At 42.1% G+C, this 144,179-nt stretch overlaps 2 protein-coding genes across 2 annotated transcripts; one reads left to right on the top strand and one right to left on the bottom strand.

The window, feature by feature from the left end:
• The first annotated feature begins 24,530 nt into the window (after positions 1-24,530).
• On the top strand, positions 24,531-56,537 carry CCDC68 (coiled-coil domain containing 68). Its single transcript, XM_032213016.1, has 10 exons — positions 24,531-24,650; positions 26,650-26,736; positions 31,289-31,426; positions 37,736-37,861; positions 41,945-42,073; positions 46,497-46,579; positions 48,515-48,620; positions 51,148-51,231; positions 52,595-52,671; positions 56,489-56,537. The coding sequence occupies exons 1-10, from the start codon at positions 24,531-24,533 to the stop codon at positions 56,535-56,537; spliced, it is 999 nt and encodes a 332-aa protein (XP_032068907.1).
• Positions 56,538-63,857: 7,320 nt separating this feature from the next.
• RAB27B (RAB27B, member RAS oncogene family) lies at positions 63,858-107,102 on the bottom strand. The gene is made up of 6 exons (XM_032212677.1): positions 106,923-107,102; positions 74,034-74,205; positions 68,038-68,123; positions 66,766-66,869; positions 65,309-65,429; positions 63,858-64,880 (listed from the first exon to the last, which is right to left on the bottom strand). Exons 2-6 carry the CDS (start codon positions 74,184-74,186, stop codon positions 64,691-64,693), a joined length of 654 nt encoding a protein of 217 aa, XP_032068568.1. The 5' UTR covers positions 74,187-74,205; positions 106,923-107,102; the 3' UTR covers positions 63,858-64,690.
• Between the last annotated feature and the right edge of the window lie 37,077 nt (positions 107,103-144,179).

The raw sequence follows: 144,179 nt of genomic DNA on the forward strand, positions 1-144,179 counted from the left end.
GGGGAGGCTGGATTCACTTAATGACTACATGATTCACTTAACAACTGCAGTGTTTCTCTTAATATCCATGGCAAAACACGGGTAAAATCGGATGCCACTCTCTAACAACTGTCTTGCTTAGCAACATAAGTTCAAGTCCCAATTACAGGTGGTCCTCAACTTACAACCATTCATTTAGTGACAGTTTGAAATTACAATGGCACATAAGCAATCATCGGAACATTCCCGTGGTCATGTGATTGAAAAGTCCTACGCTCGGCAATTGACTCATATTTATGATGGTTGCGGTGTCCTGGGGTCATGTGATCACCTTTTGTGACCTTCTGACACGCAAAATCAACGGGGAAGCCAGATTCACTTAACAACGATGACAAAAAAGATTGTAAATAGGGCAAACTCATTTAACAACTGCTTTGCTTAGAAAAAAAGGTTGGTCTCAACCATGGTCATAAGTCAAAGACTGCCTTTATGGTTGCAAGTTGAGAACTACCTCTTTGCGTTTTCTGGGAATTAAGATGAGCTTTTGCACATATACATTTATTCTTGGAACAAAATTGTCAGGAAGTGGATTGCAAGGTCTCCTTTATTCAGCCTGCAACTTTCCAGACTTATATACTGTATACACCAGTGGCAATAGACTTTGAAACCCTGCCCTGCCTTTCCTGTATTGACAAATCAAACAAGTAGATTTAAATCTGATTTTACTTCCCAAGACCCATAAGGAGTGGCCAAACAGAAATTACTTTTAAAGGGCATTGATTTTTCCTCCTTTTTTATGAAGTTGCATGAGTCAATTATCTGTCAATTATTTGCAGTGTTAGAATCTAAGCTCTTTATGCTTAAAATAAAGAGTTTTTTTAGAACAGGGCTCTTCAACCTTGGCCTTGTAGACTAAGCTGGCTGAGCAATTCTGGGAGTTGAAATTCACAAGTCTTAAAGGGGGCTAGGTTGGAGACAGAGGTTGTATTCAGCCAGTCCGGACTGGTTCAGTCGCATCGGTAGTGGCAACCTCTATGCCATCCTATTTAGCCATGTTTTTGTGCGTGGGCGCAAGCCGTGTGCCTGAGCAAAGCGCATGTGTGGAAGGAGTGCATGCTCACAAAGTGAGCATGTGCGCACGGGGGAAACCGGTGATAAACCTCTGTGAAACCCACCTCTGTTTGAAGATTCCTATTTTAGAACATAGCATAACAGTTTGTTCTGATTAGTGCCTGGAAGCAACATTCCACAAACTTATTAAGTACGGTTTTCAACCAAGGTATTTACATCGTTTATTTAAAGTTTTTTTTTTTTTTAAAAAAAGATATAACAAGTATGAAAACACCTAGTAAGTATACTTGGAAATGGAATGGATGGTGAATATGACAGCTGCTGAACCAATCAGTTGCTTTATTTTTGGACATAATTGCATGCCCAAATTCCATTGGTTGGAAGGCTTCAGGATAACCGCCCGGCTAGTGAAACTATTAGTAGCAATGGTAGAAATCCTGCTCCTCCGGTAGCTGCTATTACTCAAAGCAATCTAATGATTACTGACAATTCTTAGATGGTTCAGATACAGGATACTTCCCATATAGAAGCTTGCCTTTTGCAAAGTAATAATTTTAGTACCTTCGTATTATGCCTGTTTATAGCGCTGCCCATTTCACACACACGACACTAGGCAGCACACACACTTAAAGACAACACAACAGTTTTAGATAAAAAACTAAAATGAAAACCATTAAAAACACCAATTAAAACTTAAATTGCAGGAGTGCAATTTGTTTTTACTAGTTTTCACTGTGCTGTAGTTTCAGTTTCCTTCAATTAAGTCATGTCATCTATCACAACTCTGGAAGTGTGCCTTCTCTGTTGTGGCACCTGTCCTGTGAAATGTGGATTATTCACAAAACCTGGGCTGGTCCCATTCTGAAAACTTTAAAATTTGACTCTTCTCTAAAGCTTGAACGAGGCTGGTTGGAGTCCTTGGTTGGTTACAGGATATTTGTTTTTAATCGGATTTACCATCTTGGTTTATTTGCTGCTTTATATTTATGCTGTGAAAATAAGTGGATTGAACTCAACATGAATAAATAACAAGGTGTTGCATTTTTATTTAGAAAGACAAGTGGAATAAAGTGACTTTTGTGCTGTTGTTTCCCTTCTGAGAACATCCTTTTGACTTTATCTGCATCTGCCTGAGAAGGGCAGTGTAGCTACTTCTCAGGAAAAATCAATAAGCAAACTTAGGTTGTTCCTTGACTTATGACCTGTCACTTAGTGAGTGTTTGAAGTTATGACAGACTGGCCCGGGGAATATTTATGAACTGGTTTCAAAGTTCTGATGGCTGCTGCCTGGTCATGTGATTACATTTTGGACACTTGGCAGCTGACCAACATTTATAGCTATTTGCAGCAACCCACAGTCTCATAGTTATGTTTGATTACTTTTTCTCAGGAATCAGCATTTGCTTCTGATTTTTGGCAAAATTGGCTCATAGTGAAGAATCGGTTTGCTTAATGACCACCGCAAAAAAAGGTTGTAAAAAGAGGTGGATCAGGTGGGTGATCCACTTTACAAACTCATGATTTATGATCATGTCATAAGTTGTTATGTCCATTACAGTCATGAGCCAAAGATCTCCTGTCGTTCTTTCTTCTCTTCCGTCCCTTCCATCCCTGGAAATCTGAGCAATGCTGAAAAGGAAGAGCTGGGTTCTGCCCCTCGCGTGTGTGTGTGTGTGTGTGTGTGTGTGTGTGTGTTTGTGTGTTAGAGTTACTAATGTGCATTTCATACTTTTGAGACTAATACATATACCTACAATAGTAAAGTTTAATACAGGGAGGAAGGGAGGGAAGGAGGGAGGAAAGGAAGGACGGACAATGCAGGGGAGGAAGGGAAGGAGAGAGTGGGAGGGGGAGGAAGGGGATGGTGGGGAGGGGGGAGGGAGAGGGAGAGGGGGAGGGGAGAGGGCGAGGGAGGGAGGGAGGGAGAGAGGGAGAGAGGGAGAGAGGGAGAGAGAGAGAGAGAGAGAGAGAGAGAACGAGAACTGTAGTATAACATCCTATTGAAGTCCAAGCCACTCACATTTTGAGCTAGAATACCCAACCCTGGTGGCTCCGTGTCCAAGATGCTAAACTTGTCAATCAGAAAGGTCGGGAGTTTGGTGGTTCAATCCCTAGCACCACATAGCATAGTGAGCTCCCGTTACTTGTCCCAGCTTCTGCCAATCTAGCAGTTCGAAAGCATGTAAAATGCAAGTAGAAAAATAGGAACCACCTTTGGTGGGAAGGTAACAGGGTTCTGTGCTCCTTCGGTGTTTAGTCATGCTGGTCACATGACCACGGTTTTGAAACAGAGATGAGCATCGCCCCCTAGAGCCAGGAACGACTAGCACATATGTGCAAGGGGAATCTTTACCTTTACCCTGCAAAGCCAAGCCATGTGGTGAGTTCATGGCCCAGCTGCAAGGGTTTCACAATTTGTTCCACCCCACTAAGATGGAGCTGGGTATATTATGGGACACTTTTCATTCTGCCTTTAGCATACCGTGTTAATCCAACCGATGGATCAATGGATGATATGGATGGAATTAAGAAAACTGACTTAATTCAGTACCAAGGGACACACTTACAAGACCTCTCAATAACCCTAACCTGCTGAATTGACAGGTAAAATAAAGGGAGGGAGGAAGCGGGCCACGATGTTTCTTTTATAAGTTCACGTCGGGCCGCTCTCTCAACCCCAGTTCTAGAGTTCGAATCACCGAACACGCGTGTCTCTTTTGCACGTGTGAAAACGCTCGGCCAATTATCCCAGCTCAGCGGTCCAAGAAGCCTCCCGCCGCGGCGGAGGGCGAGGAAAGAAGTCCCGCCGAGGGCTCGAGGGCGGGCGCTGGGGAGGGAGGAGCCGCCCAGGTCCGAAGTGAATGGAAAGATCCGGCAGGAGCTCCGCGGCCGGGAGAAGAAGTTGGAGAAGGAACTCCCGAGGTCGCGGGGAGTCCCGTCGGCAAATACACCGCCCAGGTAGGAGCCAAGAGCGGCTAATCCTGCCAGGCCGAGCTCGGGTAGGGGTTGAAAGCCGGTGGGTCGTGTCCGCGTCTTCCCCGCTTTTGCAAGGCGGCGTCTCCCGGCTTGGTCTCTAGCTAGGGATGGTGCGTTTCCCTGCGGGTTGCTTTCCATCCCGACGCGTTTTTCTTCCTCCTCTCCAGGCACAACAACCCGGTAAGGTAGGCTTAGGCGGAGAGAGAAGGCGAAAGCTTTCGGGGCTGAATGGGAATGGGGGAGAAAACTCCCCGATCAAAGTCCAGCAGCCGAAACTCGTCTCCTTGCGGGGATTCGCCGGGAAACGCGGCGCGCGGTTCCTAGTTGTGGGAACGGAGGCGAGAAGCCAGTTTGGGAGTCAATGGGGGGGGGGGAGAGAATGGGGCGGTTAGGTGGGAGGGCATCATCGCTATGGGTCTCTTTTGAGGAAGGGAAAACCTTCTCAATTGCTCAAGTGCTCTGCTTGTTTCAATAGTCTGCAATGGTCCTTATGTGAATCAAACAACATAGTCCATACCAAAAAAAGCAGCTCTGGGCCCGTCAGAAAATTGGAGTGGAAAATATTTGAGCCCAACACTCAAAGGAGAGGAAAGCCCATCCCAATGACAATGGGCACAGATCACTCAGGAAAACCCGAGAAAAAGAGAATAGAATCAAGAAATTGAAATGCTGAGGAAGCATAATTATTTGCAGGTTATGGTCAAAAGAAGGTGTTGGTGACAGTATGGCTGAAGCTGTGCCCATTTTCTAGCTGTATCACAAATCTCACTTCTTCTCTAATTGTTGTTAAAACAGGGCTAGTCACAGCCGTTTCTTTATCTTCCGAAAAATAATTTCCTTTTACTTATTTATATAAAAGGCAAAAGAAACGTCTAGTTTGTTTCCTTAGCTTTCTGATTCCTGAATTCCTTGAAATTGATTCTTTAAAAATTTCATAAGAAAATTATTATAAAAAAATCATATAGCGATTATACTGTAGGTGCGTGTATGCATATATGTATGTATACACACACACGAACATACGCACATATGTGTGTGTGTTTACTTAGCTTTCTGATTCCTGAAGTCCTTGAAATGATTTTTTAAAATTTCATAAGAAAATTATTATTAAAAAATAGCGATTATACTGTATATGTGTGTGTGTATCTTCAGAGAGATAATAAAGGGTTTAGACATACACACACACACTATGATCCTTATACAATTTTTATAATTTTATAATTTTCCTCTAAAATGAAAGGGAAAGTGCCAGGAAGGCAGTTAAAATTTCTAGGAAAAATGTATTTTTCTTCCTGGGTTTCATCTGGAAAGAAAGATATTCAGGGAGCTCCATGACAGCTATAGACTGACTTGTGGGTGTGTGAACGTGTATTTATTTATTTATGGGTGTTAAGATTTCCTGCTTTCTTCGCAACTGTGAAAGAGTCGTTCCCCCCCCCCCCCCCCCGTCTGCTGTGTTCCAGCAAGTCCTTTTGACATCACCCTCTAGCCCAGGGGTCACCAACTTTTCGGACCTCAGGGACCACTAAATTCATAATTTTAAATCCCGTGGACCGCTAATATGAATTAAGGATGGGATGGGGTCCTTCGGGCACTTAACTTGGCAGCTTGTTAGGGGAGAGAGAAGCCCCTGGGATCAACCCTAGGTTTGCTCTCCAATGCAGCTAGGAATCTCAAATACGCCCAAGAATGAATGTTTGTCTTGTAGCCAACCTGGCTGCTAGATTGCCCCCCTGCAAATTCTGTCTTAATAGCAATAGCAATAGCAGTAGACTTATATACCGCTTCATAGGGCTTTCAGCCCTCTCTAAGCGGTTTACAGAGAGTCAGCATATTGCCCCCAACAATCCGGGTCCTCATTTTACCCACCTCGGAAGGATGGAAGGCTGAGTCAACCCTGAGCCAGTGAGATTTGAACCGCTGAACTGCTGATCTAGCAGTAGCCTGCAGTGCTGCATTTAACCACTGCGCCACCTCGGCTCTTAAGGAGCCTGGCTGAAGTTTCGCGCACTGCTCCCTGAAGCGCCTGGACTCCCAACGAGGGAAGGGCAGTCAAGCTAAGTGCCTGAAGGACCCCATCCCATCAGCAAGCGGGAGTAATTGCCTTGGCGGACCGTATCCAGCCCAGGGGCCGTAGTTTGAGGATCCCTGATTTAGTGTAATATAAAAAATGGAAAAATGCAAAGATTTTTCTGCAGACTACCAAAATTTTCTCGCAGGCAATCAGTTGGTGACTGCTGCTCTAACCTACAGCTCTGAAATTTACTGGTGGTCTCCTATCCAAGAGCTGACTAAGTTTGCCCTGCCCAATTTTCAAATCTAGACTATTTTTTCATTCAGAAACATATGATAGAGAAAAGGGTGGCTTAGGGCCTCTCTCAGTTTTGTAGGACGAAGGCAAAGGCAAACCTCTGCCAAAATCATGCCAAGAAAACTTCAGGGTCTTGAAAATTTGTATTTGTATTTATTAGTGGGTCAAACATGTACATGTATATTTATATAAACATAGACATGAATGAAAGAAATAGATACAAATAAATGGGGAAGTAGGACAGGGACGGTAGGCACGCTGGTGCGCTTATGCACGGGCCTCTTAGGAATGGGTTGAGGTCCACCATGGTAGGCGGTGTAAGGTTGAAACTGTGAGGGTTAGAGGATATAACAATGGAGTCAGGTAGAGCATTCCAGGCGTCGACCACTCTGTTGCTGAAGTCGTATTTTCTGCAATCGAGTTTGGAGCGGTTTACTTTGAGCTTGTATCGATTGTTTGCTCGGCTATTATTGAGGTCGAAGCTGAAGAAGTTGTTGACAGGTAGGACGTTGTAGCAGATGATTTTGTGTGCTGTGCTTAGTTCATACCACAGATGGCGCAGTTCCAGATTGACCAAACCCAAAATTTCAAGCCTGGTGGCATAAGGTGGCGCAGTGGTTAAATGCAGCACTGCAGGCTACTGCTAGATCAGCAGTTCAGCGGTTCAAATCTCACTGGCTCAGGGTTGACTCAGCCTTCCATCCTTCCGAGGTGGGTAAAATGAGGACCCAGATTGTTGGGGGCAATATGCTGACTCTCTGTAAACCGCTTAGAGAGGCCTGAAAGGCCTATGAAGCGGTATATAAGTCTACTGCTATTGCTATTGCTATTGTGAGTAGAGGAGTAGTGGACTCTTCTCCTAAAATAGCTCTGGACCTACTCACTCATATTAATGTCTGATATACAGTGTGGATTCCAGGCAGACGAGCTGTATTCGAGAATTGGTCTGGCAAAGGTTTTGTAGATGGCCAGAGGTCAGTGCTGAAAGGCACAAGCACTCTTTGTGCTGGTACAGGGAGTCCTCAATTTACGCCCACAATTGAGCCCAAAATTGATGCTGCTAAGTGAGAAATTTATGAAGTGAGTTTCACCCTATTTTACAACTTTTCTTGCCACGGTTGTTAAGGGAATCACTGCAGATGTTAAATTAGTAACACGGTTGTTAAGTGAATCTGGCTTCCCTATTGACCTTGCTTCTTAAAAAGGTGATCGCATGGCCCCAGGACACTGCGACCGTCATAAATGTGAGACAGTTGTCTAGCATCCAAATGTAAATCATGTGACCATGGGGATGCTGCAATGGTCGTAAGGGTGAAAAAATGGTCATGACTCACTTTTTTTTCCCAGTGCTGTTGTAACTTTGAACGGTCACTAAGCAAATTGTTGTACATTGAGGACTACCTGTATACTTGTCAGCTAAGCCCCAATTTTTGGTGCTATAACCATATTTGTTATAGGTTTTGAAAGCCCTGTGTATGGAGGACCATAGAGTTCCCCAGTTGTTTCCATTGGTGCCTCTCTTTCCCAGTGTCTTAAATGCATAGATTGGTGATCTCCAAGGACAAGAGGTCCTCCATTGACAAATGTACAGGTAGCCTTCGTCTTATAACTATTTGTTTAATGATCAAAGTTAAAGCGGCACTGAAAAAAATGACTTACGACCATTTTTCACACTGACGGCCGTTGTAGCATCCTTATAGTCATGTAATCAAAATTTGGCAATTAGCTCCTATTTATAATGGTTGCAGTGTCCCGGGGTCACGTAATCACCTTTTGTGACCTTCTAACTAACAAAATTAATAGGGAAGCCGGATTCACTTAACAACTGTGGCAAGAAAGGTTGTAAACTGTGGGTGGGGTACGGAACTCACTTAACAACTGTCTTGCTTAGCAATGGGGATTTTGGGCTCCATTGTGGTTGTAAGTCGGTGAATACCTGTAATTGAGCCCACAATTTCAGTCATAAGTTGTGACAGTAGTTAAATGGTGTCCCCACATGGTTGTGCCTGATTTTATACTTTTTTTTTTGTATTGGGTAAGTCAACACGGCAGTCTTTAAGTAAAATATGGGGCATTTTTTTGCCTGAAACTTCATTGTCACATGACCATGGGAACTGCAAATAGCAGTGAATGAAAAGGTTCCTTGCACCAAAACTTGGGTCATTTGATGGGGGAGGCAGCTGTCAGATCGTCAAATCCAGTTGTAAATTGAGGATCACCTATACCTTCCCTTCCACCTCTGGTGGGATAATAGAATAGAATAGAATAGAAATATAGGATAGAATAGGATAGAGATATAAGATAGGATAGGATAGGATAGAGATATAGGATAGAATAGAATAGAGAGATAGGATAGGATAGGATAGCATAGGATAGAATAGAATAGAATAGAATTCTTTATAGGCCAAGTGTGATTGAACAACAAGGAATTCGTCTTTGGTGGATATGATCTCAGTGTACATAATGAATAATAATGAATAAAATACATTAATCAAGAACAAAAAGATAGAACACATAGTGATAGTCAAGGTTACTAATACGCTATCAAATCGTACTAGGAAACAAATAAAGACAATATAAATTGAATTATACAAGCAAAATAGTTATAGTCATAAGTGGGAAGAGACAGATACTAGGAAAGAAGAGAAGAATAATAGTAATACATTCTTGGTAAATTAAAGAACAACATGGCTAGCAGGATGCACTGGTAGCTTCTATTTATGGGGGAATGGAACTGCCCAGGATCTAACCAAATTATAACTCTTTGAGAAACAAAGGTTCCATTGCTAAGATTTTGTATATGTCATAGTAAAGCTATCAGGAATGGACCATCTCAGTTCCTGGACACACTTGCGATTTTGGGAATGAGTTTGAACTGTCCCAAAGGACCTGTGGGGAAGTAAATCTCTGTTTTCATCCTGGGGTCACCCATCCTCTTATACTGCAGTCCTGTAACCTCAATAACTTGGTTACCAGACCCACTGAACACTTTGTGAATGATTTCATAAAATGTAGATGATCCTAACAGCTGATCTTGGATGAGGTAGACTTTGGCTAAGTCACGAAAGACAGTCTCTTAATTTTCCTATCCTAAAAGCTGGGATTTTACAACTTGGTGCCCTCCAGGTGCACTGAGACTGAAACTCCAAATTTCCAGGATTGGGCCAAGCCTATTTTAACTTCTGGAAGGTGTTCTCTAAACAGATCTGAAGAACACAAAGGCCAAGAAAGACTAAGTTAGATGATTATTTTAGGACTAAGGGAACACAGCCTTCGCTCACGATAATTTCCTAAACGGTGTTAATTATTGCATATAAACTCCCTCAAGCACTTTCGAGGTAGGACTAAATAAATGTATTTTTTTAACGTCGTGAAATTGCCTCCCAAGACTGAAACTTCCTGGAGATTAACCTGGACTCAGATTTAATCCAAATACAGTAATATGACTTGATAATTGTTTTTTCAAAGAACAATGCTATATTCAGAAATCTACAAGCCCCTAAACATCTCCAGTTGTACTAAAAGCGTAGTGCCATACCTAGGTTCAGTCTCCTGCCATCCTGCCTCAGCAATTTGTCACCATCTTGATACCAATCTATATTTTTCATCCACACTGCAGAAAGGAATGCTAACCCGATCTTCCTTTTTGTGGTATGGAAACAGAATGCGGTGTAGTTTTTCCATCTGGTAACTTCTATGAAGCTTCAATCCTGCTTTTCAAATGGAGCCTATTACTCTCTTATCTATGCTGCTCAAACAAAGTGCTTCATTCCCCATATTGCTAGATAGCAGGTCCTTCAAAGGAACAATACAAACCCACCCAAAAAAACCCCAACTGGATGGCATTCTGCCAGCATTTGGCTTCCCCGAGGCGCTACATTAAATATATATCTGGATTCTGAGAACCTCTCCCTGGGACCAAAGTCCGCTGCCTACTACTAGCAGGGCAAGAAGAATGTAGTTCCTGAGATTTCCTTTTAACTAGTTCAATATAGGTTTTATGATACACCTGTAGTTCTTTTCCTGCTTTACCTCCTAGATCAGGGCTGTTAAATGTGATTTCATTGAGGGCCACATCAGGGTTATGTTTGACCTCGGGGTGTGTGTGTGTGACAAGGGTGGGCATGGCCAGCTTCACGTGACTCGTGTCGGGGGTGCCTGTGGTGGCCCAAGCACTCTGCCAGTGACCTCTTTCAGCGAAAATGGAGCTCGGGAGGGCCGTTTCTAGCAGAAACGCCACAGCCCGATCCTTCGCTGTTTCCAGGTTGACCCTGTGGGCCAGACCTAAGCCCCCTGTGGGTCGGAACTGGCCCACAGGCCTTGAGTTTGACACCCCTGTCCCAGATGCTGCTTAGATGTAGATTGAATTCTCACAAAATGTTCACAAGGTGCCTTCATTCTAGCTGCATGCTTTCCTTTGATCTGATTTAACACCTTTTCTTTAGCTTGTGTAACTTCTCCTGAAATTTCTTGTGTTGGAGGAATTAGCGTGTGGCAATAATACCGTGCTTCTTTTTTTAAAAAAAATTCTCACATTTCCTGTTTTTAAAAATTATGAAGGACCTCAAAGGAGCTTTGCATGGTTTACATTGATCAAGATTTATCACACGAAAAATGAAAAGTGACACATTTCTACACTAGTTTTTGAATTACGGTATATAAAAATAATAATACTAATCCCATTCAATATTAACATAAATATTTTTTTCATGAAAAACTCTATAGTTTTTAACAAGCAAGAAAATAATGAGAAGAGTGGCATTGCTTTAATTGTTTTTGCAAATACCTTCAATATTTTGCAGGGCCATGAGAAGGATTTGAATGACTCCCCAGGAGTCCTCAGACAATAGTTTTAAGAAAAATTCTTCTAAAAATAAATGTGTGGATGCAAAGAATCAAAACATCGGGGATCTCTTCAAAAGGGGGATAGATTCAGGGATTGGCTGCTGGGGGTTCGCAGAGGTTTGGGAGAACCTCTAGCTAAGATTCTGTGCACTTCGGACAGGGGTGGGTTTCAGGCAGTTCGCGGCGGTCCCCGCGAACCGGTTGGTCAGCGAACCCGGAAGTAAGTAACTTCCGGGAACGCCAAAGGATCCACCCGCCCGCCCGCGTTTCTTACCCGGTTTTGACGAGTTCTGCGCTTCCACAACATGCGCAGAACGCATACAGCGCCTGCGCGATCCTCCAGGAGCAGCTGGAGCATCGCACAGGCGCTAGTACACATGCATGCACTGCGCGCATGCACGAGGATGCCGCCGGCCCTGTTCCAACCGAACCGGTTGGAACGGGGCGAGAAACCCACCCCTGACTTCAGAGAATCTCCAAATCCCACTCCTGGCTAGCTTCACCCACTCCATCCCTCCCAGGAGTCCTCATGTGGCCCGTTTTGGATGCAGGTAAGTTCAGGGCACGCCCAGAGGCTCAGGGAGGGTGAAAAATGGACCTACTGGAAGTTCAGGAATTCGGGCCTGTTTCCAGCCTGCAGAGGGCTTCTGGAGCCTGGGGAGGCCATTTTCACTCTCCTGGAAGCTCAAGCAAAGCCTCCAGAGCCCGGGGAGGGAAAATCCCACCCTCCTCTGTGGTCCCGGAGGCCGACTAGGCCATGCCCACCATGCCCACACCCACCCAGCAACCAGGCAGAGAATCCCTTGCTAAAATTTTTGAAGCCCACCCCTGGATAGATTTCAATTATCCTCTTTGAATTATTTACCTCTCTCCTCGTTCTTTCAATCTGAAGATTTAAAGAATTAAGGTTGCGCAAATCCTTCAAAGGAGAGGCCTTCAAACACAGAGGGGCGTGTGTGAAGCACCTCTTTTTGAATCCTTTTAAGAAGGCGAATCTTTTTCAAGTTTTGTAGAGCTGCTTTGAAAGCTTTTCTTGGTGTCGTTTTTTTGCAAGTGCCGCTCATATTTCATTCTTTTGAAATAGTTGCGGACATTGTATGATGGTTATCCAGGGTTTGAGTTTGTTGCACAAATGGGACTCACAACAAGCCGTTGCACTGTGTCCAGGTGGTTTACAATAACGTAAAAATGCAACGTAGACTATGTTTGACATGAAAATATCAAAACAGGCACTCCTTGACGTACGACCAGAATTGAGCCCAAAATTGACCATTGCAAATCAAGACAGTTGTTTAGTGAGTTTTGCCCCATTTTACAACCTTTCTTGCCACAATTGTTAACTTAGTAATGCAGTTGTTAAGAATGTGGCTTCCCCGTCGACTTTGTTTGTCAGATGGTCACAAAGTCATCCCAATACCCTGAGACATGGCGACTGTCATAAATATGAGCCAATTTCCAAGTGACCAAATTTCCAAGCCGGTCACCATGTGGCCGTGACCGATTTTATTATCTTTCTTTGCAGCGGATGTTAAGTAAATGTCGCAGTTGTTAAGCCAATGTTGGAGACATTAAGGGAATGCATCAGTTGTTAAACAAACTTTTGTATCCAATGGCTGTCTGTTGTTGGGTGTCTTTTGGTCACATGACAGTGGAACACTGGAAATAGCTATAAAATTGGGCTGGTTGCTAAACACTCAAAATGCAATCATGTGATGGGGAGAGGGAGCAAACGCAGTCAGAACTTTGAAACAGGATGATAAATGTCTGTAGAGATTCTCAGTCACCTAGGTCGCCGTTGTCTGAAAGATGCTTTTTCAAGAGGCAACTGGACTTTTTTTTTCTTTGAAGATGTTTCGCTTCTCATCCCAGCAGCTTCTTCTGCTTTGACTGGATGGTGGGGAATGGAAGGATTTATACTCCTTGCAGACAGCTGGTCATTTGCATTCTTTTAGACCCGAGGTGTCAAACGGAAGGCCCGAGACCCGGATCCGGCCCATGGGGTGCTTAGATCTGGCCCGCGGGGCCGCTCTGGAAATAGTAAATGACTGGCCCATGGTGCCTTTGCCAGTGAAAACAGAGTTTGAGAAGGCCAAATCTCTGTTTTCACTGGCAGAGGGTTACAAGAGACCATCACAGCCAAAAATGGAGCTCTGGAGCCCGTTTTGACTGGCAGAGGGTTGCAGGAGACCATCGCAGTCGAAAATGGAGCTCGGGAACCTGTTTTCACTAGCAGAGTACTCGGGCCTTCACAGGCGCCCTTGACACACGGGATGTCGAGCTGGCCATGCCCATCCTGGCCATGCCCACCCCCCTCGAGGTCAAACACAACTCTGACGCGGCCCTCAATGAAATCGAGTTTGACACCGTTTTAAAGAATGGCTGAGGCCACTTGGAGGTTTGTCTGCGTCCTCAGGATCACCTGAGCAGTGCAAATGGTTGTGGAGCCTTTGTGGAACTGCTGAAAGAACCGTGTTGTGGAGCTGTGTTTTCTGCAGGATGTTTTCTGTCCTGTGTCCCTCCACAGGCGCAGGCTGTTGAGGATGAGTCTGTTATCTGCATCTCAAACTGAAGTGAAAATGGTTCCTTTAGTCTGCAATTTATATTCTGGAAATCCGTCCATACTCCCACACCATTCAAAGGGTGTTCATCCCAAAATGCATAGCTAAATGTCTACAGAGATTCTCAGTCATCCAGGTCATGGTGGTCCCGGAAATGCTTTTTTTCAAGAGGCAACTGGACTTTCTGGGGTGTTTTTTTTTTGAAGATGTTTCACCTCTCATCCAAGAAGTTTCTTCAGCTCTGACTGGAGGGTAGGGAATGGAAGAGCTGAAGAAGTTTCTTAAATGAATAGCGAAACGTCTTCAAAGAAAAAAAATCAACAAAGTCCAGTTACCTCTTGAAAAAGCACCTTTGAGACAACAGGATCATAAATAGTTGTGGGAGGTCTGTTTTAACTGAGAGTCTGGCTGGAAGTCAAGGACTTACTGTAATTAAAACCCAACAGTTAAACTTACTTTATCCTTAAACTATGGCTAGGATTATTCCAGGATGCTAAGGCCTACTCATAATCTTCAGGATATGAGCGACGCATAAACAGCTGGAATATAGGGCTGTCCACAAGGCGTGGCAAGAAAAGCCCAGGTGGGAGAGGGCCCACAAGGGTGCTATTTATGTGCATTTTTAAGAAGGGTGGTGCTTTGATGGCACCGTCGCAGCTGCCACCTTGATGTTTTTAACTACACACTGCGGGCATCTTCTGGGTGAGGCTAAGCCAGCTGTCACAGGGTAAATGTCGGTAAACGTGTAAAAGACAGGCTGAATTCAGCCCTTAATAGCCTCTTGTAAAAGATGACACACACAGCTACTAAAAGGCTTAATGGCATAGCTGCACAAGCCGAATTGGCATATCCACCTCTGCTGAGAAGGATGCAAAAGCCTCAAGTGGAGCAGAAAAATATGAGAATTGTTTTTAAGACTAAACAACAGGTAACTGGCAGCACCAACTCTATATTTTCTGCAATCCTGTTTTCCTTTGTAAACCTGAGCTCAGGAGTAGAGCCATTTTGGTTTAGTGGTTAAGGCACCAGGTTAGAAGGCAGGAGTCATGAGTTCAAGTGTCGTTTTAGCCATGAAAGGCAACTGGGTATCTTTGGGCCAGTCTCTTTCTCTTTCTCTTTCTCTTTCTCTTTCTCTTTCTCTCTCTCTCTCTCTCTCTCTCTCTCTCCCTCTCTCCCTCTCTCCCTCCCTCCCTCCCTCCCTCCCTCCCTCTCTCTCTCTCTCTCTCTCACACACACACACACACACACATGCACCCACACACACTCCTTCACACATGCACCCGAATACACTCCTTATCTCTCTCTCTCTCTCTCTCTCTCTCTCTCTCTCTCTCTCTCACACACACACACACACACACACACACACACACACACACACACAACCCACCTCACCTCACCTCACAGGGTTATTGTGGAGAAAATCGAAGGAGGAAGACATTCTGGATATCTGAGCTGTCTTGAACTATTTATCAAACTAATATATACAAATGTAGATAAATAATTTAGGAAAAGCATTCTGTTTGAAATAATATTAAGTTGAGCATTTGCCTCCTCTGCTGGCCCTGAGAAACTCCTGTCTCTTTTCTTATCTCTGGAGCAATTTCTCATCTTAAAATACAACCCCGTCTCAGGGGTCATTTAGATAACAGAAATCATTTCAGAGTAGTGATTTACATCATCACGAGGCTCGGGAATCCACTCCGGATAAATCACCATATCATTTTTTTTAGGGTGGGAATCTTCCTAGCTTTTCCAGGTCATGTGTGATCCAACCACACGCTGCCATTTCTGTCATCAAAGAAGATAGCAAACAGGGTCACCCTATGGCAAACCTGAGCCATTTTATAGCAGCTGCGGACTTCACAATGGCTTTAAATGTTGAAGGAGAAGAAGGTTCATGAAGAATTTGCCATCTGAGGCAGCGTCTTTTCCCCTAATAGCAGAACACGTCCTTTAATCTGGCAGCAATAATATGACATACCATATTCCAAACATGGTTTCCTTTGACATAGTTTCTTTTTTGGCAGCCTAAGGTTTCTTGAGCTACTTTATTTCAGGTAGGCTTCACCTAATAGTGTTTTGAACAGGTAACCTATTGAACAGGTAATTCCTACTGGTTCGGACCGGTTCAACTGAACTGGTAGTGGTTTGGCGGCATGGGTCGCTGGAACCGGCAGCAGCTCAGGCTTGCCACGCCCCCAAAACCGGGCGCTGCCATCTTGTTTTTTGCTTCCGCGCATGCGTAGAACAATTTTTATTGCACTGCGCATGCACAGGCAGAGCACATCAAGTGCATGCAGCATACACACAAATGAACCGGCAGTAGTGCCTGCCAGAACCCACCCCTGGCTTCTGTGAGTGTGTATTTGTGTGTGTGTGTGTGTGTGTGTGTGTGTGTGTGTGTACATATCCACAAATACACACACACATGTTACCTGTTCAAATTATATGTATAGGCTACCTGTTCAGAATACTATTTGGTGAAAAATACCTATAGTAATGTAGCTCAAGAATTATTAGGATGCCAATAGAAACTATGTCAAAGGAAAATGTTTGTTTCATTCAGGGGTGGAGTGGATATTTGCTAACTCTTGACAATATGCCTGATAATATAATGCCAGCAGACCTGTATAATGACCCAGTTTTGTTGGAGATAATGTAATTTTATTTTAGTCTTGCCACTGACTGCAGGCAGTCCTCAACTTACGACCACAATTGACCCCAGAATTTCTGTTGCTAAACAGGACAGTTGTTTAATGAATTTTGCCCATTTCACAACCTTTCTTGCCATAGCTGGTAAGCCAGGGCTGTCAAACTCGCAGACTGGGGGCCAGATGTGTCACACGCTGGCCATTCCCATGCAGTTTAGCGAAAGGGGGGGGGAAGTCACAGCACATCACATGACACCACCATGACAATGCAAATTTGACACCCATACGGTAAGCCAATCACTGCAGTGGTTATGTTAGTAACACGGTTGTTAAGTGAAACTGGCTTCCCTATTGACTTTGCTTGTCAGGTGGTCGCAAAACGTGACCCTGGGACACTGCAAAGATACACGCCAGGTGTCAAGCGCCTGAATTTTGATCATGTGACCGTGGGGATGCTGCAATGGTCGTGAATGTGGAAAAATGATCATAAATCACTTTTTTCAGTGCTGTTGTGACTTCAAATGGTCACTAAATGAATGGCTGTAAGTTGAGGACTACCTGTATTGGCTTCTCAGTCTTTTAGATAAAGATCACATGGCCCACAGAAGTGAAATGGTAAATGTGGTTGTAGTTGTACTTGTAGGCTTTCCTTGCCTGTTCTACCTCCCCGGGGGAGAGCCTTCTCTGTTGCAGCTCCAGCCCGCTGGAGACCCCATGGAGATCCGGACCCTTACTACCCTCCCGGCCTTCCGCAAAGCCGTTAAGTCCTGGCTGCTCCAGCAGGCCGGGGGGCTCTCGAAATATCTAGCCCCTCGGAAATTGTGACTGTTGTATATTTTAATATGTTGTTTGTGTATTATCCCCCCTCCCTTGTTTTATTGTAAGCCGCCCGGAGTCCTTCGGGAGTGGGTGGCATACAAATCAATAAAACTATAAACTATAAACTATAAACTACCTCCTCTGTCCATTACTTCAGGAGCCCCACAGATGGCCATCCGTAGTTTAAATTCCTCCATTTGGGAAAACCCACCACTTCCTAACACAGACCTTTCCATTATCGTAGACATATTCTTCCTGGTGTCCAGTTGACTTCTACTTCAATTTAATTAGAACCCATGGCTCCTCTCCTCCCCTATCCTGTCCCCTTCCCTCCTTCCCTCTCCCCTCTCCACTCCCCTCCTCTCTTCCCTCTCCTCCTCTCCTCTGCTCTCCCTTCTCCTCTCCATTCTTCCCCCTCTCCTCTCTCCTCTCCGCCTCCCCTCCTGTCCTCTCCTCACTTCTCCCCTTCCTTCCCCTTTCCTCTCCCCCTTCTCCTCTCTCCCCTCCTCTCTCCGCTTTCTCCTCCCTTCTCATCTCACCTCCTCTTTCCCCTTTCCTCTTTCCTCCTCCCTCTCCCATCCCCTCTCCTCTCTCCCCTCTCCTCTCTCTTCTCCCCTCCTCTCTCCTCTCCTCCTCCCCTCCTGTCCTCTCCTCACTTCTCCCCTTCCTTCCCCTCTCCTCTCTTCCCTCCCCTCTCCCCTCCTCTCTCCTCTTTCCTCTCCTTCCCTCTTCTCTTCCCCTCCTGTCCTCTCCTCGCTTCTCCCCTTCCTTCCCCTCTTTCTCCCCTCCCCTCTCTCTTCTTTCCTCTCCACATGGCTCAGTGACTGCGGTGCTTAGTGATGGAAGTTCCAGTTCCAATTGTGGTCATAATTCAAGGGCTAGAAAGAAAAGTTTTCTTTCAAAACATCAGCACTGTAGCTGTAGGCACCATGAGATAGTAAATTGCAAGAAATGTATTTCCTTCCCAAAGAAAATTCAGCCAGAGCAATTAACAGGCTTGTTAATTGTTTTACTTTTTCTTTTTTGTTCACTAAAATGGGCGGAAAGTTCTCCAGATGCTCCATATTTTATATTTTAAACTTCAGGAGAAATCCATTATGGCATATCGGGAACTCTGCATACTGGGATGGTGTTGAATGGGACACCTCTTCCCAAGTCCTTTGATTTTGTTTAGATTCTTTTACTTACAGCACCACACACACAAAAGGATTGATAGTATCTTTAGAAGCAAAACAGTATTTTCAAAGGAACTTGCACTTGTTTTTAGGCTTCACATATATCCAGGCTATTGTTATCAAGTAAATTAATGGCGCTATATCACTTGGTTTCAAAGTAATCATGGCCTGTCCAGAGGGGAAGAAGTAAACCTGAAAAGTAAATGTCTTCTTAGAAAGGATGATGAATGTGGCACAACTTGCCTGTTTGTTTTCTAGTGTAATAATAATAATAATAATAATAATAATAATAATAATAATAACAACAACAACAACAACAACAACAAAACAACAACAACAACAACAACAAACTGGTGGGAACATCAGCCTGAACAGCAACAAACTGGTGGGAACATTGGCCTGAAAAAGTCACCAAAAATCAGATGGTCAAGATCTTGTGGGATTTTCGCATACAAACAGACAAAATACTGGCACATAATACACCAGACATCACACTGGTTGAGAAAAATAAGGTCACAATCATAGACATCGCAATACCAGGTGATAGCAGGGTCGCTGAGAAGGAACATGAAAAAATCGTGAAATACCAGGACTTAAAAATTGAAATTCAATGACTATGGCACAAACCAGCAGTGGTAATTCCAGTGGTAATTGGCACACTGGGTGCTATTCCAAAAGCACTGGAATTACATTTAAAACAGTTAAAAATTGACAAAATCACCATCAGTCAAATGCAAAATGCCACACTGCCTGGAACTGCACGCATATTACGAAAATATGTTACGACGTCCTAGACCCCTGGGTGAGGCCCGACTAGTAACCAATGCCAAATCTGGCAAAACAACTGGCCGCTGTGATACAATTGTATAACAACAACAACAACATGTTACCACCAGCAGCAAATGTTGCCTCTGTAATGAGAAAGACGAGACAGTCAATCACTTGATCAGTGGGTGCAGCAAAATTTCACAAACTGACTACCTACAACGCCATGACCGCGTTGCTAAGATCATTCACTGGAAATTGTGCCAAAAGTTTGGATTTGAGTACAGCAAAAAACACTGGGAACATCAGGTTCAGAAAGTTTTAGAGAATGAGAAAGTCAAGATCTTGTGGGACTTCAGAATCCAGACTGACAGCCACTTGGCCCACAACACACCTGACATAACAATAGTTGAAAAGAAAAAAAGTATGGTTCATTGACATTGCAATACCTGGAGATGCACGAATTGAAGATAAACAGCAAGAAAAAATCACAAAGTACCGGGACTTGCAAATTGAAATTGAGCGACTGTGGAAAAAGAAATCGTCTGTTGTCCCGATTGTAATTGGAGCCCTTGGAGCAATACCCAAAGGGCTACCTCGCTATTTGGAAATTTTAAGTTTATCAGACTTGAACATTCTTATTCTACAAAAAACCACCCTACTTGGAACAGCTTATATCCTCCGATGTTACCTTAACAGTTCCTAGATCCTTGGTTAGGACTTGAGCTGTTGAGCTAGAGCTGTTGAGCTACCAACCAGCCCCAAAGGCTGTGAATCTCACCAAAGATTAACCAAATCATCATCATCATCATCATCATCATCATCATCATCATCATCATCATCCGTGTTTGCCATAGCTGCACTCATTACGACAAGCAGTTTAACATGCTCTTTTCATTCCCGATGTATATATTCACCAACAAGGTTGAGGCTATCTGGCATTCGCTAAACATTCACTAACGTATAGAGTATTCCTTTATTTGTATCCCATTTTTATTGTTTTTACAAACAGTCAAAGCAGCAAACATATCCAATACAAAATGATGGGATTCAAATAATTTAACAACCAGTTCTCTGCCCTGGTGACCAGCTGGGTAGGCATGGCTTGGTGGTCATGTGACTGGGTGGGCGTGACCAACTCAAAGTCACTCATGTCGATGGGCGCTTTGCCTTAGCTGTTACAATGTAATAAGGGTTAAACCGGAGAGGCAGTTTCTGTAAGCAGGGCGATAAAAATTAGGCTAGAAACAAGACCAGAATGTTTCCTTCCTGCCTTCCTTACAGGATTAGTCCTGTAAAGTGGTGAAAAACCAAAATGAGATTTCTTCCAACAACTGGTTTTCCGAACTGCTTAGAAAGTTAACAACCGGTTCTCCCGAATAGGTGCGAACTGGCTGAATCCCACCACTGCCAATATACCTTTCTCTTCTTTTCCCCCCACAACAACAACCCGGTGTGGTGAGTTGGGCTAAGAGTGACTGGCTTTTATGGCTAAGGCAGGATTAGAACTCACAGTCTCCTGCTTTCCAGCCTGGGCTCTTAATCACTAGACCAAACTGGTTCTAATATGTATCTTCATCACATCCTAGGATGCTATTTTTAATGTGATGTTGTTATTTAGGTTTAGGTCATAGGGAAAGAAAAATACCTAGGACGTGTTGCTCCTCAACGTCTTATCAGAAGTTGTTTGCAAGAATGTTGTTGGGTGTGACTTCTACTGCTGGCAACTGTCACCATTAATGTAGATGATAAATTATTGTTCCTGCTTGTGTGTGTGTGTGTGTGTGTGTAAAAGATACCAAAACTCCCCAGAACATTTTATTAAATCAAGCAGGTGAGTTGTTTTTCCAATTAAGAATAGATCTTTTTCATTCTGAGAGCAGCAACAGAGCGCGGCAATAGTTTTCTTTCACTTCTTCAAATGAAGCACAAAGTCATAGGTCAGTGACGGCTAACCTTTTCCAGACTGAGTGCCCAAAGTACATATGCACCCGAACCATCAAAACACAATGTGCGTATGTCCCCCGTGCATGCGCCCCATCCCCCACGCATGCGTTCATGGTCCCACCGCACAAGCGCTGGAAGCAGAAGGCTGTCTAAACTTTTATGACACAATCAGATTTCACATCTGTGTTGTTTTCTGATGCGTTGGCCAAATAAATTGCTCACTGTTTCCCTAGATTGTATAATAGCCAGCGAGTTTACTTCAACTAGGTTTTACAATGAAGATGGATCTATATAATGAACTGGATCTTAGGATAGCTTATATTTCAGTCCAGTTGCCAGTGTGTGTGTTTGCTGTTCTAATTCAAAATATGGTGCCAGATGACTTGTTCTGTTTGGACCTTTCTCTGATCAGCATCTGTAGGTGACTAGATCGGCAGCTCAATCTGATACGATCAGTGGTGGGTTTCAAAAATTGTTCGAACCTACTCTGTGGGTGTGGCCTCCTTTGTGGGAGTGGCTTGCCACCCATGTGACCGAATGGGAGTGGCTTGCCACCCATGTGACCGGATATGAAGATGCTGATGACACTTGTCAGAACCACCTTAAATTACCTCACACACAGCACTGCCATGCATAAGAATATGATGTAAACTTGTTTTTTAAAAGGCATCTTTGGTTTGCGTTAAAACAACTTCAACACACGCAATGTTCTGATTGCACCACAAACGCAGTAGTCATCCTTACCTTTCACAGAGGCACTGAGTTTTATAAATATAAAGAGCCGAGGTGGTGCAGTGGTTAGAGTGCTGTACTGCAGCCACTTCAGCTGACTGTTATCTGCAGTTTGGCTGTTCAAATCTCACCGGCTCAGGGTTGACTCAGCCTTCCATCCTTCCGAGGTGGGTAAAATAAGGACCCGGATTGTTGTTGGGGGCAATATGCTGACTCTGTAAACCGCTTAGAGAGGGATGAAAGCCCTATGAAGTGGTATATAAGTCTAACCTCTATTGCTATTGCTAAATATGAGCATGATAGTGTAGAATAATCATATCCAAAGACCAGTTTTGGGTTTCAAAAAAATTTGGAACCTCTTCTGTAGGTGTGGCCTGCTTTCCGGGTCCACGGATGGAACCTCTTCTAACCGGTTCGGTAGATTTGACGAACTGGTTCTACCGAATAGGTGCGAACTGGTAGGAACCCACCTCTGGATACGATGCTTCGGACAGAGTTGTATTTAAGACAGCTCTGTCCTTCAACAAAATGGTTCACCAATACTTCTGTTCCTCCCAGGTTTGACCTCTTCAGTTAGTCATCTCACCCAGCTTAATAGTAGGACTGGCCATCAGAATTAATAAACTGAAGAGGATACTTTTTATTTAACTCTGAAAAACAACCGGAAGACAAAAGGAAGAGGTTATTATTTTAGGTCTATCATGGTCCTAAGCCAGAGGTGGATGGATGATACATGCTGTTGAATACCAGCTCCTAATTCCATGGTCAGCAATGTGGCAGGAAGAGACATCTGGACTGTCCTATATTGTTCACTCCTTTCCTAAACATTTTAAACAAAACTCAAGGACTTGGGAAATCAACTGAGAAAGTACTTTTCTTTTGTAATTCACAATATACAAGTAATCCTTGACTTACAACAGTTTTTTTAATGACATTACTAAGTTACGACAGCTCTGAAAAAGTGACCCATGACTGTGTTTGACACCGACGACATTACAGTATCTCCATGGTCACGTGATCAAAATTGGGATGCTTGGCAATTGGCATGCATTTATGATGGTCTTAGGGTCCCCAAATCATTTTTGTGACCTTCTGACAAGCAAAGTCAGTGGGGAAGCCAGATTTATTTAACAATCATGTTACTAAGCTAACATCTGCAGTGATTCACTTAGCAACATGTGGCCAGAAAGGTCACAAAACTCACTCAACAAATGTCTCAGCAATAATGTTGGGCTCAGTTGTGCTCATAAGTCAAGGGCCATCTGTACTCTATTTTTATCAAGCTTTGAAGTAATCTGTCCCTTGTTGTGTCACACATTTCATCAGGGTGCTGTGGCCCGCCAGCAGCCAGCACAGCTGGCACCAGAGTTGGACAATGAGGAGATTGGGGAGGAGCATGGGCCAGCCCATTAGGCTGGGGAAGGCCGTCTGGCAGTGATCAGGTGCCTATGGAGCCAGAAGAACAGTGAGGCAGAAGAACAGCTGGAGCCTGTTCCCAGTGTGCACATGCGCAGAGCTGCCAGAAGAAGAGAACAACTCAGAAACCAGGGTAGACTTGGGAGTAAAGTCACAGGGGGGAGGTGATTGGCCCCTCCCATAGGAAATAAAAGAGGAGCAAAAGGCTTTTGCAGGAAACAATTCGTTCGTTGAGTAGTTAGATTCGTTTCAGAAGTGTGAAAATCTGTCCGTGAATCTCAGAGACTTTGTATTGTATTTGTATTTTATTATTTGTATGCCGCCCTTCTCCGGGAGGACTCAGGGCGGTGAACAATTCAAGGGGGAAAAAGGGGAACATAAAAGACAAAATACAAATAATAAAAGTAGACAACAGTCGCACAACCATACATGTTGAGAGGGGAGAGCCTTTTCTGTTGCTGCCCCGACCCTATGGAACGAGCTCCCCATGGAGATCCGCACCCTCACCACGATCCAGACCTTCCGCGCAGCCCTCAAGATCTGGCTCTCCCAGCAGGCCTGGGGATAGGCTTCCAATTACCCGCCCGAGTGTTTGATTGCTGAATGAAAGTTGTGTTTTATTATTTTTCTTTTGTTCACAAAGTGTTTGTTCTGACCTTGCACTTCCCCTCCCCTGTGGTTGTAAGCCGCCCTGAGTCCCCTCAGGGAAAAGGGCGGCATATAAATCCCAATAAAACCTCAAAAAACCTCATCACCCCCAGGCCTGCCGGCAAAGCCAGGTTTTGACGGCTTTTTGGAAGGCCTGGAGAGAGGTGAGGGTCCGAATCCCTGCGGGGAGTTCATTCCAGAGGGCCGGAGCTGCCACAGAGAAGGCCCTCCCCCGAGTAATAGCCAGGTGGCATTGGCTGGTAGATGGCACCCGGAGGAGGCCAACCTGTGAGATCTAATGGGTCTGTGGGAGGTCTTTCCTTGCACAGCACCCCCTTTGGAAAATATTTACATGGCAGCTTTCCAAGATAGATAAGGTCTGTAGTCATAAATATTCCTTTGAAAGGCTGTTTGCCAGGCCTTCGCTGAATGTGAATGAGAAGAATTCCCATGCGTTTAATAAAAGGGGTTCTGTTGGGGCCAGGACTCTGCCTCATGCTTTTTGGGGAAGCCCAGGTCAGAACATACGGTTCATTTATTTGGTCTACTGATTGGAGTCTGAGTCTTTGCCATGTGTAGATTTTATTTTTAAATTCATCTGTGGTCTTTTGATACAGATCATCTTCAAACTTGGATAATGTCTACCACCTTAGTGGTGACACATCATCTGAGAAAAAATACAGAGACAGCAGAACGTTTCCTCTTTTGTGGATCTAACTTGTCTGAGATTATTGAAGAAACAGAATATATTAAAAAGGTACGGATTTTTGTACGAACACGTAACAAAACCAGATCCACTGGTCTATGCTGTTTACCTAAATGTCTGGGATGGACAGTCTGAGATCTCAAGGAATGTTAGCTTAGTTATTTAAGATCCTTTTAGTTGTTAGTGATAAAGCACTTTTCTGGATAAAACCCGTGCACTGAGTTGTCTGTGTGTGAGACTGTGTGTATGTGTACCTACCCACACAATTCAATTCATGTGTTTTATCCAGAACAGTGCTTTAGCAATGATAATTAATGTTAGCTCCCCCCCCCACACACACAGTGACTTGTATATTATGTCTAGATCACAGGTGTCAAATCTGATGCGTCACATTGATGCTATGTGACATATTGCAACTTTTTTCCCCTGGAATAGGTGCACATGACGCACCCGGCCCACCAGCCACCAGTTTGACACCCTTGGTTTAGATCAACAATATTAAAGCTAAAGGAAAAGGTTCCTCTCGCACATCTATGCTAGTCTAGGGGGAGGCACTCATCTCTATTTCAAAGCTGAAGAGCCAGCACTGTCCGAAGATTTCTCTGTAGTCATGTGGCTGCCATGACTAAATGCCGAAGGCGCACGGAATGCTGTTACCTTCCCACCAAAGGTGGTTTCTATTTTTCTACATGCATTTTTTACGTGCTTTCAAACTGCTAGGTTGGCAGAAGCTGGGACAAGTAACAGGAGCTCACCAGAGATGGGTTGCTCCCGGTTCGGCCTGGTTTGGCTGAACCAATAGTGGTCTTTTGGCCTGGGTCACAGAACTAGCAGCGATCCAGGCTGGCCACACCCCCAAACCAATTCCCTGGTCACTGCTGCCATTGCACACATGTTGTTTAGTACTGTGTGCCTGTGTGCAATTCACTGTAAATTGTTCTGTGAATGCTTGAGAACAATGTACACTGAATTGTGCACGTGCATGCGTGTGAAGCGAAACGGTAGTAAAACCGGAAGCAACCCACCTCTGGAGCACATCCTGATATGCAGCACTAGGGATCTTAGAATATTAAAATATTAGAAGTCTGGAAATCGTCGTACTAGGAAGAAGTATGTTTAGCCTTGAGAATTAATAACTAAAATATAACCACCTCCTTCATTGTCCAGCATGCAGGCTACAAAATAATTTTTTGGAGTTACCGGAAGACAGATCCTGGTTGAATATGAGAAAAAAAGTGTGGACAACTGACAGTAGGATTGTTTTTTAAAAGAGGTCATTAATGCATGTCTTCAAACAGAGCCTAGAGAGCGATTTGCCATGCAGTTTAAATCTGGGTTCCTGCTGTGAGCAAAAGGTTGAGATTTTTCAGTTCTGTTTGTTTAATTTTAATTAAAAAAAAACATTTAAAGGGTAAAACGAATAGCCATGAAAAGGGAAAAAGAAGAGGGAAAAGGGCATGTGTATGGAAAATAAATTATCAGTAAATAAGCAGAGAATTTACAATTGTTATAATATTTAAAATACGTTACAGGTAGTCCTCGACTTATGACCACAATCGAGCCCTAAATTTCTGTTGTTAAGTAAGACATTTATTACATGAATTTTGCCTCATTTTATGACCTTTCTTGCCACAGTTGTTAAGTGAATCACCACAGTAAATAAGTTAGTAACGTGGTTGCTAAGTGAATCTGATTTCTCCATTGATTTGGCTTGTCAGGAGGTCGCAAAAGAGGACCACATGGCCTTGGGATGCAGCAACAGTCATAAGTATGAACCAGTTGCCAAGCAGCTGAACTTTGATCACATGAGCTTGCTATGAGGTTGCTATGGAGGCCTTAAGTGTGAAAAATGGTCATAAGTCACATTTTTCCATGCCGTTGTAACTTTGAATGGTCACTAAATGAACTATTGCAAATCGAGGCCTACCTGTATTCCTGACTGGTATTACATTATTTATAAACATGAAAACAGCTTCTTGGTGCTTTCTTTACATCTGACATTTTCCTCTTAAAAACCATAAACATTTCAGGTGGTTTTTTTTCCTTGCAGATCCGTTCCACACTAGCAAAATTTCAGCCTCTGTTGTATAAAAAGGAACTCAACCATAGAATTGCAAATGGCATCCTGGATTCAAAGGTATGAAAGATTTTCTATGCCGTACAGTCTGATTAGATCTGTTCTGCACAATAGCGTGGATGTCCTTCAGACTTGTGATAGCCACTCGGTAGCCAAATTATGTTCATCAGACCAATCCACTCTCACCTGGCATTCAACACACTACAGACTTACCAAATCTACACTATCCTTTAAGTTTATCCTATTTTTCTTTCCTTTGGAGTGACCAAGGATAAGTAGATAGAAAGAGCCGTGGTGGCGTAGTGGTTAGAATGCAGTACTGCAGGCTACTTGTGCTGCCTGCTGGCTGCCTGAAATTTGGCAGTTCAAATCCCACCAGGCTCAAGGTTGACTCAGCCTTCCATCCTTCTGAGGTGGGTAAAATGAGGACCCAGATTGTTGGGGGCAATAGGCTGATTCTGTGAACTGCTTAGAGAGGGCTGTAAAGCACTGTGAAGCAGTATAAAAGTCTAAATTCTATTGCTATAGACCAATGTTTCTCAATCTTGGCAAATTGAAGATGTCAGGACTTCAACTCCCAGAATTCCCCAGCCAGCATTTGCTGACTAGGGAATTTGGGAGTTGAAGTCTGGACATCTTCAAGTTGCCAAGGTTGAGAAACACTGCTATAGACACAAATGCTACCAAAAGTATTGATTACCCTCTAGTTCCCCCCCACTTCCCCCCAAATCCTCAATTTTCTTCCTCTTTCAGAAAGTCAAGCAGCTGAGCTTCTTTTGTGGCCTTCCTATCCAGAGGTCACATGGTGCCATCCAGGAAGCGAGCACCATTTGGGATTTTTGAATGACAAGAATTCTGGCTGCTCCCCAAAGGGTGGCTACTTTAGAATATTACCATGCGGCTTTTCTATAGGAAGCCTGCAAGGTGTTTCTTCTTGGGAAAGACAACCCTTGGAAGAGAAGCGGAGCGAGGCATGATGGGGCAGGAAGCAGGCCTAAAGCCGTGGGGGGTGCAGTAGTTAGAATGGAGTATTGGAGGCTAATTCTGCTGACTGCCAACTGCCAGCATTTCGGCAGCTCGAGTCTCAGCGGCTCAAGATTGACTCAGCCTTCCATCCTTCCGAGGTAGATAGAATGAGGGCCCAGATTGTTGGGGGCAAGAGGCTGACTCTGTAAACTGCTTAGAGAGGGCTGTAAAGCACTGTGAAGTGGTATATAAGTTTAAATGCTATTGCTATTGCTTATGGCAGTGTTTCTCAACCTTGGTGACTTTAAGTCCTGTGGACTTCAACTCCCAGAATTCCCCAGCCAGATAGCTGGGGGATTCTGGGAGTTGAAGTCCACAGGACTTAAAATCGCTAAGGTTAAGAAACACTGGCTTATGGGGACCCAACCTGTTGGGAAGTAGGCCCAAGGATCCCAGAGGGGCAAGATGGCAGGGGGGGGAGGATAGACAGGTGGGACAGCTGCAGCATCCATATAGTCAGTTGTAAAGGTGAGCAGATTGCCAAACACCCAAATTTTGTTCATGTCACACTGCAGGGTTGCTGCATTGGACATAACTTTGGGAGAAGCTCATAAGTCCGTTTGTTCAGCATCATAATAATTTTGAATAGCTGCTGAATGAATGGTCATAAAGTCTACTGTGTTTCCCCGAAAATAAGACAGGGTCTTATTTACTTTTGACCCCCAAAATAAGCACTTGGCCTTATTTACAGGGAGGTCTTATTATTATTGAGGTGCAGGAGGCAACAATCGTGGTCACCTCATGGCTGCGGCTGTGTTGCAAGATTTTTGGGAGGGCTTATTTTTGGGGGGAGGGCTTATTTTAACGCATATGCTCAAAAGCCCAATTGGGCTTATTATCCGGGGAGGTCTTATTTTCAGGAAAACATGGTGGCTTGTGTGCCTGAAGCCATACCAAAGGATCTGGAAAACTACTTGGCATGGTGATAGAATGGACAGAATCTCCACACGTCCGTTTCGAAATTCACATCACTTGGAATGGCAGAATATTTCAGCAGTGATTTTAGCTGTTCTAGATCTCATCCCAAAGGATGCATTTTCCCAAAGTTCTGAAGAAGCTTCTTCGATGAGATGTGGAACAGTTTCAAAGCAAAACAAAAAAAATGAGAGAGTGTGGTTGCCTTTTGGAAAGACCACCTTTGGGACAATCATGACCTTGAGAGTCTCCCTAGACACTTGGGAAGGATCCGGTGATCAAAAGTATCAAATCTAGTCAGAACCATCTGGTAGATTATATGTAAATAAGAACAATAACAATATTTTCAGCATTAACTCCTAGGCATTGTCTGGACAAGTTCCCGTAGTTTTCTTTGCAAGATTTGCAAAAATGGTATGCTGTTTCCTTCTTTCGAGAGCTGAAGGTCTGGTCCATGGTCCACCTACCTGGTTTCGTGCCTAAGGCAGAATGTAGAATCTCTGGACTTCAGTGTGTTATCCACTGCACCAAACTGACTTTTGATAATGCAGTACTGTGGCTACTTGCCCTTCTGCATGGAGTAAAGTGAGATTTGCTGATTAATGCCCATGTCAGGGTTCCAAATAGTATCCAAAATTAAATCAGAGTCCAAGGCAAAGCATTGCTCAAAGTTCCAATTTATTAAGAGAGCCATGTTGGCGCATCTGGGAAAACCCGAATCTGAAAGCTTCCTGGTTTTCCCCACCCAGTTGAAAGTTCAAGATCTTGCTCCGCAGCCCATCACATGGTCCAATCTTCTACTGCCATTTTGACAGTTCCACCCATCCAGTTCCGGTCAGGTGCAGACGTGCAAAGACAAAAGATGACCTTGGCTTTCTAGAAAGGAATTTTGTTTTGGCTACATAGCATCTACTCTGTACAATCCCCCCTCCCATTTTCCCACCATAGAAAAGACATAGTAGAATATTAGAAAGTGTGACAGGCCAAGGCTCGAAAAAGAATATGGCTGCAAGCCTGACAGCCCACTTCTTGATTCTCTCCAGTTTTACCAAACTTAACCTGCCCCTGTACATTTTAAGAAAAAGCTGTTAAAGGGGACTACGGTACACCAAAACTCCGTGACGGTAGACCTATGGCACGCATGCCCAAAGTGGCATGTGGAGCCATGTCACCTACCACATGCGCTATTGCCCGTTCCTCTTCTGGGTTTCTGGCACACATGCACATGCAATTATAAGTTGGCCTTTGTGTGTGCCGCAGTGCCGGAAACCGGAAGAGCTAGTGTTCTATTTTCCAGTGTGAGCATGCACGCTGGCCAGCCGATCAGCGTATGCACATGCACGGCAGTAACCGGAAGACTTGCTGGCTGGCACGCATATGCACACTGGGAACCAGAAGTACATTTTCCGGCATGTGTAGGCCCCCTGGGCGGCTCCTCTTCCTGGTCGCAGCACAGACAAGTGCGTGTGCCTGCACAAAGTGCTCGTGCCCGCATGAAGTACTCCCTTTTCGGCACTTGGTGCTGCATGTGCATTCGCTCGCTCCCTTTTTGGCACTAGGTGCCGAAAAGGTTTGCCATCACTGCCATCACTCATGTGCTGCATATTTTGTCACACTAACATGTTAGTAATATTGACAATTTGTCCGATAACCCTGGTGCTCCTTAAGCAAAAGTTACAGGCTCAGGTGAGTTCAGTGTTCATAAAGCATGCTAAGGCATTTTTGGGCTTTTTACATGCCGAATTCCCCTGTTCTGCAAACCTTGTCAGAATGAGTTTGCAGCCTGATGCATTCTTCCAAGTACTAATTAATCTTGTAGGCAGAGAAGATTGCCCTAAGGGAATTGGGGCTGTTATTTATCAAGTCCGTTGTGCAAATGCTTTCAAAAAATAAAAACCCCAGGGAGCTGAGCAAATAGAACATGATATTTTACTGCATGGGTTGAGAAGTGGGGGGGAAAAAACTTCTTTGATAGAAGTTTAAATTCTCCTGGGTTCAATTCATGGATGAAAGTACAGGTGGACATCGGTCCTCAAAAATTCATGCTATCTGTTTTCCAGTGATGTCGGTCTACCATTCACTTGGTCTAGTCTAAAGATGTCCCAGAACATGCAGATGCATTTGGCCCAAGAAAAATCAAGGCCCTAACAACAGAGCAACTGGCAGTGAGTTATGGGTGATAACTCTAGGGGGCGGTGCTCATCTCAATTTCAAAGCTGAAGAGCCAGCGCTGTCCAAAGACGTCTCCATGGTCATGTGGCCGGCATGACTAAACGCAGAAGGGGCACAGAACGCTGTTACCTTCCCACCAAAGGTGGACCCTATTTTTTCTACTTGCATTTTTTTACGTGCTTTCGAACTGCTAGGTTGGCAGAAGCTGGGACAAGTAACGGGAGCTCACTCCGTTATGCAGCGCTGGGGATTCGAACCACTGAACTGCTGACCTTCTGATCGACAAGCTCAGCATTTTAGCCACTGAGTCACCACATCCCTCAAAAGAATATACTCCTTATTAAATTTCAGCATTGGGCAGTTCTATTAAATTTTGAAAGAATTTGAATGAATAATAAACTACATTTGTCACTTAAAGCAAATTGTAGAAATCAAGTTAATAAAAGGCAGGCAAAGAGGCAGGAAGAACTGATTCATCCTTTTCTTTTCTTCATTTTAGCTACATGTTACAGAATCTGGATTGGTCCCTGATGAAGAGATGCTGTCTTCCAGCAACGAGGAGACCTTAAAAAGGATAGAAGCAGTAGAAGAAGAATTAGTATGCGTGAACAAAGAAAACAAAAGGCTAAAGATGAAGGTGCGCTTTTTTAATTTTTGTGCTTTTAATACAGGAGGCCCATTTGGATTTCAGATTAGTTTTCAAAGTTATTCGATTCTTTATTGGTTTTGAAGCTAATCCAAAGCCTGAAAATGGTTGAAGTGATAAAACTATTTTTTTATTAAATATTTATTTTTATTGATTTGATTTGATTTATTTAGTTCGTCAAACATGTACGAGATAACAGGTATAAGTATAAACATGGACATGAGTACAAATAAATAGGGGCAGTAGGACAGGGACCGTAGCAGGGGTGGGTTTCTCGCCCTGTTCCAACCGGTTCGGTTGGAACGGGGCCGGCGGCGTCCTCGTGCAGGCGCACAGTGCACGCATGCGTACTAGCGTCTGTGCGATGCTCCAGCTGCTCCTGGAGGATCACGCAGGCGCTGTATGCATCCTGCGCATGCGTGGAAGCACAGAACTCGTCAAAACCGGGTAAGAAACGCGGGCGAGCGGGTGGGCCCTTCGGCGTTCCCGGAAGTTACTTCCGGGTTCACCGACCAACCGGTTCACGGGGACTGCCGCGAACCGCCTGAAACCCACCCCTGGACCATAGGCACACTGGTGCGCTTATGCACGTCCCCTTTACGAACCTTTTAGGAATGAGGTGAGGTCCACACTAGACAGTTTAAGGTTAAAGTTATGGGGGTTTGAGGAAGTAACAACAGAGTCAGGTAAAGCATTCCAGGTATTGACCATTCTGTTGCCAAAGTTGTATTTTCTGCAATCGAGTTTGGAGCGGTTTATCTTGAGTTTGTATCTATTGTTTGCCCATGTATTATTGCGACTGAAGCTGAAATAGTTGTTGACAGGTAGGATGTTGTAGCAGACAATTTTGTGTACTATGCTTAGGTCAGACCGTAGGTGGCGCAGTTCCAGATTGACCAAGCCCAAAATTTCAACTCTGGTGGCATAAGAGATTCTAGTGTGTGCAGAGGAGTGGACTACTTTTCTTGTGAAATACCTCTGGACCTGCTCAATCGTATTAATATCCGATATACAGTGTGGATTCCAGGCAGATGAGCTGTATTCGAGAATTGGTCTGGCAAAGGTTTTGTATGCCCTAGTTTGCAGTACAATGTTACTGGAGAAGAAGCTTCGCAAGATTACATTAGCAACTCTTAATGCCTTTTTGGCAATGGTGTTACAGTGAGTTCTGGTGCTTAGACCCATCTTGTCTACATATGACTCCGGTGGCTTACAAAAAATAAAAACGATATAAAACAACGAAACAGATTAAAACAATTTTTTAAAAAGGCATATAGAAAGCCTGTATAAAAATGTTACAAAATTCACAGTCAAATTCATACACACTTTCAGCACGCGAGGACAAAAAGGTTAGCCAGCACTGGTATATAGCAATAATTAACAAATTTCCCTTTGGCATGTTCCTAATGGGTTATAACCAGTGGTGGGATTCAGCCAGTTCACACCTATCCGGGAGAACCAGTTGGTAACTTTCTAAGTAGTTCAGAGAACCGATTGTTGGAAGAAATTTCATTTTGTTTGTTTTTTTCACTTTACAGGGCTAATCCTGTAAGGAAGGCAGGAAGGAAACATTCTAGTGTTGTTTCTAGCCTCATCTTTATTGCCCTGCTTACAGAAACTGCCTCTACAGTTAACCCTTATTACATTGTAATAGCTAAAGTGAAGCGTCCATCGACCTGAGTGACCTTGAGTTGGCCATGCCAACCCAGTCACATGACCACCGAGCCCCACATACCCAGATGGTCATTAGGGCAGAGAACCAGTTGTTAAATTATTTGAATCCCACCACTGTTTATAACAATGGCATGGAGCTTATTAAGCAAATGTTAGAAGACATTGAGCATAATTGAGGAAGGGCCTCTGGGTTATAGTGTCTCCTTAGTGAAGCAAAGGATCCTCAACCCGCACATTATTTAAATTAGCCTATATCCACTACTAATGGAACATATTTTATTGCTTTCCCTTCTGTAATTATTGATGACAGATAGGAAGGAAACCCCTTAAGGAATGCCCTTGAACTTTGGGGAACTGGAAACCGTAGAATTTATATTTCTGCAGAGTTTATTGAGAACTACACTGCCAGTTTGATGTAGTGCTTTCTTAGCTAGGAAGCAAACATTGGAAAATCTTGCCCCCAAAAAACCCCAGCAGGGATTTGTCCAGGTGGTAGCCAGGAGCCAAAAATGACTTGAAGATGTACACATGCAACACACACACGAAAAATTGTCCTCTAATGAAAATACTCCCTGGCCCCCTTGGTCAATGGTACCTAGAAGTTTTTCTCAATGATTGAGTTCTTGAAAAAGCCCCTTTTTAATTGCTACATTTTGTGCCTTAGCCATAAGGCTGCATCCTATCTAGATCTGTTAATAGAAGTACACTGAAAAGTAGAACCAGTGGCAGAATGAAGAGCTAATGAGTGAACGGGCTGTTCAATAATTGCTCTCCAGACAAGGAGAGGACTTGAGATTGCCCACATGTGCTCCAGATAGCTGTACCTCATGAGGAACATACCAATCTCTGGGAGGTTTAGTACTATGAGAAACAAAGGAATCACCATCTTGGTCAACCCACCATTGGCACCCTTGAAAGGACACTGAGTTCACTTACTTTGCTTTATTTTAAGCATTTTTGGAAGATGCTACCTGTGTTTCTTTGAAAATATAACAGGGTCTTCTTTTCTTTTGACAACCCAAAAAGTGGCTAGGCCTTTTTTTTTTAGGGATGTCCTAATTTTCTCCCCATGCCCTTCACCTGGCCGCCGGGCTGCTTATTTCGTGGCCGAAAGGAGCGCCACACACACCCCACATGCCTCGCTTGGCCTCCAGGCCACTTCTTTCAAGGGCCAAAAAGAACAAGCAACACACCTGGCCTGTCCACTGAGCTGCTTCTTTCGCAGACCAGCGACGCATGTGCTTAAGTAGGGCCACATTTTGGGGGGTAAGGCTTTTTTAACACATGCGCATAAAACAGTGGTTTTGGGGTGGGTTGTGTTTTAGGAGAAACACGGCAATGATGGGTTCCTTCCCGGTTTGGCTGAACTGACAGTGGTTTGGAGGCCTGGATCAGTGGAACTGGCAGTGACCCAGGTCTGCCATGCCTGCGAATCAGTTCTCCGGCCAGCGTTGTAGGTGCCGCCATCTTGTTTTTTCTTCCGCGCATGCACAGAACAATTTTATTGCACTGTGCATGCGCACGAGTAGTGCATCCACGAGTGAACCAGCAGTGGTGCTGTAACTCACCCCTAAAACATAGTATTAACAGCTGTTCACCTGTTAGGAATGTGTGGATTGACGTTTGGAGTTTTACAGTCCCCAGCGAGCTTCCTTCAATCCTTAGCAAAGAAGTTTTAACTACAACTTTAAAACACAATTTTTTGGAATTGACAGCAAAAGGGTGACTAAAAAATGGATTTTAGAAAGTTACAAGTCGACTTAAGAGTTCAGATAAATATGAAATAAGATTTTTTGAATTAAGTATAAAGAATACTTCCTGAGGAAAAATGTTTTTGCTTTTTTAAAAAATAAATAAATAAAGGTTTTTAAAACTGGGCATTACGAAGAATCAAAGGTTATAATTAAAGGAGAACACTTGCTTGGCTTTCAATTACAGTATGAAGCAAAATATTTCAACTTTATATTTATTAAAGGATAATTTTGAACACAGGACCCAGAAGTTAATTTTAAAAGTTTCCATCTAGATAGACTGATGTTTATGTAATCTAAAAGATGTTATGGAAGAGGAGCAAGTTCTATTGTCATGATCTGAGACTGAGTTGAAAGTGGATTTTTACAAGACTACACTGGACATACAAATGAAACTAGCTGATATCTTAATAATCAAAAGGGATACACAAACAACACACCAAGAGAGTGACCAGCATAATTTTTCCTACCCAGAATTTACAAAAGAGGCTTGTTAAAGTTTTGAAGAATTTTTTGAGAAAGGACAAACAAGAAATGAAAAGAAATAAAACTCTATGACATTATTTGAAGGGATTTAAGATTAAGATTGTTAGAACTAAAAGAAAAGAACATAAAGTTGCGTGTTTTATTTATTATTTATTTATTTTTATTATTAAAATTTATATGCCGCCCAATCCCGAAGGACTCCGGGCAGCTTACAAAGGAAAAGAGAAAGAAAAGAATAAGACAAAAAGACAGTTTAAAACCACAAAAACCACATGCATTCATTCATTCAACAATGAGGTTAACAGCCTCAGGCCTGCCGGAACAGCCAGGTTTTTACAGCTTTCCTGAAGGCCATGAGGGTGGGTATGGTAAAATCAAGGTTAAATGCATATATCTCTGCAACTCTTAATGGATTTCTGCTGACAGGTTGAAATGATGGGGCTATGTCAGAGGTGGTATTCCGTAAGTTCTGACCAGTTCTGGAGAACAGGTAGCGGAAATTTTCAGTAGTTCAGAGAACCGGTAAATACCACCTCTGACTGGCCCCGCCCCCATCTATTCTCTGCCTCCCGACATGGCGCAGTAGTTAAATGCAGCACTGCAGGCTACTTCAGCTGGCTGCAGTTCTGCAGTTCGGCTGTTCAAATCTCACCGGCTCAGGGTTGACTCAGCCTTCCATCCTTCCAAGGTGGGTAAAATGAGGACCCGGATTGTTGTTGGGGGCAATATGCTGACTCTGTAAACCGCTTAGAGAGGGCTGAAAGCCCTATGAAGCGGTATATAAGTCTAACTGCTATTGCTATTGGGCACAGAGTCCCAGCTGATCAGGAGGAAATGGGGATTTTGCAGTAACCTTCCTCTGCCACGCTCACCAAGCCACACCCACAGAACCTGTAGTAAAAAAATTGAATCCCACCACTGGGCTTTATGGATTGGTTTATAGATAAGAGATAGTATATTGAATGAAGAGATTATGTGCTTTTTAAAGAGGTGATAAATTACTAAATTGTTTATAATCATGATGAAGTTGTTTCTTTTTTTTTTGTTTTTCTTTGCTTATTTTTAAATGTCTTTTTTCTATTTTTTACGTTCCCTCCCCTACTTTTTATTCTTCTATTTTCATTTTGTATTAGTTTTCATTGTTGTAATTATATTGAATAAAATTACTATATTATAAAACCGTACCATGTATTAAACTGTTACAGTATTGTATTTCTGAAAAGTACCTGCATGATTTCAACCTGTTTTATTTATTCAATGTTCATACGCGACTCTGGGTAGCTTACCCACTTAAGAACAAAACATAATAAATAGTTATAACTAGAAAACTAAAATGAAGAGTATTAAAAATAAATTAAAACAGGTTAAAGCTTAATTTGTATGAGAGTAAATCCATGCAATGACTAACAATATAAGCAATTACAAGCACCATACATTTTATACTGATTTTGGACCATAACAAAGATACCATTATGTCTAATCATAATCTTTTAAATTACAATAAAATATTTCATACTGAGAACTTATTTACATTGCATCTGATACTCGAACATGGCATGTGATCAGTGGTGAGATTCAGCTGGTTTGCCCAAACCAGTGCAAACCAGTTGTGAAATTACACACACATCCCCGTTATCAAAGTGGATCCTGGGCACTGCGCTGCAATGGGGAAGCGTGCAATGGAGCAGCTGGCATGAGGAAAGGAGGAGTCTGTTTTCCCTCTTTCTTCTCCCTGCTCCACTTTCCCTTGTGCCCGCCACTCTGTTTCCTGTTCTTCCATTGCAGCACAGTGCCCAGGATCCACTTTGATAACGGGGATGTGTGTGTAATTTCACAACTGGTTCACCCAGGGTGAGGTTGGCCATCACGAGAGGCTCACCCGCATGTGGGTGGAGCTGGAGGACAGGGATGGGCCACACCAGTGGTGGGTTCCGGATCCCGTTCCAACCGGTATGGTTGGAACAGGCCCACCAGCATCCACATGCGCAGTGCATGCATGCATCTTAGCGCCTCCGTGATCCTCTGTGATGCTCCTGCTGCTCAGCAGAACATCGCGCAGGCCCTGTACGTGCTGCCATGCATGTGCGCGGAAGTGCCAAAGACTTAAAAGACTGATAAGGAGCTTGGGCGGGCGGGCCCTCCGGAGCACCGTGTCGGAACGGTATCCAGTGCTCCGGGCAGGCTCCAGTACGTCCAGACCGGGGGGTACCACCTGCAACCCACCACTGGGCTACACCTCCCACAACAGCCAACCTGGCCCTGGGCAAATCAGTTGTTAAATTATTTGAATCCCACCACTGCATGTGATCTTTTTTTTTGAAAAAGAGAAACAGTTGTCCCTCTTCAAATGATTTAAGTAATCTGTCTGTTTTCATTGTATCCTCTTCAGCTTGAAGCTATAAGGACAGTCGGTGCTGAGTGTTTGATGCATAGTTCCCAAAAGCTCCAGGAGAATTACACGAAACGCTCTGAAGACCTGAAGAAAAGACAAGAGGGAGTCATAAATACAATGAAGGTAGGAAATGTAAGAGAGCCAGTTTGGTGTAGTGCTTAAGGCACCAAGGTAGAAACCAGGAGATTGTGAGATCTAGTTCTGCCTTAGGAATGAGGCCATCTGGTAGTGAGGGCATCTGCCATAGGAACGAGGGTATCAAGAGTTGTAGGAAGAAGGAGAAACCTCTCCTGAAATCATGCCAAGAAAACTGCAGATACTAAGTATTCTGACCCAGCCTTAGCAGAAACAAGAAACAGACTCCTTGTCATGAAAAACCCCTCTTTATTTATCTCTTGTGAATTAATGGCATTCACACACCGAAAAGTCCAGGCAATAGTCCTTCAAAGAGTTAAGTGCAGTAACAGACTTTATCACTTCCTTGCGATCCTCCCACCCGAAAGACTGCAAATTACGTTCTGGCAAGTAGTCTCTGTGGCATGAAACACAATGAGGAAAATCTTCAGAAATCTGAACTGTTGTCTCCTACAACAGCCACTCCTCTTTCCGTCTATTTATTCCCCAGCCAGGGAGGGGCCATTCAGTGTCCACGTGTGCCTTGCTTCCTGAGTTGACTCTTGTCCTCAGTTGTTCTCCTCTCCTAACTGCTCTGCGCATATGCACATCTGGAACAGGCCCCAGCTGTTCTTCCTCCTCACTCATAGCAGCATCCAAAGGCAGCTGCCTCTCCGGTGGCTGGGAAATGTCAGACAGCCCTGGCTCTCTCTCAGTGTCTGACGCTGAGCATCCATCTTCCTCAGGCCCCAGAACTGGCTCAAGTTCTTCCCCAACCTCTTCTTTATCCGAGTCTGCCACCAGCTGTGCTGGCGGCTGGCGGGCCACAACACTCAGCTAGGCAGTTGCCTCGAGTGTCATGCAAAGTATAGTTCTCTAGAAAGTCTTTGAGAAATTTCTGGATATTTTGAGAAGATGATTGGGGACAAGTCTAGGGATATTCTATAACATTGTTTGAGCCACTCTTCAAAGCAAGCAGACTTACGAGCTAGTCTACATATTGGCGTGACCTACATTAAAGAAAATATTGATTTTTTTTAAAGACACAGCAATTCATACGTTGTGACAGAGAAACTATACGTATTTAAATATGAATTGAACCAGTGTTTCTCAACCGTAGCAACTTGAAGATGTCCAGACTTCAACTCCCAGAATTCCTCAGCCAGCGAATGCTGGCTGGGGAATTCTGGGAGTTGAAGTCCAGACATCTTCAAGTGGCCAAGGTTGAGAAACACTCTCTAGAAAAAGTGCAGAGAAGAGCAACCAGGATGATTAGGGGGCTGGAGACTAAAACATATGAAGAACGGTTACAGGAACTGGGCATGGCTAGTCTAGTGAAGAGAAGGACCACGGGAGACATGATAGCACTGTTCCAATATTTCAGGAGCTGCCACAGAGAGGATGGGGTCAAGCTATTTTCCAAAGCACCTGGACATCTTCAAGTTGCCAAGGTTGAGAAACACTGAATTGAACATATATTGATTTAAAAATGCAGACTGTCCCAGAGACAAACCAGAATGGATTCTTGAATGAACATGTGAGAAACCAATCTGGATAAGAAATAAACCAGCCCATTCACCCTAGCAAAGTTGGTATCCACCGTCTCTTCCTGTACAGTGTGTAACAGCGTACAAAACTCTTCTCCTTCCAGAAATTCTCTTCCTCACATGACAAGCCATCTCTTTTTTGGGGGGGTCTCATCATGGGACCAGGGTCGTTGCTGTAGGGAAAAATAGAAACTAATGTTATGAATGTTGTCTTGCGCTCCCGACTGAGAGGTGAAAGTCACAAACGAATCTCACAGAAGTGGAATAGATAGTGTTGGAGGCTACCATTTAAAACAACCTTAAACATTTGTTTCTTTCCACAATTGTAGATTTCTCGTATAGTAACATTCAAAGTACCAATAAAGGAGAATATTTCAGGGTTGAAATGAGGGATCCTTCGTGCTCTCTGAGCTTTGTTGTTTTCTTGCAGACATTTCTTTACTCAAACTAGGTAAAAAGGCTCCCCTTACACATATGCGCTAGTCGTTCCCGACTCTAGGAGGCAGTGCTATATCCGTTTCAAAGCCGAAGAGCCAGCACTGTCCGAAGACGTCTCCATGGTCATGTGGTCAGCATGACTAAATGCCGAAGGTGCACGGAACGCTGTTACCTTCCCACCAAAAGTGGTTCCTGTTTTTCTACTTGCATTTCTGCATGCTTTCGAACTGCTAGGCTGGCAGAAGCTGGGACAAGTCATGGCACGACAAAACTGCGGTCCACTAAAGCGCGCTTGATTAAAGCGCGTACCTGGCATCAGCAGCAGCGCGACAAATATGACCGCGGAGAAAAAAGGGCGCTTTAAAAAGCGCTTTTAAAGCAAGCCGATTCACGTAAAGGTAAGGGTTAGGTTTAGGGTTAGGTTTAGGGTTAGGTTAAGGGTTAGGGTTAGGGTTAGGGTTACGTTAAGCGTTAGGGTTAGGTTTAGGGTTAGGTTAAGGGTTAGGTTAAGGGTTAGGTTTAGGGTTAGGTTTAGGGTTAGGTTAAGGGTTAGGTTTAGGGTTAGGTTTAGGGTTAGGTTAAGGGTTAGGTTTAGCGTTAGGTTAAGGGTTAGGTTTAGGGTTAGGTTAAGGGTTAGGTTTAGGGTTAGGTTTAGGGTTAGGTTTGGGGGGGGTTAGGGTAAGGTTTTCACGTTAATTTTAACTTTACCACTCACAGCGTGATGTTTTCGTCGCGCTGTGATGACGTCAGGTACGCGCTTTCGTCGAGCGCGCTTTAGTCTACCGCGGTTTTGTGGTGGAACCGGGACAAGTAACGGGAGCTCACTCAAACTAGGGAGCTCACTCAAACTCATCAGCATTAATGATATTGCCTAGTTTGGGCAATGAAACATCTGCAAGAAAACAACCAATCTCAGAGAGCACTAAGGACCTTTAATATTCAAAGTACCTGTGTTTAGGCAAGTTCTTTGCCATTAAAATCCATGGCTTGACCTTTTTTTCAAAGTTACAAACTTCAGGCATTACTCATTACAGTCGCCTCTCACTGGAAGATCATGCAAATTACACAAAAACTGTAACCTGCTTGGATGTGTCAACCTTTTCATTTAATGCAGCAGAATAGAGGAGAAAAAACTGGAGAAAAATCACAAAAATACAAAGACCTAACATCCACTTTAATATCTGAGGACACTCTGCCTATCTCAGGAAGAAATCTTACACAAAAAAAATCCCATAATAATTTTTCTGGGTAATTTTGCTGCCAGTGTTAAGGGTGACATTATCGTTACCATCCCCATCAAGCTCATTCTATAATTTCGCTGTCTTCCAGTTGCGAACTGTATGTATTCCGTAGTTAAAGCAGTTTTTTAAAAAGATGATAAGGCTACCATAGGGGATAGGCATTTTTCTAAATCAAGTTTAATATTAACATTGCAATTTTGTGTATTTTTTTTTTTTAATCTCAGAATAGTAGTCGGTTCCACCCTCACTTTTTAGCAGTTGTGGTTGGAAGGGTAGGAATCACCAAAGAGAGACTGAGAACTTCGGACGACTCTGCAATGTCAGGTTGTCCACTATGGAGAACAGGCCCTTGTAGGGTTTTCCGAAAATAGAATTGGCCTATGGCTGTATTCAACAGGGACGTGGTGGTTCAGTCTAAGACGCTGAGCTTATTGATCAGAAAGGTTGGCAGTTTGGTGGTTCAAATCCCTAGTGCCACGTAACAGAATGAGCTCCTAGGTTCTGCCAACCTACCAGTTCGAAAGCATGTAAAAATGCAAGTAGAAGAATAGGAACCACCTTTGGTGGGAAGGTAACAGCATTCCGTGCACCTTCGGCATTTAGTCATGCCGGCCACATGACCATGGAGACGTCTTCGGACAGCGCTGGCTCTTCGGCTTTGAAACAGAGATGAGCACCGCCCCCTAGAGTTGGGAATGACTAGCACATATGTGCAAGGGGAACCTTTACTTTTACCTTATGGCTGTATTCAGAGTGCAGGTGCTATTGATTCCAAACATCAGTTTGTGTCCCTTGCCTTGAGGTCATAGCATGATATAATCTGTTTCTAAATTCTTCAGAGCCCTCCTTTTGCTTTCTAATTGCAGGCCCGCAAACTTGAGCAAGAGCAGATCTTGAAGCAAAGCATGGACAGCCTCAGCCAGCTAAGCGAGCAGCTGAATGAGAAATATGGCCAGATTGAAGAACTGGAAAAACGAGTACAAAGGATGGAAGAGGTGAAATTGAAGTCGTATCGGTCACGTACGTTCATGGCACCCGTTCCGCCACGTACCAATGACTGCCAAAGCTTCCTAAGTATTTTAGTTGTCTTTGTTTTTAAATGAAGAAACACAGGTATTCCTCGACTTACAGCAGTCACTGAAAAAAGTGACTTATGACTGTTTTTCACACTTACATCCCCATGATCATGTGATCGAAATTCAGATGCTCGGCAACTGTCTCATATTTATGACAGTTGCAGTTTCCTGGGGTCACGTGCTCCCCTTTTGCGACCTTCCGACATGCAAAATCAAGGGGGAAGCCGATTCACTTAACAACCATGTTACTAATCTAACAGCTGCAGTGATTCGTTTAACAACTGTGGCAACCAAAGTTGTAAAATAGGGTAAAACTCACTTAAAAACTGTGTTGCTTAACAATGGAAATTGTGGACTTAATTGTGGTTGTAAGTCAAGGCCTACCTGTATGTACATATTATTGTTGGTTGTACTCAGTGGTGGGATTCAGCCAGTTCACACCTATTCGGGAGAACCGGTTGTTAACTTTCTAAGCAGTTCGAAGAACTGATTGTTGGAAGAAATCTCCCCCCCCCCCACTTTACAGGGCTAACATTCTGGTGTTGTTGTTGTTTCTAGCCTAATCTTTATTGCCCTGCTTACAGAAACTGCCTCCCCGTTAACCCTTACTACATTGTAAAAACTAAGGCTTAGCACCTGAGTGACTTGAGTTGGCCACGATCACATGACCACCGAGCTACGCCTACCCAGCTGGTCTTTAGAACAGAGAACTGGTTGTTATTTGAATCCCATCACTGGTTGTACTGCACATGTCGGGTCAAATATTGTGATTGCTTTTTGTATGAAATGGATGATTAATTTCACACTTTTCAACCGGTGAAGCTTTCTTTTCTTTTCAAGCCGGATCTAGAAATGACAAATATTTACATATTCCTTACTAATAAGTAGATTTTTGCACGACACTCTGTATTTGACATTAAAGTCTGTGGCAGTGTGTGGGATCTTGAGGCGAGAAAACATTTTTTTAATGTAGGTGTTAACAGAAAACTGTTGAGGTGAGCTATTATTTCCCCAGGAAACGGAAGAAAAGCCAATTTCTGACAGCCCTCTGACCTCCTACAATATTCATTCTTGTTCCTATTGAAACCAAAACTTTCTCAGTGGATTCACTAATAAGTAGTGACACTTGTGAAACAAACAGAGTTACTGCAATAAGTGTCTTATCTAAAATCCAAGTCACCATTTGCTTCTGTAATTAAGTTGGAAACCAAAGGAATCACATTCCATTAATAGAATCTCAGCAAAGGACTGAGAAGTTTTGGAAATGGGAAATGATCAAATACATGTTATTCACCTGTGGTCCAGATACAGCTAAACTCATCAAAATTATAGTTGTAGCATTCTCAATCATGACAAGTTTCTGGTTAGGTGGGCATCTTTTACTAGATAGAACTGTCCTCTCTGGCAAGATACTGAAACATTAATTTGTTTCTAAAGATTCCTTTTTTGTTTAAGGTGGTCTGGAATTTGAAATAACATTTCACCCAAAATTCAACACACACACACACACATCCAACACACACACACACATTTGTTGCCAAATTGACTGCCTATGAAGGGTTCTGGATTGGGGCTGTAAGGTGAAAGCAGAAGCAGTATGCTCTATCCTATAATTGGGTAGATCAGGTTGCACTGATAAAAAACGCTTACCGTATTATTTGGACTATGCACCGGTGTATAAGATGCACCAAGTTTTCGAAGAGGTAAGTAAGAAAAAAAAGTTTGTGCCTTCCCTCAGCCCCCAGCAGCCCTCTGCAGGCTTCAGCAGGGCTGGGACAAGGCAAAAACGGGGACATTTTTGCCTTGCCCCAGCCCTGCTGAAGCCTGCAGAGGGCTCTGGAGGCTGAGGGAAGGCAAAAGAAGCATCCGTTTTTGCAAAAAAAAAAAAAACACGGCCTGTTTTTTGCAAAAATTGAATGCAGGGGCGGGGCTTCGGGAGGCCAAAAATGGCTGTATTCGGTGTATAAGATGCACCAACATTTCCACACTCTTTTGGGGGGGAAGGTGCGTCTTATACTCTGAAAAATATGGTAATTTCATACAACATTTTTATATTAAGCCTAGATAAACAAAACATAGTTGCTCTGTTTGCAGGATCTGCTGAGGCCAAATAAACAATAGGTTGGCTTAATGTGACAGACTGGCTCACTTAACTTGCTAAGAAGTTGGCATTTTCTTAATGCCATATTAAGGCACCACCTCAAGATGTCCAATCCTAGTTGGACATGTTACATGAATCATACCCCTCATAGAATCTGAGAGAAATGAAGGCATCATGTGTTAAGAACGATTCAGACAAACTGGAAAAAAAATGTACAAAGAAGAACAAGAAAGGAAGATCAGAAAATTGGGAAAAGCCAGGACAGGAGAGAATGAAGAAATGGGTACGGGCTTTGAAAATAGAAGATTAAAAGGATAATTTTTCAGCTGGTTATTGAATGAACCCATTTTTAAATGATTTTAAGCTATAGAAGAAACATGAATGCTAAGAACATTGTTCCTAAGAGTAACAGTGGTTTACTTTGGAAAAAGTGCAGAGAAGAGAAACTAAGATGATTAAAGGCTTAGAGACTAAAACATATGAAGAACCGTGACCTGACAAAAGCGCGAATGTCATAAGCGCGCCGACAACACCGCGGCGCTAAAACCGCGATGTCAAAAGTCCGCCGACAACAGCGTGCCGACAACAGCGCGCCGACAGAAGCGCGATTTAATTTAAGGTAAGATTTACGGTTAGGTTTAGGGTTAGGGTTAGGGTTAGGTTTAGGGTTAGGTTTAGGAATTGGAATTAGTTTATTTGTATGCCGCCCTTCTCCTTGAGGGGACTCAGGGTGGCTCACAATTCAGGGGGGAGGGGATAACAAACAAGTTATAGACATAAGACAATACATTATTAAAAGAAAGCACAACAGTCATACCATTCGGGTGGGGTTAGGGTCTTTAGCCCCAGGCCTGCTGGGACAGCCAGATTTTAAGGGCGGTGCGGAAGGTCTGAAGGGTGGTGAGAGTATGAATCTCCACGGGGAGTTTGTTCCAGAGGGTCGGAGCAGCCACTGAGAAGGCTCTCCTCCGGGTAGTTGCCAGCCGACATTGGCTGGCTGATGGAATTCGGAGGAGGCCTAATCTATGCAATCTTATCGGTCTAGTGGAGGTAATTGGCAGTAGGCGGTCTCTCAAGGTTTAGGTTTAGGGTTATGTTACAGTGCGCTTCCGTCGGCGCGCTTTTGTCGGCGCGCTTTAGGGCTCATTCGTCGTGCGGTTTTGTCACCGCGCTTTAGACACCGCGGTTTAGTCAGGCGCACTTTTGTTGTGTGCGCATTTGTGGTGGAACCATGAAGAACAGTTGCAGCATTTGGGTATGGCAAATCTAGTGAAAAGAAAGACTAGGGATGACATGAGAGCAGTATTCCAGTATTTGAAAGGCTGCCACAAAGAAGAGGGGATCAATCTAGTCTCCAATGTACCAAAAGGCAAGACAAGAAACAAAGGATGGAAACTAATTCAAGGAGAGAAGCAACCTGGAATTAAGTAGAAACTTCCTAACATTGAGAACAATTAACCAGTGGAAAAGCTTTGCCTTCAGAAGTTGTGGGTGCTTCACCACTGGAGGCTTTTAAGAAGAGACTGGACAGTCACTTGTCTGGAATGGTGTAGGGTCTCCTGAGCAGGGGATTGAACTGGAAGACTTTTAAGATCACTTCCAGCTCTATTCTGATTGTAACCTTAGACGGAAGGAAGGATGAACTGCCCTAAATTAAAAACATTCGAGTAGAGTAGAGTAATTTATTTATATGCCGCCCTTTTCCCTGGGGGGACTCAGGGCGGCTTACAACTCGAAAAGGGAGGGAAACAAACAATTGACACATAAGACAGTACATCATTAAAAGCACAACATTCCTACTATTCGGGTGGGTTACAGTCTTTAATCCCAGGCCTGACGGGATAGCCAGTTTTTAAGGGCTGTGCGGAAGGTCTGGAGGGTGGTGAGGGTACGAATCTCCACGGGGAGATCGTTCCATAGGGTCGGAGCTGCCACCGAGAAGGCTCTCCTCCGCGTGGTTGCCAGTCGACATTGACCGGCAGATGGGACTCGGAGTAGATTCTGGTCAACCCCATTTTAATATGGATTCCTGTCCCCAGCAGATGTTTAGGACAGGATGACTTCATCTCTCTTCTTCCAAAAATGAGATTTTGCATATCTGCAGTTTGCCAGGTGTTGTGGTCATCCCTGAAAGTGAATTATGAGGAATGCTTGAACTTTGGATGATGATGATGATGATGATGATGATTGCTAAAGGAAATATGTACACCAGGCACAATCCTTGTTCCTTTCTCTCTTTAGGAAAAAAAAAGGCTGGATGAAAAGAAACAGCTTTTAAAAAAGAAGCTGCAGCAGATGATGTCAAAAGCGGAGAACGCTCGAAGGTTAGTGAACTTCAGCAAACTTTTTTTTAAAAAAAAAAAAAGCTCAAAACCTAAATCAATAGTCTGCAAACACTTGCAAGGTTTTTAAAAGCAGAGGAGAATCTTTGAATTAGTAAAAGATAGACCACTCTGTAAATTGTACAAGAGCTGAAAGAAAAATGTAATCGGTAAAATGGCATTTTCTTACCTGATCTCATTTTAATTGGGAAATACTGTTCGGTGGTATCATTTAATACAGGTGGGATAGACTGCATCAAATATATCCTTCTCCTATGCTAAAAACTCTGGAAAATCTGCACATAATAGATGGTGGGAGCAGATCTACAGCTCTTCTCCATCTTGACTTCAAATGCCTCCCATCATATCTCAGGCCATAGACTGTGTAATCTACACACAATTGCATCTTTTACAAAACAGCAGATGAATCCCATTGCAATAGTTGGATCCCATATCATATCCTTTTCTGCATACATACCAGATATGTAGCGGTAGACTCATTCTGGTATCTATGCTTGGTTGACTGGATACAGTTTTAAAAAAACCATATTATATCACATTTTATACCAAAACTTAGCAGCAAATTATCAATAAAAAAGAGTTGATTTGCACAGTGTACACAGTACTAGAGGATAAAGTAAGATTCAGGGCTTTGGAGAACAAAAGAAGCACAAAAGAGACTTCATTTAATACCCCGTTCCCCTGAAAATAAGCCCTGGTTTGTTTTTATGTGTGTCGCTAATAAAAGTTCAATCTCCCAAATAAGCTCTACTTAAGAGCCTGCGCAGCTGGCCAGCAGCCCATTCTATCTGGTTGTGCGCAGTACCACGGCCATAAGATGAGGCGGGATGTTGGTGGAGCTGCCCCACATGCCCTGTACCGGCTCACTTCAAAGCCACCACAGCCAGGCCATCCATGCCCTGGCAACTGGCTCAGGGATCCAGCACTAGCAGCCATGTGCAGCAGGAGCCCACATGGATGCTGGCCCACTTCTGCTTGCTCACAAACACAATGGAGCAGGAGGCCAAATGGTGCCATGGCCATGAGGCAAGGCAGGTATTGGGGCATGGATGGCCCATCTGTAGGGGCCCTGAGGTTAGTCTATGCATGGCCTGCTGCCCATCTGCGAGTAAGCAGAAGAAGCAGACCTCCTGTACAGGGGGGGGGAATAAAACATCCCTGAAAATAAGTCCTAGTGGTGAAAATAAGACCCGGTCCTATTTTCAGGGAAACATGGGTAATTGCCCATAATGCAATCACATTAACTGATTGCAAATTTAGAACTTAAACAGAGGAGCAGGGGTTGAAGCTATGCTTATCTAGAAAATACTGGCGTGACAGAGGAGATGAAGGAAGAGGAAACAAATCTGGTTGGCTGATAAGTCATGAAGACATGCAATGGTATATTCTTTGATTCTTAACAGAAGATCTCCAGAAGAACTTACAGTATAGTTCTGGTACGGTCTTCATGATCTGTGAGTCCCTTTTGCTATCAGATCATCCAAATTTGGTTTCCTGATTTTGTCATTGCTAAGTAGCATTTCAACCTTCTGGGAAAACATTCATCAAATTGAAAAAAGAAAGTTAACAAAACCCCAAAACCTAAATTCCATTGGAACAAGAGATCCAACTAACACAGGGGTGTCAAACTGGCGCCTTGCGGGCTGGATGCATCACGTACAGGCTATGCCCATCCCAGCTCCCCGAATGGGAAAAACGTCGCGAAGCATCATGTGATGGTACCATGACTTGGCGATCTTGACACCCGTGTACTAACATGAACATTTCATCATCATTTGGTCAATGAGAAAGTGTCCATCTTCCTTAAAGTTCATGCAAATTTTCTCAATGGCTTTATCCCAATTAGTCTTTATTTTTCTTCCTTTAATGTTTTTCCAGTGCGTGCATTAGCTGATTTCTCTTTCCCATTTGTTCCAGCTGTGTAAAAGTTCAATCAGAGATGTGTGTTCTTCAGGAGCAAATTACTCACCTGGATTATGTGATCCATTCTCAGCACCAACAATTGCACAATCTGATTCGCCAGGTTTGAACCATCTATTTCAATATCCTAGCAGCCAAGCAATTCTCTGAGTTCAGACCACCATGTAGTGAAATCATCTTCATGTATGTGTGAAAGGAAGGACTGAGAAATAAGGGAGATTGGCAAATTTATAGGAGGCACCCTATAAATGGAAAATATGGGAATGGAAAAGGGAGACGTTGTAACCATTATGCAATTCTTCCTTTTCATGGGATAATTTTCTGTTAATACTTCCATTTATTTGGCCGTTAATCAACTAAAACACTTCAATCAGACTTTTGTAATTACTTTTGATTTGAATATCAGCAAATCTATTCATTATTGCCGTCTTGTGCATTTATATTTAAAAGTTATGTTGAAATACAATATTTACTATACGTACATGCACACACTTTACATTGCATTGCATTACAATATAGGATTAATGTAATCTAATTTTTAAATACTTCCTGCTGTTGCGCTCTGTAATACTGTATAACTATCTCATTAATTAACCCAGTCATTAACTGAATATCTGTCTCAAATACTTGAGATGCAGCTATTTGGGAGAAACAGTTATCCAATTAATCATTGAACAAAATACAGAAAAATATAAAAATAGAAAAAGGGGCATTTTTGAAGATAAAAAAGCTCAAGAAGCAAAGAGAAAAGTTAATCTCTGATCATATATAGGCAGTTCACTACGAATATTAAAAACTGAAGTCAAAAGTTTTATTCTTTTCTTTTTTTATATTTTTACTACACATCTGTGTATTTTTTTCTCTCAAAAACATACCCACCCACCCACTCACATGTACACACTCACCAGTCAGTACCTAAGTGAAAATTGTTGGCAAATATTATAATATATGCCAAATTGAGTGTAGCTGGTTTTTTCTTTTAGAAGGAAAATGTCAAGCTTTTTATTCTCACGTGATTTTGGACCAATTACTCTCTCACACAGGAGTTCTTTCTGTGAGGAAAAAAACATGAAGGGATTTTCATAAAACACCTCGAGCTGAGGAGAAAAGATGGAACATAAACCTAAGTTATTATTATTTTATTATTTATTTAGTCTTGAAAATATAAGATTTAAAAGCAATTACATAGCAAATGCTTATTTATTCCATTTATTTGTTGCCTCAGTAAACTGCAGGCAACATACAGATATTAATGATAAAAGCAATAATGTAGTAATGTTGAACAAATAATGCAGTGCAAATAAATATCTAATACATGTATGTTCAAAGTTTGAAGATGACTCAAGAGGAAGTCCACTTTCATATTACTTTAAGGCATTTGAGGCAACTACCGTATTTTTTGGAGAATAAGACGCACCTTTTTGCCTCAAAAAAGAGGCTGAAAATCTGGGTGCGTCTTATACACCGAATACAGCACTTTTTTGCCTCCCAAAGCTCCGCCCCTTCACCAAAATGGCTGTGCATAGCCTTATGGAGGCTTTTAGAGAGCTCCTGGGGGATGGGGAGGGCAGAAATGATCACTAAAAGGCCCATTTTTGCCCCCTCAGCCCCCAGCAGCACTCTATAAGCTTCCTAAAGGCTATGCACTTTTTTTTTGCAAAAAAACGGGTTGTTTTTTGCTCGTTTTTCTCTACCTACCTAACTCCTCACTCTCCCTATCTACCTACTGTATTTCTCTCTCTCTCTATCCCTCTATCTACCTACCTCCTTTTAAAAAAAAAGTCTCTTCAAAACCTTGGGGCATCTTTTACTCCAAAAAATACAGTATTGTGTTTGATATAGAGGTAGTCCTCAGCTTCTGTTTGACTGATTAGGGTTCAAAGTTATGATGGACCCGAAAATGAGACTTAAGGCCTGGATCTGAACTTCTGATGGTCCCCTTCTCAGTCATGTGACCAAATTTCGGATGCTCAGCAACATTGGTCATATTTACAGCATTTGCAGCGTTCCTCAGGGGTGTTCAAAGTTGACAGCTTTAAGACTTTAAGGTTTAGATAGGACTCTTAGAGGAGGGCAGGGCGATTGATGAGCCAGCCAATCAGTGAGCGGTGGGCGGGGCAAGCGTGGTGCGGGCGGGCAGGGGGAGGGAGCTGGAACCAGTTCTAAATGGCATGGTAGATTTGTGGAACCTCTTCTATAAAAGAGGTTAGAACTGGCAGGAACCCACCCATGCCTGCACCTAAAAAAATAATAAGACCTCCCCAGAAATAAGTGCTTATTTCAGGGGTCAAAAGAAAATAAGACCCTGTGTTATTTTCATGGAAACACAGTATATCATTCTTCAGACATTGGTAAAAAATTTAAATTTGATTGGTAGAAGGGCACCAACTTTCCCCGGCTTCTGAAATCTTCAGATGTGTTATCTGGAGGAGAGGCTCTTCTTAAATCACAATAAGAACAAAACGTAAAGAAATGGAACAGAATAAAAGGCACAGAAATATGCTGGCAATGTGAAATGTTACTCCAGAGTGCCTTCTGCTGTGAAATAATCTCATGGATTTTGAAGGCACAAACTTTGAAATTGCATCTAGCAAATTTTGTTACTAAATAATTTCTCCACATTGTTTTAGATCGAGGGGCTGAATAATGAATTGAAATATCAGGATGAAAGAATAGAAAACTTAAAAGACCAGATAGCAATCCTTCAACTAAAGGTAATTATTATTACTATTATGGTTCAGCACGCTGTCAGTCAGATCTTTAGACTGGATTTGGCATTTTTATCCACCTATCAAGTCCTTCCCAAGGATCTGGGATAGGCAAATGTTGTGTGATGGTGTTAAAGGTATTGTTGCAGGATGTAATCTGTTCCAAATAAAAGTCCCACAGGTGCTTTTTCCAAAAGGCAACTGGACTTTTTGGATTTTTTTCCCCTTGAAAACATTTTGCTTCCCGTCCAAGAAGCTTTTTCAGTTTTGTACTGAAAAGCAAAACATTTTCTGGGGAAAAAGCCCCAATAAAATCCAGTTGCCTTTTTAAAAGCATCATTGGGACAACCATGATCTGGATGATTGAGATCTCCATAAGCACTGTTTCAAATAAAGCTGCCTTTGACTGCAATTGATGGTGATTTTGTCAATGCTGATGTTGTTTAAACGGTGCTCCAGATGTTTTTGTATTGCACCCAGGGCCCCTATTACTACTTTTGATGTTAGCTTTGCTTTCTTTTTCCCCAGTCTTTCTACTTCTGTTTGTATTGTTTTCATTGTTGTTATTTGAAAACTCAGACCTTTTCTACCCATTATATTGAATCACTCCTCTCCTTCTCCCCCAAAATCTGGGTGGATCAGTTTTAGGACAAATCATTTTTGATACACTTTTTCTAAATATTATGACAAGCATTCTGTCCTGCTTCAGTAGAATATAAGAATGTTGCAAGATCTAAATCGGATTCAGTCATTTGATTTTGCAGTGTCCTCAGTATTAGAAATTTGCAAGATCAATTTTAGGCATTGCTATCTCTAACCTAAGGATGCCTGTGCTGCGATGGCATTTATGAGGCATTTCTTCAGGTAGTCCTCAAATTACAATCGCAGTTGAACACAATGTATCTGTTGATAAGTGAAACTTTTGTTAAGTTGAGTTTTGCTCCACTTTATGACTTTTCTTTCTACAGTTGTTAAGTGAATCACTGCAGCTGGTAAATTTGTAACATGGTCACTAAGTGAAACTAGTTTTCCCACATTGCTTGACAGAAGGTCGCAAAGGTGATCACATGACCCCTGGACACTGCAACCATCATAAATATGGGCCAGTTGCCAAGCATCTAAATTTTGATCATGTGGCCAACGGTTGTAAGTGTGAAAAATGGTCATGAGTCACTTTTTTCAGTGATGTTGAAACTTTGAACAGTCACAAAATGAGCTGTTGTAAATCGAGGACTACCTGTGTTTATCCCATCTTTTTATTTAGTTGCAATTTGTTGGTGTCCTATAGAACACGTAGGCAAAAAAGCACCTGTTTATGTTAATATTTGAGGTTCATATGATTTATATACTTATATAATCATTGTTCTAGAACAATGAACTGAAGAACGAAGTGGAATTCTACAAGACCCAATCAAAACCAAAAATCTCCAAAGCTGTTTGCACAAGGTACATCCCTTCTTTATTTTTATGGTGGTTTAACAATTACATCTTTAGAAATGCTAACATTCATTTGATTTGAAAGATTAAACACCAGTGTACATGGGCTTCTTTCTTCTCCATCCTGCCTAAAAAGGACTGGAAATTTTCAAATCGCCAAAAAAAGAAAAAAATAATAGCTCCAGGAAACTACAGACCTATCAGCCTGACCTCAATACCTGGGAAGTTTCTGGAAATCAAGCAACAAATTAGTGAACTCCTAGAGGCAAGCAAAGTAATAACCAAAAGCCAACATGGGTTTGTCAAAAGCAGACCATGCCAGACAAATCTTATTGCATTCTTTGACAAAGTGACAAAATTAGTATACCAGAGGAATGCTGTGGATATAATATATTTGGGCTTTGATAAAGTAGACCACAACCTACTACTTGATAAGATAGAAAAATGTGGGTTAGACAGCATCACCGCCAAATGGATTCGTAACTGGCTGACCAACTGCACTCAATGTGTAGTCCTCAATGGAACTGCATCTACATGGAAGGAATTATGCAGTAGGGCAGCCCAAGGCTCTGCTTTAGGCCCAGTACTCTTCAACATCTTCATCAATAATTTAGATTAAGGGATAGATGGGGAACTCATCAAATTTGCAGATGACAACAAGCTGGCAGGAATAGCCAACGCTCCAGAAGTTAGGCTGAAAGTACAGAAAAATCTTGACAGACTTGAACATTTAGCACTATCTAACAAAATGAAATTCAGTGGTTAAAAAAACAAGGTTCTACGTGTAGGCAAGAAAAAGCAAATGCACAGGTATAGTTTAGGTGGTACCTGGCTCAGTATTAGTAACTGGGCGAGGGATCTTGAAATCCTAATAGACAATCACTTAAATATGAGCCAGCAGTGTGTTGCAGCTGCCAAAAAGCCAACACAGTTGTAAGCTGCATTAACAGAGGGATATAATCAAGATCACGTGAAGTGTTAATACCACTTTACAATGCCTTGGTAAGACCCCACTTGGAATATTGCATCTAGTTGTGGTCACCACGATGTAAAAAAGATACTGATCTTTAGAAAAAGTGCAGAGAAGAACAACCAAGATGATTAGGGGACTGGAGGCTAAAACATATGAAGAACGGTTGCAGGAACTGGGTATGTCTAGTTTAATGAAAAGAAGGACTAGAGTGACATAATAGCAGTGTTCCAATATCTCAGGGGCTGCCATGAAGAAGAGGGAGTCAAACTGTTCTCCAAAGCACCTGAGGGCAGGACAAGAAGCAATGGATAGAAACTAGTCAAGGAGAGAAACAACCTAGAACTGAGAAGAAACTCCCTGATAGAAAAATCAATCAGTAGAACAACTCGCCTCCAGAAGTTGTGAAACATCCAACACCGTGAGTTTTAAAGAAGAGATTGGACAACCATTTGTCTGGAATGGTATAGGGTTTCCTGCCTGAGCAGGTGGTTGGACTAAAACAGTGTTTCTCAACCTTGGCCACTTGAAGGTGTCCGGACTTCAATTCCCCAGCCAGCGAATTCTGGGAGTTGAAGTCCGGACAACTTCAAGTAGCCAAGGTTGAGAAACAATAGACTAAAAGACCTCCAAGGACCTCCAACTCAGTTATTCTGTTATTTCTATGTTTTTAAAGGGATGCAATAAAATGAGGGCCACCAAAAACGTATTTCCTGGAAATGCGTCAATTTGGTGGTCACAAATCACAGTCTCTTTCCATGTGGTCTAGTTCAAGTGTATTGGGACTGCAACCCCCAAAATACCCATATGATTGGGATTCTGGAGACTGTAATCCCATTTGAATGCGTTTAGATTGGGAAAGGATGGAGTCTTAACTAGTAATATCCTAATTATAATAACTTGTGGAATTGCAATTACTATTTTCGTCTACCATCCTAAACTTAGTTACTGATTTAACTCATTTACACAATACACTGGAGCATAAACTAATCGACTGATTTGCGTTCCCACAACACATAAAACCTTGTAAATCCTAACAGGGGTTAGCAAGTATAACATGGTGTAGGAATAAAGCCACCTGCCCTTGTTAAACTTGTTGGGTTTCAGTAGCTACAAGTTCAGTTCAGTACCAGCTGAACTTCTTGTGTTACATGTTGTTTTTGAAAAAAATGCATGAGCTGGGCTAGACAATGGACAGTACAGTTGTTGACAGGATATATAGCTCAGTATTTTTCCTATGAGATAGCTGGCAATTTTTTTGCTCTATGACTCAACCAAAAGACTAAATTTCTGCAATGTGCAGATTTTCCAGAAGGTGGAGCCAAAGATATAGTAAGCACATTATAGTTACAGAAATCTTTCCAGCACTTGGCTACTACTGTCATTAAAATAATTAGTTCACAGAACCAAATTACAGGGACTTCTGATATTTCAAATTCAATAGACTTTAGCCAGTGGTGGGATTCAAATAATTTAACAACCGGGTCTCTGCCCTAATGATTTTTTTCCAACAACCAGTTCATCTAACTGCTCAGAAAGTTAACAACCGGTTCTCCCGAAGTGGTGTGAACTGGCTGAATCCCACCACTGACTTTAGCTAATTCAGGCAATCAGTCAAATCATAGTCTTTGCTAACTGTATTGAAACATATACTTGTGGTTTGAGTTTTTCAGAATGTTGTTTGCTACTTTAATTTCCTGCTTCAAAAGTACTTGAAAACTGTCGAAAAGTTGAAATCCCTTTTTAACCTGCGATCTTTTGATTGAATATTATCAAAGTCTGTGTGTATGTAGTACATTAATAGCCACCTTCAACTGAAAACCATATACAATTTTTTCTCTAAAATTAATGGACTTGTGGAAAAGTACTTAACAAGTCTAAAATTTCTATTTGAAAAACAAAATTTTATACAAAATTTAATCTCATATAGGAACCATGTTTGGACTATAATTCTGCTCATGGGTTTATAGCACACCCCTTCTTTTCTGATTTTGTTTTTTCTTTTAAAATGTTCAGGAAAAATAATTACCTTAAAAAAGATTGGTTAGATTTACACGTGCTAAACCATAACGCTAGCTTAATTGGTATTTTGGAGTTGATATGTTGTGTGAACCCAATCAATTGTTATTCGTTGTTCAGGAAATCCTAGTTAAATTAGCATAGTTTAATGCAATGCATGAACTTAGTTACTGAATGAAAATGATAGTCATGAAGTGTTGGATCTATACAAGACAAGTTAATCTTCAGGTCTACTTTGTTGCTGAACTAAAAAAATCACAAAGGTAAAAAATATGGAGTTAGAAGTTCAAGTTCTATCGAATTTACTTGCCATGTAGACTGGTCCACCTTTCACTTAAAGAAACATCTTTTTCAAATTACAGTGGTACCTTGGTATTCAGCTGCTTTGAAACTCATCAAATTTGGTACTAAATGCATTTTGACATGAAAATTTTGTTCCAATATTCGTTTGTTTGGTACTTGGTGGGGATAACTTGTATCTCACTATATGGGAAAAAATTGTTTGCTACTCATTGTTTTTGGTACTCATTGCACCTCCCAGAAGCAATTAAGGATGAGTACCACGGTACCACTGTATTACAATCTTTATTTTGATGAAGAGACAGATGTTGTCATTCTGCTTCCTGGTTAATTATAATGAAGCAATTATATGCTATTGGCCATTTGTAAACTGAACCTGACAATGACTGATATTAACACAGTTCTTAGGATCTCTGAAATAACTCCTTCTTCCTGATTCTTCGAATAATGTCAATACAGGATTAATTTCCAAAATCTAAACTAGTTTTTTTTTCCAAAATGATATCTTGCTCAATTAAAACATTCTCCATCTTCCAGGATTGATGAGAGATTGCCGTACATTGTAATATCCAAACTACGCAAGTAACCTATTCCTATGAGGCCTGAACCTTCCTCAGATCCATTACAAGGATGGTCATTTCTTTCCAGAATAATGTCTCTATGCATTTCCATTGGATTTACCTACACAGTGAACTTTGACGTCACCTAACAATTTCATCTTTTAAATTAATTGTATGGAATCTCAAGATGGTCTTCTAAGGGAAGAAGTAAACCAAGATGTGGCAGAAGGCATCCAGGAGGCTGGGACAAATGGAGGGAGAGAGTTCATTTTTAGTCATCTATGGGCCTATTATTAGAAGCATTGCGGTTGTTCCTACCGGTGATGGAAATGCATTGGCTTCAGAACTCATTAATCCATAAGGACCAATTTCTTCCTGCAAGTTCTATAACGTGCATCTGAAGACTATAACGGTGGACTAAGGCAGCTGGGTCAAACATATGATGTGGAGCTCAGATATGTCGTTCAGATGATCCACAACTGACTAATACTAGTTTTGTGAGAATTCTCTCTTCCTGGTTTTGGATGAATGAGCACTTGTGTGGAGATTGCATCAATCAATTCCTTTTCATGACCCCATAATCTCTTGCAGGGTGTAGTTTCGGCAACTGAATGGAGCTGAGTGTTTCCTGGCCAGATGCCCGTCCTATCACCAATGCGGAGTTTTATCCCAGTAGATATATCCTCATTGTGCCCAGAGAGAGACATATCTGCCTCTAGCTAGGATTGAATTCACAGCCTCCTGATTGTGAGGCAAGAGATCCACCTCTAGGCCACTGCACTACTCTGTGGAGGTTGCATAAATCCAATAGAAAAATATCTCCTCACGCCAAATTGCAGCTCTTAGTATTATATTTTATGGAGAATTATAAGTAAAGTGACCCTTAGAAAACCTTGAATGGAGATAGCTCTTTACAGCTTTACACCCCATTCCCTAGGATTAGTTTGAATCTGGCAAGCTAATTATGTTGTTGTGTAAAATGTTAATTTTACAAATGATGTTTCCGAGGGAAGTAAAATACCTCTAGGAGGTGCATCTAAGCCCAGAGAAGACAGTCCTGAAGCCATCCTTATGTCATGATTTAGAATCGGTAAAATGTAAGTGTTCTTGCATAGAGCTCTTCCAAGGCAGCTTCATCAAGCAGTATGCCTGAGGCAGTGGTGAAATCTAAAATTTTGATTCACCGCTTCTGAGGGCGTGGCTTGGTGGTGGTGGGGGTCATGTGACCAGGTGGGTGTGGCCAGCTTTTTTTTGCTTTTTAAAGCATTTTTTTCCCCGTCAGTTCGCCTGAACCAGCAGGGGAAAAAATGCTTTAAAAAGCAGGAAAAAAAGCTCCCGACAATCGCGTGGCTCACAGCTGAGTTGCACGATCCTTAGAAGCTTTTTTTTTTTTTACTACCGGTTCACAGAACCAAGGACAATCGTCCCTACCGGTTCGGCCAAATCGGGCCAAACCAGGAGGATTTCACCCCTGGCTTGAGGCAAGAAAAGTAGGAATATATATTTGAGTTATACCTCTATAAAAACAGATTCTACATTTGGCTAGGCCCTGTTTTATGACAGCACAAGAGCAAGTTTCCCCATAATTAAATGAATAAATTATTTATTTTTCTGTAATGATTACAACATCCTTATATGATATTTCAAGAGCAGTTTGCCAAGACTGTCAAAACATATGGACGAAATGTACAATCTAAAAGCCGTGAAATCAAGAGTGTACTTATCAGGATAAGAATGGCATCTAAAAATCTCAAGGACGGTCTGTTTAGTGACCAGTGTTATAATGAAGGGTAAGGTTGGTTGTTCCTTGGCCTGTAGCGAGATTTATGCTTCCATCTGGCTGGATCATCTCTGCACTGTAGCAAAATAAATAACCGGTACAATGTTCAATCAATTATTTAAGACCATAAGGTAAGCTGGTGTACATTGTGGATAAAACTATGAAATTTAGCTGAAGGCAACCTTGTCACTGTAATGAGTGTTCACCATGATTTGATTATCTGGATTCCTGGGAGTGAGTCAGGAATGCCAGGAACTTTTTTCTTCTCGGTTTCATTCCAACCTTCTCTCTTCACTTTCTCAAAAACATCATGTTTTCCAAGGCAGGGCTCACCACAGAGCACTCACCACTCCCACCAGGGTACAGCTATATTAGTCTTTCTGCCTTAAATGTGTGCCTATTTGGTTTTTTTTCCCCCTTTCCTTGAGCAATTAGAAAATCTGATAACTGCTTATGCAAATGGAGTTGAGCACGCTTGTGCGTGTGCTTAATGCTCACACAGAACCAGCCCCTCCGCCCACTGCCGGGCCGCCAAGCCAGAAATGCCCTCGGTTATATGGCCAAAAAAAAGCAAAATAAATATATACAAATAAACAACTTCAGGGTGAAATAAAACTGAGATCCTGCAGAGGTTGGGTATACAGGTAGTCCTCAACTTACAACACTTCATTTAGTGAGCTTTCAAAATTACAACGGCACTGGAAAAAAGTGACTTATGACCGTTTTTCACTATTATGACCATTGCAGTATCCTCACCATGGTCACGTGATTTACAATAGGATGATTGGCAAGTGGTTCTTATTTATGACGGTTGCAGTGTCCTGGGGTCATGTGATCCTCTTTTGACAAGCAAAGTCAATGGGGAAGCCAGTTCGCACCTATCCGGGAGAACCAGTTGTTAACTTTCTAAGCAGTTTGGAGAACCGGTTGTTGGAAGAAATCCCTTTTTTTTCTTCACTTTATAGGGCTAATCCTGTAAGGTAGGCAGGAAGGAAACATTCTGGTGTTGTTTCTAGCCTAATCTTTATTGCCCTGCTTATAGAAACTGCTTCTCCCATTAACCCTTATTACATTGTAACAGCTAAGACGAAGCGCCCATCGACGTGAGTGATGTTGAGTTGGCCATGCCCACCCAGTCATATGACCACAGAGCCATGCATACCCAGCTGGTCATTAGGGCAGAGAACCCAGTTGTTAAATTATTTGAATCCCACCACTGATTCACACTTCAATAGCATGTAAAAACACAAGTAGAAAAATAGGGAGCATCTTTGGTGGGAAAGTAACAGCGTTCTGTGTGCCTTCAGCGTTTAGTCATGCCGGCCACATGACCATGGAGACGTCTTCAGACAACGCTGGTTCTTCGGCTTTGAAACGGAGATGAGCACCGCCCATCTGGAGTTGGGACACATTGTGTGTGTCGTCTGCACAGTTTCACCATTCTCAGACCCCTTAGATCACGTTCGCTCTTCAAGACAACAATCCACAACTGCTTTAAAAATGAAGAGTTTTTAATCTCAAAAGAACAGTGGAGAAACGAAACTACAGAATTACATTCCTTAGCCATATTGTAAAAACCCAGACACCAATGGATACAGTCTGATTGTATGTATGTATATGTGTGTACTCACACACAGGCTCACACATATAAATACATATTTATATATCATTGAAAAGCAACAGCATAGTAGTAGTAATACAACACGGTTAACGATTGGTGCTGCTAGGCTGGCAGTGCAGTCCATCCAGAGAGAGAGAGATAATTCAGACATTTAGTTCAAAGAATGTAAAACTTTAATTTCTACAGAACCGTCTCAAAGACCAACAGAAAACATGCTCAGAGTTATCTAATTTAAGGGAACACCGAAAGCAAAACAAAGCCAGGGGAGGGGGGAAGCAACTGATCAGTCAGGAGGCTCTTAGTGTTGAATCAAAATCTGAAAACAACAATTTCAATAAATATATTTGTGAGAAAGACATAAAAGTACCTTGAATCATAGAGTTATATACACTGAAAATCCCACTCCGGGTTGAAGCAAAGGCAGTTAGAGAGGATTTAAGATCCGAAAAGCTTCTTGATTTAAAAGCTGGGGTGGAATCAAGTTTAGGAGAGCTTCAGGCAGGGTCCTTGGAAGTGTATGATGATGATGATGATGTGTCCATGTTTCTTAAGAAATATCTCATAAAAGACTTTGTGCTAAATCACAGGTCACCAAGCTTGGCAACTTTACGACTTGCGGACTTCAACTCCCATGCTGGCTGAGGAATTCTGGGAGTTGGAAGTCCACAAGTCTTAAAATTGCCAAGGTTGGAGATCCCCATGCTAAATGGTCTGAGTTGAGGAGGGCTGTAGTAAGTACAACTAAATATTTAACACCACACAGCATAGACAGACTGCACAACTTCACCCCTTCTGAGAATATGACTGTAATGGTGCTTCTGTTTGGGGTAACTTTTCTTTCCCCCTATTAATCCACTTTGTAACAGCAATAACCATGTGATCCAGGTGATGTTTAGTTTGACCTTTAGAAGAACTGTTATCAAACATTTATTTCAGCAAAAGGAAAACATGGGAGAGTTCCTTCCAAAGCCTTGAGGATGTTCTCGGAGGACAGCCATGTTAATCTATGGTAGCCAAACTCCTCCTGATTGCTAACCTTGAGCTTCAAGAGCAGATCTAGAAAGTTGACCATGAGGGACACCATCCAAATCTGCCTCAGTTGGACTGGAGAAAGAAACCAACAAGGCTGAATAGTTTCAGTGGTCACTTCATGTAATACCAGACTACACTAACTGTATCGGGGAAGGTAGCTTTTCTTAACAAAACAGCAGCTAAATGGCTTATTTGAACACTGTGTAAATCTTGATAGAAGACTTTGTTAAAAGGCTGCTGGGCAAGTACAGAAACACATTTTCAGTGACAGAACAATTGTCTCTTAAGTACTTATTGATTTATCCCATGGACAGTAATTATAAGGGACATCATGTGCATTTCATCAGGCAACAACTTTGCTCCTCAGAGGCTTTAACAAAGCAGACAAAGACCCTTTTATAGAAATCAAGTTGTTGTGTGCAGTGTGAGCTGCTATAATGTCATGCCAATGGTTGTTGATAAAAGCAGGCAAAAAAAAGTTACATGAAACTAACAGTTCTCTAGTTTCTTTCCGCAGCAATTATATACAGTTTATGAAAACAATTGTTGGCTTAGTGTGCTTTGTGGATGGACAAAAGCACAACAGAAGCACTTGAGAACTTGGTCATTACATTTGAATACTTTTGGACAATAGGGTGCACATAAGCAGTGAACAGCCATGGGTCTATTAATCATACATAGACAATTACACATCCAGTATTTTGATTCAAATATTCACAAAACCAAGTCAGAAGAGGGAATTTCATACCGTATCTCAAAAGGAAGACTGGAAAAAAATAGCATAATGTATTGTCATTACAATTATTCATCAATGAACTGCAGGTGAAGTTGAATCAAGCACTCTATTATATGTAGGATTATTTTGGTGAGGCGCCAATTATGAACTACAATGGCAACATAACCTACATCAATACATTTGATATTGATCATATATATCCTGATCTCCTTGATGAAATAGGGCCATTAAAAAAAAGATAATGAAAGAATTGTTGCTGTGATACAGAATTTATTTTGAGTTTATATTGACAATGCAAGATGGATCCCAGTATTGCCATCTTGGCAAGTTTTTAGTTGCATCAAGCCAATTTCAAAGGCTATTCATGAGATGATATAATGCCGATCTGGGAAGTCAAAAGTGTTCTTGTGGATTCAACATTGTGCTCATAAATGTTCACATTTTATGCATGCAGGAGTTTAGGTGTGCATAATGTCAGCTACAAAACCAACAGCTATTTGGCCTTACTTAATGCCAGTGAATATTCTGTGTACACAATATCAAAGTTTAACATGCATGCATAAAACATTCACTTGTGGGCATTATGAGGCACAGGGAGATCGTTTAGGCATGCTAGTAGATAGCCCAGTGTATGATTACAACAAATGATGCCCAACAATAATTGTGTCTTAGGAATAGCTTTGAGTTCTTAAGTTGCTACTCCAAGATAGTAAACAGCAAAATATATGTATGGTAGTGTGAGAGATTGGAATACAAGTGGAATATATTAGTCCCTTCAGATCGGCTTTACAATACCAGAAGATGTCTAAGTATATATAAGAAAAGTTCTGAATGGCAACTTTCAACAAGTCGGCTGAGACTCCTCACTTCCTCAGCCATATGTCCAAATTTTTGCAGCAGATAACCCTGTTTACTGCAACGGAGAGCACTGAGTAAGGTATTAACAGCTGGGAAACATTAAGGATATATTGTTATCTCTTCTTCCATTGGAAAGCTAAAAGATCTTTGTTATAAAATGGCAGAATTACAGGAAAAAGAGATTAAATATTCCTCACAGTGTAGGGCCATATAGAAAAAAAAGATACACATTAATGCATACAGCTTCTACACTTAAGTGTTAAGTGTAAAGTTAAGTGCATTGTTTCTCAACCTTCCAACTTTAAGACGAGTGGACTTCAACTCCCAGAATTCCTCAGCCAGTATGCTTGTTGGGGAATTCTGGGTGTTGAAGTTCACACATCTTAAAAGTTGCCATGGTTGAGAAACACTGCTTAATTGTATTTCCCCAGCCCTTGATTTCAAGCAAAGCAGCCAGATTTCATAGACAAAAACATTAGTATTTCCCAATAGGAGTGCTGAGCAATTAACACTAGCAAAAAGTGAAGACACCTTTGGGATTTTGTAATTTCCCATTTCTGAAAATGAGTTCTACGGATTACAAAAAGCAGTAAACATTTAAAAGTGTACTGAAGGTATCACAGTATTGGAATAAAAATGAAAATTGAGATATCACCAGAAGAATATATTTCTCTACGTTATTTCTCTTTCTGGGAAATGTGCTCACATTTTGCAAACAAATATATATTTTAATTACTGAGAGACTGATGAATAGCATTGTGATAAATGTTAGAAACAACACTTTTGCTTTGGTAACACGAAGAACCTGGTGAAATGAACTCTTTAACTTAGAAAACGGTGGCAGGGAATTGCGGATGGTTTTGGAATTTGGCTGAATTGCAAAAGCAGACCTTTTACACCAGAAATGGTGCATAGTGGAAAGACAATGACTGTTTTTGTTTTAAAGAGCTGCATTTGGTTCATCATCATCATACCACCTATCACACTTGGCTCTAAAGTGCACATATCCTTCACTTAACAGTACTTCTACTGTAACAAAATTATTATTGGCACTTCCTCTTCTTTTTTCCTGTTCCTGCCTTTCTCATTTTAAATTGTGAAAGTAACAGTATTATACATTTAATCAAGACTTTGCTTTGGACAACTAATATTCCAGATCAACGTTGAACATAGCTTCAAGTTTAGGAAGTGCTCTGCTGGTAAAGTAAAAGCAAAAATAATCTTCTGCGTGTATGTATGTATGTATGTGTGTGTGTGTCTATGAATGTATGTATGTATGTGTGTGTGTGTATATATAGATATGTATGTATGTGTATATATATATATATTATACATATACATATATACATACATACATACATACATACATACATATATTGTGTTAATTAGAGCATTAGAATTAATTAGAAATGTTAACTATCATATAGAACTTAATAAATACATACTACCTCTTAATGAATGGGGATTCCATTGGAATATCACTCTCTGAGTCACCAATGAAATACTTGGCCAAGTATTTCAAGGCACATGGTACTTTTCAGCTTTGAGCAAACCTTGTGATTTTCCAACACGCTACTATATTGTATGGACATCTTCTTTCTACAGTCCACCTCTATCTCCAATGCCACCTAATGACTACATTGCAATTTTAATCAGATCTCGCCTTACGAGAATGGTCAACTGAATGAAACAACAGTGAACTTTTTGGTATTCAAAACCATAAAGACGTTTACAATGAGTCACACCACATATTCTTTGGGATGTTTTTTCATCACCTGTTTAGCAAACATACAATGTATGTCATAATAGAGGGCAAAGAGATGAGAAATGATGGCTCAGGCCAACAAAGACAACCCTTTGTTTTATTGTAAAGGTGTCTCCTAACATTTCAATGGTCCTCTCCCCAAAGCAGATATTTTTTTCTGTATTTACTTGCCTATTGTATGAAGAAGAAAAGAGCCTCTGGATTTTCTATGAAGATGGTTTACACCTGTTTGAATGCAGAAGCATGATTTCTCAGCATTGGAAAAAACAAAATCAGGCTTGCTTAAGACAACAACAGCAGTCTCATTTGGTCCATGGAGTTCCAGGTTGAATTTAGCATTTGGTCATTCTGATTTCTCATTCCTTTTCTTCAACCTGAATGGCCAAGTCAACAAGCACATTTCTTCTCATCAGATTTGGGCGACACCAGTTTTCCTGAACTCCCACCATTGGCTGTGTCAGAGAGCTGAGACTTGTCAACACACTGTTCCATTCGTTTCATTATTAAGTCCAAGAGTGTCTCCACGGCTTTGTCCACATTTTGTCCAGTCGCTGCACTTGTTTCAAAGTATGGGATGCTATGGCAGGAAAACATCGGAAGTATGATAAGATATTTCAAGAGAGAATAGTTGTAACAATAACCTACAGGTTTCCCTTCAAAGGGGAGCTTGCATTTAAGTTCTCAAAAGCAAAATGACTTTAGGTCAACTGTTAAGAATATTGTGTCACTTTCTGAAAAGCCCCCAAGTCTGCTGAACTCATCTCTGTTCCCTCTCTCACAAAAAGGAAATCTTATTAGCATCAGTACTTATCCATACGGGGATTACTTTAAAAATCATTGATGTCAACAGGGAAAAATAAATAAATATTACACTTGGTTTTTTTCCTCTGAAACCAAATGTCTTAGCCATTTCATTGTGTCCTTATCTCACCTTTTGCACCATTCAGATGGGCACAGCAATGCCTCCTGAGTTAGCTTAGAGGACAACATGTTGGTTTGTCTTACCCATATTTGTCTGCAAGTTCTTTTGCTTGTCTTTCATTGACCTCCCTCTGATCAAGGTCAGCTTTATTTCCAATTAATACAATGTCGGGGTTTTCACAATAAGCATTTGCTTGCAACTGACCTAAAGAAAGAAAATGTAGAAACTTGGTAAGGAGGGTAGAAAGATTCCCTGGAAACAGAGGAGCAGAAATCATAGTTTCTCTCAGCCTTTCCTAACCTGTTATCTTCCAGTTGAGCTGCTCAACCTGGCTGGGAAAGGCTGAGAGATGAAATATGAGCACATTCACTACCTATTATTACATTTAGAAAATGTTATGATAGAAATAGGAAGGTTAGTGTCTTATTGTCCAGAATACATTATGCCATCCAATCAATCAAATTAACATCAAGATAATACATCTGCAAAGACCAATAAGCACTTTATTTCTTCTATGCATCACAGCTGCAACAAGACAGGTAGTCCTTGATTTACATCTGGTGTTGCTTAGCGACCACTGGAAGCAATGATGGACCTCCCCTGTGCTACCTATGACCTATGTTCCAGTTAACAGTCCCAATGCAATCCAAATGCCAAGACAGGCATATTCCTCAAAGTATAGATAGCCTCCCCTCTGCCATTCCCATCGCTTAATTCATCTCCGCTGTGGCAGCCCTGAAGGTGCCAGGGGGAAATGGCTTCAGGGCTGACAGCTATTTTGGAGCCTGTGGCCAAGGCAAAGAATGATCCAGGAACCTCTAAAAGCCAGCTTCAGAGAGGAGCGTTCATCACTTCTAATAGCAATAGCACTTAAACTTATATACAGCTTCACAGTGTTTTACAGCCCTTTCGGAGCAGTTTACAGAGTCCGCCTATTGCTCCCAACAATCTGGGAACTCAGTTTACCGACCTCAAAAGAATGGAAGGCTGAGTCAACCTTGAGCCTGGTGAGATTCAAACTGTCAAATTACAAGAAGCATGCAGTCAGCAGAAGTAGCCTGCACTACTGCATTCTAACCACTGCGACACTGCAGCTTCAGTAGGCATCCATCAGATCACTATAAAATTGTCTGTTTTTTTGAGCAAATGATAGCAATAGCACTTAGACTTATATAGAGCTTCACAATGCTTCACAGCCCCCTCTGAGCAGTTTATAGAGTCAGCCTATTGCCCCCAACAATCTGGCTCCTCATTTTACCGACCTCAGAATGATGGAAGGCTGAGTCAACCTTAAGCCTAGTGAGATTCGAACTGCCAAATTGCAGGCAGCAGCAGCAGCCTGCAGTACTGCACGCTAACCCCTGCATTCTTTTCTAAGGTACCTGCGTGCCTTTTGTTGCAGGGTGTTTAATCGTATCAGGAAGAGCTTACATAATTCCACTCTCTATGGGGACTGCTGTCGCATTGAAGACGGGAGATTCAATGCCGCTGAAGCTAAAAGAGCTCAAGGCTAAGAGAGGCAGCTGCTTTTTCCACTTACTCATCCAGTTTCTGACATTCAAGAAGCTCTGTTGACTGGTGAGATCAAACATTAGCAAGAAGCCCATGGCATCTCTGAAAAAGGCTGTGGTGAGACTTCTGAATCTGTCAGGAGGAAAGGAGCGAAAAGGATCAATACACAACATGAGCTATCAGGGGAAAGCAAGTGAGGGGTATTAGGTAAACATTTCATGGCTGAATCTTTTTTTTAAAAAAATGCTGCAAGCGAACTGATAAATGACAAGGCAAAGCTTTAATATTCTCTTTACACGGGTAGTCAACCCTTATCCGGAATGACTGCTCAAGCACAAATCTTTCTTCAGGTGGCAAGGCAGCCCCAGGGATGATTTTGTTTTCTCTTGATGCTCTGTTCCATTCCAATAGGGATTTGTGTTATAAATTTCCCTCTGACTGCCAAAAAGATGGGCAGGAAACTGCCAGGGGAGATTTTAGTCAGCTGCCCACCCAGGGACATGGAATTTATGAGTGTATGGCTCACACATCTTCAAGCAGAGAACTTGTGTGTGTTTGTGTGTGTATGTGTGCGGTGGCTCAGTGGCTAAGACACTGAGCTTGTCGATCAGAAAAGTCAGTAGTTTGGCGGTTCGAATCCTTAGTGCCGCGTCCCAGCTTCTGCCAACCTAGCAGTTCAAAAGCACATAAAAATGCAAGTAGAAAAATAGGAACCACCTTTGGTGGGACGTTAACTGCGTTCCGTGCGCCTTTAGCATTTAGTCATGCCAGCCACATGACCATGGAGACCTCTTTGGACAGTGCTGGCTCTTCGGCTTTGAAATGGAGATAAACACTGCCTCCTAGATTCAGGAACGACTAGCACATATGTGTGAGGGGAACCTTTACCTATACACATATGCACACACACATACATATAAGTGTGTATGTATATATGTGTGTATATAAATACATATACACACATACATACGTGTGTGTGTGTGTGTGTGTGTGTGTGTGTGTGTGTAAACTGCAGACACTACCCATGGTGTCCTGCGACTTTTAGCAACTGTACCCCTGAAATCTGACATTCCAAAATGCTTCAAATCACTTTTTATTCAAAATTCCAAATAATTCAAGATAAGAAAAACTAGGTCTTCAGCTTTCTTGTGAACAGTAATAGGATGTCAAAAATGATAATTTAAAAATATCTTGTCTTGAAAACCTGCCCAAGTTCAGATGACAGAATCTAATAGAAAAATGTTGTTCATTTCCCCTTCAAATTATTTCTGCATTGGATTTTTAAGTTCTTGCACATTACCTCTCTTGCCCAGCTGTGTCCCATAGCTGCAGATGGACCTTAAAGGCTTTTCCAGAAGAACCACTTGACCCCTGGCTGTTGTACACCTGAAACAGACCAAATAAAGCTTCACTGTTTATTTTAATACTGCTTATTTTAACAACTGTTTATTTAAAAGTTAATTAAAAGTGAAATCATAATTTGCAAACTGAAAATGCAGGGATAGGGAAAGAGGCTAAACATCATATGATCCTTTTATGGATTTTGTTTCCACGGTTGCTTTTGGCAGCCAGCCCTACGTTTATTGAAGGAGTGGCACACTGTAAGAATTACAATATTGATACAGGAAGTACCGGTCTCAAGATCAGGGATGTCCAACCATGGCAACTTTAAGACTTGTGGACCTCCACTCCCAGAACTTCCCAGCCAGCATGAGAAATGCTACGTTGTAGGCTAGGCTTGATAAATTAAAAAGAAAATTTCCCAAGAGTGACAAGCCACTTCTGCTAGAAGATTGTCAAAACAAACAAACAAACAAAAAACCACACTGTCTCTGAAGCCACCAGAAGATGAAATCAATTTATACACCTTAAACTTTATGTTTACAACATTAAATTGGAGGTGGTGACTCTTCACTTGTCTAAATGAGCCACAGTGGCACAGGGGTTAAGGTTAAGCCAGTACTGCAGGCTACTTCTGCTGACTGCCGGCTGCTTGGAATTTGACAGTTCAAATCTCACCAGGCTCAAGGTTGATTCAGCCTTTCATCCTACCAAGATGGGTAAAATGAGGACCCAGACTGTTGGGGAGAATAAGCTGATTCTGTAAACCGCTTAGAGAGGGCTGGAAAGCACTGCAAAGCGGTAGGTAACTCTAAGTTGTATTGCTATGGCTGTATAACTTTTTGAAGGCATTTCGACATTTATTCTCTTTCAACTTGCCTTACCGAGTTATTGACTGGGATAATAACATGGAAATCCCTTGGAGGCTGAAAGATGGATATATGAGCAATAAATTGGAATTCAGCAGACTGGAATTCTTAATACTGGATTTTATTTATTTATATCCCATCTTTATTATTTTTACAAATAAGTCTGAAGACAGATTCAGAGTCTCCAAAAAATTACTCACTATCATACAGCCTAGGCTGCAAAATGTCTGGACTTTGGACTACCCAATTAAGACTGAAACAATAAACTAATTTCTTTATTTATATGCTTTTCTTAGGAAATACCTTTCTAAATAGCACAGCTGCTGCATATTTACTCTCCTGTGCATACATAGAAGATTTATTTAGCATGTTGCTTTGGTATAGAAAAGTTGCTAAATGAGGTGACTCAGCCATCCCTGACAACCCAGGAAGAAACATAATATGTCTTTGGTCCAAGGAAATAAGCAATATGTTCCACTTGAGATTCTCCATGAAACTGAAGATTGGAAAAACAAATGGACGAGTGAAGGAGAGAGGTGTGTTCACGGCCAAAGAGCTTAGCATGAGAGTGGCTAAAAGGAAACTTGGGGGAAAATAGCCTTCAATAGTCTACGTGGAGCACGCGTGTCAAACTCATTGTGCCACATTGCTGTTACGTGATGTTTTGTGATGTTTTTCCCCTTTGTGAAACAGGTGGGCGTGGCCTGTGTGTGATGCATCTGGCCCGTGGGCCGCCAGTTTGACACCCCTAAGAGGATCTGGCTTTCAGAAGTACACATCTCCCCCTCCATGCCAATTAAATGTCCAGAGATTTTACAATGTGCAGAGATTAAACGGAGCCCGAAAAAATAACATCAAAAGTTATCATTAAAAATTATGTTGGCCACTGAAGCATCTGTGGCTGGCCAAAATATACATAGCTCCCATTTACCTTAAAAGCAGTATATTTTGGCCTGCAACTCTTACAGCCTGGCAAAACTCAGTCATTAATATAGCATCCACTTTTATTGAGACATATTGCTGTTCTATTGGTTTGTAAGATTTGTAAGAAAAGAGTGTGGTTGGCGTGTATTTTGTGTGTGTGTGTGTGTGTGTGTGTTTGTGTGTGTGTGTGTGTGTGTGTGTGTGTGTGTGTTTTGTTTGAGAAATTCTTATGTAGAAAGGGTTACTTAGCCAGCTGAGGCAAACTCTGTCTAATTTAACAAGCTTTGCAGTGCACATCCCTTTACACCTGTGCTTAGAAGAACTTCCTTAGCAAGCCTTCCTGATTGCATCATTCTACTGCTAATCATTCTTCCTTGCCTCTTACCTATAATCCTACCTCAATAATTAAGATGAAGAGGACAAACGCCAGCTCCCTAATCCAAAGAAGAGGTGCACACCTGCTAAGGATACAAGTCACACAACCTGATAGATACACTTTTAGCAAAGGGTCACTTCTCTAGGTTCCTAGGTTGCTAATCAGATAGGTCATCAACCATGCCCAGTTGCCATCTAAAAGGAGCCTTGTCTTCCCTAAACATATCTTTGACTGAGATTCCACTGTCTAATGGTGTGACCAAATCCTTGATGAGATGTATTACCAAGTGTTGTTGTTTATACCAGGGGTATCAGACTCGCAGCCTGCAGGTCGGATGTCTCACGCACTGGCCATGCCCACTCCCACTTTAGTAAACGGGGAAAAAGCCACGATATGTCACGTGACGACAAAGTGACGGCACAAGATTGATACCCCTGGTTTATACTCTCTGTTCCCTTCTGGCATAAAGAGATGGTGAAAGCCTTGGGATAGTTTGAACATTGGTCTAATCCAGGGATGTCAAACTCACAGCCAGGGGGCCAAATGTGTCATGCACTGGCCACATCCATACCTGGCTTAGAGAAGGGGGGGAAGTCATGATACATCACATGACACCACCATGATGATGCAAGTTTGACACCCCTAGTCTAAGCCAAACATCTTAGGATGCTGCTGCACAATTGCTGACTCCATGCAGGCTATCCACTGCCATTCTTGGTATTCCTGGCAAGCTGAAGGGATGTGGATTGGTATATCTTTTTTTCTATTAACGCTCTTAATAAAATCTTTTTGAGCATTTTGTCATGCTTTGAATTTATTGACTTTGAATCCTAAAGAAACCACTGGCTGGCCGCTGTATAGCAAGATGTGGGAAACTAGATGGGAAACTAGATCCTGAGTAACAATCTCGATTGCCCTGAGTCAGTTAGAAAGACATGCAGTTCCCATCCTACCAAAGCCAGGAATGAATATACAAAGAGGATTCAAAAGGTTGTGTTTTGAGGTTAATAAATGTGGCAAAATCACAAACTCTTTAACTTATGAATTCAGCATGCAACAGATTGAGAAGTTGGCTTCTCAAGTAAGAGGTGGGTGAACATTTGACAGAAAGGGATCTTCAACACAGATGTTTGCTTTGGGTGTCAGAATAAATAGTTGATATTTAGAAAAGAAACTTTACGAAACCCAAGAATTGTTATGGTCCCACAAAGCTTACAAATTGTGCATTACCAACATATTTTCTCATCCACAGATCATAAGTAAATTAAGATTATACACACACACACATGAAAAAGTTTGTCCTGATTACATACCATAGTCATTATTATTATTATTATTGTATAAACGTAAAAGAAAACAAATATAATATCTGCATGGGGAAAATGCATTTAGAAACAAAGCTTCATTCTCTCTACAGGCAGCTTCTTTTGGTAGCCCAAGCTCTCAATATCACTCTTGCTATTGCAAAGTTTAATTTTTAACCTGTTAGAATCTATGCAATGTTGACAGCAAAGTAGAATAAACTTAACAGGTATGTGTGTGTGTGTGTCTCTGTGTGTGTGTCTGTGTGTGTTTATGCATGCATGCACGCACACAATGTTGTGGCCCATTACATTTGGACAGTGGGGAGGTTGGGGAGGAACATGGGCCAGTCCTGGAGTCTGGGGAAGGCTTTGATGAGGGCTCTGTGACGGAGGCAGAGATGGGGCCAGAGCCATCCGACAGTTATCAACTACCTTTGGATTCAGACATCAGTGAGGCAGACAAACAGCTGGAGCCTGTTCTCAGTGTGTGCATGTGCAGAGTTGTCAGACGAAGGAAACAACTAAAGAACAGGGGTCGACTTGGGAGTAAGGCCACAGGTGGATGACGAATGCCCCCCCCAAAGGAAATAAAAGAGGGGCAAAAGGGGAATGGAGTTTGCAGGAGACAATTAGTTCTCTAATTGGTTTGTGACTCTCCAAGTTCTGCAGATATCGGCCTGTAAGCTCTCCAAGCCAGATAAGGTCTGTGACTGTAAATCCTCCTTTGAAAGACTTTTCCAGCTGTGAATGAGCAGAATTCACAGTAAATTAATAAAAGGGTTTTTTGTCGGGACAAGGAATTTGTTTCATGCTCTTGGGAAACCTCGATCAGAACATACACAGACTTATCTGGGTCTGAGTCCTGTAATAACATTAAGCAAGGAAGTAGGCAAAACTGCCTTTGGGATCCTTTTTAAAATTTCCCTTTGAAAATGACAACTCATTTTTTTTGGTGTCAAAACAACATTTATATTGCCGTCTCACAGCACCTTGTCAGTGGATCTTCTCTAAGAGAAAACCAATGTAAGGTTGCTTCCTTTATGCACTGTGAAAAGTGCTTTGAGTCAAATGAGTTAAAATACAACACTTGAAAAGGGGCACACACAACACATGGAGGCTTCCAGGAATAGCAGTTTCTCATGTATGTGTCTATGAAAAATCTAAATCCCAGCATGGGATACCATATGGCTGTGACAGGAGCTAGACTGAATATAATCAAGGAGGGAAAGATCATTTTGATGCACACACCCACGGGCGTGCCCCTGCACACACATATACACGCTCACAAGCTTTTCACTGTACACTGTTCTCATCTAGGTTTTATAAATGTTCGTGTACCAATATAGAGATTCTGGAAATCCTACAAATATTTTTCAGCTTTGATTCGCAAAACTTGCTTAAGAACTAAGCAAACAGCAAATAACACAAAGAATTACTTCAACAGCGAGTAACACAAAGAAGCCCGTGCCATATGACAATATGAGCTCCTGTGGTTTTAAAATCCCTGATGCCGAAAGGAGGTAAGCTCAGAATAAGTTACTGAGCAAATCAGTAATATAATTAATATTATTTATATTATCATTAATATAAATAATGATAACGCTGGAAAAATTGATATCTATGGTAATATGGCAAATCTGAAAAAAAAGAAAAAGAATCTTGGACTATCTCGGGGGTTTCTACATTACCTTCACAGACTGTAGTGTAAACAGCCTTGAGAGCACAGAAATCAAAACTTAATGAGAAAGGCTGATTTACACGTGGTCTTCGACTTGCGTTCAAAAGGATATTTTGGGTGAAATATAAGTTCTTTATATTTCCCCCAAAAAATATCTTGTGACCTAGTTTTGAAGTTCTGACATTGCCTTCCTTCATGCTCACATGATCACATTTAGAATAGAAGACCTCCAAGGTTCTGTTCTGTTCTGTTCTGTTCTACTCTACTCTTTCTTTTCTAGGATGCTCAGCAAACAATTTGCAATTATGGCTGTGTGCAGTGCCCCACAGTCACATGATCAGGATTTCCAAGACTTTTGAAAGAAACTGGTGTTTCCTTCCGATTTCTGGGAAAAACTCTTCGACAGTGAACAACGGGTTTACTTAAGGACCACGGAGTTCCCTTAATGACCGCTGCAAAAAAAAAAAAAGCTCATCAAAACAGCTCCGATCAAATGGAAATCTGCTGACGGTCGCAACCTAATTGTCAGGCTCAATTACAGTTGTAAGTTGTGGATGACCTAAACAATATACAAATGCCATTTTGGACTAAGCAAAAAGACTGGTCAGGTGAAGGCTACAAAATGCAGGGCAAAACCCACACGAAGAAACGGATATTGTCTCACTGAGATGTTGAAAATGTTTCTTTTGAAAGAGTGGAAGCTTCAGGAAGACTTTTCTCCTCTCTCTCTCTCCCTTCCTCCCTCTCTCTCCCTCTCTCTCCCCCTCTCCCTCTCTCTCTCACACACACACAGAAGAAACTCACCACACGCTTTTCTCGAAAGTCGATGCCTACTGTCGTGATGAACTTTGGGTTGAACTTGTTGTCTGTGTATCTGTAAAGCAAAGTAGTCTTTCCAACCCCAGAATCCCCGAGGGCCAGGAGTTTGATCAAATAGTCATAGTCCCCATCAGTCATAGTGCTGACCTTGATGAACCTGCAAATGAGGAGAAAAGGAAGGTTAGTAGGAAGGAGCAAAAAGAACAGAACTTAGCATTAAGGACTGGTAGGAGTGCAGTATTAGCTCCCTTGAATCCAACCGTTTACCAGCTTGCTGCTCCACTTTTGACCGAATATCAATCCTCAGCATAGATGGAGGCTCTACCTCCTGAATAATCTCTTCTGGCAGCAGGCTTTTTTTTTTTTGTAATGGCCCCCTGAATTGTGTGTTTATATACACAAAGGGACATCTGTTTCTATTGCCCCTGTGGATTTCTTACTCTTGTTGAGCTTGTGATTTAGTTTGTTTTTATTGTTGTGCTAGATGTTCTGGTATCTTTGCCATAGAAAATTAGGCTTCAGAGACAAGGAAAATCATAAAAGCATATTAGTACTAAATGTTCATTACAATTTAGGCTAGATACACTGTTAAATTTATATTGGAGCTGAAAATGGTCTACCTACTGGAGTGCTTCTTTCATTTCATCCATACTAGAATTGTGTGAGATAGTTTGAGATGAGAGTGCATTGACTGATTGATTGACTTGTTAGATTGATTTATTAGATGTATTTGATGTTTTCACTGCAGGAGCTCAAGGCAAGGTATGAGAGCCGAGGTGGCGCAGTGGTTAGAGTGCAGTACTGCAGGCCACTTCAGCTGACTGCTAACTGCAGTTCGGCAGTTCAAATCTCACCGGCTCAGGGTTGACTCAGCCTTCCATCCTTCTGAGGTGGGTAAAATGAGGACCCAGACTGTGGGGGCAATATGCTGACTCTGTAAACCGCTTAGAGAGGGCTGAAAGCCCTATGAAGCGGTATATAAGTCTAACTCCTATTGCTATTGCTATTGCTATGCAGAATCTTCCTTTCATTTTATTCTCACAACAACCGCCCTGTGTGATAGAGTAGATTAACTGACCAGCCCAAGTCATCTAGTGAGATTCCATGGCTGACTCCATCACCACAATCTCCATAACCACCACACTACACTGGCTTTGGTGTCTGTTGTAGATGAATTCTAGTTTCACAAGGTATTCAGTGAAGAAAGCTCTTTCTCCAGTTCCAAATCAGGTAAAGTAGAACTTACTTTTATGTATTTAGCCATTTTCTTCAAAAAAAAAATATATTAAACTAATCCATATCCACTTCCAATTCTTAAAGTCAATTAAGAACTAATACAAGTAGTCCTCAACCGTCACTTACTGACTGTTCAAAGTTATGATGAACTCTGAAAAATGGGACTTACAACCTGCTTTTGAAGTGCTGATATCGCCCCTCCTGCAGTTATGTAAGTGTAAAATGTCAAAGGCTTCTGATGGTTTTAGATCAGACATGAGCAAAGAAGAGAAATTTCCCCAGGGAGAAAACCTGTGTGTATAAAGCTAGTTTAATTCTAGATTCAAATGAGTTTTCCTTCTTCTCTTAATGAAGAAATGACTACCATTTTAGTATAACTTCAATCTCGATCCAGTTCTTGTTGTCATTTCCTATTTCAACATTTGCTCACCAAAACTATCCTACTTAAACAAACTCTTGGGGAAATAACTGAGCTGCTCACCATATGCAGATTTTAGGAGAAAGTGTCACTGCCTAACTACCTATCAAAAGAAAAGTTTCTCCAAGGAATCAACCTTTGAAGATCATGCCCCCACCCCCGGTTTGGTACAACACATGAGGAAGAAACATGCTAACAATTCCACTTCCAGTGGTTTAAGCTACGAAGCAAGTAAGTAGCTGTTCAACCAAGGTTCAAATTTTTAAAATATGGCAGAGTAACCATCTTCAAATATCCTAGAACAGGAGTGTCAAACTTGTGGCCTGCAGGCTGGATTTGTCACATGTTGGCCCCAACCCAGTGGTGGGTTCTGGATCCCGTTCCAGCCAGTCTGGTTGGAACGGGCCGGTGGCGTCCACATGAATGTGTGCAGCGCACGCATGTGTCTTAGCCGGAGCAATGGTATCCGGTGCTCCGGGCATGCTCCGGTACGCTCGTACCGGGGAATACCGCCTGCATCCACTACTGCCCCACCCCCACCTGGTTTTGCGAAGGGGGAAAAGTCTCGATAGATCACATGATGATGCCATAACGACACAGGTTTGACCTCCCTGATTGTCAGGTAGACAAGGTAGAAGAGAGAATGGACTTACTCTCTCTCACCCTAGAGGGCATGGTTAAACTCAGTGGGTTAAAACTACAAGGAAGGGAAATCAATTTAGACATAAGGAAGAGGAACTTCCAGAACAGACCACCATATGAAGTGGAAACTTCTCCTTCAAAAGAAATATTCAATCAGTGGTTGGATGGTTATCTATCAGATGCTCTAGTCTAGCAGATCCTGCACTAAGCAGGCTGTTCAACCAGTTGACCTCCAACATACATTCCAACTTTAAGACTCTATGAAGAGTAGACAGAAGGCTGAAAACTATTGTTTCACCTATTCTTTTCCATCAAACAAGGGATTTTTTCCCTCCTTCTCCATAACAGAACTTGAAATCACTCAACAAAAGTCAATGGAATGGCACATACAAATACAGACCCACAAAAACACCATCCTGCCATAAAGTATTATAACAGGAACTGGCATAGGTGATTTCTAAGAATAATTAGATGTCATGGAAGATAAATTATCAAGTGGGGTCTGCCCATGGTTCTTGAATGGAAGTTCCACCAGACTTTTGAACTGTGTGAACACTTCCTGCCATCCACTGGATGACCCAATTTTTCTATGCTCCTGAAGATGGAGTGAAACTGCACTGTGCGGCAGGACAAACTCCACAAAGAAATGTCCAGTGGTATCATAGAAGAGATACCAGGATTTCCAAACTCTTTAAAATATCCTACAATTTTTGATCAATGAAGGAATGGGGATTGCAATTGCAGCTGAATATCATATGGTCCTCAAGGGCTTCTAGACCAACTTTTCACAACCTGCCAATTTTCAGATGAATTGAAACTGCAACTGCAGTTTAACATGCTTATCCACATTTTAAAACAGTCCTTGCAACAGAGGTGTCAAATTTGCAGCATCATGTTTTCGTCATGTGACTTATCACAACTTTTTCTCCCTTTATTAAAATGGGAGGGGGTGAGCATGGCCAGTGCATGACGCATCCAGCCCGCGGGGCGGGAGTTTGACACCCCTGCCTTAGACTAACTCTGTCTGTAACTCTGTAGTCTCCCTGAGCGAAGATAGAAATTACATTTAACTTGCCTTGAGCCTCCAAGTCAATTATTGGAGATTTTATTATCTTACTTCTTCATGCAGCTGAGTCAGACTTCATCATACTGCCTGATGAGTCTCAGCTAATAATTCACGCCATCGGGCTTCAGACCCTGTTAGCCTTAATCAACTAACTTCTTTCAGTTTAAAATTACAAAGTCTTAAGATCTATTGACCACTCTCCAATTTCTGCTAGCGAGAACATTGTTTCTTTACTATTTCAGAGTTCAGTGTTTTGGAATTATACAGGTAGTCCTCACTTAATGACTGGTTGCTTAGCAATTGTTTAAAGTTATGAAAGCCCCTCCCCCACAGTACTTACTCTGGCTCTGGAGCTCTGACAACAGTGCGTACACACATATGTGTTTACATGACTGTATTTTGGGTGCTTGGCAATCATTTTGCGTTGACACTGTTTGCAGCATCCCATGGCCCAATGATTGTGATTTTCAGCAAGTTGCCGGTTTCTGGTTACCAGCAAAAAGCACCCAAATGGATTCATTTAATGACCATGCCATTCACTTAACAACTATTCACTTAGCATGTGACATGCCACAAAAAGGTCATAAAATAAGGCATGGTCACATGGTGATTTGTTTAAGGACCGCCAAGACTTATGACCGTAATTTCAGGCTCAGTTATGGTTATAAATTGAAGACTACCTGACAATTCAGTAAACGCATTTTGAACATTTCTGTTATTGTTGCATCTGGAACCACAATTGTTTTTCTGGTTTTACTTAACAAAAGAAAAAGCAGGTAAAGAATTAAATTTAGCATGAAGATTAGGTAACAAGAAATGAAATGCCCTTTTTTTAATCCAACACATTCCATGGGAGCAAACACAGTTCATGAAACCATAATCACACTAGTGATTATACAAAAAGTTGTGTTCACACTTGCTCTGTTTCGAAGCAACATTCACCAGCTGCCTGATAAATAGAATTACAAGTTTAACCCACTGAAGGTATTTTAAATGTTAGGTTACATATTTTGTGTTCCAAAAATTAATTTGCATTAGGAGTGTTTTGAAATTAACAATTCTGAACTTTGCCAATCTTACAGCATTCTGCAGTAACTAAATCTTTGTTTCCTTCATAATCGTTTAGTACAGGGGTGTCAAACTCACCAGGAGGTGCTTAGATCTGGCCCGTGGGGCTGCCCTGGAAACAAGTACCAACCCGAGGTGCATCTACCAGAGAAAATGGAGCTCGGCAGGGCTGAAGGAAGCCCTCTTGAGCTCCATTTTCACTGGCAGAGGGTTGCAGGAGGCCGTCCCAGCCAAAAACAGAGCTCGGGAGCCTGTTTTCACTGGCAGAGCATTCAGGCCACCACAAGCACCCCAACACAAGAGACATCGAGCTGGCCACGCCCACGCTGACCATGTCCACCCTGGCCCTCCGAGGTCAAACACAACCCTGATGCAGTCCTCAATGAAATCGAGTTTGACACCCCTGGTTTAGTACAAAGAAAGGAGGTACAATTGGAAAACATGGGAAGATTACAAACTTGGAAGATTCAACAGGAAAAACTCCTTGGTTGTAGAAAAGTCAAGGTACGCAATGAAGATCTCAGTGGATACATTTCACATTAATTTCTCTATCGTCCCATCGGAATTTGGCAGACTCTCCCAAATTTCAAACTTTGTATCAGGCTAAGGGGTTGGTTTTATCTTTCCAGAAAAAGTTTAATCATAAACTATTCACACACACAGGTCATCCTCAACTTATGATCATTCACTTACAACCGTTTGACATTATGATTGGCCCCCAAAGGGGGAGTTATGACCCGGATTCTAAGTTCCAATGGTCAGGGCCCCTCTGTGGTCACATGATCAAATTTCAGGCCCTCAACAAAAAGCCATTTCAAACATCCATTGGTCATGAGATCAAATGTTACTGTTTTGCCAGCACTTCTGGTTTTTAGCAAAACCACGCCCATAGAGAACCCTTGGTTTGTTCAATAACTGACACAAAAAAATCAGTCACATGACTAACCTGTTTTACAACCGTCACAACATACAACCGAAATGAGCAGGCTCCAGTTGATTGAGGACTATAATTATATGCCCCAAAGGTGCTTTTTCAAGAGGCAACTGGAATTCTGATTTTTCTTTGAAGAGAAGCTGAAGAAACCTCTTGGATGAGAAGTGAAACATCTTCAAAGAAAAACCAGACAGTCCAGTTGCCTCTTGAAAAAGCACCTTTGGGACAATCAGGACCTAAATAACTGAGAATCTCCATTGAGCTATAATTATACTGGTCCAAATGCAGACACCTCTGCATTTCATACATATGTCTGGATTTAGATATAATTTCAGTGGAAAATAGACCATTCCCTATATTTCTGTCACTCTCCCACCCTGTCCCAACATTTTCCCAGTATGCTGCCATTCTGTTTGTCTTTGCCTGTCTTCTGACTTGAAAGAGAAAGGAAACATTGAAGAATATGTTGTGCGTTGTTGCTCCCTTTTGGCCCCGCCCCAGAGGTAATGCGGACAAGCATGGGATCTGCCATATGAACAACAGAAACTCTGTGCGTTAACAAATAAGCATTTCTTTCCTATTTATTTCTTGTTTGTGCCAAAGAGGAAAGCTCAGTGTCTCTTCCGTAAGCAGACTCAGTTGGGCATATGCATTGGCAACTTTCCACCAATAAAGCCAGCTATGAGGTTCTAGTTCTATTTTTTTCCACACCCTGGAGCTGTCAAATTCTCTGAATCCATAATTCATACCAAATGCCAGTGAGAAATCTCTGCTGTCTCCAGTATTGTAAATTAGACACTGAAAATGTGGATTTCAGTCCTCAAAATGCCAATGTAGCAACAATACTGTTCTTCTCATCAGGGATATTCACATTAATAGAAGTGATAATTTCATCTGATTTAAGAATCATCTCTACGGACATATTATATTCATAAATTATAGAGCAGGGCAATAGTTTGAACATAATGCAAAATAAAGGATTGAGTATGTCTGGGGGTGCAAACCAGTGGTGGGTTCCTACCGGTTCGGACCAGTTTGGCCAAACCGGTAGAAGCTTGGCAGCGTGGGTCGCTGGAACTGGCAGTGACCCAGGCCTGCCACGCCCCTGAACTGGTTCTCCCAGAGCCATCTTGTTTTTGGCTTCTGCATATGCGCAGAGCAATTTTCATTATACTGCACATGTGCACTCATGCGCATGGCGCATCCCTGAGGAAACCGGCAGTAATGGCTACCAGACCCACCACTGGTACAAACATAACACCTGCTGATAACCTTTCAAAATTGTGGGGAGATGCTGGGGAAAACATGGCTGCTTTAAAGAGCAGCAATTATGTGGTATGTTCAAATCCCTAGCCATTCAAAAATATCTTCTGGAAATCAAACATGACTGCACAGAATAGATAAACATACTGGGCTTTTTCCCCCCTCTATGGTTTTGGTTGAAATACAGACTCAAATGTTAAACAGACGTTTTTTTTTAAAAAAAAATGATATAAATATAAAAAAACCTTTCAAATCACTTTTTAAAAATTCTACGGAATTGATCTCTCATCATGCTTACAGTATATATAGCAAGGGTGTCAAACTCAAGACCTGTGGGCCAGATGTGGCTCATGGGACTGTCCTGGAAACAGCGAAGGACCGGCCTGTGGTGCCTCTGCCAGTGAAAATGGAGCTCGGGCGGGCCACGTATGACCCTCCCAAGCTCTGTTTTTGCTGACAGAGTGCTGCAGGAGGTAGTCGCAGTCAGAGACCGAGGCCAGGATCCCTAGCCCCACCTTGGCCAGTACAGGTTCCCCCAACACGAGTGACGGCAAACTGGCCATACCCACACCATCACACACCCCTAGTCATGCCCTCCCCGGCCCGCCCAAACACAACCCTGATGCAGCCCTTAATTAAATTGAGTTTGATACACCTGGTATACAGGAATACCCAGCCATCCAACTAGTTCTAAGATCATCATTCTAAGCTTCTGAGCTACCTCTACTCAGTTTAAACATTTAGAAAATTGATTAATTATATGCCATTGTTTTCCACTCCACCTTGCTGCTGCTCATCCTCATCTCCTCTTTCTTTCCACTTTTCCCAGCATTACAAACCTTCTCCAGAGAGCTAGGTCTTTCCATAATGTGTCCAAAATAAGATAATTGGAGCCTGGTCATTTGTACCTTGAAACACTGTGCTGATTCATTTAATGATCCATTAGTTTGTTTCCGTGGCTCACCGCAATATTCTCAGGAATCTTCTCCAATATTCAAATGAGTCAATACTCTTCCTACACTGCTTCATCAAAATCAATCTTTCACTTCCATAGAGTGTCGAAGGGAATTCCACCAGTGGTGGGATTCAAATAATTTTAACAACCGGTTCCTCTGCCCTAGTGACCAGCTGGATATGCATGGCTCTGTGGTCATGTGACCGGGTTGGCATGGCCAACTCAACATCACTTACATCGATGGGTGCTTCGCCTTAGCTGTTACAATGTAATAAGGCTTAACCAGAGAGGCAGTTTCTGAAAGCAGGGCAATAAAGATTAGGCTAGAAACAACACCAGAATGTTTCCTTCCTGCCTTCCTTACAAGATTAACCCCGTAAAGTGGGGAAAAACAAAATAATATTTCTTCCAACAACCGGCTCTTCGAACTGCTTAGAAAGTTAACAATTGGTTCTCCCAAATAGGTGTGAACTGGCTGAGTCATACCACTGAATACCATAGTTTGTACAATTCTGATCTTTGTAGGTATAGATACATCACAGCATTTGAATACCTTTTTCAAGGCCAATATGGCTGCTTTACTGAGTGAGAATTTGAGGCATATTTCTTGACTGCCTGTTCCTTTACTGTTGGTGGGTGATCTTAAAAGCAGAAACTATCCACCACTTCAATATCATCACTGTCAATTCTATGGCTGATGGTCCTAATTTTTGCCACTGATTTGGATTTCTTCATATTAAATTTTGGTGCCATATTTTCTCTCTCTCTGCTTTTTGACCTTTAATATCAGGGATTGCAGATTCTTTGCATTTTTGGATGTCAGGGTATTGCCATAAATACAGCACAGCACAGCACAGCACAGGTTATTCACCTTTCTTCTGCCAGTTTTTAACTGATCTTTAAATCCAGCTTGCCTCAATATATATTCTGCATACTGATTAAATAAATAAAGGGAGAATATGCTTCTTGTCAAATTTTTGTCCCTAATATCCTGGACATAAACAGTTTCAACTTCTATCCTCAAGAGGACACTATAGGACCGTGATGGCGAACATATGGCACGTGTGCCACAGGTGGAATGCAGAGCCATTTGTCAGGGCACGCGATGCGTTGCCCAGTCAGCTGGCTAGTGTGCATGGGCGCGCTGGCCAGCTGACTTCGGCCTTCTTCGGAGGCCATTTTTCACCCTCCGGAGGCTTTCCTGAAGTCTCCAAAGTGAGAAAAACCGGCCCTACAGGCAAACCAGAAGTTCGGGAACGGACTTCCGGTTTGCTTGTAGAACTGTTTTTCACCCTCCGGAGCCTTCAGGGAAGCCACCTGAAGACCTATGAAGGCTCCAGAGATCAAAAATCAGCCCTACGGGGAACCCAGAAGTTCAGGAATGGTGACTTCCAGTTTGTCCGTAGGGCCGGTTTTTGCCCTCCGGAGGCTTCAGGGAAGCCTCCTGAAGGCTCCAGAGGTTGAAAATTGGTCTATGGACAAACCAGAAGTCACAATTCCTGAACTTCCAGGTTCCTCACAGGTCCATATTTTGCCCTCCAGAGGCTTAAAGGAAGTTCCTGAGGCCTCCGGAGGGCATCCAGGAGGGCTGTTTCACCCTCCCCAGTCTCCTAGAAAGCCTCTGGAGCCTGGGGAAGGTGAAAAAAAACACAGCAAAAGCGGGGGGGGTTGTCACTGATTGTGCGCATGTGCGCGTACTGGGGTGCTCACGCGTGCATAGCATTATAGGTATGGCACACCGGCACGCAACCCTCCTGGGCTCCCCCCCCCCCCCGCTTTTGGCACAGCAGCCATCACTGCTATAGGGCATTACACACCAGAAAAACTAAGCACAAGGACAGTTTTTCCCCCATACCGTCACTCTGATAACAATTCTCACAATGCTGTCAAACTATCTAGTAAGGTTTTATTACTATTATTTTTCTCATCTTTCCTATTTCCTATCTCCTTATTTTCTTATGACTATAATTTTGTTGCTTGTATCTTACGATTTATATTGCTTTATTTAGTATCCTAGTATGATTTATGTTGATTGCTTATTTAGCATCCTATGACTATCACGAAGTGTCGTATCTTATGATTTGCTATGAATGTATTTGTATGATAATAATGATCAAGATTTATCACTTGTTGCTTGTATGTACACCAAGAGCTTATGCACCAGAGACAAATTCCTTTCTATCCAATCACACTTGGCCAATAAAGAATTCTATTTTATTCTATTATGAAGTTGTATTAAGTCATTTTTGTGTTGTTGGTTAATGTCCTTGCCATTAGAAGTTTACTATTATTTATGCTACTGACAACTTTCCTAAGTGATTCAACAGCATATGCATCAAAATCATAACTATTTCATCCATTACAATATTCATTTATGGTCAGCAAAAAACACAAGACTTCATTTAGGTTCACTTGGTACGAACAGAGTCTAATAATGTAATGTAATATTTATTATTTATTCAAGATGTATGGTTGCCCATCTCATCTAAGAATCTCTGGAAAGCTCATATATCGTACATATATATATGTGATTGATCTCTAGTCTTTCATCTCATTACATTTAAGATAAACTCTTAAACATACTTAAAAATACAAAGTGCAACACTTTCATTTTAAAAACACTTTGGCTTCTACATTTTTACAACCCCATTTTGCAAACAATATTTCATATTATATGACTCAAGTGTAGGGAGCTCTGAACTCGGCTCGGCTCAGCTCTTTACTGTGAAGATGACTCCTGTGATATATAGGAGCAAATGGCAAATGATCACAACTTACCGTATTTTTCGGAGTATAAGATGCACCTTTCCCCCCTTAAAAAGGGTGAAAATTTGGGTGTGTCTTATACACTGAATGTAGCTCCACCCACCCACTGTCCTCCACCCTTTGGCCTCTGCCTCCCAGCAATTTACCTCCTTGCAGCAAATGGGGAAAATGGGGCTTGCGGAGGCTACAATAGGCTAAAGCAATCCCTGCAGCCTGAAACAGCTGATGATCGGGAGGCCTGCTTAAACTGAAAGTGAAACTTGCTGTTTGCTCCAGGAGGAAAATTGCTGGGAGGCAGAAGCAGATTTTTTTTCTTGTGCTAATCAGGCTGTTTGCTGCAAGAAGGTAAGTCAATAACTATAAATGCCTATAGAATGTTCAAATTATTAGACTTATTTTTTAAAGACTGCTTTATTATTGTTCTAGAGAGTTTAACAAAATGAAAAAGGTTTTTAAAATAAATACTTGATCTGAAGAGGCCCAGTGCTATTGTATCCTCTTTTAAATAGCAGAGAATAACTATACTTCTAGAAAACACATAAATTTTAACAGCATCTGTACAAGTATAGTCTGAAATGTAATACTACAAACAGTTTATATTGTCTGTACTGTTTGCTGTTTGTTGCAAGGAGGCAAATTGCTGGGAGGCAGAAGCAAATTTTTTCTCCTTGTTTTCCTCCCCAAAAGCTAGGTATGCTTATACTTCGGAGGGTCTTATACTCTGAAAAATACGGTAGGTGTAAACGAAAACTTTTTTTTTTCTGTAGGAAATTTCCAAACAAAAAATAATAATCAAAATTTTGTTTATAGGATTTGGAGATATTAACACTTAATTTTCCAGATAGATTTAAAGCAACACAGGTAGTCCTCAACTTACAATAGTTCATTTAGTGACCATTCAAAGTTACAACGGCACTGAAAAAAGTGACTTATGACCATTTTTCACACTTATGGTCGTTGCAGCATCCCCATGGTCATGTGATCAAAATTCATATGCTTGACAATTGGTTCATATTTATGACGGCTGCAGTGTCCTGGGGTCACATGATCCCCTTTTGCAACCTTCTGACAAGCAAGGTCAATGGGGAAACCGGATTCTCTTAAGAACCCATGTTAATTTAACAACTGCAGTGATTCGCTTAACAAATGTGGCAAGAAAAGTCATAAAATGGGTCAAAATTCACTTAACAAATGTCTCACTTAGCAGCATAAATTCTGGGCTCAATTGTGGTCGTAAGTTGAGGACTCCCCTGTACAATCAACTCTATCAAATGAACGTACAATATATAGGTAGTCCTCAACTTATGACCTCAACTGAGCCCAAATGTTTCTGTGGCTAAGCAAGACATTTACCATGTCTCCCCGAAAATGAGACAGGGTCGTATTTTCTTTTGACCCCTGAAATAAGTGCTTGGCCTCATTTTTGGAGAGGTCTTATTATTTTTGAGGTGCAGGAAACGGAGAGAGTGGTCACCTCATGGCTGCTGCCGTGTTGAAATGTTTTCAGGGAGGGCTTATTTTGGGGGGAGGGCTTATTTTAGTGCATGCGTTCAAAAGCCCAGTTGGCCTTATTATCCAGGGAGGTCTTATTTGGGGGGGAAACAGGGTATTCAATGAGTTTTAACCCCATTTTATGATCTTTGTGGCCACAGTTGTTAAGTGAAGCACTACAGTTGTTAAAGTAGTTGCACAGTTGTTAAGCAAATCTGGATTGCTTGTAAAAAGGTCGCAAAGGGGGATCAGATGACCCCGGGTCACTGAAACAGTCACAAGTATGAAGCAGTTGCCAAGCCTTCAAATGTTGATCACGTGACCACGGGGATGCTGCAACCATGGTAAGTGTGAAGAAGGTCACGAGACACTTTTTTGGGGTGCCTTCCAATGGTCACTAAACAAACTATGGTAATTCAAGGGCTGCCTGTACAATGGAAGTTGGGCTTGCATTCCTCCTCCCTCCAAGTGCAATTTGGCAACCACTTTTAACAAAGTTCTTGTTCGTTGCCAAGTTTCGGTATTAATCAGACTCCAGTAGGCCTTATCTATTCCCTTGAGTTTCTCTAGTTTCAATCTTGCTCAGTGGCAAGATGAATCAAAATTACTCCTGACCTAACCTCCTGTGGAGAACAGTTGGTCGTAACCCTGGCTACAGACAATAAAATAATTGATAGAGGAAGATATTTGTGGCTTGGGATTGAAATGAGGAGTCCTGGGTACTCTCTGACCTTGGTTGCTTTCTTGCAGGTGTTTCATTACCCAAGCTGGGTAGCCTCATCACAGCACACAGTTTAGGTAATGAAACTCCTGCAAAAAAAAACAAGCAAGGTCAGAAAGCACCCAGGAGCCCTCAATAAAATAATTGATTATTAATGTGCTACCCCTGCAAGATACAGAACACTGAATAACTTCCAGAAGCAACTACTTTTGGTTTTTGAAACCCTCCTTCATCCACGACAGGAGCGGCTGTCACTTCATGTCATGCCATGACATTTAGGTTTTTTTTAAATGGCTATTAAAAACAAAACAAAAAAAATAATCGGAGGAAATTAAGCCTCCTGTCCTTCAGACCACCCTGGATCATGGCGGCTCTATCAGGATGAAGACAGGGTACTTGGAAATGCAGTACTCTGCTCCAAAATACAAATCACGTTTACTTTTACATGCTAGATAATTTCAAAAATTTCTGCAGAGACTTGTTCTTAATTTAAATCACCTTTCTCTTCTGTGACTTTTTATAGCCAGGGGGTTATAAAGTTACAATTGCACCCAAAAAAGGTGATTTATGATTGGTCCTCACACTTACAACCATCACAGCGTTCCCCACAGTCACATGATCTCAACTTGGCCACATGGCAACCAGAATGTATTTGCAACTGTTGCACCATCCTGAGGTCAAATGATCACCATTCCCAGCCGGCTTCTGGCAAACAAAAGTCAATGGGGAGAAGCTGAATTCATTTCATGACTGCATGGTTGCTTAATGTGATGACACGGGCATGGCACAGAGATCACAGAGCCCACTGGTAGTTCAAACCACCCCTTTATTGCTCCAAATTTCCCCAAACGCCCCCATGTTTCGAGCAACTTCCAGAGTAAAGTGATGACAAACCCCACACACACACCTCAAGCAGCCTTTGGCTGCAAATAGTCCAGCCCAGCACTGTCTACACCAAGGCTGCACAGCAATAAATCCAGCAGGGCAAATCAAGGAATTCAAGAATCAAAGGATCCAGGAGGAGGAGTTGATGTCGCAATGACACGACGTGTCATCTTGGAGTGCCAAGATTGCAGTTGATAATTCTGCCGCTGGATGGTCCTTTTGGACCTAAACCGTCTCACAAAGATGGTGATAGAGAAGAGTATGTCCTGCTGATCTCAGGGACACGCAAAGTCCCTGATTGATCCAGGAGAAGCTCTTATTTCCGACGACAGAAACGCAGCCATTGAAGCTACTGAAGTTGGGACTGCTCCGGAAAGGAAAGAAAGCAGAAAGAGAAAGTGTGTCGAATTGGTGAGGAAATTTTATTATTAGAAAAGAGACTACCCCCAAAAAATAATAAAGCTAAATTAAAATTGAAGACAGAAGAGAGCAAGCGGTGAAATTAAGCCACATTAAACTGTGTTATCTTTTTATTTTTTTATTTTTATGGATGGATTTTTTGCAATGTTCCCTATTTTTTAAACTGAATGGATCAGTTTTTCTTCTTCTATTTTTTTATTCTTTCTTATGCCTATGGATTAAAATTATCTTTTCCTTTTTATAAAGCTTGATTGGACTGTTTTTTTTCTTCATTTAAGAATCATTTTTTAAAAGTTTGGAACTTAAAGAAGATATAAAGATGAATATAAAGAGGGTTGTAACAACAGAGGGAAAAGAAATAACACTGCCATTTAGAGGCTGGAGGCTTGAAAACATTGTTTTTCTTTTTTTTCTCTTTGATCATTTGACACTTCAAGGCTTTTCAACTTGCCTACTGAGAATGATAACAGGAACAACATAGGTTGTTTACACAGGTGTTCTTCAGGAGTTTTATCAGCAGTTGGTTTAGAGGGAAGACAAAGCCTTGACTTGAAAGATTATAATGAACTTGCTTGAAATATAACAAAAAGCCTTGAATGCCATAGTGGCAGTGTTTATAGGTTGTAAGAATGGTGCAACAGGAAAAAGAAATTTTAACATTGCAAATAATTATGTTTGAAATTCAAAAATTATTAGTAGTAACAGAGAAAATTGAGAAGAGATTGGAGAATATAGAACACAAAACAGAAACATTTGATGGAAAAATTGAGGATGTTTATCAAATGAAGAAAGTGGAGGATAGAGTTCTAAAAATTGAAGAAAAAAGTGATCAAGGAGATAAGAAAATTGTGGATACTGACAGCAATCTGAGTGTGGTTGAAAATGGCAAGAGCGGAATATGGAAAGGGGAGATAGAAGGACTGGAACTCTACCCCAGATCTGAAAATATAGAAGAAGAAAAGAGAGAAAAATTGATGGAGGTAAGGAAAGAAATCTTGACAGAAGCACCAGTGATAACCAAAGACAAGCTGATGGAAGGAGCAGATGGAAGTCCCGAGTTTTCATAAGATACGAAATGAACAAGTTGCGAAGAGAAGTCCATACAAAACTTACCAAGAAGGTAATCAGAATATTAATGCTACAAATGGCAAGAGACGTAAGACTGCACTATTACTGGAAAGATACAGGCTGATGCAATGAAAGCATATAATAAAAATTAAGTTAAATTTAGAGTATTATGTATAAAATGAAGTGATAATATAGTCAAATAAATGACTAATGATAATAATGTGTGTGTGTGTGTGTATGTGTGTGTGTATGTATGTATGTTTGACAATATGAAGTTTTATATAAACTACAAATGGTGACTATGAGAGGAGGTTTAAAAGCTTTATTACTAAATATAACCAATTTTTACTTAGAACATGTTATAAAGATGTAATGTTATTGGATGATTTTAGGAGGATTTAATGGAATGCCATTATATAGTTTTACTTAAAATTTAAAATATTTCATGTAAAAGAATGTAAAAACAATCATAGTCAAATGAAGGTTGAGGTACAATAATAGTAATATATATATATAAATATATTTGATTTAAAAATATGTGGCTTGATATGAATTGTAAGTGATGACTATGGGAGGGATGCATAGAAATTTTGTAACCAACTGACACAATTTCTATAATTTGTAATGGAAGATGGTTTTTAATGTTTTTTGTTTTGTCCATTTGTGTTTGTTTAAAAATAATTTTTTTCAAAAAAAAAAAAAAAAAAGGAATCAAAGGATCCAATTAGTCCAGAAAGCCAGAAAGAATGAATGCAAAGACTCTTGGGATGTTCAAATCAGCTTTTGTTCCCAACAAATGCCCCTCCCCACAGTGTCTCCTTAAGTCTCATTCCCCAAGTGTACCTTGTAAAGAGGGGCGGGACACTCTTCTCCTGATAACCTGCTCAATTTGCGCTGTTCTCTCCTTCTCTCCATTCTCTCTGCTTTCAGATCAGGAGGGGGTGGTCCTTGCTCCTCACCTGAGCTCTGTCTCTCATGTTCATCCTGTCCCTGTTCCTCCCTGTCTACAAGCTGTTCTAATCCTGAAAGGGCCTAGTCTGCCACATTTTCTTCCAAAGTCAATGAAGCCGCCCTCTCAATCTCTGTTGGCTCAAGTTCCAGCTCATCTTGCCCCACAGATTCAGGCTCCGATGAGGGCATGACACTTAACAACTGCAGTGATTCACTTAACAACCATGGCAAAAGGCTCACTTCATCACTACTTTGCTTATCAGTGGAAATTCTCATTCCAATTGTGGTTATAAGTTGGGACTTACCTAGCGTGGTACTTGAGAGCTCAATGTTAAAGTAAAGGTTGCCCTCACACATGTGTGCTAGTTGTTTCCGACTCTAGCTCAAAGTTAGGATTGTTGTATTATCCAACTCATTTGTAATAAGTGAAAATAAATACTATATTGCAGATAGGAAACTCTTAGAAATAGCTTATTCCCATTATTAAATTACATATATTTAACATATTTCCTTTCCAGTAGAATGACCAGCAAAGATTTCTGCAGTGAGGATCAAAATCCAAGATGCAGCTGTGACTACACAACCGAAGTCCTGCTCAATTTTCACATGTATTTGCTAGTAAACTCTTTGGTACGGTATATTAAGAGGCATTTGTGATAAGCTACACCTGATGAAATACCTCTATTCCCCCAGATTACTCTTCCTCTAAGTCAGGGATTTCCATACTTGGCAACTTTAAGACTTGTGGATTTTGGCTCCCAGAATTCCCCAGCCAGCTTCAAATTCCCTAGTGTGGAAACCCCTGCTCTAAGCTACCAAGAAATGTCTCATTCCCTATATATTTTCAACAGTAACATTTCAAAGCAAGAAACATCTTTCTTTTTTTTTCAGGACTAGTTTTTTGTTTCGCTTTCTCCATTGAGATGTTAATTTACATTTCTAAAAATGATTCTGTATAAAGTACATGGAGAAATTCTAGACTGATGTCCCAACCCAAAGGGAAGACTGTAGCTTACACAGTGACATTAAACAAGGCTTTCTAGAGAAATAAAATATTTCTTTCCTTAAACCCCTTTCTGGCAACTGCTGAAGCTTTTATCTCTTCCTCCCTTAACTTCCTTGCTTAGCAGCCCATTTCCTCCAAAGCTATTTCTTACTTGCTCTTTGCTTCAGCTGCGCCTGTTCTTGGACTTATACAAATGTAAACACTAATATAGATGCTGGCAGATTGGCATCCATGTTCCCAGCTTAACATGGATGCTGAAGAGAAAAGACTTAGATCCAGTGGTGAAATTCAGCCAGTTCGGGCTGATTTAGGTGAACCAGTTGTTAAATTGCAGGCTGGCCCTGCCCCTTCCTGCCCTGCCCCGTCCCGGAGTCCCCACATGCCCCAGTTTTGCTTCCAGGGGGATGCAGGAGGCCAAATGCTGCCTGTTACACATCCTTGCCATGCCCAACATGGCCATGCCCACCAAGTCAGTCATTAGGGCAGAGAACCAATTGTTAAATTATTTGAATACCGCCACGGCTGAGATCCCTTAGATTCTTACTGATTCCCTCACAGATAACCCATCATTTCCTTTTAAGAAATAAAAGAATCACTTGATAGTGAGATGAGTGGCGTATAAATTTCATAAACAAATAAAACATTTCCACTCTGCCAATAGAAAGAACTGTAGTTCCATCAGTGGGCCTCATCTCTGCCATGACAACTCCATCTTTAAAAATTTATCTTTCTGACAAACCTCTTTCCCTGCAGAATGTGTTTAAACCGTTTGACCAGTTCATCTTGAGGCAAAGTCAGACAAAAATGCTATCCCTTTTCTAATCCATCCGAATTGAATTTAGATTGATTGAATTGGCTTATGGTCCTGGGGGACTTCAACTTGCCTACGCTCGGTGAACACTCTGATGGGGCGCGGGAGTTCATGGCTTCCATGACAGCCATGGGCTTGACCCAGATAATTCGGGGCCCTACCCACTCAGCGGGTCACACGCTCGACCTCGTATTTCTCTCGGAGCAGTGGAGTTGTGATCTTGGTCTGAGGGGTAATGAGATCATACCCCTGTCGTGGTCAGACCACTGCCTACTGAGGCTTGACTTCCGGAGACCAAACCCCCACTGTAGGGAGGAGGAACCGACCAAGTGGTTCCGCCCCAAGCGACTTATGGACCCCTTGAGGTTCCAGACGGAGCTTGGGGTTATTCCTGACACTCTAACCCACAATCCGGTAGAAACTCTGGTTGCTGCCTGGCACTCGGCAGCATCGGAGTCCCTTGACCGGATTGCGCCACTACGGCCACTCCGCGGTGGTGGATCCCGGAGGCCTCCTTGGTTCACCGAGGAGCTCCGGGAGAGGAAACGCCGAAGGAGACGCCTAGAGCACCTGTGGAGGTCCGATAGATCCGAATCGAACCAAGCACTTTTAACAACCTGCACCAAGGAATACATCAGGGCACTTAGGGCAACAAAAAGAGCATACATTGCCTCCTTGGTTGCGTCCGCCGAGTCCCGTCCAGCCGCCCTGTTTAGGATAACCCGTTCCCTCTTAAATAAGAGGGATACGGGGGACCCCTTGCAGGGTAGGGCTGAAGACTATGCCCAGTTCTTGGCAGACAAAGTTGCTCGGTTTCGGTCGGATCTGGACTCCACCCTTGCAGATCCAGCCGAGGCACGAGTGGACGACTTGGTAGACCAGCGCTGGGTTGAGTTTCAGGACGTTACCCCCGGGGACGTGGACAAGGCCATGAGGGCTGTGAGTGCCTCCACCTGTGTACTGGACCCGTGTCCCTCCTGGCTGGTTGCTAACAGCAGGGAGGTGACACGGAGCTGGATCCACGCGGTCATTACCGCCTCGCTTCGGGAGGGGCACTCCCCCGCCGCACTTAAAACGGCGGTGGTGAGACCCCTCCTGAAGAAACCATCTCTGGATCCACCTGTACTTAACAACTATCGTCCAGTCTCCAACCTCCCCTTTATTGGGAAGGTTGTTGAGAAGGTGGTGGCCTACCAGCTCCAGCGGTCCTTGGAGGAAGCCGACTACCTGGACCCCTTCCAGTCCGGCTTCAGACCTGGTTACAGCACAGAAACCGCTTTGGTCGCATTGACCGATGATCTCTGGAGAGCCAGGGATGGAGGTCATCCCTCCATCTTGGTTCTTCTTGACCTCTCGGCGGCTTTCGATACCATCGACCATGGTATCCTTCTGCGACGACTGCGGGAGGTGGGGGTGGGAGGCACTGTTCTACAGTGGTTCTCCTCCTACCTCTCGGACAGGTCGCAGTCGGTGTTGGTCGGGGGACAGAGATCGACCATGAGGCCCATAACATATGGGGTGCTGCAGGGGTCGGTCCTGTCCCCCGTACTATTTAACATCTACATGAAACCGCTGGGCGAGATCATTCAGAGGCACGGGATAAGATACCATCAATATGCGGACGATACACAGTTGTATCTGTCCGCCCCGTGCCAACTCAATGAAGCGGTGGACGTGATGAACCAGGGTCTTGAGGCCGTCAGAGACTGGATGCGGGCTAACAAGCTTGTACTCAACCCAGAAAAGACCGAGTGGCTGTTGTGTTTCCCTCCCAACAATTTGGCTAGCATTCCATCACTCAGGCTGGGGGGCCAAATTTTACACCCCTCAGACAGGGTCCGCAACTTGGGAGTCCTCCTGGATCCACAGCTGACCTTTGATCACCACCTGTCGGCTGTGACCAGGGGGGCATTCGCCCAGGTTCGCCTGGTGCGCCAGTTGCGACCCTACCTGAATCGGGAGGCACTCACAACAGTCACTCGCGCCCTCGTGACCTCTAGGCTGGAATACTGCAACGTGCTCTACATGGGGCTGCCCTTGAAGAGCATCCGGCGACTTCAGCTAGTCCAGAATGCGGCCGCGCGAGTGATTGTGGGTGCACCTCGGTTCACCCACATAACACCTATCCTCCGCGAGCTGCACTGGCTACCTGTTGATCTCCGTGTGCGCTTCAAGGTGCTTCTTACCACCTATAAAGCCCTCCATGGTAGTGGATCTGGGTACTTGGGAGACCGCCTCCTGCCGATTACCTCCTCGAGACCGATTAGATCTCATAGATTAGGCCTCCTCCGAGTGCCATCTGCCAGCCAGTGCCGGCTGGCTACTACGCGGAGGAGAGCCTTTTCAGTGGCAGCTCCGACCCTCTGGAACGAGCTCCCCGTGGGGATTCGTACCCTCACCACCCTTCAGACCTTCCGCGCAGCCCTCAAGAACTGGCTATCCTGCCAGGCCTGGGGGTAGAGATTTGATCTGCCCCCACCCGAATGTTGGATGAATGTTGTTTACTTTTTAATTATATGTTATGTTATATGTTATTGTCTGTATCCCCCTCCCTGTGAGTTGTTAGCCGCCCTGAGTCCCCTCAGGGAAAAGGGCGGCCTATAAATAAACCTATTCAATTCAATTCAATTCAATTCAATTCAATTCAATTAATTGGGTGAGTGGTTATAGATTAAGCCAATTCTGGCACTTAAGAATTATAACAAGGGAAACTCGCTGATTGCAGAAGTTACAAAGAACAAGTAGGATATGGTCAGTTTAAAACCTTAGTTGGCTTTCAGTTATCAAAATGTCATTGTAATTTATTCATTTCTTTGTGTACAAATTTTAACCCCCTTTCCTTTAATTTTTCAAGAGCTGAAATTACAATGTAATTTGTATACAAGTAACACACAACTATAACCTTCTATTTCTTCAAGCAATCATAAAAATTGAAGTAGATAAATATGCCAGAATATACAGTTTCCGTTTCCCTAGTAAAAGATCCTAGAATAGCAGGTAGACTTTATGGGACATTCCCAATGTCCTTCCAGACAATAATAAAGATTATGTGATATATAAATCATAGTAGAATTCAACATTTCTCATTTATTATTGCTGTTGTTGTTGTTGTCGTGCTGAAATCCAAAGTACTGTACAAGGTGTTTCTTCCTATTTATCCCCACAATTTGAGATAGGTTGATCTGAGAAGGCCCAAAGCTGCCCAGTAAGTTTTCGTATCTGAAAGTAGACACCTAATTTTCTCTGTTACTAGTCCAAAGCCTTAAACAATACACAACAGAAAAACCTGGAACTTCTATCTTGAATTCAACATTATTGATAATGCTAAGCCCTCTTTCTTCTTACCATAAAAGCTAACCATAGCAATGTAGATGCTAGAATACTGCCAGGATGATGGCCACATGAGATCCAATTAATGGAGCCCGTGTCCTAATTCACTGGATCATTGGTAGACTGGTGTGCATTTGATGAAACAAATCCAAAATGAGACTGAAGGAACTTGTAAATAGGCTGAGAGTTCTCCATTCAACTTTGTCACTAGATACTCACCTAGTCTTGGTGGGTTGAAGCAATTTCAGATAGCTTTGACTGACTCTACCAGCTACAATAATGCTAGGTCAAGGATCATTTGGTTGCTATAGTTGACAATTCTGGAACTTCCCATCTAGATTATTGGCTAATAATTCCTTAGTATCAGAAACTTAGATAATGCCCACTACAAGAACTACATTGGTTCCTAATATGCTTAATGTCAGAATCCAAGATGCTCATGATGTCATTTAATGCCCTGAGCTGGGCCTCAGCATCTAAGAGATGACATCTCCACTTCTTTGGGGTGATCTCTTATTGTTGCAGTTCAGATGAAGCAGAGACCCTTCTGTTGGGAAGCAGTGATCTTTTCTTAAAAGATTCAACAGGTACAGATATTTCAGAATCAGATGAAGATTAGAGTATTTACAGCATGCACACTCTTAATCTTACTTAAATGCACTTTGTGTGTGTTTCCATGTCTAACACTGCTTGACATTAACAAATCTTACATCAAAACTCTCTTGGGCCTTTCTGCTTCCCTAATAACTTGCTCACGTTTTGTCACAAGGAGCAAATGCTCTTAAGTACTTCCAATATAAACTATAACTCAACAGTCGGCCATATATCTCTCCATCTTTAGTTCCTGTCTGGTTTTACCTTTGAACTGGATCCTTTCTTTTCATGTTATCTTACATCTGTGCATCTAGGAAGGCCAGTGGAGTGCTGCCATGTTATTCTCTACAAGAGTTATATTTCCAGACTACTGTTGCTTCCTGGGGCCATTTTTGCATGCTCTCACCGGAATGGGACAACTCATCACAGTCAACTTGCCATGGCCAACGCAGTGTGGCCTACTCATTGCAGGATGAATCACTGTGGAACAATTCAATTTAAGTATTTAAAATAATTTAACAAATATTTTAATTTTTGTCATTCACATTTCATTTTGTTCCTCCTTTTGCATCCTTTCTTTAATTATTCTAGTCCATCATTTCTTTGATATTAGTGTAGCTTTTGTCCTGCAGCAAATTGTTCCACGATGGGTTGGCCATGGAAAGTTGTCCTGCAGCAAGTTGGACGTTGCAAGTTGGCCATGGCGAGTTGTCCTAGACCCTGCTCTCACATATTTGTGTAGAGAATGTGAGAATGCACTAAAGACAAGGTTCCTGGGTCTTCACGTGTCTTGGACTTCTATTGCTTGAAAAATTTAATTAAATTAACAAGAGTTGGAAGGGACCTTGTAGGTCATCCAGTCCAACACGCCGCCCAAGCAGGAGACCCTACACTTTTTCCCGACAAATGGCAGTCCTATCTCTTCTTGAAAAGTCTCAAGTGATGAAGTTCCCACAACTTCCGAAGGCAACTTCTGTTCCATTAGTTAATTGTTCTCACTGTTGGAAAGTTCCTAGTTTCTAGGCTGAATCTCTTCTTGGTCAGTTTCCATCCATTATTCCTTGTCTGGCCTTCAGGTGCTTTGGAAAATAGCTCAATCCCTCCTCTCTGTGGCAGCCGCTCAAATATTGGAACACTGCTATCATGACTCCCCTGGTCCTTCTCTTCACTAGACTAGCCATGCCCAGTTCCTGTAACTGTTCTTCATATGTTTTAGTCTCCAGCCCCCTAATCATCCTGGTTGCTCTCCTCTGCACTTTTTCTAGAGTCTCAACATCTTTTTTATAGTGTGATGACCAAAACTAGATGCAGTACTCTAGGTGTGGTCTTACTAGGGCTTTATATGGTATTAGTATGTCTCTTGATTGTATCCCACGGTTAAGGCAATTTAGGATTGCATTGGCTCTTTTGGCTGCTGCCGCACACTGCTGACATATTTAGCTGGTTGTCCACTAAGACTCCAGGATCCCTCTCATAGTCACTGCTATTAAGCCTGGTTTCACCCAGTTTACATGTTATAGATTTTCCAGGAGGCAGAATTTGTCCAATGTGACTACATACCAGTGTAGCTTCATGGTTAAAGGGCTGGCACTGGAGCGACCAGGTGACAGAGAGAAGGTCCATACTCAGCTGGGGAACCCCCTGTGTGATTTAGGGCCAGAGGCTCTCTATCAGCCCAGCTATTTTATTGGATTATTGTTATAGACAAAAAGGATAATGCAGTATGAACAAAATGCAGGACACAAGCTGAGCAACTAAATAAAATGCTGCTTCTTTGTAGGCCAAGTATAATCATTTCAGATCACAGCTGAGCTGGGTGTGCTTCTAGAGCCACTTTAAATCCTAGGAGATTTTTTTTTTCTTTACAGGGAAATCTGATTCAATTGAAGTGGAAGCTGGGGACAAGATATCCACAAGCAGAAGATAAGGCAGCTCCTACAGGCTTGCAACCAATCTACTACAGTGTCATGCAGGAATCCTCAACGCACAACCACAATTGAGGCAAAATTTTCTGTTGCTATGCAAGACAGTTGCTAAGTGAATTTTGCCCCATTTTACAACCTTTCCTGCCACAGTTGTTAAGCTATTCACTACAGTTGTTAAGTTAGTAACATGATTGTTAAATGAACATTGGCTCTGCTACCCAGAAGGTTGCACAAGGGGATCACGTGACCCTGGGATACTGCAAGCATCATAAATATGAGTCAATTGCATTTTGATCATGTGATCCTGGGGATACCGCAACAATATGGTAATCAGTATGAAAAACGGCCATAAGTCATTTTTTCACTGCTGCTGTAACTTCAAAGTCACTAAATGAACTGTTGTAAGTCGAGGACTACCTGGAAATTCAAGAAGTACTTAAAGAGAGAAGAATAACCCCTTTCCTCTTGCCTCTCTCTGTGTTCCTCCATCAGTCTGTAGCTTTCAAGCAGTTTTCCTTGGCCTGATTGTGAAATGATAAGTGAGCCCTGCAGGGAGACAATCTCTAAAAAACAGATTGCTCAGCAAGATATGGCAAGAGATTAGTCAATATTACTTCCCTCTCCTAGGTATCTTGTTTTGGTACAAGTGCCTCCTAAATGCACCAAAAAAACCCTCCCTGAGACTTTCCCAGTTAGTTAGAAAAGCAAAAGGAAAGTTATAAAATCTATCCACTTCAAAAACATCCCCCCACCCCCCAACTTCTGCAGATTTCAGGGCTTGTGTCGCTTCTAACCAGGAGTGGGCTTCAAAAATTTTAGCGACGGGTTCTCTGCCCGGTTGCTGGGTGGGTGTGGCCATGGTGTGCATGGCCTAGTCGGTCTTCTGCACCACAGCAGGGGGGCGTTTTCACCCTCTATGGGCTCCGGAGGCTTTCCTCAAGCCGGGAGGCCCACTTTTTGCCCTCCCCAAGCCTCTGCATGGGCCCTGTACTTACCTGGCATCCCAAACCAGGGGTGGGATTTGCGGGTTTGCCGAACTGGGCAGATCCTTAACTAGAGGATCATCCAAACCCGTGCAAACTCGCAGCAGCCCACCTCTGCTTTTAACCATGGAAATGTTGGCTTCCTTTTTCTTATATAAAATGTAGACTCTTCCCCCATTTGTTGGTATCTGAAATGTACATTTAACTTACATGACAAAAAGACATGTTTATTTATAATGTATCCCTAACCACAGTAATAATTTTAAAAATTCAATACTGAACAGCCTTTATCAAAAAGCAAGAGCCAATCTGGTGTGGTGGTTAAGGTGCCACGGTAGAAACCGGGAAGCCGTGAGTTCTAGTCCTGCCTTAGGCACAAAGCCAGCCAGTGATTTGGGGCCAGTCACTCTATGTCAGCCCTTAGAAGCAAGCAATGGCAAACCACTTCTGGAATAATGCTTAAAAAAACTACAGGGACTTGTTCAGGCACTTGCTAGGAGTCAGTACTGACTCAAAGGCAACCACACACAAAAATCACTTAACGTTACACAAAATGAGTAAAATCAATATACACCAGAATATATTTACAATCACAAGGAATAAGCAATTAGAACAAAACATAATCCTCCTACCGTTTAATGTTATTAATATGATTTATATTAAAACAACCCTCCTGCCATGAACATGTCACTTTTAAATGTCTCTAAGCACTCTGAGGACCAAAGAAGGCATAATAGTAAGTGTATGGATCAAATTATTGTTATATATATATTCATGTAAAGCGACAGCAGCTACCAGTATATCACAGAAGTGAGTAGACCCCTCACATTTTGTAAATATTGAAGTATATCTTTTCATGTGACAACACCAAAGAAGTGGCACTTGGCTACAATGTAAAGTAGTGAGTATACGGCTTGTATAACAGTGTAAATGTGCTGTCCCCTCAAAATAACGCAACACACAGCCATTAATGTCTAAACTGCTGGCAAACAAATACTTCAATATTTACAAAATGTGAGGGGGTCTACTCCTGTGATATACTGAAGCATGAAAGTGTAAAAAGAAATTAAGTGCTTATCTCTTGATTATGATAAGTGTCTCTTTCCTGTCACTACTTCTTGGTTCTCAAAATAAGCTCTCACAGGTCCACATGACGACATTATCTTGAGATGCACTCGCAGATTCAAAGAACAGATATTTGCTGGAGCTGGGATAGTTCCTCAAAATTGCATATGGATTGCATTCATACAATTAATGTCACAACAGGAGACATTGTGCAGGTGCCACACAGAGGCCCAAAGGCAATGATGTATTTGGGTGAAAACAATAAACTGAAACAGATTTACAGAAACCAGACGTTTTATGAAGAGAGGTTCCAGATTTAGGGATTAAAAGATAGCCTCATCTGCCCTTCCTCTGAACAGTGTAAGAGCTCACCTTGGATTCAAACCTTGCAGCAGATGTACAGGTGGCATCATTGGCAAAGAAGACAACTAGACTCAGTCTTGGAGGGATGAAGATACACACACTTCTATTACATTTGCCATTATATCCTTGTGAGTTTACACCCTCACAAGGATATAATAAACAATGTAGGGAGGGGAGGGGAGAGGAGAGGGACAAAGATGATGAGAAGAGAGGAGAGGAAAGGACAGGACAAAGATGAGGAGAGGAGAGGAAGCACAAAGATGAGGAGAGGACAAAGATGAAAATAGGAGAGGAGAGGAAAGGACAGGACAGGACAAAGATGAGGATAGGACAAGACAAAGATGAGGAGAGGAAAGGAAAGGACAGGACAAAGATGAGGAGAGGAGAGGACAGGATAGGACAAAGATGAGGAGAGGAGAAAGATGAGGAGAGGAGAGGACAGGACAGGACAAAGATGAGGAGAGGAGAGAACAGGACAGGACAAAGATGAGGAGTGGAGAGGAGAGGACAAAGATGAGGAGAGGAGAGAACAGGACAGGACAAAGATGAGGAGTGGAGAGGAGAGGACAAAGATGAAGAGAGGACTGGACAGGACAAAGATGAGGAGTGGAGAGGAGAGGACAAAGATGAAGAGAGGACTGGACAGGACAAAGATGAGGAGAGGAGAGAGGGGAGGAGTGGAGAGGAAAGGTGAGGGGAGAGGAGAGGAGACATCCATTAGGTCATAGATGGCCTCTTTGACAAAATTTATCAAAATTGAACAGCCCTCTCTCAACAGAGGGGAGGGGGGATATGACATCATTAATCTCTTCTACAACACAGACCTTTCAACTGTTCCGAGAAGGCTCCACACCCATTTGCATCACTCAGGTGACCCTGGTGACACAGATAAACCTCCAGGTGACCTTAAAGACTTGCTAAAAGAATGCAAATGACCAGCTGTCTGCAAGGAGTATAAATCCATCCATTCCCCATCATTCAGTCAGAGCTGAAGAAACTTCTTTGATGAAAAGCAAAATGTCTTCAAAGAAAAACCAGAGAATCCAGTTACCTCTAACCCTAACCCTAACCTTTGGGGCAACCATGACCTAGATGACAGAGAATCTCCATAGATCTTTAATCAGCTGTTTCACTGTGATCTGAATAGCTCTGAAATCCACCCACTGTTATCTTTAAAAGTTTACATTTTAACACCTAAACTTATTTTTTTTAAATATTTTATAAATATTTATATTAACCTTTGTTTTAAAATAACATTTGGGTTTTGTTTATCTCTTGTGAGATTGATCTGTCTCCTAAAGACAGAAGAAAAGTCTGAATCATCTAATCACACATCTGTATACTACACAGCTACGAGGTTGTACTATTTGTATTTATCACACACACACACACACGCACACACACATTTTATTTACCAGAAAGGCAGAACAAGTTGTGAGAGGCCTATTTTACAAACAAAAGCAGAGTGCCAGTCATGCAACATTCCATAATAAATATACTGGGATAAATACATATTTCTCTCTCTCTAAAAGCTACTTTACAGCCGTGATTTCTTGCTTACACAACATGGAAAATAACAATGAAATATGATAAACTTTTAATAAGCAGTGATGCCTTATCTTTGCTATTTAAATAGAATTGTGTTCAATCATCAAATAGCACCCATAGCAACATAACTGTTGCTAAGAAGAACTCATATTTGCTGAACTCTGCTGCACAGATAAAAGATTTTGCGTAGTTAGTTATATTTTTCTCAAACCTGTTACATTTTCAACTTAAGTCCAAATCAAGTTTTTCAGAGGTCACAATCACGGGGTTTTTGTTCCCATCCCTAATCCCTATCAGCTGCTTTTCATCCTTTGCTACGGCAACTAGCCCAGGAACAGGCTTGGGTGACCATGAGTTTGTACAGGGCGTTCCTTCCTTCTTTGTCCTTCTCTGCTCTCCCTTGACATGTCTGGGTTTCCTGCTGCTACATGGACCATTCCTCTCTGACCATAGCCTTGACTCTGAAAAGAAGTACAGGTGCAAGAGCCGTGAATGACCAGGTGCAGCAGAAGTGAGACAAAGCAATGGAAGTCATTGGTCTAACCATACCTGATGGTTTAAATGAGAAGATCCTTGTTTTTCTAGAATCATTTCTGAATTCCCAATATCTGTCATCTGCACGATCAGTTATTTCTGGAGGGGGTGAGGTGAAAAGAGCTTGGCTGCCTACACATTTCGTGGTTCAGATTAGATTCAAATTGTGCCCTTCATAATCTAACCACTGCAGATTATGAAGGACACCATTTGGCACAATTTTTTTTTAGCGGAGTCTAATCCATACATTGTGCTACACCATTGAACACATTTATTTGGGAGTAAGAAATTGAACTATTTTAATCTAGTGGTGAAGGCACCAGGCTAGAAACCAGGAGACCATGAATTCTAGTCCTACCTTAGGCATGGAAAGCCAGCTGGGTGACTTTGGGCCTAGGAGACTGAATTCTAGTTCCACCTTAGGCATGATAGCCAGCTGGGTAACTTGGGACCAGTCACTCTCCCAGGTTGTGATCCCAGAGTCCAACCCACCTTATAGGGTTGGTTTTAGGGGGGAAATAAGAGGAAGGTGTGTTTTATATGTTTTGCTGCGTAATTCATTGAATAATTTGTATAAGGCAGGATATAAATAAAATAAAATAATAAAATAAAATAAATATCTAATAAATTAAAAAATCAATATAAGCCCTAAATATATTTCTTTCAGTGCAGTATCCTGAAATTCAGAACTATCTCCCCGAGAGTATTAATAGAAAGGCTTGAATCACAGCAAAATCGATAGAAGAGTTTCTTTCAGTGCAATATATTTGGGACTACACTTGTAGAAGCTACTCATGAAGCACAGTAACACAAGTTGTAAGTTGCACCTGAGTCAATGTGAGCAAGCAAAATGCAACTTTGAAAAGTCCATCCTATATTTATTTATATAAGAAAATTTATATGGCCACCCAACTCATTCTCAGTGACTCCAGGCAGCTTACAAAGATAAAAAGCCCATATAAAAACTATTTTTAAAAACCCCGTGAACCTCCATACCCCTGGTGACAAGGTCACAGAATTCGTATTCCAAACTTTACAAAAAGAAATAGTGGAGGCGAAGGCCACATTCCATTAAATGAAGTTTGTCTTCATAAACTATTACTCTCTCACGTGTCTCAAAGTTGGAGAACTCCTTTTCTCTGTCACATGGTGTCACCCAAAAGCTGCTCAACAGAACAATTCTCCAGGAGAAACAGAAATTTGGAGGCAAAGAAGTACGGAGACATAGCATGAGATAAAAGATTAATGTCACACGGAGTCCAGTGTGAGATATCTTTCTAGGCCTGTGCACTGTTTCAGCTTTGAAGAGCAAGACGGAATTTGGAGCTTGCATGGAAGCACGTGGTCTTATTAAGGACACTTCAGACCAAGCATGGCTTTTCCCAGGATCACATGGCAGCTGTACATGCCCAAGGGAATAAAAACGGCCTGCTGATCACACACCCATGCCAACTCTGGATTAACTTTTTTTGTCTTTTGAATCCAAAACAGATGAATTGCATACTTGACTTTAACTTCAATATATCGTACACTCACATTTAATCCAAAAGAAGAAAATCCTGAATTGAAAATGATTCTCCTTAAAGAATAATATAAAAACAATAACAGAAAAACATATAAAAGAGACAAAGTAGTCAGGCATAGGACGAGACCATATAGGAATTTATTTAGGATTTTACTTGAAGTCTTTCTGATCCCAAAACTTTTACACAACAGCAAAAAAAGAAAAAAAGGGGAGGGGGGAGGGGTGTAATTCTTTGATATGTCAAGGTTCAGTGGAGAACAGTTTTAATAACCTGATCTGTGGTCAATGGCTCATGTAGTGGAACTTTTTAAAGATGGGTCAATATCCTGAAATACAGAACTATCTCCCCTGAGAGTATTAATAGCAAGGCTTGAATCACAGCAAAATCGATAGAAGAGTTTCATTAAAATGAAATGTGGCTAGCCATTTACTGCCCCAAATTCATCTGCAAGAAAATCAGGATTTGGTGGTGCATTCAAAGCAGTTAATCCCAACTTAATGCACACAAAGAAGGGCAAAGATGGGGAAAAATGCAGTGGTTGAAATTATTGAAACAATGCTAGCTTGTCTTTCTCTTATAGAGCCACGTACTTTAAAAAAGGTTGCCTGTGCTGTTTCATTCACCCAACTCTCCCTGCAGAACTGACTTCCAAGCTTCTCATAAGAAAAGCAAGTCACTGAAATGTACATGCATAATGGCCAAACTTCAGCAACCTCAACAATAGTTTGCAACCTAAAACATTTTGGCATATAAATCACAACATTAATTTCCTTTAGATTGCTATAAAAATCTATTTGAGCAATTTGAAAGTAAAAACAATGAAAATGAAAGCAGGATATGAGCAATCGTCAGGATCATTGGTGAAGATTATCCGATCACTAGTTGCTTAAAAAAATGGAGATTTAATTTTAAAAAAAAATGTATTGTGTACTCATAGCAGCCATTTTGACTTTTCTGACATCCTTGCTCCCCACCTCCATCCCCTGCCGTGCCCTTTAAGCTTCTAGATTGCTCTTCAATTCAAAATGGTGGAACCAGGACATTCTGTCCTTGTTTAATTGTTTCAGGATTAATCGACAAGTCTTCAAGAGACTTTCTCCTTCTACAGTACTAAGAACTAACACGTGGTAATACCTTTGAGGAGTTACAAGGCGACTGGAGCCTTGGATTTCCCCCTCTGCACTAAGCCACCCTCAGTGGTTGACTGAGGGCTGCATGTGAACCCACAAAATAATACACTATATTGCCAAAAGTATTCGCTCACCTGCCTTTACTCACATATGAATTTACTGTAACTGACATCCCATTCCTAATCCATAGGGTTCAATATGACATCGGTCCACCCTTTGCAGCTATAACAGCTTCAACTCTTCTGGGAAGGCTGTCCACAAGGTTTAGGAGTGTGTTTATGGGAATTTTTGACCATTCTTCCAGAAGCGCATTTGTGAGGTCACACACTGATGTTGGATGAGTTTACGTGGCCTACCACTTCGTGGCTGAGTTGCTGTCATTCCCAAACACTTCTACATTCTTATAATACAGCTGACAGTTGACTGTGGAATATTTAGGAGCGAGGAAATTTCATGACTGGATTTGTTGCACAGGTGGCATCCTATCACAGTTCCATGCTGGAATTCACTGAGCTCCTGAGAGCGACCCATTCTTTCACAAATGTTTGTAAAAACAGTCTGTATGCCTAGGTACTTGATTTTATACACCTGAGGCCATGGGAGTGATTGGAACACCTGATTCTGATTATTTGGATAGGTGAGCAAATACTTTTGGCAATATAGTGTATTTATAAATCATACTTGGTGGCTGAGTCCAGCCACTACAGCTTGTTGAACAGACTTTATGAAAGTAAACGGCTTTCATTATGTGGAAGCTTCTGTATAACTGTAAATGCCCAAATACAAATTTTACTGAAATCCACCAGTTAATAGGTTAGTAGTAATAAAGAAACAATTTCATTTCAAAGCATTGAAACATAAACTGTTGTACAGTAGATAAGTCATATAGTAGGTAGTAGGTATGTATAAATACTAGTTTACTCAGAAAAAAAGCCTTTTATTCTTTTCTAAAGTGGACACACTTCCTACGATAAAAGCTGAAAAATGTCCAAAGAATTACATCAACAGATTGAAACTGTCCCATTGGTTATTTACCCACACTCTCCCCTGTTATGCCAATATGCTGCATTTTTTATTTAATTGTGATAACTAATTTTACACTGACATCTAGGTACCTCAATCAGCATATGCGGTTTTAAGGCCAAAACCTATGCCTTCTTATAGCTTTCTTGTGGGCAATGCATTCACTCATTCAGGCACTGTGCTAGAACAGTGTTCAAAAGTGCATCTACAAGCTTCTGCGCACATCATAACATGCAATGATCCTGGCTCATAAAAGATACAACAAGCCAGGATGGTTCTTGGTAATATTAATTTCTGAAGTGGTGTAGGGTTTCCTGCCTAGGCAGGGGGTTGGACTAGAAGACCTCCAAGGTCCCTTCCATCTCTGTTATTCTATTCTAACCACCCACCGTGAGAGAAAACCAACAGGTGGAACTCTATTGATTCACAGTTGAGCCAGGATTTGCACGGCTTCCCAATATGCATAAACAGGGATTACAACCTACCTCACCTTTGTCTAAAACAGGATTCCGTAGTTCGAGCTCACTTATTTAAAGTAACCACAACACTTCCTGTACACATCAGCAGAGATCGCTATCTTAAAAATCAACAGACCTAAACACTAAAAAGAGTAGAATCCGACAGCTACGGCTTGAAAAGGGGAATGGGTGGAAGACTTCGGAGTGACTTTAGAAGGGCTAAAAGAACACATTTCTCCCAGGACTTGAAAGCAGCAGGCGCGCTTTCCACCCCCGCGATGTTTCTGAGGTTTTAAGGTTCCTCCTTAAAATGTAACAACAGGCTACAAGGGAAGAAAGAAGAGAGGGAAAAAAACCCACTCTAAATCCTTAAAGGCTCCGGCTTGCCTGCCAAGCGAACCCACGAGGAGCCCCAAGCAAGAGGCTTGTGTTTTTCTGTACAAAAAAGTAAAAATAAAAACTTCCTCCGAAAAACTTTTCAATGGACATCCTGGTAATAGAGCGCACAAATCTCACGCGACCCCCAGTGCCAAACCTCGCTGCATTTTAATTCCCCGTCTTTGCAACCTCGGAAGAGACCCCCGATTTCGCCCCTACAGCGAAGGGACCCGACCCATGGATTCCGGCCGCGTCCCCTTTCGGAACCGAATAGCCCGATTCTCAGTCTTGGGGAGTGTGTGCGGGGGGGACTTACCGGCGTGGGAAGCCTTGTCCTTCTTTGGCTCGGATGCCCGTTTGCCAAGTTCTTCCCTTCCGCCTTTCCCGGCCACCTTTTTGGAAGCGGGGATAGGCGGTTAGAAAGGAAGGGAGGGAAAAGAAAGCGAGCGAAGAAAGACACCGGGGAGACTCGGGCGGCTTCGAGTGCCGAAAAAAGTCCGTCGGCTTCTAACTTGGCACCGCCCTCGGCTCGGGGAAGCTGCTGCCTCTACAGGCCGACGGGAGGAAAAAAGGCGTTCCCTCCCCTCCCGATCGCCCGGCAGGACAGATGTGGAGGAAGGTAGCCCAGGAAAAGCGAGCGGAGCGGATGAGGTCGCCGCCTTTCTGCCGCACACACTGTCAAAACTTCGCACCATCTTCCTTGTCCCTTTGGGTGGCCAAGTAATACAGGTAGTCCTTGATTTTTTTTAACAGTAATAGAGTTGGAAGTCACCTTGGAGGTCATCTAGTCCAATCCCCTGCTCATACTAGTGATTCGAACCCCCGACCTTTCTGAACGACAAGCTCAGTGTCTTAGCCACTGAGCCTTCTAGCCATGGATTTGCAGCGAGTTCGTTTAGGGACTTTCAAATTTACAACGGCACTGGAAAAAAGGGAGTTGTGACCCTTTTTCAGACTTGCGACCGTTGGCCGCATCCCCGAGGTCATGCGATGTACCTTCGGATGCTTGACAACGGGTTCATATTTATGATGGTGGCCAGCGTCCCGGGGTCGTGTGATCCTCTTTTTGAGACATTCTGATGAGCAAAGTCAAACGGGGAAAGCTGGATTCGTTCAACAATGAATGTTGTAGTGTTACTAATGTGGGAAGTTAGCACCCACCCCTCTCCTAGGAAAATGAGATATTTTAGGAAATATTAAAAGGGGAGAATATTTCCCCTAAAAGGGTGGCAAAACTGTGCCCCCACTTTGTCAATGGGCCATTAAGACCTAGGCCAGTCTATTCTACATAACAAAGATCTATCTCCTTCAGGCAGAGCCATACTATGTTTCCCCGAAAATAAGACAGGGTCTTATTTTCTTTTGACCCCTGAAATAAGCGTTTGGCCTTATTTTCAGGGAGGTCTTATTATATTTGAGGTGCAGGAGGTGGCGAGCGTGGTCACCTCATGGCTGCTGCTGCATTGTAATATTTTCAGGGAGGGGTTATTTTCAGGGGGGGCTTATTTTAGTGACCGCGCTCAAAAGCACAATTGGCCTTATCATCCAGGGAGGTCTTATTTTCAGGGAAACAAGTAGTAGGAATTGCCCAAAGCCCTTTCATTACATCATACCCAGCAAGGCTCAACCAAGCTTGCGACTCAAAAAACAACCTACAAAGTTTCCCCTGTGTGGGCCCATGGGACTCTGAGAACCAATCAGAATACAAGCTCAAATTCAGAAGCCCAGAGAGGGCATAAAACCAAGGACTCCCAGCATCTCTGCCCTTTTTCTTCACCCAAGATCTTCAAGGCACATGACCCTGTTCATCAATAAACCTTCTTTCCAAGCAACTTCCATGAATCCAGTGTCTTTTTCCCCACTTGGAACTGGACCCAGATTGACATTTCTTCCAACACTAAATTAACGACTGCAGTGATTCACTTGACAAACGTGGCAAGGAAAGGAAAATCATAAAATGGGGCAAAACTCATTTCTCTCTTAGCACCATAAATTCTAGGCTCAGTTGTGGTCGTAAATCAAGGACTACCTGTAAAAGAAAAAAAATGACCAGGTCTTGAGACCAGCTGTGTGATTCCTTTGGAAGGCTGGCAGATAATTCTTTTAAGACTCCCAAATGGAAGGAATGGTGATCAGGAAGGTCACAGATCTCTTTAGATTCCTTGTCTAGCAGATCGGTTTATGTTGCATTTGACAAAGGCGTTGCTTTAATTAATATATTTCCCCACACATGCACACACACTCAGACACACTTGATGTTGGCTGCATCGCCTACCAAAACAGCTAAGATAGAACCCAAACCAGCTCTTCAGGCAATCAGACCGCACAAGGTATTTACTGATGTAGAAGACGGATAAGGAAATACATGCAGGCTCTGTGCCAAATTTTCTTTTTAATGACTCAATTTGAGTCCCTGACCTTCCCATGTTGCGTGGCAGGAACTGAAGCCGGTTACTATTAGTGGGGGGAGGGGGAAATATGTTGTTTTTTGCAGTTATATGCCCTGATAAAGCTGGGTCTCTGGACAAGTAGTCAGTTCAGAGGTGGTATTCTGCAGGTTCTGACCAGTTCTGGAGAACAGGTAGTGGAAATTTTGAGTAGTTCAGAGAACCGGTAAATATCACCTCTGGCTGGCCCTGCCCTCATCTATTCTCTGCCTCCCGAGTCCCAGCTGATTGGGAAGGAATGGGGATTTTGCAGTAACCTTCCCTTGGAGTGGGATGAGAATGGAGATTTTACAATATCCTTCCCCTGTCACACCCACCAAGCCATGCCCAAAGAACCGGTAGTAAAAAAAATTGAATCCCACCACTCAGTCACTTCAATTTGTCTTTGAGTGACCGTAGCAAATTTAAGAATTTAATGAACACAACCAATCTGACATTTGAATACAGATAAATATTTTCTGGCTCGATTAATGTTGAACAGTCAAATTTGGCTTTCATATACACTATATTGGCAAAAGTATTCGCTCACCCATCCAAATAATCAGAATCAGGTGTTCCAATCAATGGCCACAGGTGTATAAAATCAAGTACCTAGGCATGCAGACTGTTTTTACAAACATTTGTGAAAGAATGGGTTGCTCTCAGGAGCTCAGTGAATTCCAGCGTGGAACTGTGATAGGATGCCACCTGTGCAACAAATCCAGTCGTGAAATTTCTTCGCTCCTAAATATTCCACAGTCAACTGTCAGCTGTATTATAAGAATATTAAGTGTTTGGGAATGACAGCAACTCAGCCACGAAGTGGTAGGCCACGTAAACTCATCCAACATCAGTGTGTGACCTCACAAATGCGCTTCTGGAAGAATGGTCAAAAATACCGATGTCATATTGAACCCATGGATTAGGAATGGGATGTCACGTACAGTAATTTCATATGCGAGTAAAGGCAGGTGAGCGAATACTTTTGGCAATATAGTGTAACTGTAGGGTGAAGTTCATTTATGCAGAGGTTCCAAATCTATTTTCAACTAGAAGGGTCAGTAACAGGATATTTAGAATACTATAGAAGTGTGCAGTTATTGCTCATATAGAAAAGGGTGTGCACAAAAACATAATTATAAAATAAATAAAGGGAGTGAGTTTAGTGATTAAGGTACCAGGCCAGAAAACCCAAGAATGAGTTCTAGTTTCGCTTTAGCCATGAAAGCCAGCTGGGTGACTTTGGGCCAGTCACTAAATTCTATTTCCATCTTCGGCAGTGTGATAACCCCCCCCCCCGACTCCCCAAAGATTGAAATATTTTGGGGAATATTAAAAGAGGTAGAATATTATATTTCCCCAAAGGAGAAATGGAGAAACATGCCCCAGCCCCAATTTCCTGCACAGTAAAACAGCTTCCAGCAGAAATCTTTAGAGATGGAGATTTTGGGCCTATTGCACATTTTGCACAATCACCTGTTCTGTAGGTGTGGCCTGCTTTGTGGGAGTGGTTTGCCAGCCATGTGACCGGGTGGGAGTGGCTTGGCAGTCATGTGACTGGGTGGGCATGGCCAACTTGTAAAATGTGGTGAAACTCACTTAACAACGCTCTTGCTTAGCAACCAAAATGTTGGCTCAGAAACTCTGGCATTTGAAGCACTCAGGTCTTAAAGCTGTCAAGTTACAAGACCCTTGCACCCCTAACCCTTTAGAAAAAAAAACCCAGGGGTGTTCAAACTTGACAGCTTTAAGACTTGTAGACTTCAACTCCCAGAATCCCTCCTCTCGCTCTTCATCTTGATGATGTGCGGATGGGCGGGCGGGGGGAGGGAGCTGGAACTGGTTCTAAACGGCACTGTAGATTTGTGGAACCTCTTCTATAGAAGAGATTAGAACTGGCAGGAACCCACCACTGATGTTTCTGTGTGTGTTGGTTCTTCTCTTCAATAAAGAGTTTCTCTTTCCAATCAACTTCCATGTTATTTCCAGCATCTTTCTCCCAGCTTGGAACTGAACCAGAGGTGGGTTCCTACCGGTTTGGATCGGTTCGGCCGAGTAGGTAGTAACTCGGCCTGCCACACCCCTGAACCAGTTTTATCGGTGGCGGTGCCATCTTGATTTTCGGTTCTGCACCTATGCAGAACAATCTTCATTGCAATTCCTTTTTACTTTTCTAACATTGTGCACATATGCACACCTTTTCAGGTGCAAATGCGCACAGGTGCAGAGCACGCATTTGCCATGTGCACAAGTGAAGTGAGTGCACATGCACAAAACCTTTTGCACGCCGAACCGGCAATAATGCGGGCAGGAACTCACCCCTCAACTGAACCAGTTGGCTTTTCCTTCCAACAGCACTAAAGCTGGCTAGGTAATTTTGGGCCAGTCACCAGGAAACAGTGAATTCTAATCCACCTAATCCATCTAATCAACCAGCCATAAACTGGTTGACTTTGGGCAAGTCGCTCTCTCTCAGCTTAACAGGGCTGTTGTTGTGGGGAAAATAGGGAGGTGTGTAGGATATGCTTGTCACCTTGAGTGGTTTGTAAAAATAATAAAAGCGGGATACAAATAAATAAAAGAAAGAAAGAATATTTTCCATCTAGTTGGTATTATTCAGTCATTGACTAGATTGTATTTGCAATATCCTTCCTGACAATGAAAACAATACTGTTCCTTTTTTCTTTTTTGTCTCCTGACTAGTAAACAATTTGATCTTTTAGCTGGCTGTCCAGTCTCTCCTTGAAGACTTCCAGCAATGGAGGACTTACAACTCTGGGAGGAAACCTCTTCCATTGTTTAACTGTTCTCACTGTTGGGAATTTTTTCCTAAGCTCCAGGTTGAATCTCCCTCTGACAAACTTCTAGTCCCATGATGGCAAACCTATGGCACGCGTGCTGCAAGTGGCACCCAGAGCCATCTCTCCAGCCACACCAGCTGTCACCTGTTGCTCTTCTGGGTTCCAGCGCACCAGAAACTGGAAGACCAGGTGACCAGGCATGCCGAAAACCGGAACCGCAGCTTCCTGGTGCGCACATGCACGGAACTTCCAATTTACTGTGCTATTGTGCGGGTGTGCCAGGGAACTGCTCTTCCAGTTTCTGGTGCTCTCCCCACAACCCATGTGCGTTCACACTTCCGTTTCAGCTCTCTGTGCCGAAAAGGTCCACCAGCAGTGTTCTAGTCCTACCTTCAGGTGCTCTGGAGAAAAATACTCCATGGATTATGCTCCTCTTTGTGCCACATGACATAATATTTTAACTGATTATATTATTTGATTGCAAAGAGACCTGCACTTGGGATGACTGAAGCTGCCATGCTAGCTAGGATATTCTGTGCAGTAGCAAAACACATAATTTGCAAAATTCTCAGTCATCCAGGTTGTGATTGTCTCAAAGGTGCAATTGGACTTTCTGGCTTTTCAGAGCTGAAGAAGCTTCTTGGATGAGAAGTAAAACATCTTCAAAGAAAATCCAGTTGCTTCTTGAAAAAAAGCACTTCTGGGATTAATTTGCAACTCCTATCACTGAACCATTTTAATGAAGATGTATCAAACATTCTGCTCCAAGTGGGCTTTAAGTAAGAAAAAATTAAACAAATTGAAATAAATTTTTAAAAATCAGCCTTAGAACATTTCTCTTTGCACTGCTAAAAGTCTCTTTGTTGTTGTTGTTTCTGGACAGAAAATACAAATGATCGTTTGCTGCAAAGCTTCATTCAATTTCTTAGAATTTGATGCGCTTTATAAAGAGACTTATTTGTCTTTGGTTTCTAACTAAAAAAAATACTGTTCGTAGGCACAAATTGTTGGAAATTTCTCCTGTCCACATAGTCCTTGAGTTATGATTGTAATTGAGTCCCACAATTTCAGTCAAAAGTCATTACAGTCATAAAATAGATCATCATGTGATCAGACCCAATTTCATGATTTTTGCAGCGATTGTTAAGCAAACACAGCATTCACAAAGCAAATATGGCAGTTGTAAAGAAGTTTTAAAGTTGCCTTGTGGCAAGTTGGGTGGCAAATAAATGTAATCACAATAACAATAATAAGAACCCATTATTTACTCTTTTCTCAAGCTTCTACCTTGCAGCTCAAAACAATAGCTTCTGTTTCGAGTCCTGTGACTACTTTGCAGCATAAATGTAGGATACAAATGTTTTCAATAACTCTAGTTATTTGGAGGCAACATTTGGCTCAGAAAGATTTTGAAACAGGCAGACTTTCAGTTGTGGGATTCAAAAAAATTAATTACTGGTTCTGTGGGCGTGACTTGGTGGGCGTGGCGTGGCTTGGTGGGCGTGGCAGAGGAAGAATACTGTAAAATCTCCATTCCCTCCCGATCAGCTGGGACTTGGGAGGCAGAGAATAGATGGAGGCAGGGCCAGTCAGAGGTGATATTTACCAGTTCTCCAAACTACTCAAAATTTCTGCTACCAGTTCTCCAGAAATAGTCAGAACCTGCTGAATATCACCTCTGGACTATTTGTGCTTCAGCAAATTCAATCATTTTAGATCCAGCCATCCTACCTGAAAAGAAATAGATTATGGGGTTTTCCTGTGGGAGTATAGCAATCTTTGTCCTTTCTCATATATTGGAAATAGCTGCCTTGATTCGTTGCCATTGATAAGTCTATCCCTCATCAATTTCTTTTGCTTGCTTTTAAGGCCATTTGAATTAATAATAATAACCATTACAAGGCATACAATTCTACATTTTTTCCCGTTTCCTGAATCTCTTTTTAATTACTTTCATGGGATGACTTGAAGTTCCATTATTAAAAAAGAGGGAGCATCTATCTATCTTCAAAAGAAATCTCTCTATGACATCTCAAGCCCCAAATAATATTACTGTCTCAATGAAGGAAAAGGAGCTTATGAAAAATACCGAATCCGTATATGGATATGATCTACAATGGCTATAATGAACATCGGTGTTTAAAAGCAACTGCTATGGGGAGTTGTGGGGGTAAAATATTTTGCTGGGCAGGGTTTTCTGAAATTATCTTGCTGATATATTAGTGAAACTGGAATGTTGGCTAGACCATATCCTAAGCACAGTAATAGAAAAAAAACAAGCATAAAACAAGTATTGAAGTTCAAGTATCTAGAAATGACTTTCACCAAAGATGGTAAAATGGATGAAGAGATAAACATCCAATGTACTAAGGCAAACCAAGATTCAGTCCTATCAGTGAGCGGATGATGTCAACCCAGTCTGGATGATACCTCCACCCCTATGGAGAAAAGTGACATCACAGTTTTTCACACTTATGCCCTTTGCTAGCATCCCAATGGGTCATGTGATCAAAATTCAGATGCTTGGCAATGGGTTCATACTTATGACTGTTGTAATATGTCCCCTTTTGCAACCTTTTGACAAGCAAAATCAATGGAGGCGTCAGATTCACTTAACAAACGTGTTACTAGTTTATCAACTGCAGTGATGCATTTAACAACTGTGGCAAGAAATGTCATAAAATGGGGCAAAACTCTCTTCACAAATGTCTCACTTAACAACAGAATTTTGGACTCAATTGTGGTCGTAGGTCAAGGACTACCGGCATTGGGAAAACTAGCTCCACTCTTGCAAAGTAAGGCAGTACTTATCAACCCAAAGAAGAATCTCATACAAAGCATATTAATCCTCATCCTGTGTTACCAGTGCCAAACATGGAAACTTACTATAAAGATAATGAAATATTGGAGAAAAGCTGCTGGGGTGACTAGAAGAAATAAAATCAGATATAAGACCATAAGAGAAAGAATTGGCATAGAATCAATCTTAAATGTTTATGGAGATTCTCAGTCATCCAGGTTGTCCCATATCATGGTTGTCCCAAAGGTTTTTTCAAGAGGCAACTGGACTTTCTGTTTTTTCTTTGAAGACATTTCACTTCTCATCCAAGAAGCTTCTTCAGCTTTAACTGGATGGTGAGGAATGGAAACATGTCTGTAATGAATATAAATCCTTCATTCCCCACCATCCAGTCAGAACTAAAGAAGCTTCTTGGAAGAGAAGTGAAACGCTTCAAAGAAAAACCAGAAAGTCCAGTTGCCTCTTGAAAAAGCTCCTTTGGGACAACCAATCTTAAACTACACACAAAACCAGCAAATAAAATGGTTTGTTCACTTGGGGAGGATGTCTTGGGGTTCCATACTGCGCAAGGCATATACAAAAAGATCATGAGGCAGATCCAGAAGAAAATGAAAAAACATCAAAGACATGCTACAAAATTGCCAGGAAAGCAAGAACAGAACTTCATATCTCCCTCAAAAATCAAAGAAGTGAAAGAGGAAGTAAAGAAGAAGAAAATTCTACATTTAGGCAAGAAAAACGAAATGCACAGGTACAGTAAAGGTGGTACCTTGCTCAATAATAGTAACTGTGAGAGGGATCTTGGATTCCTAGTGGACAACCATTTAAATATGAGCCAGCCATGTGCATCAGCTGCCAAAAAAGCCAACACAGTTCTAGGCTGCATAAACAGAGGGATAGAATCAAGATCACATGAAGTGTTAATACCACTTTATAATGCCTTGGTAAGGCCACATGTGGAATACTGCATCCAGTTTTGGTCACCACTATGTAGAAAAGATGTGGAGACTCTTAGAAAAACTGCTGAGAAGAGCAACAAAGATGATTAGGGGACTGGAGGCTAAAACATATGAAGAATGGTTGCAGGAACTGGGTATGTCTAATTTAATGAAAAGAAGGACTAGGGGAGACATGATAGCAGTGTTCCAATATCTCAGGGATTGCCACAAAGAAGAGGGAGTCAAACTATTCTCCAAGGCACCTGAGTGTAGGACAAGAAGCAATGGGTGGAAACTAATCAAGGAGAGAAACAACTTAGAACTGTGGAGAAATTTCCTGACAATGAGAACAATTAATCAGTGGAACAGAAGTTGCCTCCAGAAGTTGTGAATGCCCCAACACTGGAAGTCTTTAAGAAGATGTTGGATAGCCATTTATCTGGAACGGTATAGGGTTTCCTGCCTAGGCAGGGGGTTGGACTAGAAGACCTCCAAGGTCCCTTCCAACTCTGCTATTGTATTTGTATTTATAAAACTAGACATCTCCCACCTTTTGGTGTCTACAAGATTTCTAGTTCCGTTAAGTCCTAACTGACATCAACAATGTCCATGTTGACCAATGAGTATGGAAGGTAAAATGTGATGCATCTGGAAAGCAGATAACCAGGATTACATAATCAGGATTCATCGCAAGAATAAGGAACTGGGTGGTGATAATAGTCATGTCATTTCATTCCCAATTGTGTCTTTATTCGGTTGTTTACAGGAATCCGAACAAGCCGATACTTTTTTTTTTGCAGTTCATATTAATCCTCAGGATAGCATGATTGCAACTGCCTTGTGAGCCTTTGTGGGGAAACTGTCTTGAAATAGATGTGACGATTAAAACAAAAGATTTGCAAGATAGTACATGCTAACGAAGTCAAGCTGATCGACTGTGCTGTGCGTGTATTACAGGGTGATAAAATGGTCACATTTTGCAAAGTACAGCAAGCAAGCTTGTCCTACCTGTCAACACATTACCCAAGATACAATCCCATATCCTATCGAGACGCTAGAATTCTACACTTTACATAATGAACAAGCTCATCACGTTCAGTCAAGAGGTTAGTCACAAACTGCTCACATTTTATGCAAACTGACTGCTGTCATCTCGTCATCACAGGTTCTATCAAGGCACAAGTACTGAGATTGGCAGCAGACTTTAAAATAAGCTTTTTTTCTTCTTGTTGTCAACTGACGCTAGGTGTCCATTTAGCCATAGCCATTTCTAACAGGGAGGGGAAGTGGGTGGCAGGAGAAAGAAAGAATTTATGAAAGAAGAGCTGGTGATCACATTTATTATTGTTGGTGGCAAAGCTGGAGAGCCAGAGAAGTGCAGGTGCTTCAAATTAATATACAGATTGGAATTGAATCTATAGAAACCATAATTGATCATTTGGAATTGATAGAGGAATGGGGAAGGCGGAAATTGGTGAGACATGGGGTCACCTGGATAGATAAAACCAGACAGCTGGTCCTAATAACTAGACAAGCTTTTGAAGTAACATGCAAAAAATCTAACAAGTGGATGATCAATGATCATTCAATGATAATTCTAGCTAGTTCTCAAAGCCAAAATTATTCTAGAAATGGGCAGAAGAAGAACTGATGTGAGCCTTTGGAAGTAGAAGATGATGCTTACAACCATTCAGCTAGTGACTTACAACTGGTCATACTGACGCCTATTGCAGCATCCCCACAGTCACATGATCAAAATTCAGGCACTTGGCAATCAGCATGTATTTATAAGAGTTGCAGTGTCTCAGGGTGACATGATTGCCATTTGTGATCTTCCCAGTAGGTTTCCAATAAGCAAAGTCAATGTAGAAAGCCAGATTCACATAATGAATCTGAAGAACTGTAGTGATTCATTTAACAACTGCAGCAACCAAGCTGGTAAGGTTGGGTGTGACTCACTTAACCACAACCTTGCTTAGCAACAGAAATACTAGTCCCTGTTGTCGTCATAAGTTGTGGACTAAGGCAGTGGTGCGTTCCTAACCGGCTAATGACCAGTTCACTGAGAGGGCATTTTGTGCACGTGCTGCTCGCTTCGATCACATGCGCACTCGCCAGTTTGGGGGCATGGTAGGCCTAGGTCACTGCCAGTTCCAGCAACCCAGGCCACCATACTACTACTGGTTCGGCCGAACCAATCCAAACTGGTAGGAACCTACCACTGGACTAAGGTAAAGGTAAAGGTCCCCCTCGTGTTGCAACATATGAAAGTAAATTCTGGCTTTTCACTTTTCTATCAAAGAAAGAATCAGAACCTAGCTTTGGAACCTGGATTCAGACTTTGGCTGAGCTATTCAAAAGTACCAAGTAGGTTTAATCTGTTTGTTCATTTTATTACGTCCACTGATGCAATCATACCTTGTATCAGCACACTGCTTATGCACAATAAACCAGAATCTTCAGCACTCCTGACTCATTAGTACCTCACAAGGAGTCAAATTATTATTGACGAGAAAGAAGTTTTTGTGGGCATCTCCATTTTCATTCCAGCCTGGCTCGGTTTAAAGAGAGCAATGTCTCATCAACACCCTGCTTCCCACACTGGGGCTTTTTTGTAGGCAATGTTTATAATCCTTCTGTTCCTATTTGTTTATTTAGTATATGTTCCCATCCCCCTTAAATAGTAGATGAAATCATTTCAAGGTTGAAATTGCAAATATCTGAATGCTTTAATTTTGAGGCAGATGGTCGAAATGGAATCAACAAATTAGCAACTGGTAGGAAAGAATGCAAAAGAGGGAAAACACCAATGAAATATTCATTCAGGTTTAAAGATATACTTCGGTTCTTGTATTTCTGATAAAGCAGCATTTCTATTGGTATTTAAATTATTGGAGATTTATTTTCTAATTCTTTATGAAAGGTTGGTTCCATTCGCACATATGTGCTAGTCCTTCCCAACTCTATGGGTGGTGCTCATCTTCATTTCAAAGCTGAAGAGCCAGCACTGTCTGAAGATGTCAGGGACGGGGGTCATGCCTCCGTCCTAGTGCTCCTTGACCTCTCAGCGGCCTTCGATACCATCAACCATGGTATCCTTCTGCGGCGGTTGCAGGAGGTGGGAGTGGGAGGCACCGTTCTTCGGTGGTTCTCCTCCTACCTCTCAGGCAGGTCGCACTCGGTGTTGGTTGGAGGACAGAGATCAACCCCTAGGCCCCTTAAGTATGGAATGCCACAGGGTTCAGTCCTGTCCCCCCTCCTGTTTAACATCTACATGAAGCCACTGGGTGAGATCATTCGGCGGCATGGGATAAAATACCACCAATATGCAGATGATACACAGCTGTATCTGTCTGCCCCGTGCCAACTCAGTGAAGCGGTTAACGTGATGTGTCAGTGCCTGGAGGCTGTTAGGGTCTGGATTGGTGTGAACAAGCTTGCACTCAATCCCGACAAGACCGAGTGGCTTGTGTTTTTCCCTCCCAATAATTGGCCTTGTATTCCAACTCTCAGGCTGGGGGGTGAAATTATACGCCCCTCAGACAGGGTTCGCAATTTGGGAGTCCTCCTGGATCCACAGCTGACTTTAGAACACCATTTGTCGGCTGTGACCAGGGGGACATTTGCCCAGGTTCGCCTGGTGCACCAATTGCGGCCCTACCTGAACCGGGAGGCTCTCAGAACAGTCACTCACACCCTTGTGACTTCAAGACTGGACTACTGTAATGCGCTCTACATGGGGCAGCCCTTAAAGAGCATTTGGAGACTTCAGCTTGTCTAGAATGCAGCCACGCGAGCGATTGTGGGTGCACCTCGCTACACCCACGTTACACCTATCCTCCGCGAGCTGCACTGGATGCGCTTCAAGGTGCTAGTCGTTACTTTTAAAGCCCTACATGGTATTGGACCTGGGTACTTGAGAGACTGCCTCCTGCCAATTACCTCCCTTTGACCAATTAGATCCCACAGATTAGGCCTCCTCCGGATTCCATCAGCTAGCCAGTGTTGACTGTCAACCACCCGGAGGAGGGCCTTCTCTGTGGCTGCTCCGGCCCTCTGGAACGATCTCCCCGTGGAGATTCGGACCCTCACACCCTTCAGGCTTTCCGCAAAGCCATCAAGACCTGGCTGTTCCTGCAGGCCTGGGACTGATGAGTTCCCAGCCCCACTTGAATTTGTTGTGGCTGTTGAGGAGTTTTTTAATCTGTTTTTTGTATTTTGTTGTTGTCCTGTTTGTTTTCTTTGTATTGCCCCCTTTCCCTATCGGTTTGTTAGCCGCCCTGAGTCCCTTTGGGAATAGGGCGGCATACAAGTTTAATAAACTGAACTGAACTGAACTGATGCCTGCGTGGTCATGTGGCTGGCATGACTAAACAACAAAGGCACACAGAATGCTGTTACTTTCTCACCAAAGGTGGTTCCTATTTTTCTAGTTGGATTTTTACATGCTTTCGAGCTGCTAGGTTAGCAGAAGCTGGGATAAGTTATGAGAGCTCACTCCATTACACAGCACTAGGGTTTCGAACCCCCAAACTGCTAACCTTTCTGACTGACAATCAGAAAGTATCTTAGCCACTGAGCCACCTTTATGAGAAAGCTATCTTTATGAAAAAGCTCAACTGCAAATCAATTTTTCATGTTAATGAAGTAAAAACAATAGACTTAAACCAAGTCTTCAAATCCTGTATGCAGAAAAAAATATAAATAAGTACTAATAGCAATAGTTGCCATATATTTTTTCCAAAAACTTTGAAGTGATATATGGTTTTTTTCCACATGCATTCCATTTTATCCCCCAAACAAGTTTGTAAAGATTAGGCTACGTTTTCCAAAATTCACAGATTTTTTAGATAAAATAATTTACATGAGAAGTTATAGAGCTGTCCAAAATGCTGAAGAGAAAAAGGATGTAAAGGTTCAGACTAATGAACCCAAGCAAATCAGACCTGTGAGATTAGAATCCTCCTCAAAGAACTTCTTTATCGAGTACATCATATTGGCACTGCTTAAAGGAAAACCAACTCTAAATAATTTTCACGGTTTCAGTATAATTAAAATAGGAAATAACACCATCCCCAAGTGTTACAGGTCACGTTGGCCAATTGAGTTAATTGGCGGGCTCTCCAGCACTCCTTCCCTGATCTTATCCATTACCAGTAGAGATGACCTTGATTCCCACGAGAAAGTTCTCTGTTGTGTCTAGTAAGGCATTCCAACCTCCTTCCCCTTCTGTGTGGCAACTGAGGAACAGGAAAATGGCTGCTGCCAGGTTTGGTTCAAAATTGACAAAGAGCACATATAGAAAATGGAAGGTGACATATATAGGTAGTCCTCAACCTACAACCATTTGTTTAATGATGCTTAGAAGTTGCAATAGTGCTAACAAAAGTGACATGATTGGTCCTTGCATTTACAACTGTCACACTGTCCCTGAAGGCTGTTATAGAATCCCAACGATCGCATGATTAAAACTTGGTTGCCTGGCAATCGCCATGCATTTGCAATGATTGCAGGAACCCGAGGTCATGTAATCACCATTTCCAGCTTTCCCCAAGGGCTTCCAACAAGAATAGTCAATAGGGAAAGCTGGATTTGCTGAACAGCTGTTTAATTCACTTAAGAACTATGGCAATTTTTAAAAATTTTTTGCATGACTGCCTTGGTTAGTGGCAGATGTTTCCATCCCAATTGTAGTCATTAAGTCAAGGACTACCTATACTCAAAGAAGAATTCAAGGTAGTCTCCTGTTATTCCCAAGAGATAGAGTAGGCCCTGGAAATGGAAGAGGAGGAGGAGGAGGATATGACAATAGGAAAAATGTTGAGATGTTAGTATGGATGTCCCTCTCCCCACCTTTCTGTTCAGAGTGCAATAAAACTACTTTTCTTCCCTGGATCTTAGTCCCTTTAAACCACCTCTTATGATTTAAGAAAGATTCTCTTTTTCATAAAAATGCCTGATCTGTTCTCTCCCAGCTCTGTCCCATCTTCTGGTTATCAGCAGCAAGCACAATAATCTGTGTTTGGGAGATAAGAGGGTGGCAGAAGTTATCTGCCTTCTTCATTGGGTCACAGTCCCTTCATGATTCTCTCTAGCCATCAACCCATGTAGACTATATTATGTACAGCACTTTAAGCAAACAAAGTTCAGGCTAGGTTTTCAACAGAGTGAGATCATTTCGATCCCTGACCATAATAACTTAGTGTAGAGAAGATATTTAATCAATAAAATGTATGATGGGTGAGTCATGGTTCTTCTGCTTTCCTTCTCTACAGTGATCATGTAGGCGGACAAAGATCAACAGCGAAGAAAGAAAGTTCACCCAGGCACACTGATATCAACTTGAATATGTCAACATTCCTTCACAACCTTCCCTTTCAGCTAATTCTGGCTTTCAATTATTTATTCCTATGTGCCACTGACGTTAATAGGATTCTATTTCTAAAGAAATGTGTTTAGGATGGAGAAGGCCATTAAATCCCCCATTTTCAATTCCTCTCCATTACTCATCCATTCCTTGTAGGTTAAAATATTCTTCCGATGTCTGGACAGAAAGCGGGGGGGGGGGGGAAACAAATTACTGTGAAATGTTGCATAACATTCTCCTAGCTCTGTGATGGCAAACCTATGGCACACATGGCAGAGGTGGCACGCAGAGCCCGCTCTGTGGGCACATGCGCCGTTGCCCTCGTCGGGTTTCGGAGGCGCGCATGCGCACTGGCCAGTTGGTTATTGGGTTTCTGATGCTGTGGGAGGGGGGCCCTAAGGTGGGGGAGCGTCTTCTGGTTTGGACACTCTGTACCTACAAGGTTCGTCATCACTGCCCTAGCTATTCCTACTCACTACTCATTGATCTACAACAGAAAGCTGCAGTATAGCCTGGTCATACTTCCCCTCTTTTTTTCTTTAAATTCCCTCAAGATTCCTTATTTACTAAGTATATGCAGTACTCCTTAGGCTGTATAGAGTACAATTAGTCCTCAACTTAGAACTGAGCCGAAAACGTTTATTAAGCAAGACAGTTAAGTAAATTTTGCTTGGCTTACAACTTTTCTTGACACAGTTGTGAAGTAAATCACCAGGGTTGTCAATTTAGTAACATCGTTGCTAAGTGAATCTGGCTTACCCATTGACTTTGCTTGTCAGAGGGTCACAAAAGGGGATCACATGACCCCACGACACTGCAACCGTCATCAATATGAGTCAGTTGCCAAGGGCCTGAATTTTGATCACGTGATCATAGGGAGGCTGCAACAGTCGTAAGTGGGAAAAAACAGTCAGAAGTCACATTTTTCCCGTGCTGTTGTAACTTTGAACAGTCGTTAAACAAATGGTTGTAAGTCAAGGACGATCTGTAATCCCATTTTCTTTTTATTTCCCACTTCTATCCCTTAAACCCTTAAAACTAGTTCCATAAACTAAATGGCGACATGGGAAGAAAAATCCAATCTAGTTCCAAGCAGGGAGAAAGACACTGGAACTAAAATAGGGGCTGACTACAAGAAAAGGAGATCTCTGTTTATTTGGTTTCCAGAAACTTCAGTGACAGCAGCATGTTTCTGGGGTGGCTGACATAATGGCTGAATGAGTGGATGGATTTTTACAGGGGTCTGGGGTTTGGTGATTGAGATGCTCTAGGGAGTTGTGCAATGTAGTAAGCCTTGTATCTTTTACTATTCCAATGGTGGTGAGTTAATCCTATTATGTCCTAAAGGTCATGTCCTGTCCTTAGAATTGGGAGGATGTAAATTCTTCATCCCATCAGCTCCAGCCTTCGGTGGGAGCTGTGGCTGAAGGCATTTTGCTTATGAATAGATTGGCCCAGTCTTTCTGAATGAGTACAAAATCTCCATTCCTAACGGTCAGCATCTTCAAGCTTCTTAATTTGAAGCAGTTTTCCTCTGACAGGAAGACTGGGGCTGCTTTCTGCCTTTGTTAAGATTTTTCTCCATTTCCCTTTTGGGGAAATATTCTATCCTGCCTCTTTTAATATCTCCCAAAATATTCCACTCTCGGGAGGGAGAGCTTCCCACAGAGGAATGATGTATCCAAACTACAGGGCTATTTTGTCCTCTTTTTTTCATTAGTCCTTTTCATCTTAGATTCCTATTCTCAGCTAGCATGGGGATTCTGAGAATTGAAGTTCACACATTTTCTAAAAAAAATTAAAGCTATTTCAGATTAGCTTTCTGTTTTTTCTTTCACAGTCAGTGGGGCAGGATGGGGAGACTATGTCTCTTGAAGTCAAGACAAATCCTGATGGCTTAGATCAAAGATCTATTTAGTCCAGAATCTGAATCATAAAGTAGACAGGAAGATAGCATCATATCACATTTTGTTGTTTCTTTAGACAATTTGCTAAACTAGCAGGATTGTGAAAGAAGAAACAGAAAGCTATTCTGAAATAGCGATGACAGCACCGATTAACCTTGCAACAGGATGCATTTCTTTATTTCCTTTTCTTCTTTCTCACTCTCAATGACTACAACAAATTGAAAAAGCATTTCAGAGAAGTATTGTGAGCCAATGTCTTGTTGGCTTCTAGGCAAAAATCTCCCCTAAGTTGAACTTAATTTTTGATGACTGTATACACAAACTCACAGAGTTTTCTTGATAGGCACTACAGAAGTGGTTCCACATTCCCTTCTGATCCTGCTTAGCATCTCAACCCAGACAAGATTCAGTTGGGTGGGGTCATTCATGGAGATTGAGTTGAAAAGATCTAAATCTTTAAAATCCTAGAATTTCAGAACATTAGTCATTATTGTTAAATCATTTATTTTTAATTTTTGCTTTGTCTTCTATTTAGAAATTCTTGATCTATCTAACTCAGATGTGCTATTATTAATTTCCAGTCAACATGGGAGCCTTAGATGGAACTTTTATAGTTTAGGCGACCTGTGCCAAATGTCACAGTCATCATTTTCTACATGAAAAATCAGTTTTGGGATCTTTTTATTGAGATGAATGGAACAAAATAAAGACTAAAGATTGCTTGGAGCCCAGGACAATTATGTTTTAAAAACGGAGACAGACAGACTGACTGATTCTTAACAATTGTTCTACTGAAGTATGAATCATATCTCCTAAATTGAGCTGGACACAATAACAGATTCAGAATTGATTCATAGTAATGCAAAATTCTCAGAATAACTAAACTCTCAAAATTAATTTGTGAGCTGTTCAAGAACAAGCTTGGTTTTCCAGACTGGTTTAAAAGTTAAGTTTTAAGTGCCTTCCATTCCAGCTCCCCCCATATAATTTCAACCGCAACTTCCACAATTCTACCTGAGAATTCACAGTTGCAGTTGCATTGCACATCTAGAGTTAGCCAAAATGGGGAAGAAGCTAAGCTAGCCTATTGTCATTTTTCCTTCAAAATGGGGAGACACATGAATTTGCAATTCCCTTCCCATGCAGGTTTAGAAATCTTGTATTGTACTCACCACACCGGAGGAACTGCAATGTTGCACAAGGCCTTGTGAGTAACATTTTACTTATTGGACTTGTAGGCCCGGAACATGATGAGCAATTTTCAATTATTCTGATATACACAAAGGGTCAAAGTTAGAATTATCTAGTCTATATAGTGACCAAAACGTAGATGCTTGCCGCCAGCTAAAAAATATCAGGAAAAAAATGGGAAAGGGGTTTAAGAAAATATGAAATAGCCTGTATTGGTAATTCATATTATTATATATTTAATTTTCTACTCTGATCAGGTGGGTACCATTATTATTATTATTATATACTATTTATTGGCAACATGGGCATACTCACCTTTTTGTTGTATATTATTTATTATCTTATTATATTATGATATCATTTTATTAAATTTATAAGGCCAGCCAACTCTACCATGATCTTCCCTTTGTCCTGTTTACCTGCACAGTCCAATTCATATCATTAGACTGATTTTTGAATTATTTTTTAAAAAAGGATAGGGAAGGGATTATAAATAAATATAGTTCTCTAAAAGCTAGAAAGCACAGAACAAGCAACTGAAAGTTACTGCAAAATCCCCATTCCCTCCCGATCAGCTGGGACTTAGGAGGCAGAGAATAGATGGGGCGGGGCCAGTCAGAGGTGGTATTTACCTGCTCTCCAAACTACTCAAAATTTCCACTACCGGTTCTCCGGACTGGTCAGAGCCTGCTGAATACTACCTCTATCCTTATAGACTTTTTGCATGAAACAGGAAAAAATGCACTTATGATTTGTGGTTTTGATGACTACAGAAAAAAAAATGGATAATATAAAAATGTGAGCTTTTTGGTAATCCTAGAGTAAGAGACAATTTTGTAATTGTACTTACATTGGCTGCAAAGAAAATTGAAAGCTAATTATTTTCTACTTTTCCTTTGTCCACTTTGCTTCTTTGCTTCTTTTTTTATTCTTTTCTACTTTTGCTCTTTATTTCTGTCAGTTTTTATGTTCTTTGTAAAAAAAAAATGTGTAAAAACAAAAGGAAAGGGGAAGTGTTCACTAAAGCACCCATACATTGTAAGCTATATATTAAAAAATTCTTTAGAATTTTCTGTCTGATTTCAGATCCCCCTCCATCTACCCAATACCTTCTTAGAAGTTTTCTGCTTTGTTAAGCCATCATATTTTTCCTATAGATTTTTTTCTCTGTTCCTTGATATTTTTACATTTGACCTGTTCAATGTGTGGAGAGATGGTGCTCTTTTCCCCTACTTTTTTTTTTGAAAGACTGCAATCAATTATGTAATTATTGTTTTAAAAATTGCAGGTGTCCTTAGAACATCTGAACCAGGGGTGTCAAACTTGTGGTGCATGTTGTTAACATGTGACGCACTGTAACTTTCCCCCCTTTGCTAAACCATGGGTGGGCGTGGCCAGCATGTGATGCATTTGGCCAGTGGGCCGCGAGTTTCTTTTTTTCCATGGATGCACAATCTGCCCAGAAATTCCAATTAGCCTGAATTATGGGTCAGCAATAAATATATTTGTGAGCTTCAAGTGACCCTATGTATTAAAAAGGGAAAAATAAAGATCCACGTGTCCAGCTACTTCTTTATACATTTGATTTTGCTTTCTGAAAAGAAGTAGACAGCTCTCCAGTGGAGATGAAGTAATGAAGGAGTAGTGTGTTGTTACTAAAGATAATTATCATTCTCTTTCTGGCTGAAGTGAATAGATTCTGTTGAAAACTTGGCCTGAAGTAAATGTCCGTGTTGCTTTGGTTTTAATAGCTTATTCCGGAGGTGGGTTTCTGCTGATTTGCCCCAGATTGGGCAAACTGGTAATGGCGGTGGCAGGAGGCTCTGCCCACCCACCCGTGCGCACGAGTGAACCAGTAATAAAATAAATTGAAACCCACCACTGCCTGGAATGGGGAGGAAATGGTGATTTTACTGTATCCTTCCCCTGCCATGCCCACCAAGCCACGCCCACAGAACTGGTAGTAAAAATAATTGAATTCCTCTGTATAGGGTGATTCCAGTCAACCATAAATATATATATATACTTTTTTTCTCTAACCAAAGAGTCATCTAACCAATGAGCCAATTTAGCCATCTCTGCAAATTTCATTATCTTCACCAACCATTCTTCCATTGTAGCAAGTGACAAACTTTTCTACTTTTGAACATCTAATAATTTTGTTGCAGTTTTCATACACAAAAACAAAGTTCCATGTCTTTTGAACTAGCTAGCTACTTGTCAATTAGTCCCCAAAGGAAAAAAAACCCTCTAGCTTCACTTGTACTTTAATCATCAAAATCTTCTGAATTAACGTATCCAGCATGATAAAAATGTCCCTTCATGTTAATCACATTTCCAGCAAAAATTCAAAACACCGTTATACATCCTAGAAAATGTTTCTGAAATTTTCCCTACTTTCTGATGGAGTGTTTTGTACTCTCAAATAGTACTTCCTTATAGGGAACGTATCTATTTAATGCCATAAGGTGTTTAATCAGTTGACTCAAAGGATTAATCAGCTTCAAAAATTTACAATGTACGAAAATGAAAATGGAAAATAAAAAACACATTTACAGAAAAAAAAATTTACAATGTTAGCAGCAGGTTTTAATGGATGGAAGCAAATACTAATTGATAGTAAAGAGAAAAATATTTGTAGTGCTCATTTGTGTTGATGCAAAACAGATCTATTAAAGACAATGCTTTCTTCCCTAATTAATAAGCAGCTTTGGTTAATTGCAACAAACTTTTCCAAAAAGCTTTTTTTGTCCTCTAATAATGATCACAATGACACACTATATTGCCAAAAGTACTCACTCACCTGCCTTTACTCGCATATGAATTTACTGTAAGTGACATCCCATTCCTAATCCATAGGGTTCAATATGACATCGGTCCACCCTTTGCAGCTATAACAGCTTCAACTCTTCTGGGAAGACTGTCCACAAGGTTTAGGAGTGTGTTTATGGGCATTTTTGACCATTCTTCCAGAAGCGCACTGATGTTGGATGAGTTTACATGGCCTACCACTTCGTGGCTGAGTTGCTGTCATTCCCAAACACTTCTACATTCTTATAATACAGCTGACAGTTGACTGTGGAATATTTAGGAGCGAGGAAATTTCATGACTGGATTTGTTGCACAGGTGGCATCCTATCACAGTTCCATGCTGGAATTCACTGAGCTCTTGAGAGCAACCCATTCTTTCACAAATGTTAGTAAAAACAGTCTGCATGCCTAGGTACTTGATTTTATACACCTGTGGCCATGGAAGTAATTGGAACACCTGATTCTGATTATTTGGATGGGTGAGTGAATACTTTTGGCAATATAGTGCACTGTATTTTTGGCATGTTAATGCGAGTTCATTGAGCCAATTAACTGGCAATAGCCTACAGAAGACTTACTTATGCAGTAATAGTGATTATACTCATTGAACATGCTATATCAATATATCACTACTTATAATTAAATAATGTATTAATTAATATGCATTATATCCTGTTTGCATTGTCATCATCAGCTGTTCCATTAGGCCATCTTTTAAAAATAGTTCCATTAAACAACCGTGACCAGCTTCATAATATAATACACTAACACAATATTTTTTGATTCTCTTCATCAACTTACCAATCAGTCTTAACAATCATTTAAATGTATTGATAGAAGCTGGAATGTCTCTATGGTTTTATATTTTGCTTAGTAGCTTTGTCAGCACACCTAGCAATTCTTTCTGCTGAGATCAACAATTTCCCTTGCCCCTTTCTCCTTTCCTTCCCTTTCCCCTTTCTTTTCTTTTCTTTTCTTTTCCTTTCCTTTCTTTTCTTTTCCTTCTCTTCCCTTTCCTCAACATGCATAGGTGTATTTGCTACTGTGTGTTTTAAAACAATTTCAAGGGGGGGGGGGGAGAAAACTTGTGAGAAGTACTTGAATGGATCTAGATTGAATATCTACATGGTGGTTTGATATAAAATACAAAATTACCCCAAACCAGCCAAAATGTGTATATATGCTTCATATGCACAGTGTTGAACAGGTCACAGAAGGGCATAAACTAAGTATCCATGGAAATTCTGATGTCCATTCAGATGATTGATACTATGTCCCCACCACATAATCTCTGATCCTATTAACTGGAAAAGTCATGAGTTGAACTTGAGATCTTCGGCATGCAAAGCATGTCTTTTGTCGCTGGGTTGCTGAAGGGATCCTTTTGAAAAGTTATTTACAACTGTCAAAGAATATTCTCAGGGACCTTTGCACAGCCCAGTGTTTTAACACATATATTTACTATTTTTGCCTACTCTAGGACTGCATAGAATTCTTCAAAGCAGGGAAGAGAGGGAAAATGAAATCCTTTTCCCCACCACAATGTATTATTATAAGACACTGTAGGAACAGATTAAAAAAGAAGCATAATTAATGAGTTTTGTCTCCTAAGAACAGCACATTTTGCAGTGTATCAATGCACATTGCAAACTTTTCTGTTTAGCAATTCACCATAGGAAAAAAAATGTGTCAAGCATTACCAACGTTTAGCCAAGCCTGCCGTGAAATGAATTGTTCAAGTGGAGCAGGAAAACAATGGCTAATTCCTTACTTTCATTTACCTTGCTTTCCAATGTGTAAGAGAAAGGATAGAAAACACTCTTTCCAAATCTTGGATCATTTCTGCAAAGCAAGTAAGTGCTTCAATTCTGCACCTGTTCTCTGTCAATACGTGTCTTAACACTTATAACAGTTTCCTGAGTTTAGTCTGGCAATCTTTCTGTGGATAGCATGGGGAAAAAAAGAAGTAAGGACAAGAGTTGGGAGAAGAGTTTCTGCCTAGGGAGAGGGGTGGGTTCTGGCTGCCGCTACTGCTGGTTCACTCAGGGATGCGCTGTGCGCCTATGCATACAGTGCAACAAAAATTGCTCTGCACATGCACAGAAGGCAAAAACAAGATGGCCTATGGCGCCACCAAGAGAACTGATTCGGGAGCATGGCAGGCCTGGGTCGCTGCCAGTTCCAGCGCCCAAGCCACCAAGTTACTACTGGTTCAGCCGAACCAGTTCAAACCAGTTCGAGCCGAGGTGGTGCAGTGGTTAGAGTGCACTACTGCAGCCACTTCAGCTGACTGTTAGCTGCAGTTCGGCGGTTCAAATCTCACCGGCTCAGGGTTGACTCAGCCTTCCATCCTTCCGAGGTGGGTAAAATGAGGACCCAGATTGTGGGGGCGATATGCTGACTCTGTAAACCGCTTAGAGAGGGCTGAAAGCCCTATGAAGCGGTATATAAGTCTAACTGCTATTGCTATTGCTAACTGGTAGGAACCCACCTCTGCCTAAGCAGCAATGAAGACAAAAAGGGGAGAAGCCCACAATTGAGTAATGGGCAGAGAAAGAGAAATCAAGATATCAGAAAGTAAAAAGAGTGGGAGATTTGTACGCTGAGACAAATCTAAGACATACAAAATTCTGCCAGTGTAGCCCTCACAGTAAAGGAGAATTAGCTCATTTTGACATGTTTCTTGTCTGGCCTACCTGTAAGGCTAACAACTGGGGGCACAAGATCAAATCCCCACTTAAGAGCCACAAGCTGGATTCACACATCAACTAAGCCCTCGTTAGATATCCAAGTCCAATTCAAGGTACCAAGGTTGACCACACAGAAGCAGACAGAAGCCCTCTATTGATTTTGCTCCCAAAGCTCTGAGGAACCATCTCCTCCAAGTGCAATCTCCTTGGAGGAAAAGCATATGGGCCTGCCTGCCATCAAGTCAGGTAGACATGATTCTCAAGACAGTTCTTCTTGCTAACAGTCCCCCTGCTCTGGAGCATCCCGCCTCTGGTACAAGTCAGGTACATGACTTGTACCTTCCCTGCTGGTATTTCTCAAGCAACAATCTCTTGTTTCTGAACCCTGGATTATAATGGCATTGAAAACTACATTCCGCTCAGAATCCAAAGATAATCCTGAGTAGAAACATTTTACCAAAGAAAATAAACCATAATGCAACTGCTGTACCAGCTTTATTACTATTATTTTACTTTAGGGAGAAAAAGTTAGTTACTAAATTTAAAGGGGCATCCAACTCATAGGATTCTGATACATTAAAGATAGTAAGAATGATTTTTTTTAAAAGCAAAAAAAATGATATACAGTACCCCTAGAGAAAGACATCCATGCCAACAGTTTAGAATCCCATTAAGGCCAATCCAAGCCTGGGAAATCATCAGGTTTTCAGTCTTCTTAAACGTAATCAAGGTGGGAATTCTAGCCTGTTTTTGTCTTCAGGAAAATAGGCTCCAGTGAACATGGGTTAATATACTTAAATAACAGAATAAAAGAGTTAGAAGGGACCTTGAAGGTTTTCTAGTCCAACCCACTGCTCAAGCAGGAGACCCTATGCCATTTCCAACAAGTGTCTGTCTAATCTCTTATATTTGTAGGATTGCAGCTACAGTTTAGAAAGTCTCCTCCCCCTCCTCAAATTCTAGGCATTCAAATCTCAGTTTATTTAATTCCCAGACTATAATCTGCAATTTAGGTCCTTGTTACTGTGTCAATGCTTTTTTGTTCACATAAATGCTATTTTGAAGACAAGTATTAATGAATATAGTCCAATTTTTGTTTTGTTGCCTCCCTCAGACGTCATATATTAATTCAGTGTCAAAATTGCAGAAGAAGGAAGTCATACAAAACACTGCAGGATGCTTAGGTTGAAGTAATACATGACAGCTGTTCAAGTAATGAGTTAGGACTACAAGTTACACATGAAAACATGCATATGTGGATTATTCACAGCTTCACAATGATCACCACAAATTTCTGCTTGCCAATGAATTATTCCTTTGCCACATGCCAAAGATGAAAAACGGGGGAAATGTTGCAAAACTGGTTGTACAACTCCTAAGACACTGTCAACAGGAAAAGTTCTAACACATGGCTTAACACACCATAATCATGCAAGTATTTAAAAGCTGAAGCAATTATCATGGACAGCATTATCGTTTGGCTCCGAATTTCAGTTCCATAAAGAGTTCCATGTATACAATGTTCGGTTTACAAGGGAAGAAACATATTTTCTTCATCCCTATTTGATTGTAATTTAACAGGAAGTTGGGTGATTTTGTAATAACTGAAAATTAGTGCAGCTTTTCCTTTCTCCCTTTTAACTGTGCGACATTTCATGTAACTGTGCAGACAACAGTTTGCATAACTAGGAGTAACCATTAACCCCTTAGTGATTCATTATTCTCCATTATGAATGGGGGGGTTTTAAAAGTGAAAATTCAAATTCATATTGTCCAAGAATGAAACACCAGAACCAGCTCATGAACCAAGGAAGACAAAATAAGATCCTTCAAACTGACCACTGTGTTCTTCACATTTTCTGCAAGCCTTAACAATGGGACATTTTTGGTTGTCTTCCACAAAGTGTTCAAATGACACATGAATTATAATAAATTTTCTAAAGAGAGTTCAAGTGTCTCCTTCCCTTATTTTAAAAACTTTGGCCTGTAAAAAAAAAAAAGACAGATTTTACACTTTAGTGATTGCAATTGATCATTGCTTCCTAACAATGTATTTATTGATTAATAAATGAATCAATTAAAGTTCTAACCTGGGTACCTGATAAAAAGGAAAATAGGAAGGGAGGGAGGGAGGATTCTCAAAGCAGTCTTAAGTATACAGGTACTCCTGGCTTAACAACCATTCATTTAGTGGCCATTCAAAATTTCAATGGCATTGAACTAATGGTAGTTACAACCAGCTCTTGAAATTATGGCCATTGCAGAGTTCCCACAATAATGTGATCATAATTCAGCTGCATTTACAACCACAGCAAGTGCTTCAGTTCTCCCCCCTCACCTATCTCTCCCCCATGCCTGTTCTTTTGGCCACCAATCCACTTTGCTACCATCTACTGAGGGCACCCAAGACAGACTTTATAGTACTTTATAATACATGGTTTTTGTAGCACTGTTCCAGCCTCCAGGGTGACCTTCTTTCTTCTGCTAATGAGGTGTGCCTGGCCAAGGCAACTGAACTGCTGGGCCTTCCTGAGGTTGTGCAAGGCCTTGCACAGCCTCCATGAGGCCTTCAAGAGGCTTCGCACAGCACTAGGGAGACCTATTGACAATTGCCTCAGCCAGGAATGCCTGGTTAGCAGCAGAAGGGAAAAGATGGCAAAAGTCAGCTAGGGATGGCAGGCAGCGGCAAGAGTAAATGGCGGTGGCAGAGTGCAAAGCAGAGGTGGGTTCCTACCAGTTCGCACCTATTCGGTAGAACCGGAAGAGGTTCCACCAGTGGACCCGGAAAGCAGGCCACATCTACAGAAGAGGTTCCAAATTTTTTTGAAACCCACCACTGGTCCTTGGATATGATTATTCTACACTATCAAGCTCATATTTATAAAACTCAGTGCCTCTGTGAAAGATAAGGATGACTACTGCGTTTGTGGTGGAATCAGAACATTGCGTGTGTTGAAGTTGTTTTAACGCAAACCAAAGATGTCTTTTAAAAAACAAGTTTACATCATATTCTTATACATGCCAGTGCTGTGTGTGAGGTAATTTAAGGTGGTTCTGACAAGTGTCGTCGGCATCTTGATATCCAGTCACATGGGCGGCAAGCCACTCCCACAAAGGAGGCCACACCCACAGAATCGGTTCGAACAATTTTTGAAACCCACCACTGGTGCAAAGGCAGAGATGGGGATTAGATAGGCCAGTGGAGGGAATTGAAATGAAAACAAGCGTGGCAGGGCAGAAGCATGAGGTCCTCACCTAATGACCACAACTAGAACAGCCGGAACTGCCATCGCTAAGTGAGGGCACCATGTTATGTTTTGCCTAACAACCACTTCAGCTAGTGACATGCATTCCTCTCCCAGTTAGGGTCGCCAAGCGAGGGCTATCTGTAATATAAAATGTGTTGATTTTACTTCACTAAAACTGTGTCAAGGCTGGTTTTTTAAATTCATGATAAGAAAATGTAACTCAAATTAACAATCTGAAAGGCAAATGAGTCATTGAGTGTTTAATGGGTGGACGACCGTAATTCCTTTTCACCCAGAGATATCGTGTTAGATGTGCAGAGTGCGTGGGGGTATGCAAGGAAGGAAATCATTAGCTGAGGGCATTTGTACTGACAACTCACTAGGGAGCGTCTCATGGGTGTAACTATTGGATTGCGATTGCAGGCCGCAAAGTTTATCTGACCTTGTTGTTCCCAATTCTAAATGGCACAGCTTCTTCTAGACATTTGAATTTAATGTACTTAGAAGCCTGCGACAAGCTGCTTGTGAACTCTTTCTTTTCTAATCATTTGCCCTGAAAGGAAGGAAAGGGCCCATGTGATCCTCAATGATCTTGTGATAGTTTGGCACACAAGATCCTTGTGTTGATTCTCTCAAGAATCAAGCCCTGCAGCTTCTACCAGGAAACTTTCTCCTTACTGGGCGCAGAAAATATTATAGGATATTTATGGAATAGGCCTCTTCTGATTTCACTGTTCCCCCTGTATATTTAACCATTCAAGCAGAACGATTATACCAAAAGCCTTATTGGAAAGATGTTTATATCATTCAAACACTCGAGCTGGCTTTTCTATTGCCAGGTCCTGCCCCAAGTGTGTGTTAGCTCAGTAAACAGCCAACTGGCAGTGCAAGAAAAAAAAATTTGGCTCTCACTTTTCTTGTTATTATACCCTCAGACATTCTGCCTTTGTAAATAGCGCTCTTATTTATTAACTAAAACTTGAAGAGGATTTACACCAAGCTAAGCAGATAATGTGCGGGTTTGGAATGGCGACCGGGCTTTTTCGCTCCGTGCAAACTTGGCGAAAAAGCACCGGGAAGCCTTCCAAACGAACCGCAAAATTTTTGGAAAGAGTCCCTGGGAGAGCCTAAGACCTGCGGAACCCAAAGGACCTGAAGAAACCCGGAGGCTTAGCGTTCCCTCACAGCAGCAGCCCGGATCGCCCAGCTGCGTGGGGACGGCGGCGACTACTGCTACGGGAGTGGGTCGGAGCATTACGGTCATTACAGGGAGGGGCAGACATGGCGGGGACTTTAGGGCTAGCCATTACCGGGGAAGGAGGGTTCGCTACATCACAGAGATCCCTCCTTCCGGCCCTATGAGCCCCACTCCAAGACCAGATGGCGCGAGTAGTCAGGACCCTGGTCTCAGGCTGTTGTCGCTAAATGCCAGGTCTGTTGTACACAAAGCTCCTCTCGTCCGGGACTTAATTGTTGACGAGAGGGCAGACCTGGCATGTATTACTGAAACCTGGCTGGGCACAGAAGGAGGAGTCCCCCTTGTAGAGATGTGCCCAGAGGGATTTCAGGTGCTTCATCAGCCGAGAGGGAAGGGGTGGCGGTGTGGCTATTGTTATCCGGGAGTCTCTGTTACCTCGTAGGGTCCCTGCTCCGGAGCTTGTCGGGTGTGAGTCCCTGCTGATAAAGTTGGACCTCAAGGGTCAAGTGGGTTTGCTGCTAATGTACCTGCCTCCCAACTGTGTTGCAGCATCCCTCCCCTCGCTCCTCGAGTCAGTAGCCGAGCTGGCAGTTGAGTTCCCCAGGCTTATAGTTCTGGGGGACTTTAATTTGCCATCGCTCGGTGAACGCTCTGATGGGGCGCAGGAGTTCATGGCTTCCATGACAGCCATGGGCTTGACCCAGGTAATTCGGGGCCCAACCCATGCAGCGGGTCACATGCTCGACCTCGTATTCCTCTCGGAGCAGTGGATGTGTGATCTTGGTCTGAGGGGTAATGAGATCATACCCCTGTCGTGGTCAGACCACTGCCTACTGAGGCTTGACTTCCGGAGGCCAAACCCCCACCGTAGGGAGGAGGAACCGACCAGGTGGTTCCGCCCCAGGCGACTTATGGACCCGTTGAGGTTCCAGACGGAGCTTGGGGTTATTCCTGATACTCTCGCCCACAGTTCGGCGGAGACTCTGGTTGCCGCCTGGCATTCGGCGGCGTCGGAGTCTCTTGATCGGATTGCGCCACTACGGCCCCTCCAGGTCAGTGGATCCCGGAGACCTCCTTGGTTCACCGAGGAGCTCCGGGAGAAGAAACGCCGGAGGAGATGCCTAGAGCACCTGTGGAGGTCCGATAAGTCCGAGGCGAACCGAGCACTTCTGACTACCTGCACCAAGGACTACGTTCGGGCATTAAGAGCTGCCAAAAGATCACACATCTCCGCCTTGGTAGCGTCCGCCGAGTCACGCCCAGCCGCCCTGTTTAGGATAACCCGCTCCCTCCTTAATAGGAGGGATGCGGGAGACCCCTTGCAGGGTAGGGCTGAGGACTATGCTCAGTTCTTGGCGGACAAAGTAGCTCGGTTCCGGTCGGACTTGGACTCCACCGCAGTAGATCCAGCCGAGACACAGGAGGATTACTTGGCAAATCATCTCTGGGTTGAGTTCCAGGATGTTGCCTCTGGGGATGTGGACAAGGCCATTCGAGCTGTAAGTGCCTCCACCTGCATTCTGGACCCGTGTCCCTCCTGGCTGGTTGCCAACAGCAGGGAGGTGACACATGGCTGGATCCAGGCGGTCGTGACCGCCTCCCTTCGGGAGGGGCACTTCCCCGCCGTACTCAAAACGGCGGTGGTGAGACCCCTCCTGAAGAAACCATCCTTGGATCCAGCCATTTTAAACAACTTTCGTCCTGTCTCCAACCTCCCCTTTATTGGGAAGGTTGTGGAGAAGGTGGTGGCCTTCCAGCTTCAACGGGCCTTGGAGGAAGCTAGTTATCTTGACCCCTTCCAGTCCGGCTTCAGACCTGGTTACAGCACAGAAACCGCTTTGGTCGCATTGACCGATGATCTCTGGAGGGCCAGAGATGGAGGCTATGCGTCCATCCTGGTTCTCCTTGACCTCTCAGCGGCTTTCGATACCATCGACCATGGTATCCTTCTGCGACGACTGCGGGAGGTGGGGGTGGGAGGCACTGTTTTGCAGTGGTTCTCCTCCTACCTCTCGGACAGGTCGCAGTCGGTGTTGGTCGGGGGGCAGAGATCGTCCCTGAGGCCCCTAACATGTGGGGTGCCGCAGGGTTCGGTCTTATCCCCCCTACTATTTAACATATACATGAAACCGCTGGGCGAGATCATTCGGAGGCACGGGATAAAATACCACCAATATGCGGACGATACGCAACTGTATCTGTCCGCCCCGTGCCAACTCAATGAAGCGGTGGACGTGATGAACCGGGGTCTTGAGGCCGTTAAGAACTGGATGAGCGCTAACAAACTGGTACTCAACCCGGACAAGACCGAGTGGCTGTTGTGTTTCCCTCCCAACAATTTGGCTAATGTTCCAACACTTAGGCTGGGGGGTCAAATTTTATACCCCTCAGATAGGGTCCGCAACTTAGGAGTCCTCCTGGATCCACAGCTGACTTTTGACCACCAGTTGTCAGCTGTGACCAGGGGGGCATTTGCCCAGGTTCGCCTGGTCCGCCAGTTGCGGCCCTACCTAAACCGGGAGGCTCTCGCAACAGTCACTCGAGCCCTTGTGATCTCTAGGCTGGAATACTGCAACGGGCTCTACATGGGGTTGCCCTTGAAGTGCATCCGGCGACTGCAGTTAGTCCAGAATGCAGCCGCGCGAGTGATAGTGGGCGCACCGCGGTTCGCCCACGTTACACCTATCCTCCGCGAGCTGCACTGGCTACCTGTCGGTCTCCGGGTGCGCTTCAGGGTACTGATGACCACCTTTAAAGCACTCCATGGTAGTGGATCTGGGTACTTGAGAGACCGCCTTCTGCCGATTACCTCCCTCCGACCGATTAGATCGCACAGACTGGGCCTCCTCCGAATCCCATCCACCAGTCAATGTCGACTGGCGACTACACGGAGGAGAGCCTTTTCTGTTGCAGCTCCGACCCTGTGGAACGATCTCCCCGTCGAGATCCGCACCCTCACCACCATCCAGACCTTTCGCGCAGCCCTCAAGACCTGGCTCTCCCATCAGGCCTGGGGATAGGTTCCCAATTTACCCGCCCGAGTGTTGACTGTTGAATGAAAGTTGTGTTTTATTATTTTTCTTTTGTTCACATTTTGTTTGTTTTTTGATATTGCACCCCCTTCCCCGTGATTGTAAGCCGCCCTGAGTCCCCTCAGGGAAAAGGGCGGCCTATAAATCTTAATAAATGACTAAAAAAAAAATGACTAAATAACGTGGTGGCTCAGGGGCTAAGACGCTGAGCTTGTTGATCAGAAAGGTTGGCAGTTTGGCAGTTCGAATCCCCAGGGCCATGTAATGGAGTGACCTCCTGTTACTTGTCCCAGCTTCTATGAATTTAGCAGTTCAAAAGCATGTAAAAATACAAGTAGAAAAATAAGGACCACCTTTGGTGGAAAGATAACAGCGTTCCGTGCGCCTTCAGCGTTTAGTCATGTCAGCCACATGACCACGGAGATGTCTTTGGACAGCACTGACTCTTCAGCTTTGAAACGGAGATAAGCACCGCCCCCTAGAGTCAGGAATGACTAGCGCATATATACGAGGGGAACCTTTACCTTTAAGCAGATAATGAAGGAAAAATGGGACTCATAAAGGAAAACAATTTTTTTTCCTCAAGACACAGCAAGACCTTATTTTCATTCAGTTTTATGCAGACCCTTCTTTCTTTCTTATCAACATGATAATACAACAAGCATTTTGGTTGCTTCTGGGTATACTTTTTCTTAAGAAATAGGCAAAAACTGTAGCCTGCCTTCTATGATGGGTTTTGTTAGCGTTCCAAGTATCATCCAGAGTCCAAGGCAAAACTATCCTTAAAGTTCCAATTTAATAAGTCACACATCTTGGTACATCTGTGGAATCCCAATTCTGGAAGTTACCTAGGAATCCCACCCAGTTGAAAGTTCATGATCTTGTCCCCACACCCACAAATCCATCACATGCTCCAATCTTCTTCTTCCACACTGGCATCTCTTTTCTTTTTATTTAGAGCAGCAAAATGTATTCAGCTGGATCTGTGGCAACACCCCAGATAAGTTCACCCCAGGACTTAATCATTAAGTCATAACATCAATCTCGCTTCAAACAAGGTGGATGCTCAGCAATTATAATGCTTTGGTAAGGCCACACCTGGAATACTGCATCCAGCCACAATGTAAAAAAGATGTTGAGACTCTAGAAAGAGTGCAAAGAAGAGCAACAAAGATGATTAGGGGACTGGAGACTAAAATATATAAAGAACGGCTGCTGGAACTGGGTATGGTCTAGTTTAATGAAAAGAAGAACTAGGGGTGACATGATAGCAGTGTTCCAATATTTCAGAGGTTGCCAATATTCTCCAAAGCACCTAAGGGCAGAACAAGAAGCAATGGATGGAAACTAATAGCAATAGCAGTTAGAGTTATATACTGCTTCATAGGGCTTTCAGCCCTCTCTAAGCGGTTTACAGAGTCAGCACATTGCCCCCAGAGTCTGGGTCCTCATTTCACTCACCTCGGAAGGATGGAAGGCTGAGTCAACCTTGAGCCGGTGAGATGTGAACCTCTGAACTGCAGATAACAGTCAGCTGAAGTGGCCTACAGTACTGCACCTAACCACTGCGCCACCTCGGCTCATCGGCTAATCAAGGAGAGAAGCAAGTAAGTATGAATAATTTGAGGTAAAAGCATGTCCAAATAATTGTAATCAAATGAGAATTGTGATACATTGACAGTAAGATATACAAAGATTTTTGATTTAAAGTGTGTACTCTAATATGAACTATAAGTAATGACTGTGGAAGAAATGCACGAAAGTTATCTGTAACCTATCGACATGCTTTCTACAAGATGTAATGAAGGATGATTCTTTTTTTGTGTTTTTGTTCAATTAAAATAAAAATAAATAAATAAAGGAGAGAAGCAACCTAGAACAAAGAAGAAATTTCCTGAAAGTTAGAACAATTAATCAGCAGAATGGCTTGCCTCTAGAAATTGTGAATGCTCTTTGTGAATGCTCTGGACATTTTAAAGAAGACAATGGGTAACCATTTGTCTGAAATGGTATAAGGTTTCCTGCCTGAGCGGGGGTTTGGACTATTCTGTTATTCTGTCCTGTCCTGTCCTTTCCTGTCCTATTCTAGTAGATAACTCTGGTTTATGGTTTAGCATATTGGACAAGACCAACCAGTTGCACTGTATTGAAGAAACGAGATTAAGTAAACTCTGGTTTAGGATAATACATGAATGTAGGGGCATATTTAGCAACAGCATAGCCAGCAAGTATAAACCATAGAGGTCTCAGTAACACAATGTTACTTCCTTCCCCCATGGGTAAGTAAGATTTGCAGGGTGTAAAAGAGAAAGTGTTTCAGAGTTATTGTTCTAAAGAACCTAAATCTTGCGTTTCAAGAGGCCTCACACTTGGAAAATATTTTTATTGCTTTTAACTAATGGACAAGTGCTTTTGAGCCTCTTTCAAAATCTGCAGATTTATATTTTCAAAGATGAATTAAAAGACTTATTTCTTTATCTTATTTCTTTTATTGTCAATTTTGATGGATGTACGCTTCTGTCCGGATGGTCCTTAATAACACAGTAAGCTGCCCTATAGTACATCAAATTCCTTACTTTACAGTAGCAATTTAGCAAGGAAGGTAGGGACACCATCCTACTAAGCAGTTGTTCCTACAGAGTCAAAATGTAGTCTTCTACAGTGAAACTCAGTGGTGGGATTCAATTTTTTTTACTACCGGTTCTGTGGGCGTGACTTTGTGGGTGTGGCATGGCTTTGCCGGCATGTTGTGGCTTTGTGGGTGTGGCAGGGAAGAATACTGCAAAATTCCCTTTTCCTCCCCACTTCTGGGGGAAGGTTACTGCAAAATCCCCATTCCTTCCCCACCCTACTAACCTGCTTTTCAACTCTGTTCTCCTGTTCAGGGCAACAAAAGAAGATCAGCTGAGAGGCTGGGAAGCAGCAGGGGCGGGGCCAGCCCATTTGCCGGTTCTGTGAACTACTCAAAATTTCCACTACCAGTTCTCCAGAACCTGTCAGAACTGGCTGAATACCACCTGTGGTGAAACTATACAAACATTAGCCTATGTGCAAACTGATAAAAAAGGAATACTAGAAAATTCATCTTTCTAAAATTATAGATGGTGGGATCGAACTTGAAATTTGTCCAGAGTTTTTAATTTCATAATCCTTGTTTTGAACTCATCATGGTATCTAGGCAATTTATTGTGACTCAGACCATTTTCTGAAATTCAGAACATGTTATCTAGGCACAAATCCCATTGGAACCCACAGAATTGCTTAAACCTGTTTTTGCAGGTGTGAGCCAAAGTTTGAATTACCAATGGAAAGGAGAGGAGGGGAGGAGGAAAGAAGGAGGGGAGAGAAGAAGAAGGAAAAGAGAGGAAACAGAGGAGAGGAGAGAAGGAAGGAGAGAAAGGAGGGGAGAGGAAAGAAGGAGAGGAGAGGAGAAAAGAAAAGAGAAGAGATGCTCTTCTCCACATAGCCATTAAATTGTTTGTACAGCTACTACTGCAGTACTACAGTGTCATTCCTTTCCTAAGTTATTTTGATATAACTAAGAGAATACTCTGAAATGAACAACTCTGAGATAATATGAATAGATTTCACTTGGGATAGATAACAAAATAGCAGCAAAGAAGAAAAGTGTAGAATCATTTTGTGGAAACCCGTGGGGCAAGATAAATCCAGACTGAACAGGAAGTTACAAAGAAATTCATTTAAAGACATGGGAGGACAAGTTATGACTGGCATTTCACACATCTTAACTGTATGATTGTTACGAGCCCTTTGAAATGTATTGTAGGTTTGTTTAATGGCATGCCATAACATCTGATGTATGGTGAATCTTAGGTTTTTGTTTTGTTTGGTAGGAAGAAACTAGTTTTTAAAAATGGCTTTTTTCAGACTTAGGTTTTACAAAGTCATTTAAACCAACTCTACACTTTGCTTGTTTTAAAAAAATTAATGGGTTGTATCCAATCAAGGTGGTAGCTATTGCTCCTTAGCATTTATTTCCTCTAAAGTCTCTGAGTGGATGAAATTCAGATTGTTTAAATCCCAGAGACACCCAACCAATTTTATGTTTATGTTTTTTTTTCTTTATTTCTTTATTCATTTTCATTTTCATTTTATATAATCACATATATACTGTGCAAGATTGAGGCCATATAACATTAAGCAATAAACATAACTCTTCTTATATTCCAAAATACAAAACCAACATAACGCTTCAACCCTCCATACACCCTTTCTTTCTCCCCCTCCAACTTTCCTTTCTCCCCTTCAACATTCCCCTCTTCTACTTCCCCTCCCCCTCTAACATTCCTTTCTCCCCTCCCTTCCATTTCACCCTCCTTCCATTCCCCTCTCACTCCCTATCTGCCCCTCCCTCTTCTTTCCCTCTACTCCTCACTTCGGTGTATTCCTACTATTCATCAATGTATTCGGCTTCTTATTTTATACTAAAATTAAAAGAAGAAAAAAAGCAACAGTATACAAGTGCGTTCTTATTGTTTTAAAAATTGACATAAACTATATTTCCCCCCTCCCCCCCTCCCCCCTATGATCCCCCCTCCCTTCCCCCCTTCCGACTTCCCAGATCCCATACCCGGTATAACTTTTTATCAAACACAGTCTGGAGTATATTAGAACCAAGTAAATTAAAAGTTGAAAGAAAAAAAAAGAGTAAAAGAAAAGAAGAATAAGAAAGAAAAAAAGTAATAAACTCTCTGCTTTGAGCTCAGCTTCTTATCACTACAAAAAGTTAAACAGTCCTAATCTCAATTAATTAATTACTTGCAGGTTTTCAGACTATGTTAAAACCAAGTAAGTTAACCAAGTAGAATTCTTCTCTAGCTAGAGGCCTTATCTCTTTATCTAAATATCTGTCTGTTAAACCCTTAATTTATCCCTTTTATGCCTCCTTCCTCTATGACACAATTTAAACACATCTCGAATTCTTCTCTCGATTTCCTCTTCCAGCTCTTCTCGTCCCTGCCTCTGTCCGTATCCATATACATATATATACACATACACACACATATATATGTATGTATGTATGTATGTATGTGTGTGTGTGTATATATATATATATATATATATATATATATATATATATATATATACATACACACACACACACACACACACACACACACACACACACACACACATATACATACACATACATATGTTTTATATTCATCCGTGCTCCTCTCATATATGCTCCGCCTAGACTCCTGCAAACTCCCTGGATGTATCCTTCCAAACAATATATTCAGATAACAATTTTTACAAACATCAATAAAGTTTCCATCTCAAAATAAGCTCTCATTCAACCTCTACTACCCTGCTGTCTACACCACACCTCCCAACTCCATCTGACCTGGGCCGCGATCCAGGAAAATCACCACGATCTCCGCCCTCCTCACCCTGGAAAATAAGTCATCAGTAATTTATATAAAAATTCAAAATTATCCATCAAGTCTTTTTAGATCCCATACAATATATCTTCCAAAGAGATCAGCATCAGTTCTTTCAGCCTTAATGTCTCTTCATCGATATACAACTATACCATTTTATGCAAAACAAAAGTCACAAAATATTGACCAGGTTCAAAGTTAAGCAAATATTTTGGATCAGTTAGTTTAGTATAATTTTCTTACAGAGAAGTTACGTCGTTTTTGAGCTGTTTGATATAGCAGGATGTTTACTTTCTCTATTATAACGATTTCGTAGATATCTCCTTAATCAATGGCTGATAATCATAAATGTTGCTGCGATCCACCTCATTTTCCATTCGTCTGGGAGCACGGCTAGGTCCTTGTTCTCTGGTCTTCTGCTCTTCCGGGAGGGGAAAGCGATACTTCCTGTCTTGTGATTGTGTATTTTGTTGTGTCTCTTGTCCTTCTCTTTGTCTTTCTTCGGGTCCAGGTGGTTCAGGATGTCCCGCCTTTAGGGTCTTATCATAAAAATCTTGGGCTTCCCATACAGAGTTGAGACGATATTTTTGCTCACCGAATGTAATTATAATACCAAATGGCGTATCCCATCTGTACTGTATTTGACGATTTCTGAGTTCTTTAACTAAAAAAGCATAGTCTCTCCTGGCTCTTAACATTTGGGGTGGTATTTCCTTGAAAACAATCAAGTCCTGTCCATCAATTCGCAGCCTGGTATTA

This window comes from Thamnophis elegans, chromosome 3 (genome assembly GCF_009769535.1).
Source record: "Thamnophis elegans isolate rThaEle1 chromosome 3, rThaEle1.pri, whole genome shotgun sequence".
Classification (NCBI taxonomy): Eukaryota; Metazoa; Chordata; class Lepidosauria; order Squamata; family Colubridae; genus Thamnophis; species Thamnophis elegans.

What these genes read in the sequence shown, in the direction of transcription:
- CCDC68 (XM_032213016.1), top strand. Translation starts at nt 24,531, where the DNA reads ATGTCTACCACCTTAGTGGTGACACATCATCTGAGAAAAAATACAGAG. An exon ending in ACAAAAGGCTAAAGATGAAG is followed by an intron (nt 31,427 to 37,735) that starts GTGCGCTTTTTT and finishes TATCCTCTTCAG; the next exon opens with CTTGAAGCTATAAGGACAGT. An exon ending in AAAGCGGAGAACGCTCGAAG is followed by an intron (nt 46,580 to 48,514) that starts GTTAGTGAACTT and finishes CATTTGTTCCAG; the next exon opens with CTGTGTAAAAGTTCAATCAG.
- RAB27B (XM_032212677.1), bottom strand. Translation starts at nt 74,186, where the DNA reads ATGACTGATGGGGACTATGACTATTTGATCAAACTCCTGGCCCTCGGG. An exon ending in GACACAGCTGGGCAAGAGAG is followed by an intron (nt 66,870 to 68,037) that starts GTAATGTGCAAG and finishes TCCTCCTGACAG; the next exon opens with ATTCAGAAGTCTCACCACAG. An exon ending in GAACTTGCAGACAAATATGG is followed by an intron (nt 64,881 to 65,308) that starts GTAAGACAAACC and finishes TTCCTGCCATAG; the next exon opens with CATCCCATACTTTGAAACAA.